General features: G+C 44.0%; 1 protein-coding gene across 1 annotated transcript; it reads right to left on the bottom strand.

Annotated features, from left to right (window-relative positions):
* Positions 1 to 68,881: 68,881 nt before the first annotated feature.
* PDXK (pyridoxal kinase) lies at positions 68,882 to 143,568 on the bottom strand. Its single transcript, XM_065423236.1, has 11 exons — positions 143,461 to 143,568; positions 106,679 to 106,733; positions 95,676 to 95,780; positions 89,706 to 89,789; positions 85,603 to 85,649; positions 79,901 to 79,986; positions 78,966 to 79,011; positions 74,621 to 74,732; positions 73,449 to 73,585; positions 69,829 to 69,895; positions 68,882 to 68,994 (listed from the first exon to the last, which is right to left on the bottom strand). Exons 1-11 carry the CDS (start codon positions 143,566 to 143,568, stop codon positions 68,882 to 68,884), a joined length of 960 nt encoding a protein of 319 aa, XP_065279308.1.
* Positions 143,569 to 144,179: the final 611 nt, after the last annotated feature.

The raw sequence follows: 144,179 nt of genomic DNA, 5'->3' as shown, positions 1-144,179 counted from the left end.
CACCGCTTTCCCCATATCCACAGAGCCAGTTATCTCATCATAGAAGGCAATCAGGTTGGTCAGACTTGCCCTTGGTGAATCCATGTTGACTGTTCCTGATCACCTTCCTCTCCTCCAAGAGCTTCAGAATGGATTCCTTGAGGACCTGCTCCGTGATTTTGCTGCGGACTGAAGTGAGGCTGTCTGGTCTGTAGTTCCCCGGGTTCTCTTTCTTCTCTTTTTAAAATATGGGTACTATATTTGCCTTTTTCCAATTGTCCGGGACCTCCCCCGATCGCCACGAATTTTCAAAGATAATGGCCAATGGCTCTGCAATCACATCAGCCAACTCCCTCAGCACCCTTGGATGCATTAGATCTGCATTAGATGTAATAGGGTTCTATAGAAGTTACCTGAAAATCTTACAGAATTTAAAAGATAATGATATTCTTTGTGTAAGTTTCTTTTCACCATCCTAGTATAATAGGGATGTAATTCTTTATTAAATTTTATAGGATGCTTAAAAACCTATAGAAAGATTACCACTGTCTACTAAATTATTTCTTCCTTATGGAAAAGTCCTATTTAACGCTATGGGACCTAGAGAGGATAGAAACATGAGGAGACATTGTGGTCACATTGAGTTCAATGGCAAAATTCCTATCAACTTTAATGGGGCGAGTATTTCATCCATAGACTGTCCAACCTGAAACAAGCTAAATACACCTCTACCCTGCTATAATGCTACCCGATATAACATGAATTTGGATATAACGCAGTAAAGCAGCGGCTCCGGGGGGGCGGGGCTGTGCACTCTGGCGGATCAAAACAAGTTCGATATAACGCGATTTCACCTATAACGCAGTAAGATTTTTTGACTCCTGAGGACAGCGTTATATCGAGGTAGAGGTGTACAAGTGTATTTTGGTAGGAGATTCAGTACTTGAAAACTCATATTTATTTGTATTACTGTAGCACCTAGGAGCCTAGTCATGGGCCAGGACCCCATTATGCCTATGTAATGAAAAAGACCTCAGAGCAATAGTGCCCTACTAGTTAGCTATTTGCTGTGTAACATGGCAGTGAACAGTCAGTATGATTTGTGGTCTGCATCAGAGGCCTGATTTTGCTGTACCACTAAAATCAATGGGAGGTTTACCAGTGACTTCAGTGAGTACAGGATCAAGCTCCATAGAAAGGAATCTTGTTACTAAACAAGAAAATGATGGCTGCACCTAACATATGGTGTACAGTTATGAGCCCTTTGATATCAGGAAGATATTGTCAAATGGGAGGGAATGTAAAGAAAGCAACAAAAAAGGGTCAGCAGCTGGAAGGAGTGAATGGTGAGGAAAGATTAAAAGAACAAAGTACATGTAGCTTGGCTAACTGAAGACTCAGGAAAATATGAAACCCCACAAACACTTAAAATGTGTAAACACCACTGAAAGAGGGGAAATTATTTGTTTTGCTCCAAATGTGTATAATTAGGCATAGTGCAGATTAAATTGACCAATGGAAAACTTACACTAACAGTGAAGTCCCAAAGCACTCTCCCTAGGGAAGTTCTTAGCAGCTCCATTATATAGGAGGTATGCAAAACAGAAGTGGACGAAAATGAATGGTGAATATGCCTAGGTAACAATCTGTAGTGGTAGGGAGACATACTGGATGAGCTACCAAGGCTTTTCCGTGTCTGGTTATTATCCTATTGCTTTCTACTGTTTACCTCATGCTCTGTAGAACAGGATTTTTTACAGCCAACATGCTGAGTGGTCTTTTTAAAGCAAGATGTCTGGAACTGGTTTTGAGCCTGGTGCTCACAAGATTTCCTTACTAAAAATTGTCCTTGATCAAGGAATGGCAGTTCTAAAGATACGCAGCGTGTCCTATCATAGGGCCTCTGAAGGTTTGTAGCTCTGTCTCTGTAACTGTGATCAGATCCAGCTGAAAGGCAGAGTCTCTAAAGCTTATTGTTAGTAACTTGGCAGTAATTTGTGGTTTCTGATAGGTAAACAAAACTCTTGCAGTTGGCAGCCCTCTATCAGGGCTGTGAAAGTAAGTGCTTTAAAAAAACCAAAACACTGTTTTCAGCTCAGCCAAGAAAACAGTACTGCACTTGTAGACCAATTCCCACTAGCTCTGAGGTATGGAAAAGCTGCTTAAGAGTACCCTTGGAATGTCAGGATACAGAAAAATAAGACTCTGGCTATAATTCTAAGGAAAGCTAATAGGAGTGGGTTGACTTCTCCAGAGGTGTCAGCCCACCACCATGAACAGTTTTTGTGGAGCTAGAACAAGATGAATGAGGGTATTATTGGATTTTAAAAATCTACAAAAGCCCTAAAAACTAGCTGGATTTGGTTGGAGCAACTTACAAAGGTGCTTGGCACTTTATATGCAGAGCAGCAACAAAATATTTCCATTTGATCACTTCATTTCAAGCTGACTGATAGAGAAGTTACTCTTGCTAGTAAAGTTTGCTAAAACAGATTTTATGGAAATTGCCTTGGACATCTAGGTCCAGTAAATTCCTTATAATCTGAGGAGATTTCCAGTGACCCTATAATTCCTCTGGTTTCCCTCTCCCTCTAAGTCCCAGCCTTCCTCTGGTTGCTAAGCTGTAAAGTCAGCTGAACATACACCCCCACCCCCAGTTTTTTTTTGTTCTAGTGGGAAAGGTTAAACAAATTTCATTGACATTTGAAACTGTGGAAAATGTTGATCAGCTGGACTGAGGGTGGACTGCTCAAAGACTGGTTATGATAATGGCACCTGTTAGCACTCATCTTCAACAGGCTAGAGACGCTACTACTGAGAGATGTAGGACAATTATTTCCTCCTAAGAGCAGTGGGGCTGGAACAATTTTTATAATGGGGATGCTAAAGGCAGATACCATGTATTTGGGTTGTTAGCACTACTTCAAGCCGGGGGTGCAGTAGCACCCCCAGCAACCCTACCTCCAGCACCTATGCCTGGTGAACAGGCATTGCTGCTATATTATCCCTGGATCCTATTGTGCAACAGAGGGAAGGGGTTGGATTGGACTCAGATGGCTGTGTACACCGTTCCCATTAGAGCTTCAGGCAGGTCTAATTCACTAACCTTTTAAGCAGAGGCGGCACTGGAAAGAATACATTTTCATACTCTAAAGAAAAAGGCTAGGTGCTCCCTTCAGTACATGTCCTCGAATGAAACTGATACACACGCATCAAGGGAAGAACAGATCCGGTGACCTGTGTTTCCTTCCATGCTGATCACTATTTACTGATTAAAAGCTGTTCCTTTCCCTCCATAATGGTGCACTGAGCTAAGTGATCATTAGAATGTCATTGCAGTATGTCAGTAAAGTAGAATGTATTTCGTTTAAATACATCATAGATGCGTATTCGCATCATGGGAGGGATATATTATTTATTATGACACAAAACTGTCATCTTACCCTTACAAACTTTCACTTACTACTACGAGCACATTTAAATGGGAGGGAGAGATAAAGTTGGTGTTACAGATGCTGTTTATTACATGGACTGTGTTACATGCTCTTAAGTTTAGGTGAGATACTTTCATAATACAATATCTATACAGATGTTCTTCTTTCTTTACCTGAAAGATCATGGACTACATTCTCAACTAGAGAGCAGTTTGAGTTTTTTTCCTTTACACTACCCTTCCTTTGTCTGCAGGGCCGGCTCTGGCTTTCTAGCCGCCCCAAGCAAAAAAAAAAAAAAAACCTGCGGCGCAGCCGGAGCCAGGGTGCAGGGGGACTCCCTGCCCTGCAGATGTGCCCCGGCTAGTGGGGCACGGGGAGGGAGCGGGGGGAGAGAGAGAAGGGGGGCGGCCAGGGCTTCAGCGGGGCGCTGCCACGCGGCCCCTCCCGCCGTGCCTCCTGCCGGGAGGGCTCCGCACCACTCCAGTCGGCTGGGAGGGAAGGACGCGGGCTGCCCTGCCGGGCTTGCTGCAGGGCACTCCCGTCCTCCACGCCACTGCCCCCTACAGGGCGGCTGGAGCGGAACAACAACAAACAAACAAACAAAAAGTGGCTGTGCCACCCTAGGATTGGGCGGAATGCCGCCTCCTACAAGCTGCCGCCCCAAGCACCAGCTTGCTTGGCTGGTGCCTGGAGCCGGCCCTGTTTGTCTGGTATCACTTGACGTTATATCTAAATGTAGACCAAGGTTCGGTTTGTTTACCTGCCACGTCCGCAGGTTCGGCCGATCGCGGCTCCCACTGGCTGCAGTTCGCCGCTCCAGGCCAATGGGGGCTGTGGGAAGAGGTGCGGGCCGAGGGATGTGCTGGCTGCCGCTTCTCGCAGCCCCCATTGGCCTGGAGCGGCAAACCACGGCCAGTGGGAGCTGCGATCGGCTGAACCTGCGGACGCGGCAGGTAAACAAACTGCCCGGCCCACCAAGGGGCTTACCCTGGCGAGCCGCGTGCCGAAGGTTGCTGATCCCTGATGTAGACTGTAAGCTCCTCAAGGTGTGGACCATGTCTTATCTATGTTCTGTGAAGTGCACAGTACACTTCACATGCCTCTATGGAAGCACCAGTCACAGTTCTATAGTCAAGACTGCATTGATTTTGTTTCCATTTAAAGTGGAAATTCAATAATTTTATTATTTAAAAATATAGCATCGCTTTCCAAAATTATAGTGCTTACTCTGAGCGCAGAATGAATTTTCTGAAAAATCTACAAATACATGTCAGTTTGAGTTAAAATTAATTTTTAAAAATCTTTAAGACATAGGTCTTCAAATGATGGGGTATGCCTCTCGGGTGGGGGGAGGGTACAACAAGGTTATCAGGGGTGCATGTGCTATAGGCCAGGATGGGTGAGTAGAGGCTGGTCCCAGGGTCCCTGCCTGCTCTGGAGCCTCCATTGCCCATCACTGTGTTGACACCCTTTTGCCTGTGGGCACCAGCTTTCCCCCCAATCCCCAGCTGTGCGTTGCTTGCACCGGGCACTCACCAGATAGTTTTCAAGCAGGTAGACACTGACTCAGCATCTTCCTGTGGGTCAGGCTGCAGGAAGTGACCTCATCTTCCAGGAGGGCATCCTGGGCACCCCCAGCTTTGAGGCCAGTCACAGCAAAGAGTGGGAGAATGGGGATCTGGGTATGGAGAAAATAGGCCAGCCAGGGGAAGCTGGGGGAACAGGGCCTGGGTAGGAAGAACAGGGGGTGGGCACATGGTAGCAGCGCCGGGGAGAAGTGGGGGCTGACAGGGAGGCAGGCTGGGGGCTCCTGCCACAGAGAGGGGGCCTAGGCAGGGGGTTGCATCTGGTTGCCTGCTGAAGGGTCAGGCACTGGATTCCCCTTCCCCAGTGGCTCTGGCCTCCCATGCACCCTAGGGAGTTGAGAAGTGGCTCCTGTGCTAAGAACGACCCCTCACCTAGAGTGAACCCATGGGGCCCAGGCACCCCACACACACACAGGCTCCTCTCCCTCTGCCCTAGTGACTGAGCCCTCTCCATAGGGGAGAGACCCTGGATCTCTCTAGTGATGTGGGGATTTCCCTCTCCACCCCCTCATGGGTTTTGAACTTGGCACCATCTGGTTCCCCCCTTTCCCCTTGCCAAGAGGGGGGGGTGCATGGGACATGACACTCCAAAGAGGAGCACAGCAAAAAAGTTTGGAAACCTCTATTTCAAGATATTTGGGTATTTTATTGTCCTGAATGATCTCACTAACAGACTACCACACTCCCCACTGAAACTCTGAATCCACTGCATTGGCTACATTTGGAGAATATTGTTAGGATTAATGGTCATGTTATGCTGTGTTATCCTTTACAGCTGAAAGTTTCTTCTTCAGTAGAAGCTGATGAATAATGTTCTTCTACAGCAGGGATCGGCAACGTTTGGCACGCGGCTCGCCAGGGTAAGCACTCTGGCGGGCCGGGCCAGTTTATTTACCTGCTGACGTGGCAGGTTCGGCCGATCGCGGCCCCCACTGGCCGTGGTTCGCCGACCCGGGCCAATGGGGGCGGCAGGAAGCGGCGCGGGCGAGGGATGTGCTGGCCGCAGCTTCCCGCCGCCCCCATTGGCCCGGGACAGCGAACCGCGGCCAGTGGGGGCCGCGATCGGCCGAACCTGCCGCGTCAGCAGGTAAATAAACTGGGCCGGCCCGCCAGGGTGCTTACCTTGGCGAGCCGCGTGCCAAATGTTGCCGACCCCTGTTCTACAGAGACATTTACAAAGAACTGTCCTTTTTTAAAAATGGCTGCCATCTTTTATTGCTTTTAATGGGACAGAAGCCTCAGGCTTCCCTGTGGGAAGATAGTGGTCCTTTTTTCAAAGTAGTCACTGCCTCCCCTTGGGAACAATGGGAGAGAAGCCAAGCAGCTTCCCTCAGGGAAGACAGTGGCCCCCTATGCTCTTAAGGTGTGTTTGTGTGTGCATGCAGAGAAATGTGGCGTTCAGGAGCTGCAGAGACTGGCCAGTATGGTCTGGCTGCTTTGCGCTACTTCAGAGTGAGGTAAAGCAGCCAGCGTGTAGTGGCAAATCTGACTCTAAAAGTAAAAACTTTTTAAAAAATTGTTTAACATTTCATATCTTCAATTCAGTAGAAATATCATATGGTAATATTCTCAGAGTGTCTTATTTAGTGTTCATGTATAGAACTCTTAATAATTTTAAAAAATTAAGATGGAGTTCAAGTTGAGAGTACATATTAGTAATTTAGGGTAAAAAATTACAGGGATGTTGCAGTTATCCCCCTTCTTCCTGGGTTCAATTCCCTGCCTTGACACAGACCTCTTGTGTCATCTTGGGCAAGTCACTTAGTCTCTCTGTGCTTCAGTTTCCCGTCTGTAAAGTGGGGATAACAGCATTCCTGTACCTCAAAGAGGTGTTGTGAGGATAAATACACTAAAGATCATGGGGGTATTCAGATACTGTGATAATGGGGGCCCTATAAGTATCTAAGAAACAGGCACACCAGAGTTAAGACTACTTTACAAAAAACCCTAAACACATTAAAGGACACAAACAATCCCTAACGCTGCCCTGAGGTGATGACGCCATGAATGGAAAAAATGAAAACATCGGAGGTCTCCTTTCAAAATTGTTTTTATCTAATTTGGGACTACAAACACACATATGCACCAGTCATAACAATGTGGTTATTTTATGCTGTTGCTACAAGGCGGTGTTAAGGTTGTTAACTGTACATTATCATACTGAAAATTTTGGATTTTTTTAATGGTTACATTCATCTCTGAATTTCCTGGGTTTATAATGTTTGGTTTAGGAATAATTACAACAGCCCTATAATGTATTTTACTTAAAGTACAATATGTACTCTCAACCTTAACTCCCTAGAACTTTAAAGTAATGATCAACATCTCTACAATTTTCAATGATGTTACTATATTGCCTTCGGAGATTACTCTGGAATATTGTAGGTTTATTACATATTTTTAAATTAGGGAAAGTTTGGGTTGGGCATGTTGACTGACTTTTTTTATCTCTACTATCAAGTGGGATAATAAATATTCCCCAGAAAGGAGAAGGTAAGACCCTCTTAACATTACAGCCAAAGGAAAGCAGCTGTGGATCTAAAAAATAATCTGTTCTCACTTTTAAAGGACACTGGTGAATTTGTAGGTTCATAATTTGACCTAGTTCAGGTGTGTCCTCCAGAGTCTTTTTTTAATCTACCATTTAATCATATTAAGAATGCCTGTTCTTTAAAACCAGTTTTGTAGAACCTACAAAGACAGACTGTGTTGGTTCTACTGTAGCAGTTAATTGATAGACCTGTGCAGACCTCCTTAATAGTAGAAAACATGCAATGATTGAGAAATGGCCTCTTCTAGAGCGTGAATGTAGCCCGAAGAGCATGCGGGGGGAAAACACAATCTCAGAAATGGACATGTCAAGATCTAGCAGAAAAGCATGGATGTGGGAGTTCAGTGTAGCAAAAAAAGCCACCAGATATACAGTAATAGAAGGCCTCACCAAATAGTGTTGCCACACACCTGGCCAACAATCACTAAAGCTGACAGAGAAAATTTGAGGTGTCCATCAAAAAAGAAAGGCATCAATACAAGCAATTGCAGCACAATCAAGACAAAAAACTTCCAACCATTCTCTAGGGAAGAAATAAGAAAGGCACTGAAAATAGGGAAAGCCTGGGTGGTTTGACAATGTATTACCAAAACTACAGCACCACCTTGGGAAGAAAAGCCAACAGTGGTTATCCATCTTCATGTCCTGCATCATACTGGAGAACATGATATCCAAGACATGGTGGAAAACTAAGGTGATACCTTTACCAAAACCAGGTAAAAAACACTCTTTAGCAGGCCGCTATTGCCCAATATCACTCCAGATCGCTATCTACAAACTTCTGGAGTAGATGATTCTACAGAGAACTGCACTCCTGACAGAACAACTTTTGAGTGATGATCGTGCAGGTTTCTGACCAAATCGAAGTACCTGTGATCATGTGTTAGCATTTACTATATGCATTGAAAATGGATTTCAACAGAAGAAAAGTGGAGATGCCTTTTTACCTTACAGCAGCCTATTACACCATCTGGCACACTGGTCTGCTTTATAAGTTGTCAAGAGTTCGTCTTAGGTGGGTTGTCATGGCAACTGAGCTGATGCTCCAAGGTAGACATTTTCAGGTGACTCTGGGCCACAAAACCCACACATGGAGGTCCCAGAAGAATGGACTCCTGCAAGGCTCAGTGCTGGCACCAACTCTACCTAATGTATTCACCACTGACCTACTGAATGCCATCTCCAGGTGGTTCATGTACGCTGATGATATCTGTTGGGCCTCGAGGGACTGTGACTCCCAGAAGACTGACGAGAACTTAAACAGTGATATGGCTGCGTTCAGTGACTATTGCAAGAAATGGAGACTGAAACCAAGTAGTCAAACTGTGTCAACATGCTTCCACTGACACCACGCTCAGAGCCAGCTTGAGTTTCACATCTTTTTGGATGGTCAGCGATTAGCACCTAGCAGGGTCACGCTGGATCATTCACTCACTATCTCGCTAAAGTAGCTCAAAAGATCAAGATCAGAAACTGTCTCCTAAACAATTAGGGTCCCCCTGGGGAGCCAATGCACCAATACTGCAAGGGGCTCACTCTCTCCTATTCAATTGGTGAATACTGTGCCCCAATTTGGTTAAACTCTGCCCACATTAGACTATTAGACCTACAGTTTTATCATACCATGAGATGTATCACAGGAACACTAAAGCTAACAAAACTTGTATGGTTACCAGTCCTGCTCAATATTTCTCCAACTAACACCTGGCATCAGAATGCAGCCAACAAACTCATAGCAAATTACACACTTGCCACTGTTCAGGGATATGTGGGATGCCCTTACCACTCACTGTGTGGCAGAAATCTTATCGGGATAGTATTGCACACTCTCCACCCAACCGAGAATATCCACTCACTGTGGCAGCCAGAATGGGAGAGAGCCTCTGCCACTACCAGAGATTCCTACATCATCATCAGGCCAGATGAATGGCTACATGGCTTTGGTCTTCCACACTGCCTCTGGAGCCAGCTTCACAAGTCCAGGTGTGCTGTGACTTGCTGTACCAAGGCAGACTATGCCTGGGGCAACAAGGATAGCCCACTGTGCATCTGAGGTTCTGTGGAGGATGCTGCACACCTGCTTGAGGGTTGCTCTTTTCATATTGGGCTTTGTGGATGTCTTAAGGGGAGCACTGCTGCCTTAGAGGCCATTGATTGGCTCAAAACCATTTAGCTGTTTTTGTTTGTTTTGTATTTATTTTAAACCTTACCTATATTTGTCTTGTCCACGTGTAATTTCTCTCTCAGGGCACGATATACTAACAATGACTTCACAAAGCTGCTCACCAGTGATGTTGGGGCTCTTGCAAATTTTCATAGGAAAAGGTGATATTGCTTAATAAGGAGTAGTCACATTTGTGTCATTTGAATCATAGGGCAAAAAGCGTTAGCAAATGGAAAAGGAAAAAAATCAATAATGAGAACATTTTCAGGCTTCTAAGATGGTAATACAAATAATAGAAAATAAACAAAAAATTACAAGTGAACTGACCATATCCTTTAAAATGCATTACTACAGTCCAGTGCTTTGCCCTGATACATCTCTCTCTCTCTCTCTCTCTCTCTCACACACACATACACACACACAGAGAGAGAGAGAGCGCCTTGAGTCTAATATTATGCTCCAATAGGCTGTAACATGGCCTTTTTGGCAAGCAGTTTCATTTTACTTATAATAACTTGAATATATATAATGTAACTAATCTCTCACCCCTAACCTCCCAAACCCACCCTCTTTTCCATATTTCTCTCTAACCTTAAATGGCAGCAAATAGAACCAGCAGATCAAATCTATCTATATCTGTGATAAATTAAGTGGGGGTAGCTCCCTTTTATGGACACCCAGCCAGACAGTTAGCTATAAAATTCCTCTTAATAGCTGTTCTCTACTTGCTTTACCTGTAAAGGGTTAACAAGCCCACCGGTAAAAGAAAAGGAAGTGGGCACCTGATCAAAAGAGCCAATGGGAAGGTAGAACTGTTTAAAATTGGGAAAGAAACTTTCTCTTTGTCAGTTGTTCTTTCTGGGCTGCTGGGACACGAGCAGCAATGCTATAAGCAGGACTGCTGTGTAAGGTTTGAACCAGGTATGAAAAATTATCTTCCATACCTAGAAGGAATCATTGGAAGGCAGGAAATGTTTAGATAAACACGATCAGGTTTATTTTGGCTTGTGGACTCCTCTGTGCTAACCCCAGGTGCTTTTGTTTGCTTGTAACCTTTAAGCTGAACCCCCAAGAAAGCTATTTTGGGTGCTTAATTTTTGGAATTGCTCCTTTAAAATCTAGCAAAAGCCTAAGTTCCAGATGTATTTTCTTCCTTTTTGTTTTTAATAACATTTACCTTTGTTAAGAACAGGATTGGATTTTTGGTGTCCTAAGAGGTTTGTCCATGTTGTTTGATTAGCTGGTAGCAACAGCTAATTTCCTTTGTTTTCTTTCTCAGCTCTTCCCCGGAGGGGGGCTGAAAGGGCTTGAGGGTACCCCAAAAGGAGGAATTCCCAAGTGTTCCTTCCTGGGTCCAAGGGTATTTTTTTTGCATTTGGGTGGTGGCAGTGTTTACCAAGCCAAGGTCAGAGAAAAGCTGTAACCTTGGGAGTTTAATACAAGCCTGGAGAGGCAAGTATTAATTTTTAAAATCCTTGTGGGCTCCCATTTCTGCACTCGGAGTGCCAGAGTGGGGATTCAGCCTTGACAATATCTCTACCCAGAAAAGGAGTTGGGCCCCCTTGCCATGATAGGAAAGTAGTTGAACTGTGTTCTGTTCTTTAGTTTAGCCTAAGCCCTTTCTATCAAAATAGAAACATGTTGTACTTCCTGTCCAGGTTACTGTTTTAAAGTCTCCTTGCCTGTACTGCTAGCAGGCTGCTTTTTTAAACACTCCCCCTCCTCCCGTTTTATGAAATGCTTAGTACTTATTTAAAGGAATTAGATTGTTAGCCCCAGAGCCAGAACAGGCTCAGCTGCAATGCAAGTTTCCCCCCACACTGCCCCACCAACGTGCCTCATCCCTGACCTGGAGAGACCACCTCTGAGGTGAGAGAGCAGTTCAGTGTCCAAGCCCATTTAATTCTTGGTCACGCCACTAGGACTCCCCACAAGGATATCAATTAGTGCCAACTGTCTTGGGGTGGGCGTGTGGATTGTGATGTAGATACTTGCCAATTAGAACTGGACTAAGACCAATTAACTTTGTTTTCTTTTATTAGAAGAAAGCTTATGCTAAAGCTTGGTATGGAATACACCTCTACCCCGATATAACGCTGTCCTCAGGAGCCAAAAAATCTTACTGCGTTATAGGTGAAACCCACGTTATATCGAACTTGCTTTGATCCGCCGGAGTGCGCAGCCCCGCCCCCTCGGAGCGCTGCTTTATATCCAAATTCGTGTTATATCGGGTTGCGTTATATCGGTGTATCTACAATTTAGCATTTCAGTGAAGAAGTGAATGTAAAAAAAATCAGCCACGTAGGGGTTGGGGTGGAAACTTCAACTACAGCTAAGGAAGTAGTTTGTTTTGTGTCTACATTATTGCCAGTGATATTGACCATTGTGTTGATAAAACATTGAAGTAAAGTTGGTGGAGGAATGTATCCATAGTTTGCCTCTCCAATGGCTTCAGGGGGCTTTTGCCTGAGTGAGGTGGGCAGAGGGAAACTATAAACACATAAGAAGTATACCTTCATATAGATTTCTAAACATTCTCACAGAGCAGAAAGCATCAACCCTTATCAGTTCAATCTTGAAATGTTTTCTGTCTTCACAGCTCAGGGGAGAGGGCTGAGCAGGCTGTGAGAAACCTTGGTGAACGTGGGATTCTGGGGCCAGACAGCGACTAGTCTGTTTCCTGCCATAAGTTATGCCAGCCCGAAACCTGCTGTAACTCAACCCCAGTGACCACTCAGATAGTCAAGAACATCCAAAGTGCAAAGGTACCCCAGTCTTGTGGTTGTCTGGACAGCGTTGGTGTAGAACTGCTGCATTGCCTAGGTGAGTCCTTCTGTAGCCAACTGAGCTAGCTTTCCAGCTGCTCTGAGACATGGAAGCAGGAGTCAGAGCCTGGCCGACTGTCTCCTGACTCCCAGGCTCCTTCCATAACCACTAGACCATCTCTAGCTTCCCTTGTGGCAACAACATACATCTGTCGTTCATTCCATCACTAAATATTTACAGCTGGATGCATAATTCCACCCTAGAATGTATCTGAAGGCAGAATTTGGCCCTATGTACAATATACAAGAATCATTTTACATACCACCTGAGGGAGCCACAGCTGGAAAGCTACAACTGGTTACGAGTGGACAGTAACACTACATGCAAGTTTATAGCAGTAGGTTAATAAATAGCAAACCGTTTAAGCTGAGGGAGTTTACAATAGGTAGGCAAAAAGCATTTCTCTAGATTGGCCCTTGGGCAGGACACTGGGGATAAAACCCCTATTCTTGCAAACATTGCCTGGGATACTTTATTGACAGAGGGTGAGGACTTTGGTTCTATGTCTTATTCCTCCTTCCCTACATTGTAGCACTGGTTTAGCATCAGATATGCCTATATGAGGGGACTCCATCCTACCTGTGCAAAGGGTTAAGTTAAAGTATAGGCAATATGGATGTGTGCCTATGGCCCCATCTTATGAAGTCATGTGACTACATCAGCACCTCATATTTCATTTTTTTTTAAAGTATGCATGCCTAGTTTGTTAAATGTGTAATCAGAAACTTCACTCAATTTAATAAAATCACTGGAAATGACATGCCCTGGGTGTTATAGTGATGCTTACTCTGTAACATGGTGATGCCCTGTTAAACAGATTATCTATACTCCTAGTGCATAACATCTCTTTAAATAAAAGCTCGTTGTTGTAATCATTGTTTTGTTTCTGATATTTCCGTGGCAAGGATTTGAAAATGTGTTAATACTTTCTAATACAAGATACATTTCTAGCCCTCAGGGTTGCATAGACAACCTTGAAAACACAACCCAACATAACTAATGCAGGGAGTCTGCAGATGGTCTGGAACAATAGACCTAAGAGTTGTAAATCTCATCTCAGTGGGGTGAGAACTCCTACACCCATGTCTCTTGGAGACCCTACCAATGCCACCCTTGCAGGTGTGTGTGTGTGTTTATCAGGAGGGCCAAAGGGCAGCAAGCTCATCCCACCCATCCAAACACATACAGTGGGGTTCCTGGGGTAGGTAGTGCGGGTGGGGGGAGGGAGGAGTACTCTGCTGCCACTCTTGCCTCTCTCTCTCGGAGAGTGTGACAGGGTCCACTCACTGCTACGGGCACCTCCTCCTGGTGGATCTGGGGATTAGCTCCACTCAGGTGCTGTGTCCTCCTCTGGTGGATGCGCCATCTGTCTCTGCAACTCCAGATGCTCCTTCTTCGCTACTTGGCCCTTTGGCCAGGTCACTATGCATGTTGCCACCTTCTGGGGTATCAAAGTCTTTCAGGGCAAACCATCCCAGCCAGTCTGCTCTCCACTGTCTGTTCTGTGCCATTCCCCAGTGGCTGGTAGGGGAACCTAGGCCTGCCCTCCACCCTGGGTTCCAGCTCAGGAGCCTCTTGTCAGCAGCTAAGATCTGCCCTATCCTATCCCTAGCGGTTTTGCCCCTAAGACTTTCCTACCTTTCTGGCTTTCCCCCTCCTCTGGGTTTGCGACCCCAAACTTCCTCCTCCCAGGGAGTAATTATAGACCGCTTATCTCTATAGCCCCAAACACACCTCCCTTCTCCCAGGGAGTGATCACAGACTACTTCCCCGGAGCCTCCTCTCTGCTCACAGCTTCTGGGCTTTCTACAGGCCCAACCTGTTCCTGTATAGCTGAGCTTCAGCTAACTAATCCCTGCACCCTGGCTCCTCCTCCAGGTGCAGCCTGTGCAGTTAATTGGCCCATCTGGCCACTGTAGCCACTTCAGGTCTTATGGGTAAACAACACCCTATCACAGGGAGAAAGGGGACCCCTGCAGCTGCAGGCAGAGGGCTTCCTGTTGCCACTTCTTGGGGGGAGAAGGAATGCCCTATGCCATTGTCCTTGCTTCTCTGGGAGGAGTCCACAGCTAACACAACTCTAAATGGGGAGGGCCATGCTGCTGAGGCCCTTCTGTGGGGGAGGTTGGGGGCCATGTGTCATGGTGTGCCCAAGGCACCAGGTTGAAATGCTCTGGCATGGCCCTGGCAGAGGGGTAAATCTAGTGTGTGTGGGGAGAAGGGTGTTCCATCTCTTATAACACCCCAGTGTCTGCGTCTCTCCTATAGATTAACATATAAAGAATGCAAGACGACGTTAAGTGAGTGATGACCTTGAGCCACACAAACAGATTGTGTCCTGCAGCTCTTTGAAACTGCTGGGGTTTGGTTTGGTTTTTAGTTGTCAAACAAAATTCTGCAACCACTCCTAGGATTCTGAATCAGCCTTGGGGAAAATGCTCTCTGCACACATATTGGAATACGAGACTTGAATTAAAGCAGAGAGAATTTTTTTATCCAGTGAACACACCGGGGCACAGTGAAATACTAGATTCATAGATTCCAAGGTGAGAACGGAGCACTGTGATCATCTAGTCTGACCTCCTGTATAACCCAAGCCATAGACCTTCCCCAAAATAATTCCTAGAGCAGATCTTTTAGAAAAACATCTAGTCTGTATGTAAAAGCACTGCTTGTGCTCATTTGATATGCAATGCTGACTTCTTTAAGCAAGACACCTTTCACATTATGGTAAATCAAAAAGAAATGAACAGAATTTTACCAAACTTTCCAAAATCATTTACCTTTTGGACCAAAAAGTTTGAAAGTGACAATCACTCAGGGTGTGTCTATAGCTAGGTCCCTACCAAATTCACAGTCCATTTTGGTCAATTTCACAGTCATAGGATTTAAAAAATCACAAATTTCATGATTTTGGTTATTTAAATCTGAAATTTCACGGTGTTGGAATTGTAGGGGTCCTGACCCAAAAAGGAGTTGGGGGGGGGGGTTGCAAGGTTATTGTAGGAGGGGTTACAGTACTGCTACTTTTACTTCTGTGCTGCTGCTGGCAGCAGTGCTTCCTTCAGAGCTGGGCTGCTGGAGAGTGGCGGCTGCTGGCCAGGAGCCCAACTCTGAAGGCAGAGTATGGTATGGTATTGCCACCCTTACTTCTGCGCTGCTGCCTGCAGAGCTCGGCCCTCAGTCAGTAGCTGTCGCTCTGCGGTCACCCAGCCCTGAAGGCAGCACAGAAGTAATGGTTGGCAATACCGTGACACCCCACTACAATAACCTTATGACCCCCTTGCAACTTCCTTTTGGGTCAGGACCCCCAATTTGAGAAACGCTGGTCTCCCCCCCTGAAATCTGTATAGTATAGGGTAAAAGCACACAAAAGACCAGATTTCACTGTCTGCAACGTGTTTTTCATGGCCATGAATTTGGTAGGGCCCTATCTATAGCACTTCAGTAGCAATACTGTGTTTTGTGCACACACATCTGTGCATTAGACTGATGATGTATGCCCACACAATTTCTCTCTACTTTATCTTCCTATCTACTGGCTTATAAAGATACTTCCTCAGGCTGATTCCAAATTCCTGAAGTGGAATAAGATTCTTCAACAGAAAGAAGGGGCGGGGGGGGGGGGGAGGGGAAGAGGTGGGAGAGAACGCAGCAATTTAACAAAGCTTTAGGACAAAATTAGTTTGTACTGCTTGAGGTCATGTGTTAACATCTTGAATTATGAGTCAATTCACCCTGAAAAGGACCACACCCCACTATTCTTCCTTGGCCTTTTACATGCCCACACAATACATAACAAGGCTAATTAAAGCTGCACTCCTGGAGATGCAAAGAGGATCAAAAGGGCCTTTAAGAGACAAGTTTTGTCTCTCTGCCCAATATTCTCATATCTACAAATCAAACTGTGTTCGGACAAGAAGGCAGGACTGTACAGTACCCTCAAGCTCAGCTTCCCTCCACAGAGCTTTGAGATAAGATACATTCATTCCTGTACTGTACTATAAATATCGTGGCTGTATAGCATTACTACTGAAGGTGTGCATTCTCAGAGTACCATGATAGGTCCCAGTCCAATAATGGGACATCTCACGTACTTGAGATAATGCAGATGCTGAATGTGTTGCTGGATTGGGGCCTTACAGCATAAACAGTTAAGTGTATATTTTAAGCATCAAGACCATCATTCTACATATAACGTTGTCAAAACAAAGCTTACACCAGTGCATCTCTTCCAAAGGAAAGGAAGCTTTTTACCTTATTCTAATTTGTCCTGTATTTCCGCCCTTCCCCATCCCTCCCCCCAAATAACACTGACATTTTGCTATTTTTAGACGTGTTTGTCAGAATCTTGGACAATCTCTATAGTCAGGTGTTTTGTTTTTCTGAGATTTCTATCCCTGGCTTTTAGGACTGACAGCAGATCTCCCTGGGGGCCACGAAAAGTCTGTTATCCTTAAAGGAAAATGGTAATTTGTTTTCTCCTGTGAGAATATTTTTGAGATTTTAGACAAATTTCCAGCATAACTAGAAAACACGGATTCATTTAAAATGCTTTTATTACTGAAATTTTCCCTGCAAAATAGGCAAATACTGCATCTTCTATGGAGGGTTTTGTTTTGTGAAGAGCAGCCCAGTAGAACTTCACAGTGAGGTAATGAAATGAACAGTTATGGAATAACCAAATGGATGAAATTGTGTCTAGCTCAGTCCACAACAGTTTCAAGACTAAATAAAGCATCCTCCAATAACAACCCTCCACATACAACCTCTAAGGTGTTTACTTCACATTGCACTAACGGCTTGGCTACACTTGCAGCCGTAGAGCACTTTAAGTTAAACCAGCCTTCGGAGAGCGCACTAGGGAAAGCGCTCCAGTCTGTCCACACTGAGAGCTGAAAGCGCACCGGCGTGGCCACATTTGCAGCACTTGCAGCTGCATTGGGAGCGGTGCATTACGGGCAGCTATCCCAGCATTCAAGTGGCTGCAACGTGCTTTTCAAATGGGGGAGGGGGGTTGGAGTGTGACAGGGAGTGTGTGGGGAGAAAGGGTGGGTTTTTGGGGTGCTGAGAGTGTGTCAGCACGCTGTCTTATAAGTTCAGACCCCCCTCCCTCCCCCGCCTCTCTCTCACTCACTCAAAGCAAACATTAGCTGTTTGGTTTTTTTCTTGGAGCAGCCGGCACTCCGAAATGGAGCCCTCCCGCCTCTCTCTCACTCACTTAATGCAAACATTAGCTGTTTGGTTTTTTCTCAAACCAGATAAGCAGCAAGCACTCCAAAACGGAGCTTTGAAAGGGCACTTCCGCATCCCGAGTTCACAACAAAGACAAGAGAGGCCATTTCAGTTAAGGGGATTATGGGATGTTTCCGGAGGTCAGTTAGAGCGTTGTAACGTTACTTCTCGTTTACACTGGCACTGAAGCGTCTCACCCAATACGCAACAGCTGTTAATCCTCTCGGGGAGGTGGAGTACCAGGAGCACTCCAGCCAGGGAGTCAGAGCACTCTACGTGTCTTGCCAGTGTGGGCGGGGAGTAAGGTAGAGTGCTTTGAGAGGCTTTAATGCGGTATAACGTGCAAGTGTAGCCAAGGCCTAAGGAGTCTGAGCTCCTTCTATCTATACTTCTATCTATGCTACTTATGTGGCCCCTATATTGTAGTATCTGAGCATCTCTCAATCTTTAATTTATCATACCAACATCCCCGTGTGCTATTAACTTCACGTTGCAGATGGGGAACTGAGGCACAGAGATGCTAAGTGGCTTGCCTAAAGTCTCTCAGGGAATCTGGAACAGAGCAGGGACCTGAACCAAGTCCCAGACTAGCACCCTAACCACTGGACCCTCCTTTCTCTCAATGCAAAGACACCCACAGACTTCACTTGGAGTTGGATCATTGAAGGAACATAAATCCACACCGTGTAGAGGTGAAGCATAGGAGTTTATTACGCACAGCGCTGGCGGAGTGTCACCTTGCTTATTAGGCTCAGAGACACTGTCAATCAATTGATTAAAATAGAATATATAGATTTTCCATGGGCAGGGGCAAGTGATGGGGTAGGCAGTTCCACACCCCCGGATAGGTTTTGCAGCAAGACAAGATAGCACAATAGCCAATGGTTAACAGGTTACATAATGTCTCCACCCATGGTCTCAAATTAGCAAGTTAACATTTAATTAATACTTTGATAAAATGTATTAGTATAAAATATATATATGTTGAATTCAATTTGAGGTCCATAGGAATGAAGCAACTCCTTTGATTGTGCAACAGGTACAGTCCTAGGGGTTAAAGCAAAGAAACAGTGAAAGTATATGGCAATAAAGATTGTCTCCTTTGTGCTTTAAGACAGGCATTGGTCCCTGGGAAAGGGAGGTGGGAGGAGGACATATCTTATACTGACATGTGCCAACCTTTCATAAACTCAAGGTTGGATATGTGGGAACAACATCTCCCTACAGAAGAAACTAATACAATAGGAACAGGGATTCTTTGTTCAATTTGCAAACCCTGAATAAGACACAATTATTTAGTTCTCAGCTCCAACACCTGGCAATTTGCTGACTAGGCTTATTTTGGCAAAGCAAGGTTATCTGTTTACCCCAGCTTTCTCGTAGCTAATCGCTATTTGCTAGGCCTCTGGTCTCTTGACCAAACTCTGGACTTCGGGTCTGGAAAAGAACTGGCACAATCCATATACCAGGTTGTTATATAAGATGTACATGGATTTTAACCCTTTAATCATGCCTGGTGAGTGCCCAGTTGATGTCAAGGGGAATTTGCCTTTGTAGGAAATGAAGGAAAACTTTGTAATAACTTAAGAACTTGGCCCAAGAGGGGAACACTACACAGAATGAAGTTTCATTGGCAGCTTATTTTTTTCCTTACAGGAAACATGTGACTTTCTAACTCTGTCTTAAGGGCATATCTTCACTGGCAACGTTAAAGCGCTGCCGCGGCAGCGTGGCTTGTGTAGTCGCGGCAGAGCGCTGGGGGAGAGCTCTCCCAGCGCTCTAAAAAACCCACCTCCATGAGGGGAATGGCTCTCAGCGCTGATGCACTGTCTACACTGGCGCTTTACAGCGCTGAAACTTGCAGTGCTCAGGGGGGTGTTTTTTCACCCCCCTGAGCGAGAAAGTTGCAGCGCTGTAAAGTGCCAGTGTAGACAAGCCCAATCTATGTCATACCAATCACCCTGGCATTTGAGCATCAGACAAAGCAATATAAATTCAGCATGCAAATTAGCTTTAGGTTCTATCCTGACATCACCAGCAGAGTTGGAAAATTTCTCTCCACTTTTTCCTTCTCTCGTCTATTCCTTTTCCTCCTTCAGAGTTTCACTAATATGCTCTACTTTTACCACTTTCTTTTTACAGCTGTTGGATATTGGGGAAAGAATTAAAAACAATGGGAAATGATTAAAGGAACTTATGTTTTCCCAGTAATATTGTAAGACAGTGTTTTGACAATCAGTGGAGGCTAGTGACATCTGAAAAAGGATAGGTAAAGTAGACATGGAACGGTGTACAGTATTCAGAGCCATCTTAGCAGACAAAGAAAGATCATACTGTATAACAACAGCCTAAGAAAAGCCTATCTTGAGGAGCTGCCACTGTTGATAGCTGTATGTGCTCACAGCTTGACAAAGTCTAATTGATAAATTATTATAGAATCTATCTGTAATGACATTAACCATGACTAATTCCTAGTATCACTATGGATGTAATATAAAGTGATCAATTAAGTCCTAATCAACAGTGGCAGATTAAACTGCCACACTAAGACCAAGGCTTTTCATTCATAGCTTGATCGTTGGTAAGTGGGATTCTGCTGTAGAAGTTTATATTATGAGATCACTTTAAAATAGATTAGGCCAGTGTTTCCCAACCTGGGATGCACCAGATGACTTCATCGGGCAGAGGAGAGGAAGAGTGAAGGTGGGAAAACCACAGGATCCCAAATACATCCCAATGCCCTCCACCCCATGCTGCCACATCTCTTTACCTATTTATAAGGTCTCCATCACGAGCAAAGCTGAGAGCCTCACAAGCATTAATGAATATATCTTCACAACACTTCTATAAGGTAGAGAGTATTATCATGCCCATTTTACAGGGGGAGAAGTTTGGCATGGACAGTTTTAAGTAATTTGCTTATGGTCCCACAGGAATTGTCTTCATGAGCAGACCCAACAACTGAATCCTGAGCTCCTGAGTCCCAATCCAGTGCTTTGACCACAAGACTATTCTTCTTATCAGGTAAAGTGGCAGGGGGCTCCTGGACAGCCACTCCTGCTCCTTGCCCCCTGTCTGTCCCTTTCTGTAGCTGGCTGTGGGAACAGCTCATAACGTGTAGGCCTGCAGACAGCGGCAGCAGCCTGCCAGCCCAATCTACTTTTCTGTGTTCTGGTGCCACAGAGCTCAGCCTTGTGTTGACACCGATGCACGTCCTCTCCACCCAGCAGCATGTAGCCTTCTAGTGAATGGTGGCTGGGAGGCAGGCTCTGATCTGATAGGGGTGGAGCAAGGAAAGGAGAAGAGTCAGTAAAAATAAAGGAGGAAAAAAGAAGTGATGAAGAAGACAAGAAAGAAAACAGAAAAGAGGGAAAGGGACAGAAATTAGATGGTGAAAAAGAAAAAGACGGTGCCAGTTGTGTCAGGCTGTGGTACTAGCAAAAGAAGGCTGGGAACCACTGACAGAATTGGGCACTATTTATAAAATCCCAGTTCAATGACAGTCACTTAAAAAAAATTCCTCTCATGGGAAGGGACCAAGATCTCTGCCCCTCTGACAGGAGCTTGAAAACAGTCCCTCATCAGTGTGTCCAGCTACGGCTCAGATCCTACCCATAACTATAAAGTCTGTATAATGGAAACCACTTCAAACCAGGGGGTGTGGTAGCACCCCCAGCACCCCTAGTTCCAGCACCTATGAAACCCACTGACTTCAATGAGATTGCTCATGTGTTTAAAAATTGCAGGACTGGATTTTAAGGAGAGGGAGGGAGAGAAGGAAATGGCTATTACTTTATGTACATCTAACAAAGAGGAATGTGTCCTAGACACGTTGAAAAACAAAACAGTAGCACTGCTGCCAAGTGTCCAAAGTGAAAATATCTTGTTCATAGTAGTGAGAGCAATATGGATGAGAATTCCCAGTTAATATATAATTACAATGCTACAACTACATCCAGGGGAAATCACCTGGCTTAAAAGTACTGACGCTTGATGGGAAAGGGAGAGTTTATAAAACAATATTTGTTGGAAAATCAGCTTTCAATACCAAGCAGCACTTCTTGACAAAAATTTGCTTAAACCTAAAATTGATCCATAATGAGGGGTTTAGGTATGTGCCTTAAAACACACATTTCACCTGCTTTTTACAAATAAATATTTTATAACTGAGGATTCTCATAAAAATCTCACTCTCGGTGGTTCTGGCGCCAAGTTAGCAGATTACAGCTTTTACATAAAAGGTGAACTGAAAGGGTTTTTACTTGCCAAAACCTGCGCTTAAGGTTCTGTGTTTCCTTGGCTACAGCTGATAGCATCACTAATATCCAAAGAGTAGGGAGTATTTTCATTTTAGGTGCTTAAAATGTCATCAGTTATTGCTGGGGTAGCTCAGAACCCTAAGCTTGGACCTTGGAATCTAAATGAAGGAGAAAAGGATTTTCTGATGGTCTGTTTGTCATATAACAACTGGGTCTGAAATCTTTAGGCTCCCTGGAAGGACAAGGTTCAGATCCCAGCAGCAGGATCATCTCAGCCCTTCTCCTTCTGAGGTCTGGTAGATGAAAAGAGTTCAGTGCAGGTTACTGTGTGCAGGACCCTCAAAACCAAGGTCCCGTCAACCCTGGGGAGACATTAAAGACTGCTTGAGCCACTTCACATAAAGATGGGGCCTTGCCTTGGTGTCTGGCCCAAAATTCCCCTCCCTCAGTATTCTGCAGTGGGCTGCTGCCCGCCACTCCAAAGGTGGCTGCATTTCCAGGGTGCTGCACATACACAATGTGCGATCGTTTGGGGTGAAGAGTGCCAAGATGATTATCTGTCATATGTCTGCCCACACATGTATTCTGTTACTGACTTGCACGCTTAAGCCATTGACTACATATATTTATTTTGAAGCAAGCTTTTCAGTTCATCTTTAAATGTAACTATTTTCTGCCCTTCTCCAGATGTCGTGTAGAGCTGAGGAAAGTGAGACCATGGACGAGCTTGTTGTGTCGGATTCCTGTTTAATGATTGTGGGGTCCAGGGATGTATCTCTGGCCCTATTTAGTGGCATTCATCACATCCTGGTGTCTTTGTGTTGTCACTATGAGCAATAGCTACTCGCCAGAGCTCATGCTGCTTCTTTCCTGACTTGGTAAGCCTCTATGGTGCTGGGTTTTGTGTGCACATTGTATGAACCACAGTCAGCTATATCCCTGATGGTTTTGGACTCAGGGAGATCATCCACTGAAGTACTAGACATTTCATCATCCAAGGGCCCAGTGACAACAATTTTGGGGATAACCCTTTTCTTCATCAGTTTATCCAATGTCTCTATAGGAAAGGGATAGAGAAAGAAAACCAAGCCTTGTATAAAGGACTGAATTCTCTCCTGCATGCTGCATATTTACATTGGAGTATAAACACAGGGGGAAACCCATATGCCCACTTGTGAGGATACATGATGGTACTTTATAGGGGCCCACATCCAGCAATCAGGTAAATTATTTATCCAGACAAACACCCAGGCTTCAGCAGATGTTCATCCAATATAGACAGAAAGGCATATGGGTCTGAGAGATGGCATCTCCTCTAATGGGCTTTTACTGAACTAAGAGTTCAGAAAACCTTGTACTAATGACGAGAGGACACAGGGAGAGTCAGGTACAGGTACACAGGAAACACTTCCAAAGGTGATGGTACAGGTGAGTTCAGGCAAAGTGAGCACAGGTGCCATTCTAACCTGGAGTCCCCTTTCCCCTCTCTCTCCACCCAAGCATCACAAGTCTGACCTGTGGCACCCATGAATAGTCTGAGCCTCTGATGAGCGCAGGTCACTAGTACAAACTGCATGGCCCTTTTAAGAGGACCGAGGGTGGGACCTACCAAACAGGTTTCCTTGCGACTCAGTCCAGGATTTGAACCTCTCTCTAGGAATAATGGATTATGCTGTATAATCCAGGGCAGTGGACTAGGAGATAGGACAGCTGGGTTCCACTCCTACCTTTGCCACTGACCTGAAGTCTGACTTTGGGCAAGGCCCTGCCCCTCACTGTGTCTAAGTTTCCCCATCTGTAAAAGGGAAGGAGTAATACACTCCCTTGTAAAGTGCAGTGAGATCTATGAGCAAAAAACATTGTGAGCGCTCTGTATTCTAGTTCTATAATCCACGGATCCAGTATCAACCTATTTTCATAAGACTAGAAACTATATGTATCATTTGGGGAGAGCTGGTACTGAAAAAGCATGTAATTCAAAGATAATTACTATCCAGTAATGAGAAGTCCTTTCTATGGGGAGGAGAGTTGCAGTGAGTCTAGGGATGACAGCCCTGGCTGGGATGATTTAGTTGGGAATTGGTCCTGCTTTGAGCAGGGGGTTGGACTAGATGACCTCCTGAGGTCCCTTCCAACCCTGATATTCTATGATTCTATTTCCTTGGCCACATGTATTGTGTCCTTTTTCTGGTGGCTAGTCCAGAAAAGGAGGACAAGAGCTCACTACTGCTATCACCTGAGGGATTTGCTGGGTTGAAATCAGCTGGTAGAAGCAGGCAATAGCGCCAGAATCTGGGACTTCAAGCCCCTAGAGTGACCTCTTACCTTTATAGACCTGCCCTTTCATCATACACAGCTATTTTAAAGTTTAGCGTGATAGTAAAGAGACCCCTTTTCAACCCTTCACCACACAAGACAAAGCCCGCAGTATTTGTCATTAACTATTTATTTCTATTCTCCTGGCTCCCAAACTGCTTCTCCTCCCTACTGCCACCAGCCAACTTCGAGTTCTCCCTCTTCTCTCCCCGGCTCTGCTCACTTGATTGCAGCAGCTCAGCGGATGGTCCAGCTTTGCTCTTTCACTTCCATTCTTCTTCACTTCTTTGAGTGGCTGCATTTGCCATTGAGCAGCCTGATGGAAATACCTGAGTCCTCTGTCTAGGCACGCAGGCCCAGCAGCTAAAGCCAAGCCCCACTGAGAGCAGTGGGAGATTAGCCTGGAGTGTCAGGAGTGGAGGCTTGGCCCATGGGGACCCCAGGCAGTGCAGCTGCTGCCACCTACATGGTGAATCCTCCAACCCATCGCCAAAGGGCTCTTCCACATTCTGCAAACTGGCCTCACTGGCTGACTGTTTAGGAGAACAGAAACCCTTTGTTAGAGCAGGAGAGTCTCTTCAATGCAGCACTCTTTCCACGGCTCTCAGAGGGTTACAGTGAAACACCTGCGAGTCTCTAGGAGGCTCTCAAGGAGTTCCCTGCTCAGTCACTTGGCACCCACTAGCAATGGTCTCTGACAGTGGCATTGCAAAGCTCAGCAGATGGTCCCTTCTATGGCTTCCTGAGTGGGAAGGAGGTTGGTCTTGTCATTTAAGGCCTAGCTGTCGGAGTCAGGGCTCCTGGGTTCTCTGACTTTGAAAGTGGGTGGAGTCTAGTGGTTGGAGCTGGACTGGTATCAGTACCATGCTTCAGTCCTGCCTCTGTCAGTGACGTTGTGTGTGACCTTGCAGCCAGTTGCTTTCTATCCCTATGCCCCAGCTAACAGGGATAATACTGACCTGCCTCAGAGGGGCTGGCAGGGGTCACCACTGTCATGAATCAAGTTGGAATGAGTTGTGCTCTTGGTAGTGAAGGGCCCAGATTGAGTTCCCATGGATGCCCAGGGGGTCTGTATTGTGGCCATGGTTTGACTCACCTAGCATTACAGGCTGTTTAGCCCGGTCCTGGCCAGGCGTGGTGCATCTGCTCCTGGCTCTCTCTGGCACACAGCTCCATCACACACAAGAACATGGCCCACCAAGGACAATCTATCAGCTCCCATCTGGTGTTCAGCTCCAGGATGGATGGTGAGCCCTAGCCAGACCATAGAAAGACAGGGGGGTGTTCTTTGGTGGAAACTGCTGGAGCTTCAGTCTCTGCTCCCACCTCCACCCTCACGCTAAGGGCTTCAAAAGTGGTCCCTGACCCCAGGTAAACAAAGTAGCTGAGCTGAGGCCAGGGTGGGTGGAATTACTGCTGGGACTGATCCTAAGAGAAGAGCAGATTTCTCCTCTGCTCTAGGGAGAGTAAGGGCACAGTGAGGTCAACGGCTTCAGCCGATGTTAAACCTAAGCAGCAAATCCTGTCAGGCATGAAGCATTTTCTGACACTCATGGGGCTGCACTGCTGGCACCACCCAGCCCCCTGGGGCAGCCTGCAGCAAAGGATCCATGTGAGATGGGAGAGAGAGACCCGTCCTGTAACCCCCAGCTCCCTTCCCTCCCCCGCCTCCCCGCAGCACAGACCCCTCCATGCCCCCAGCTCCCTGCCCCCACCCAGCACAGACCCCTCCATGCCCCCAGCTCCCTGCCCCCACCCAGCACAGACCCCTCCATGCCCCCAGTTCCCTGCCCCCACCCAGCACAGACCCCTCCGTGCCCCCAGCTCCCTGCCCCCACCCAGCACAGACCCCTCCCTGCCCCCAGCTCCCTGCCCCCACCCAGCACAGACCCCTCCGTGCCCCCAGCTCCCTGCCCCCACCCAGCACAGGCCCCTCCCTGCCCCCAGCTCCCTGCCCCCACCCAGCACAGACCCCTCCGTGCCCCCAGCTCCCTGCCCCCACCCAGCACAGACCCCTCCGTGCCCCCAGCTCCCTGCCCCCACCCAGCACAGACCCCTCCGTGCCCCCAGCTCCCTGCCCCCGCCCAGCACAGGCCCCTCCCTGCCCCCAGCTCCCTGCCCCAACCCAGCACAGACCCCTCCCTGCCCCCAGCTCCCTGCCCCCATTCCCTGCCTGCCCAGGGCAGGGCAGTGCTGTTGCAGCTCAGCTCCCTCCTGCGCTCAGCGCCAGGGCCTTGGGCTTGGACTGAGGCTGCTCTGCCCCCAGCCCCGTGCGGGAGCAGCCAGGTCCAGCCCCGGACACAGAGCAGGGGGCAACGTGTGGGGCTGGGAGCCTGGGGATGGGGGGTGAGTCCTTTCTCCGTCCCATTACCCAGAGACAGGCCCGGTCCATAGCAGGCTCGGGGGATGGAACAGCTGATCCTGGGAACACCCGGTAGAAAACGGACCCCGGCAGCTCCAGTCAGCAATTTTGACCGGGCTGGTAAAAGTCCAGTTGGCGGCGCAGCAGGGCTAAGGCAGACTCCAAGCCTTCTGTGGCTCTGCGCACCTCTCAGAAGCAGTGCCATGTCCCCCCCTCCAGCTCCTAGGCTCACGGGCAGCCAGGCGGCTCTGTGCGCTGTGCTTTCCGTTCCACAGTCACCTACTCCGAAGTTCCCATTGGCCGTGAACCGTGACCAATGGGAACTGCGGTGGAGGCGCCTGTGGATGGGGCAGCGCACAGAGCCGTCTGGATGCACCTCCGAATAGGTGCTGGAGGGGGGCATGCCACTGCTTCCAGGAGGCACCTGAGGTAAGCGCCACCCAGAGCCTGCACCCCTCACTCCCTCCCATGACCAACCCTCAGCCCCAGCCCTGATCCTCCTCCTGTCCTCCAAACCCCTGGCTCCACCCCAGAGCACCCTCCTGCACAGCAAGCCCCTCATCTCCAGCCCCCCTGAGCCCGAACACCCCCCAGACATCTCACCCTCTTCCCCAGCCTGGAGACCCCTCCAGCACCCTGAACCCCTCATTTCTGGCACCACTCTGGAACCCACATCCTTAGCCCAGAGCCCACACCCCCTCCTGAACACCAACCCCCTGAGCCAGCCCAGTGAAAAGAGTGAGTGAGGGTGGGGGAGTGCGAGCCACAGAGGGAGGGGGCATGTAGTGAGAAGGGGGAGGGGCGTTGGCAAAGGGTCCACAGGGGTGAGGCCTCAGAGCAGGGGCAGAGGGGGCAAGTGTGTTTGGTTTTACAGCATACCTAGCGCCTTTACAAGCAAGGGGAGAGCAATCTCTCTCTCCCTCTCACTGCCTGCTTCCCCCCTTTTCACCTCCTTCCTGGGCCTATTTGTGAGCCCTGGCCAAGGGTTTAGACTTTCTGCCCTGCCCTGCCCCACCCACAAACTAGGCACAGGGCTGCCTCCTCAGCTCCAGTCTGCTCTGCCTGATTGGAGGGGCTGTGAACAGAGTGCGACTCAGGGTTTCTTACCTAGCCCTCTGTCGCACCTACCTATGTAGGCACTATAACGATGTATTTCTCAGTTACATGACAAAAGAGTGTGAAATATAAATATTAGCAAAAAAGCCTCATTTTTATCTTTATTTCTCAAGTATATTATCCAGTGTATCCTACAAACCAAAGCCCATAAATGTTCATTGAGCAATGACTTGCAGTTAAAAAATTTTATTTAACATCTATTTGTAGTCATATATTGCAATCACACCCACCCACCCTCCCAATATCAAAGGCAGGATGACCCATACTGTATTCAGATCTCTTGTATATGCATATGCCTTATAATGAATCTATGACTTATAAAATATCTGATCATTGCTTAAGTGCAGCAGGTGATGTCATCATCACGTCTCCATCTGCTCTGATTTGCAGAGGGGACACTTTTCCATTCTGCCAAAGGAAGAAAGGTTGTCGTTTTGCACACCATGAAACAAGCCCTACAACTCTTTGAACAGTATCATGACAGTCCCCACGGTGGACATCAAGGAATAGTCAAAACAACAATGGCCATGAACACAAGATACTATTGGCCTGGGATGACAAAAGACATCGCCGATTGGGTCTGAACTGGAATAAAACTAAATCCTGGAATATTTACTTTATATTTTAAATACGAGTTTTACATTTAGATTGTAAAGAACAGTAATTATACATTTGCTGCAAAATGTACAATCCCTTCCCTTGCAATAATACTTTCATACAAGAAATTTAATGTCATCCTATTATTCTGTCTACACTACGTAGGTTTCGCGATGTCTGCGTTGCCAGAAAGTGGGAAAAGAAATAAATCTGGATACCACCTTGAAAAGCAAAAAGGTGAGTTTTGGACACTGACACATCTACAAACTTTCTTCAGAATTTCCTTTTACTTTCCTTCCAGTGTCAAAGCATTAGGAATGTTCTTAGTGTGGACTGCTTATACATGATATCAAGTCTCATTCTCTGTCCTGGAAAACCGTTAAGAAATCTTATAGAGAGTTCAAGATAATTGCTTAGCATTATGCATTTTTACCATTGCTACACAATGAGGCCTTTAATTCCCAATGAATGCAATGCATGTGAGTGGCACAACAGAGTGCAACAATGAGCTGTATTGCTCCTTGCACTGCCTTATTTCCGCAGATTTATTATTATATCATTTTTCTCACATGGTTTCCTGTACTTTTTTTCCTTTTACTTCGTTTGCTTTATTTCTTTTTGTTCTGAATTGTTATGATAGTGTTATTGTTATGATAGTGTGGTTGTGGAACCCACATCACAGTGTTCAGTATGCTGACTACTTATGGGCTTATTGAGAATATGAAATACTAGAAATCCAAAGTATGACTCCAACCGGTTCCCTTGCATACAGTCAGCCCTTTGAATTGGTGGGAATGGATTTAATGGGCCCATTACCGGCAACAAAGGAGGGATATCAGAATATATTGATAGCCACAGACTATTTTACAAGATGGGTTCATGCATTTCCACTTAAAAATAAGTCGGCATCTGAGGTGGCAAAGAAAATGTACGAATTCATACAGCAATATGGATGTCCACAGCGTATACTGACAGATCGTAGGTCAGAATTCAATAATGAGGTAACTACTTATTTCTGAGGTTGTTTTTGACTATGTCTTCAACCACACTTTCAGATTACTGATAGTGAACATGGGCTTCATTGTCCTTGTGAGTTCTTCTTTATGGCCACTTTTTCTGACAAGTCTCTATGAACTCCCACTCAACTTTTGGCAAGGATTACTGTTGGTCACCCCATCAGAGTTGCTATAATCTTTTATTCTTTCTTTTCTTTTTACACACCAAACCTGTCCAAAGGAAAGTTTATGGCATAAGTTTTTTTCCTTTCAGCATAACCTAGAGATGTGCAAAAAATTGGGAATACAACGTAGCTTCACCAGCCCATACCATCCACAAACCAATGGACTAGCTGAAAACACAAACAAATCCATCAAAAGGTAATTTTAGGGCAGGGAAAATTACAGTATTAATAGAAAAGAGAATGCACTTTGACAGAAGCTACAAAATGCCTCAAATTTTTAGTACATTAAACTGACACTAAACTGGGAGGAGTGGTAGATACGCTGGAGGGTAGGGATAGGAAACAGAGGGACCTAGACAAATTAGAGGATTGGGCAAAAAGAAACCTGATGAGGTTCAACAAGGACAAGTGCAGAGTCCTGCACTTAGGACGGAAGAATCCCATGCACTGTTACAGATTAGGGATCGAATGGCTAGGAAGCAGTTCTGCAGAAAAGGACCTAGGGGTTACAGTGGATGAGAAGCTGGATATGAGTCAACAGTGTGCCCTTGTTGCCAAGAAGGCTAACGGCATTTTGGGCTGTATAAGTAGGGGCATTGCCAGCAGATCGAGGGACGTGATCATTCCCCTCTATTCGACATTGGTGAGGCCTCATCTGGAGTACTGTGTCCAGTTTTGGGCCCCACACTACAAGAAGGATGTGGAAAAATTGGAAAGAGTCCAGCAGAGGGCAACAAAAATTATTAGGGGTCTGGAGCACATGACTTATGAGGAGAGGCTGAGGGAACTGGGATTATTTAGTCTGCAGAAGAGAAGAATGAGGGGAGATTTGATAGCTGCTTTCAACTACCTGAAAGGGGGTTCCAAAGAGGATGGATCTAGACTGTTCTCAGTGGTACCAGATGACAGAACAAGGAGTAATGGTCTCAAGTTGCAGTTGGGGAGGTTTAGGTTGGATATTAGGAAAAACTTTTTCACTAGGAGGGTGGTGAAGCACTGGAATGGGTTACCTAGGGAGGTGGTGGAATCTCCTTCCTTAGAGGTTTTTAAGGTCAGGCTTGACAAAGCCCTGGCTGGGATGATTTAGTTGGGGATTGGTCCTGCTTTGAGCAGGGGGTTGGACAAGATGACCTCTTGAGGTCCCTTCCAACCCTGATATTCTATGATTCTATGATACATTGAAACTCAACTCGTCTTTTATTTGAAGTAAGAGGAATTATACCACTGCACTAGGATGGCCTCTTTACGCCTTTTCAATTGCATACAATTTCTCTCAGTAAAGCCAGTCCTTTCCCCTCCCCCCACAAATAATCCATCACAATTTTTTACAGATCATTTCAGAAGTTGGTTGATGACAGCGACTAATTGGGATGAATTTCGTGGTGACATTGTATTTTCTTTGCGAACAAAACCAAACTCTCATCCTATCGACTACTGTGTGGCTCTGAGGCAAGATTCCCAGACCAAGTCTCCGACAACTACACGGTAAGTGTCCTTCAGCTTTCAGGTGCATATGTTATTCTGTGATGGTTCATTTTACAAACACAGCTCCTTCTCCATTTGTTTCCCAGCTGCTGGAGTCCCGTGATTCTGGGAGACTCACAGCCTTCATTGAAAAAATATCAACTTTTTAGGGGAAATCTAGAAACTTCCAGGGTGGTGCTGCTGCAGGGAGAGCCACACTTACCACACCCAGCCCTGAGGTGATTGTGCTGGGGAGAGGGTATCCCAGCAGGGCAGCTATCCATGTCAGGAGGATGGGAGGGTTCTTTCCCATTTGTATTGGGTGTGGGGATCACTTTTGTGCATGGCTGGTTGAATTATGATCCTGACACGAATGCACACATGGGTGGGGGTTCCTGGGAGAAGTTTGAAAATCAGAAAACAGAGCCCCTCGCCCTGCAACCCCTCCACTGACTACCACTTACATTAAAAAAAAAAAAACCTATGATCCTTCTGTAAACATGATTGTTTATGGTGGGAAGGGCCATACTCAACACCTGTATTGGGTACTGCCCTGGGGTAGGAAGGGCTTTCATGAGCTGGGGCTGGGTGTGTCTAAGAGGGGTGAATGTGTGTGTGGGGAGGAAACTGAATTCCCAGCTGCCACTCCCCATCTAGGGACCCCACTCGCCCACCCTCTGTAGCCCGAACAGCTCCCAGGCCCTCAGGGCAGGGGAACCCCGACACAGGGGACAGGGTTTGGGAGGAGTGAAGGGGACAGGGGATACAATGTTGGATCAGGAGAGTGGGAGCTCTCCAGCCTTGGGTACAGAGCCCTCTGCAGTGGGTGGAGGAGAGGGGAACTGCCTACCTAATGATCCCGTCTTGAGGGAGCTGGGGTTACAGAATGGGGGGTGTCAGAGGCCTGTCTGTGCTGAGTGGGGCGGGGAGTTGCGGTCACGGGTCAGTTTTTGCTCTTCCATCTAACAGTAAAATCCATGTTGGTGCCTGTGCTGCAGGCTGCCCAGAAGGCCGGAGGTTCCCAAGAGGCCCCATGAGTGAGCGACGGGGGTCGGGGTTACTTGCATGAACATTAGCATTGATTAAAGCAAAGGTGCTGTTGTGACGGGTACAAAGCTGTGAGGATGACATATAACATGGGGAACCATTTTGTATGTTTCCACAAACTTGATCAGCTGAGAGCTGGTGTTTCTGCGATGGAACGTGGGAATGAAAAAGGAAAAGAAGTGGAGCTATTCCAGCCACAGATGAAGAGTTCTCCGTGTTACTTGACAAGTTAAGTGTACCAAGCCACACGACTACTGCACAGCTCTGACAGCAACACTCGACTGCTTCTACTAATTGTAGAGTACAGGAATAGGGTAGCATCCCTTTAAGTGGTTTGTGAGCCCTCTAGTGATGCTCACTGTGATCTGTGTTTTGGAAGCCATCACAAACCAGTCAGAGCATAGTGCGTATTAGCCTAGGGCCTTGTATGTTTGTATATAGATGATAAACATGGTTGTTTGGGGACCAGCTGGGCCAGTGTAGTTTCCTCATATAATTTTTGTTGTGTAATGAGCAAAAGACACAACACTAATTATAAAGTTTTTTGTATTTATAAGACAATCAGGGGGGAGGGATAGCTCAGTGGTTTGAGCATTAGCCTGCTAAACCCAGGGTTGTGAGGTCAATCTTTGAGGGGGCCATTTAGGGATCTGGGACAAAAAACTGTCTGGGGATTGGTCCTGCTTTGAGCAGGGGGTTGGACTAGATGACCTCCTGAGGTCCCTTCCAACCCTGATATTCTAAACAAGTTTTGATACCTGTGACTGTGTTCCTGTTCCTAATTTGTTTGAAAACCAAGTAGGGTTCCTATAAACAGCATAATTTATAACTGTCCATATAATTTATGTGAAACTATCACACAAAAATGGCCATATTGGGTCACACCAAAGGCATAGGACTTATGTCAGTGTAGTTAGAGTGATGCAGTGTCCATGTGGACACTGCGTGTTACTTTCATTGGCTGTTGGCTGATGGACTGGCCAATTTCCTTGGCTCCTGGCTCCCCGTTCCCTGCTAGGAGCCTGGCTGCACCAAGGCTCCCCAAGCATTGGGAACCGCCCATGAGCAGCGGGTATAATAGGCCTAGTGCAGCCAGTGCGGCAGGACCCTGGTTGTGGGCTTGGCAGGGAACATTTTTGCTTTTTATTATGGGGCGGGCCAGAGCAAAAGCATAGATTCTTCTGCCAGGAGAGACAAAAAGAGAAGAGATTTTGATTTTTCGCAGGGCGGCTTGGGGCCTGCAGAGGGGAGGCGTGACTGTGGAGGGTCTGGCCAGCCTGGGGCTCCTCCAAGCAGATTGGATGGTGGGGGGCTTAGGGCTCTGGCTGGCGGGGGGGTGGGCAATGGGGCTTGGGGCTCAGGTGGTGGTGGGGGGTGTCTCAGGGCTCCGGCAGTGGACTGGGACCAAAGCATCTTAGGGCTCTGGCCACAGAGGGGAGGCGGGGGGGGGGGAGGTCTTGGGGCTCCGGCTGTGGGAGTGGGACTCAGGCCACGGCAGGGAAGGGGGACTCGAGGTTCTGGCCACGGAGGTTGGAGGGGGGCTCGTGCTGCGAGGGGCATGGGGGGGGAAGTGGGAGGAGCTTGGACCATAGGGGAGGGGCGGGCAGAAGGGGCAGAGCTGGGGTCTAGCCTCCCCAAAGTGGGGTTCCACCTGTTGCCGCTGGACCCGCCCAGCGGGGAGCCAAGAGCCCAGGGAGCAGCCTCCAGACTACTGAATGGGACCTGGGAGCCTCGGGGCAGCACCTGGGCTGCTGGTGGGGAGCAGGGAGCCTTGGTGCAGCTGTGCTCCAGGCAGAGAATGGGGAGTCGGGAGCCCGGGGGTCAGCCCGGCTGGGGGCGGGGAGCCAGGAACCCAGGCAACAGCCTGGCTAGGAGTGGGGAGCCTGGGCAGCTCTCAGCCCCCCCCCCCCCCCCACACACACACGTAGTGCCCCTGTTAAGGTAGTGGAAGTGCTCCTGGTGAGGCCGCACACCACCGACAGAAAAAGGGCCGTGTGGACATGAACCGCCGCAGGAATTACTGCGGTAGTTTTACATTGACCTAACATCGTTCGACTTAAGTTTTTAGTGTTGACATGCCCTCTCTAATCAAGACACCTCAGCTGATGAGTCCCAGGTCTCCTCAGTGTCTGGGGAATCTGCACCGAGACAAAGGGTCTTATGGTTAACACACACGTGCACTGGGCGAACGTCAAAGCAAAGCAATTTCCCCAACACGATTGTTAGTCACTGTTGGAAAGTGGGTACCACAATGCGTAAGAGGGAAGGCTACGTGAGGCTTGATTGTTACTTTGTCTTATGGTGGCACAACCGAGATAGTGGCCCCATTGTGCCAGGCGCTGCACAAAAAACAGAGATTGTCTCTTTAGAATACGAGCTCTTCAAGGTAGGGACAAAGGGGGGGAAAGGAACTTTAGGCAAAGAAGAAACTTGCTATTGTAACAAGTTATTGGAATTGTCAGCTGAACTGTAAAAACTTGGAGAAAGTTTCTAAAGTGTTACAATAACCTCATACAATAAGTGCTGGTGGGAAAAGATATAAATGCAAACTAAAAGACTGAATGAGGTGTCAACCGCCCACTTCAATTTAAGGGGTCCCCTGCAACGTGTGTGAATCCCTTATGCTTAATCTGTATCACCTAAATTGTAACACTGGACATTCTGGTTCCCTTCTCCAAGGTCCAGACATGAAAGAAGAGCTCTGTGAAGCTTGAAAGCTTGTCCCACCCACCAACAGAAGCTGGTCCAATAACAGATACTACCTCACCCACCCCGTCGCTCTCATATCCTAGGATCAGCAGGGCTACCACAACACTGCAAACAAATGGGTGTGTCAGAAATTAGGCCTAATTGGTGAAAACAATTACCAGGAGATGGGCTATTTTACACTGTATTTCTTCTTGGGGTTTTTTAAAAAGAAAAAACTTTTGGGGACAAAGTAGAGGAGGGGGAGTGAACGCAACAACTCCTGATCGAAAGAAGCAGCAGGTGACTTCCAACAACTGCTCCAGTGTACTTTACCACCATGGTTGCAACCTCCACCCTCACTCGAGACCCCAAATCTTCTTCATCTTAACCACTAAGAGATGTCCTAATCAGATCAGGCCGCTGGACAAAGTCTGGCTTAGCTGGACAAAACTGTCATAGTTTGCAACATTGCTGTAAGCCTGTGGTCAAAGAGGCAGCAAAAGCACCGCCCAGAACAGCCCACACTGGTACACGTTTGCCAGGTAGGCCTCCAACTGGTTTATCAGACTGCGTGCCAGGCCTGTATTTCTCCAGTTGCTGAGACTGCAAGTAAGAGTCAGTCAGAGACAGAAACTGCATGTTCTATCTTTGCTGTTCTTTTCTCTTCCCTCTTGTGTGGGTTTGTCTTGTTTCATCTCCTAGGAAACAAGATCGGACTTTAATAACAACATCAACAACATTTCAACTAACTGCTTCTCTTTTCCCCAAAAGGACAGTTATTAGCATCTTTAATACCATCTAAAAGATGGTTAAACAGGGGGTTTCTTTGTAAAGACTATCTCCAGCTAAAGGGAAAGGGAACAAGGGACATTGTTCAAATAGGAGCCTTATTTAATATTTCACATTTCAAACGCTTTAACTGTTTTTCCTTCTTTTTCTGTATCTTTAATAAAAGGTTAGAAAGAATTTTTCATGGTGTTTGCCATGGTACTAAGCAGGCTGAAATCGCCGCATACCAAACGCCAAACCTTATTTAACAGTGCTTAATGTCGGCCAGTGAAGGCTCATGTTAATACCATTGATTCCTTGGACCCAGACACTCTACCTGAATTAAGACAACATTGCCTAAGTTCATACAGCAGTTCAGCTGTTATGAATAAGTGAAACCAGGGGTTACCGGTAAGGATGGATGAATCACTGGGTGAGATTCTCTGGCCTGGGATATGTGGGAGATCAGACTGGTTGGTCAGAATGGCCTTAAAATTTTGCCCATTGTGGTGCTCCTAGTACTGTCTCATTTCATCGGTGTCAGCACGGTAACCAGCCAGGACAGCTTCAGTGAGAGAGTGTATAGAACAGGGCAATTCTGGAGAGATCCACCCAGTCCCCTTCTGGCAGTCAGAGGTATATTGTCACCCTGAGCATGGGGTTACATCCCTGACCATCTTGGCTAATAGCCATTGATGGACCTATCCTCCATGAACTGATCTAGTTCGTTTTTTAATGCAGTTTACTTTTGGCCATCAGAATATCCTACGGCAATGAGTTCCAAAGGTTATCTGTGTGTTGTGTGAAAAAATACTTCCTTTTGTTTTTATTAAACCTGCTGCCTATTAATTTCTTTGGGAGCCTCTGGTTTTTGTATTGTGGGAAAGGGCAAATAACACTTTTATATTCACTTTTTCCACACCATTCATGATTTTATAGATCTCTATCATGTCTCCCCTTAATCATCTCTTTTCTAAATTGAACAGCCCTTTTTAGTCTCTCCTCATATGGAAGCTGTTCCATACCTTTGATCATCTTTAGTGCCCTTCTCTGAAACTTTTCCAGATCCACTATCTCCTTTTTGAGATGAGGCGACCAGAATGAGATACAGTAGTCCAGGCATGGAAGCACCATGGATTTATATAGTGGCATTATGATATTTTTTTGTCTTAATTTCTATCCCTTTCCTATAGTACCTAACATTCCGGTATGATTTTGGACTGCTGTTGTGCATTAAGCTGAAGTTTTCAGAGAACTATCCACGACAACTCCAAGATCTCTCACTTGCGTGGAACAGCTCATTGAGAACCCATCATTATGTATATGTAGTTGAGATTAGTTTTTCTAATGTGCATTACTTAGCACTCACCTCCCATTTTGTTGCTCAGCCACTCAATTTTGTGAGCTCCCTCTGTAACTCTTCACAGCCCGCTTTGGGCTCAGCTGCAGCACCCCCGCATTTCGCTGTGTAAAGTTTGCTGGTGTTATCAGAACCAACCTGGCATTATTTTGCAATTCTTGAGAATCCCGGAGCTGTGCTGCATCCCTGTGGTGAGAACAGGAATTGCGCATTTCCACCTTGCGTTTGAACACACATGGCTTACAGTTTCGTTAGCTGGCTTTCTGCCCCCCCCCCCCCCCCCGCACTATAAAAAGTGCTCCAGCGCCACTGGGCTTGTTTCAGCAATAGGTTACATACCACAGATATTAGTTCTGCAATTTCATATTTGAGTTCCTTCAGAACTCTTGGGTAAATACCAGCTGGTCCTGGTGACTTAATGGGGGCAGGGGTCCCGGGAGGTGGCGCTCAGGGGACAAGGAGCGGGGGGGTGGGATTAGATGGGTGAGGGATTCTGAGGGGGGTTGGAAATTGGAGGGGGCGGATGGGGGCAGGGGCCAGGCTGTTTGGGGAGGCACAGCCTTCCCTACCCTGCCCTCCATACAGTTTTGCAACGTCAATGTGGCCCTCGGGCCAAAAAGTTTGCCCACCCCTGCTCTAAAACCTCTTCTACTGACACGTCAGTGTGGGACAGTACTTCAGATCTGTCACCCACATCAGAGCTGTTATTTTGGGGTATCTCCCCCATATCCTAGGCAGCGAATACTGATGCAAAGAATTCATTTAGCTTCTCTGCAGTGGCTTTGTCTTCCTGGAGTGCTCCTCTACCACCTTTGTTATCTAGTGGCCACTGGCTCTTCTGCAGGCTTCCTGCTTCCGACGAATGTAAAAAAAAATTTTATTGCTAGTTTAGCAAATTACTTCTCAAATTATTTCTTGGCCTGCCTAATTATACTCTTACACTTCACCTGCCAGCATTTGTCCTCCTTCCTGTTATCCTCACTAGGTTTTGACTACGGCCTTGGCTACACTTGCAGCTGTACAGCGCTGTGAGTTAAGCCTGACTTTGTGCAGCTGAGTAGGGAAAGCGCTGCAGTCTGTCCACACTGACAGCTGCCCAGCGCACTGTCGTGGCCACATTTGCGGCAATTGCAGCGCTGTTGGGAGCGGTGCATTATGGGCAGCTATCCCACAGAGCACCTTTTCCCATTCTGGCGCCGTGGGTTGTGGGAAGGGGGCGTGGGTGTGGGGGATTCTGGGTCCTGTCCCAATGCCCCGTGATGCATCGCTTCGCATCCCAGAAATCCCTTTGTTTCCGTCCACCTTTGGCGCCATCTTTCAACGGTTTCTGTGCAGCGCAATCTGTCTGCAGGAAATGGAGTCTGAACTGCTGAGGCGTATGCTGACGAGTCTCGCCAGCACGTCACATTTGGCTGTCGAACTATTCCTTAAGATCCAAAGTGACAGTGAGAGTGAGAGTGAGGGTGAGGGTGAGGAGTCCGACAATGCTATCGAGCCGCGTAATGCGTACGACACGAAATTGCTTGTGGCATTCACGGACATGCTCAGCACCGTGGAACGCCACTTTTGGGCTCGGGAAACAAGCACCGAGTGGTGGGATCACATCGTCATGGAAGTCTGGGATGACGAGCAGTGGCTGCAGAACTTTCGGATGAGAAAAGCCACTTTCATGGGACTGTGTGAGGAGCTTGCCCCCACCCTGCGGCGCAAGGACACAAGATTGAGAGCTGCCCTGCCAGTGGAGAAGCGGGTGGCTATTGCAATCTAGAAGCTGGTAACTCCGGACAGCTACCGGTCGGTCGCAAACCAGTTTGGAGTGGGAAAGTCGACCGTTGGAATCGTGTTGATGCAAGTTTGCAAGGCCATTAATTGCATCCTACGCAGAAGAACCGTGACTCTGGGTAACGTGCAGGAAATAGTGGATGGCTTTGCACAAATGGGGTTCCCTAACTGTGGAGGGGCGATAGATGGGACGCACATTCCTATTCTGGCACCACCCCACCTAGGATCCGAGTATGTTAATCGGAAGGGGTATTTTTCTATGGTTCTCCAGGCGCTTGTGGATCACTGTGGGCGTTTCATTGACATTAACACAGGCTGGCCCGGAAAGGTGCATGACGCATGCATCTTTCGGAACACTTGGCTGTTCAGGAAGATGCAGGCCGGGACTTTTTTCCCAGAGCAGAAGATCACGGTAGGGGAAGTTGAAATGCCCATTGTGATCCTTGGAGATCCCACTTACCCGTTAATGCCATGGCTCATGAAACCCTACACAGGGAGCCTTGACAGCAGCAAGGAACGGTTCAACTACAGGCTGAGCCGGTGCCGAATGATTGTGGAGTGTGCCTTTGGCCGTTTAAAGGGCCGCTGGCGATCTCTGTATGGGAAGCTGGACTTGGCCGAAAACAACATCCCCGCGGTTATATCCGCGTGCTGTGCCCTCCATAATATTTGTGAAGGGAAGGGTGAAAGCTTCACTCAGGCATGGACCTTCGAGGTTCAACACCTGGAGGCTGAATTTGCACAGCCAGAGAGCAGGGCTATTACAAGGGCCCAGCGCGGGGCTGCAAGGATTAGGGATGCCTTGAGGGAGCAATTTGAGGCTGAAAACCAGCAGTGATATCTGGTGCCCTGCACGGGAGTGAAGTGCAGTAGTTCCAATCTTTAGGAATCAGTGTCTGCTTAGCAGACAAGCAGACTTGCAGTGCCTGTTTATTTCCTGGGCTAAGGAGTCTTTTACTTTATGCAATAATAAAGAATGTTTTCAAAGCCAAAAAATCCATTTATTGAAAAGAAAAAAAAATTATTGAAAAGAAACAAGGGGGTGGAGTGGGGAACGGTACAATCACAGATTCGCGTATGTCCTGTCTGGTGTGCTGTGCAGTGAGTGCTGCACTTCAGGATAGCTATACTGCATGGTGATGGGGGTTGAGTGCAGAGGGTAAGGGTCGTGGTTTTCAGGGCTGGGTGGTGACGATACTGGTGTTGGAGGCAGCGGGTGGCGTGAAGAACACGGAAGTTGGGGAAAGTGGGTTGGAGGTGACAGTGGGGCACAACGGAAAGAGTTTTGGGACAAGGGCTGTAGGGGGGTGGCATTTGCGTTTGCGGTACTGCTCCTCTTTCTGCATGGCTACCAGCTCCTGGATAGCGTCTGCTTGGCGCTCCAGGATGCTTATGAGCCTATCAGTGCTTTGCTGCCGGTGCGCGGTGCTTTGCCGCCGGTGCGCTGCGTTTTCCTGGCGGATCCTGCTTTCTCTCTCCCTCCAGTTCTGTGCTTTCTCATTCTCTTTAATAGATTGCCGCATCACTTCTTGCAGCATGTCTTCTTTGCTTTTTCGCGGTCTCTTCCTGAGTCTTTGCAGTCTCTGAGCAGGCGATAAGAGGGACGGCTGAGGTCTCAAGGTTGATGCAGCTGTATAGGCAAAATGCAACATTTAACAGAGGCAGAATTGTTTATACCAGACAGAGTAATGATTCCCCCCACACTTAAGGAGTAGAAAACACACAGGGTCTACACAATAGCATAATTTTCCCGTCCGAAACAGAGCACACATATCCCATGGGAGCCTCAAAATGGTGAGTAAGGGGGACTGATTGTTTCAGGGCTGCACTGTCCTCTGGGTTTCTGTGCCTTGGGGAGAGCCAACAGCTTCAGGGGGCACCTACACTGAACACTGTCCCAACATTTTCCACAGGAGTTCGTCCTGGACGATATCTCGCTGCTGAGGTGACCTGGGAAGCAAGGGAGGGTCTTCTACTGCAATGCGGCTTCTGCCCTGGCCCATATGCAGCTTGCCTGTGTGCAGCAATGGTCCCCCCGCCCCTCGTGGCACAGTGGCGCGGACACGTTAGCTTGGCTGGGACAAGGACCACGGTGGCTCTCCCGATAAACCTGCGCAAGCGCATTGCACACGTTCTGGATGAGACATTCAAGGAGATTACCGAGGCTGATTACCGCGATGTGATAATCCACATGCATGCACTATTCCGCATCTAGGCATGCATGCCTAACCCTCCTCTCCCAAAGAGCCCGCACCGAAAAAATTCCTTCCCGAAAAAAACCCCGCTTACTGGGAACCTGCTCTTCTGTTTGTCCTCCACCAAGTACCGGCCGCTGCGACTGGCTACCTTCCTCCTCGCTCGAGAAGAGCTCCTGGCTGCATGGCTCCAGGGATTCCGGGGTGTCTCCATCCGGCCCACCACCATCACTCCCGTTTTCCTCCTCCTCCTCCTCCTCCTTCCCCCTCCCCCACTGGCTCTGAAGTGTCCATGGTGGTGCTCGGAGTGGAGGTGAGGTTAACTCCAAGTATCACATCCAGCTCTTTGTAGAATCGGCAGGTCACGGGGGGAGCACCCGAGTGGCCATTTGCGTCGCGGGCTTTGCGGTAGGCACTCCGCAGCTCCTTCACTTTAATCCTGCACTGCAGGGCGTCCCGGTCATGGGCCCTTTCCATCATGTCCTTTGATACCTTCCCGAAGGTATCGTAATTCCTACGGCTGGAGCACAGCTGGGACTGGACAGCTTCCTCCCCCCAAACACCGATGAGGTCCAGCAACTCGCCATTGCTCCATGCTGGGGCTCGCTTGACGCGTGGAGGCATGGTCACCTGGAAAGATTCGCTGATAGCACGCCACGCCACGCCGGGCTGAGCAAACAGGAAGGGGATTTTTAAAATTCCCGGGGAATGTAAAGGGTGGGTCACATGGTTGGTTACCTGAGGCCAGGGCAGTAGAGTTTGAACTGATGACCAGAGTGGCTAGAACAGGCATTGTGGGATACTGCCGAATAATTCTGGAGGCCATTCACAGCACATTGGGCGGCCACACTGGCGCCGCAGCGCTGCAGCGCAATACTCGCTATTCCTCTCGGAGAGGTGGAGTACATGCAGCGCTGCAACCACGGAGATACAGCGCTGCAAATGCCTTGCCAGTGTGGACGGGGAGTGAGTTACAGCGCTGGGGGCGGCTTTACAGCGCTGTAACTCGCAAGTGTAGCCAAGGCTTTCCAAATTTTAAAGGTTTTACTTTGTTTTGTTTTGTTTTTGTTTTTTGGGAGGGGTTGTTTGTTTGTTTTGCCTCTAACCACCTCCATTACTCTGCTGTGTAGCCATGGTGGCATTCTTTTTGTCTTCTTATTGTCTTTTCTGATTTGGGTATACATTTAATCTGAGCCTTTGTTATGGTGTTTTTAAATAGTCCCCAGACTGTTTGCAGGCATTTAACCCTTGTGACAGCTCCTTTTAATTGCCATCTAACAAGAGTCCTCATTTTTTTGTAGTTCCCCTTTTTAAAGCTACATGTTACCATAGTGGGGAGTTTTGGTATTTCTCCCCCTACAAGGACGTTACATTTAATCACATTATAGTCACTATTGTCAAATGGTTCATCTAGTTACTGCTTTGACCATCCAGTCAGGATTTGAAAATATCAAAAGATGGAGAATCTACTACTTCCCTTGGTAGTTTGTCCTAACAGTTAATCAGCCTGTTTGTTTAAAAAAAAAAGTGCTTTATTTCTAATTTGAATCTGTCTGGCTTTAACTTCCAGCCATTAGTTCTTCTTATGTCTTTCTCCACTACATTAAAAAGAGCCCTTTAGTACCTGGTATTTTCTCCCCATGAACGTTCTTAGACTAAGGCTTGGTCTACACTACAGTCATAGGTCGATATAAGGCAGGTTTTCAGTGTATACACTACAGCCTTTCTCCCACCGATCTAAGTGTCCTACTACACCGACATAATAATTCCACCTCCACAAGAGTCGTACAGCTTATGTCAGTGTAGTTAGGGTGATGGAGTGTCTGTGTGGACACTGAGTGTTACTTACATTGGCTGTTGGCTGTCATACTGGACAATTTCATGGGCTCCTGGCTTCCTGTTCCCTGCAGGGAGCCTGGCTGCACTGAGTCTCTCCACGCATTGGGAGCTGTCCAGCGGGGAGCAGACACAAGTTTAAGTGCTGGGTTTGTTAAAATAATTTGTGTGGTCCTGGAGATGGGAGCATTTAACCCTAGAGATACCGAAACATTCCATTGTGGGCATTATGGGCTGCAGCTGGGACAGAGATAACTGGAGTCAGGACTGCACTTTGGAGGCCCTGGTTTCTCCCAAGCCATTTGCTCACTGTGGCTCCCATCCTCTCAGGCTCCACAAATAGAATTAGTTGTTTTATTTTTTCTGGGTTTTTTTGTCTGTTTGGAAAAAGGAAAAATGGGCAAAGATTCTGGCAAAGAGACTGAGGAGAAAGAAAGAAAGGAGCTTTCTTCTCCTGAGTTAATGAAAGGCTGTGACATCCCCTGTGAGCCCCCTCATAGTACTGAATCAAAACGAAGGGCATTTTGATTTGGCTTTGAGATAAAGTTATGAAGCAAGCTGTCCTGATAGTTGGCTGTATGCATAATAATAGTTGAGCCTGTCAGACAGTACATCAGACACAACATTTCTTAGAAAACAGCGGCATCAGGTGGTGTGTGACTATACTTTGGTTTGATGCTGCCTTTCTTGGTGGATAGACAAGTCAGATTTCCATCCCCTAGTCTCTCCGAATCAGCTCTCATGTGCTCCTCAGAATAATCGTATTAACTGAAAGATCCATCTTCATTGCAACAGGATACATTGTGGTGACAGGTGGTTTAACTTACATCTTTATCCATTGGGGCTTCTTCGGCTCCCCATCCTGTTCCTGTGGGTCTCAAGAACAAACAGCATGCCGTTTGGTTATGGACTGTCATCATGGACTTTATCATCTTGACGGTAGATGCAAACGCTTGACGTCTACGGATGCTGCTGCCATGATAGACTGACTACATCACTTACCCAACATCTAATTCATTGTGCCATCAGAAGCCATATGCCAGAAAAACGGCAAGGTCAGGGGTGAGGGATTGATACATTAGAGATGTCAGTTGCTTTCTGTTATAATGGCTTTTTATATATATATATATATATAATTCAAGCTTGTGTCCCTGGAAGAATAAGTGGCGCTTTAATGCCACGTAGGGCTTGTTTACACTAGAACTTATCACTTACCAGAACACTAATCCACATCCCTGAGCGATGTAAAATATACTAACCTAAGTGCTGGTGTAGACCGAGCTATGTTGGCAGGAAAGCTTCTCCCACCAACATAGCTACCCAGGGCCGCCTGGGGGGGGGGGCAAGTGGGGCAATTTGCCCCAGGCCTCGGGCCCCACAGGGGCCCCCATGAGAGTTTTTCGGGGCCTCTGGAGCGGGGTCCTTCACTCGCTCCAGGGGTCCTGGAAAACTCTCGCGGGGCCCGGGCCCCCGGAGCTTCTTCTGCTCCAGGTCTTCGGCTGCAATTCGGTGGCGGGGGTCCTTCCGCTCTGGGACTCGCCGCTGAAGTGCCGGGTCTTCGGTGGCGGGGACCCCAGGCCCCCTGAATCCTCTGGGCGGCCCTGTAGCTACGGCCTCATATAGAGGTGGAGGTGTTATGCTGACAGAAGAGCTCTCTCCCATCAGCTTAGAGTGTCTTGAATGCTAGTGGGAGCTGTAGCACTTCTAGTGTAGATTAACTGTAACACTGGATCTCAGCCTTGACACCAAGAGGCAAGGAGTGTGGGAAAATCTCTCTTGGCAACTTTGCTCCGCTTTGCAGGCTGGGACTCATGTTTGCTGCTAGTTGTAGGTGTTTTCTAAAAAGAACTTGTGGAATTGCAGTCCCAACCCAGAGTGTGACATGGGTATGAAACAGCCAGGGGTCTTGGGGCAGGGACAGAGATGGGATCCTGTGTGAGAACAGATAGCCCAGAGAGCACTGTTTCAGGAGAGAGAGAGAGACAGAGAGAGAGAGAAAGACTCCTAAATAGAGAGGGTTAGAAACCAGTCCGAGCAATATCAACAAATCAAACTGATCAGCAGCACAGGGCCAGTGTCTCCCCATTCCTCAAGCTGGGGAAAATCCATGTCCACGCCTCTCTGATGGAGGGCGATGATGAGCTGTGACTTTATCTCACTGTTGTCTCATCGTTCCTGGAGAGAATGAAACAATACAATAGAATTATGAGTCTGAAATGGCTGCACTGCCATGTGTGTAAAAAGACCTGCAATCTTCCCTGCAGTGCTGACTTTGCCATGTTCCAGTCACTCTTGGGAGATGATGTGGAGAAGCAGCCATCTTGCCTTTCTTTTCGGTTATGCCAGCTGCAGTTCAGCTGAGTTGTAATCTGCTTTAAACCATTATTCCCGCTCAAGAAATGGAGGTGTTAGAACTTTGAACTAGTTAAAATCTCCCAGAATACTCTGTGCTCATGCTAAGCTTTATTGTGCAAATTTACTAGTAGTTAAATTGTTCTAACCTTTGTTCATTGTATATGTGACATCTGTCAGACGCAAGATGTATGCTCTGTTAAGGTTTGCCAGATATGAACTGTGTGCTAGGTACAGTTAGTACAAATATTTCTTTGGTTTTATGCTACTTGTGTGCTATCCCCAGCTAAATTGTTGTGTGCATAATTAGATAAGAAAAGGTGTGTAAAGTCTGTGGAATCTGGAATTTTCTGTCTTCTAAATGAGGACAAATATGAGCAAAACTGAGCTCATAGTTTGGAACAGAGTGAAGACATAACTGCTGCAAGACAGTTCTCCAGATTGGGTATATACTGACCTTTCTGTATTACTGTGACAGTCTGTACCTCTATGTTCACCCCTTATCGGGAATATGATAAATTTTGTACAAAGTATGCCTTTTGAGGTATCATTTGAAAACTCATAGTCTGCTGAACATCATTGTCCCGTTAAAATATGTGTGTGGCAACATTGTATGTAAAGTGATATGATTCTACTGTATGATGTTACTTAGACATGTTGCAGTTCTGGAGAAAACCCACAGACCAGTTCCTCAGAGACAAAAAGGCAGACTGACCCCTCAACCAGATGTCAGCAAAATCAAATAGACTATCACCTGGTTAAGTGGCTGTTCTTTGGTAGGAAAAAGGGTGTGAGTGAGAAATCTGCATTTTAACAAAGGAAAAGCTTAAGGTTATATGAGCTTTATATGAGCTTGTATTGTCCAGGAGAAGGCTGGACAGTATGTGATGTACATTTCTGATGTACATTTCTGGGACGAGGAATTTGCTGGTATTGCTCTGCAGTATAATTCAGAAGTCACTGGCTATAGGACTCATACAGTATTGCTGGGAGTAATTTACATGCTGGAGGCTGTGTGAGAGCAGACCAGGAGTGGTTGCTTTCACAGCGAAGCACTGTAAAAGGCACCCCCAACATTCCACATTGAACCACGGGTAAAGTCACAATTTATTGATTGGAAGTAGAGTCTGGTTATCTGACATCTCAACTCACTTACTATGAAACCCCAAAGCAGATAGGAGTTATTGTGCGTCTCTCTCCCCTTAATGACGCTGAGCTGTACTAAGACTGAACTGCCTCAGGGGTATATGTTAGTTTGCCAGCCCCAATTGGTTAAAACTCATGAGATTTTTCTAAAATAATAAAAGTTGGAGGTTTTTACTTGCTTTAGGTTTCTGAGTTGTTAGGGTGCCGTGCCCTGGTTTCAAGTTTTCAAGGATTTCTCTGCTACCCTGAGGGTTAGAAACTTACCTTTTGTAATGAAAGCTGAAAGTCTCATGCAATTCTGCGGAGACAACCTGAACCCCTGCTCCACCCATACCCCCTGGGTGCCATCCCCATCCCTCCCCTCAACCAGCCTTGGCAATTTCCGAAGCAGACAGACTCTCCTGGTGTGTTATCTGGGCTTATGTGACAGTTGCTGAGTGATCAGCATGGGCTCCAACTCCTATAAGCTTTAGCATCAAAAGCCCTTCAAGAAATTACAGAGAGGGGGGACATTTTCTTTTGAAAACCTTTTATAATGAAATTTGAACATTTTTGAAAAACTGAATTTTTGGAAAAATATTTTGATTTGAGATTTTCTTTAGGGTTTTTTTGTTTTGATTTCATTTACTACTTTCATTTTTTTAAGGGACTTAGGCAGTAGCCCTGTTAGCTGCTTCACCACCTAAGATGTTTGTACTGGCCGATTGCCGTGGTTCAGTAGCTACATTGAGATGGTTAGGATTGCATAAAGTCTGAGAGTGAGTCTGTGCTTTCAGCTCTCACACAAAAGCTTTTTTGGTACCGCATTATTCAATATCATAGAATCATAGAATATCAGGGTTGGAAGGAACCACAGGAGGTCATCTAGTCCAACCCCCTGCTCAAAGCAGGACCAATCCCCAACTAAATCATCCCAGCCAGGGCTTTGTCAAGCCTGACCTTAAAAACCTCTAAGAAAGGGGATTCCACCACCTCCCTAGGTAACACATTCCAGTGCTTCACCACCCTCCTAGTGAAAAAGTTTTTCCTGATATCCAACCTAAACATCCCCCACTGTAACTTGAGACCATTACTCCTTGTTCTGTCATCTGGTACCACTGAGAACAGTCTAGATCCATCCTCTTTGGAACCCCCTTTCAAGTAGTTGAAAGCAGCTATCAAATCCCCCCTCATTTTTCTCTTCTGCAGACTAAACAATCCCAGTTCCCTCAGCCTCTCGTCATAAGTCATGTGCTCCAGTCCCCTAATCATTTTTGTTGCCCTCTGCTGGACTCTTTCCAATTATTCCACATCCTTCTTGTAGTGTGGGGCCCAAAACTGGACACAGTACTCCAGATGAGGCCTCACCAATGCAGAATAGAGGGGAATGATCACGTCCCTCGATCTGCTGGCAATGACCCTACTTATACAGCCCAAAATGCCATTAGCCTTCTTGGCAACAAGGGCACACTGTTGACTCATATCCAGCTTCTCGTCCACTGTAACCCCTAGGTCCTTTTCTGCAGAACTGCTGCCTAGCCATTTGGTCCCTAGTCTGTAGCAGTGCATGGGATTCTTCCGGCCTAGGTACAGGACTCTTCACTTGTCCTTGTTGATTATATATATATATATTCATCTTGAAGGCAGTCTGAGGCATAATGGACATGGACACACACACACACACACACAAGTATTACCCTACCTAAGTGTCGGCAGGGGAATGTGTGTGTAAGTAGCATCCACACAGTGCTTGAATAGTATCTCTATGCAATGAAGTGTCTATTTTTGTTGAAAGGAACGCCCTCTAGTGTCTGTAAATAGAACAGTCCATAAAGGGTCATTTTAGTTAGCAATAAACAATCTAAGTTGTCCATATCCCACTAACCTTATGGCATTAAAAATAGTAAAAGGCTACTCAGATTTCAGAACTGGGAGCTGCACTCTCTTCTTTTCATCATCAGCTAAACATAACTAAAATATAGCAACTACTAACCATTGCTCCCCACGGACTCCCTCTCAACACTTCCTCTGACTCTGTTGGGTGGTGCAGTATTCATCTGCTCCTTTGAATGACAATGGATAGTCACCAGTCCAGGGTAAGAGCGCCTCATAATTAGCTATTCCATATTTTGTGCTTTATTCCACTTAAAGGGAAGTTCATTTAATCCAGGCATGCAATCAAATGCTAAACAGGGCATGCAGAAGTACTTAAACCCAACACGCGTGCTCTGAGCTGCACTCATTCAGCCCTGGTAGGAGAGCAATCCAAATGGACTAGAACTGAGAATCTCATCTCTCTATGAATAAATGGCGGAGCTTGCATTTGAAAATAAGACGGCCCAGACATAGCTGGCACTTTCCAGCTGACTGCTAGCTCAAAAGTTAAAAGGGGCCTCAGTCAAAACAGTGGGTAAAATTTTCAAAAGGTCCTGGGTCCCAGTAACCTGCAATGAGTGTCCAAATGACTGTTGAAACTGGGACTTAGGCCCTTTTGGAACTTTCACCCACTATCTGTAACTGTCTGATGTGCTGGCAGAGGGTGTCCATTAGCCTGTAGGTTAGCTATAGAGAAGCTTTGTGTGACGTTTCACTCCATATTCTTTATGAAGATATGCTTATAATATGGATCTGACATAACAGATATACTTACGCAAGATGGCTCATATGAGATATCATTGGAAAGGTTATGATTTACTGAATGTGATTATCCAATTTGTATGCCTGTATCATGTCTGTATCTGAAGTAAGGAATATTAATTATGTATCTATTTCAAATGTGTTACTTTGGGTGTCACCCCCAACCAGCCCTTCAGGTACAACAATGAGAAAGCCAGACAGGCTAATGGGCCATTAGCAGAGACAATGGACTGTAAAAGAGCTTAATCTTCCTGTTGACGCTGGAGACAGCCTACGAGCAATGGCTGCCACAGCCATGCAGAGACATGGGTCCGAGTAACCTGGTACGGATACCCCTCCTCCCCTTTTGGAATGCCATTGTTTTTTCCACTGGAAGACAAAGGGTTCTTGCCTTACACAAGAACTATACAAGGCAGAGTGGTGACATCATCGTGGTTCTCCTCTGCTTCCCCACCCTAAGAGACACTGAAAAACACCTGGAACCAAGAACTGAACTTGGAGGAGAAGAGTTGAATCATAGAGTATCAAGGTTGGAAGGGACCTCGAGGTCATCTAGTCCAACCCCCTGCTCAAAGCAGGACCAATGCCCAGACAGATTTTTGCCCCAGATCCCTAAATGGCCCCTTCAAAGATTGACCTCACAACCCTGGGTTTAGCAGGCCAATGCTCAAACCACTGAGCTATCCCTCCCCCTAGCTGGAAGGGGGTCCAGCTTGTGAGTAATAATACCTGGGGTCTCAAGCTGGAGACCAGTGCAGCTGCCTTTCAAGCCTTTCTGTAATCTGCCTGCAACAATATCTAGGGTGAGAAATTACTATTTGTAACCAATGTCTTTAGCGAAACAAGCTTAGTTTGCGTGTTTGGTTTTATTTGCTTAGTAATCTGCTTTGTTCTGTTTACTATCTCTTTAACTACTTAAAATCCACCTTTTGTAGTTGATAAACTTATTTCCTATTTATAATATAACCCAGTTTGTGCAATTCATAATTGGGGGTGCAAGAAGTTGTGCATATCTCTCTTCACATTAAGGAAGAGGGCGAATTTTATGAGCGTGCGCTGTACAGATATTTCTATACAGTGCAAGACAATATTATTTTGGGTTTGTTTCCCAAAAGGGGTGGGCATGTGAGTGCTGGAGGAGTCCTCTCACACAGAGCTGACTTCAGTCTGTGTCTGCAGCAGGGTGTGACTCTACCTGTGTGTGTGTTGCAAGAGGCTGGAGAGCCTAATTCAGCAAAACGGGGAGAGGGAACCCAGGCTGGTTGAGCAGGAGAGTCTCAGTGAAATCCCAGTACATCAGGCGGTATCCGTCACACTTTGTTTAAATATTAATGAGAGAGCTTAATTTTTAAAAACATGAGTGTGCTCTTTGCATCAAATGAACATTGAAATAGGAAGAGAAATGGAGTCACCATCTCTGCCTTGCTGTCCATACCTTAGGGATCTCCCCAAAGCCAGCTGCCGTCTGTGTCAGCTGAACTATTTGGAAATGAGTGCAGGAACATAGGGTTTGGCATATCACTTCACACCAGTGCTACATCACATCTAGACTCTGGCCTCCAGCAGTGGCCCATGCCTGAATCAGAAGGAGAGCATCCTCGCCAAAACAGAGCTACTGAATCATGCAGTGCTGGACACTGGAGGCTGGAGACCAGGCATGTCAGATTCCTTCCTGGCATCGCTGTGAAGTTAATAAATAGACTCCTGGAACAAGAGATCTGATTATCGTTGTTTTAGCTTGCATAACTAAAGAATAAATTTGTTAGTCTCTAAGATGCCACAAGTACTCCTGTTCTTTTTGCGGATACAGACTAACACGGCTGCTACTCTGAAACCTAAAGAATGTTATTAATGCTCACATAAGTGTCCTGCTCTCTTAAATCCCCTTGCTGTATCTGACCCATAACCGCCTGCAGTAATGAACTCAAAAGGTTGCCAATGCTCTGTATTTCCCCTCTGTTCATTTGAAAACATTCCCGTCCATTAATTTGAGTAAGCTTTTGTATTAACAAGAAAAAAGGAACAATCAGCTTTTATCATCTCTGTTATCACCTTAAATACCTCCATGCAAACCCTCTGCAACTCTCTTCCTTTGCACAGTCACACAGAGGTATTTGGGGGCTGGGACAAAATTTGAAGGCCCCCACCTCTTTCCAAAAACTTTACCATGGAGATGAAAGAGTTTAAGAAGAATACTGTTGAAAACTTTAAAGGGGATTTATTATCACAAAAGACAAATCACATTAGGTGTATCTTTCTTGCTTTTTTGACGCTATCATAATTTAAGCTCATTGCAAGATCACACATTGTTGACAGCATCACTAAGCCTGATATGCAGTCCTGGCCCATGGTAGATGTGAGGCAGTTTTTCTTTTTTTTTAAATCAGAGCTAACTTGCTAAAGGAGCGTTTCCCCTCAGAAGCCAAAATCGGCATTGAGTTGAAAATCCTTAGAGTGACACATATCTGTGGGAAAACATTCCACAGTCCTTTTTCATAAATCTTGTTTAATCACAGAATCATAGGACTGGAAGGGACCTCAAGAGGTCATCTAGACCAGTCCCCTGCACTCATGGTTCAGAACTAAGTATTATCTAGACCATCCCTGACAGGTGTTTGTCTAACCTGCTCTTAAAAATCTCCAATGACGGAGTTTCCACAACCTTCCTAGGCAATTTATTCCAGTGCTTAACCACCCTGACAGTTAGGAAGTTTTTTCTAATGTCCAGCCTAAACCTCCCTGGCTGCAATTTAAGCCCATTGCTTCTTGTCCTATCCTTAGAGGTTAAGAAAAACAATTTTTCTCCTTCCTCCTTATAACAACCTTTTACATACTTAACTGTTATGTCCCTTCTCAGTCTTCTCTTTTCCAGACTAAACAAACCCAATTTTTTTCAATCTTCCTTCATAGGTCATGTTTTCTAGACCTTTAATCATTTTTGTCGCTCGTCTGGACTCTCTCCAATTTGTCCACATCTTTCCTGAAACGTGCACCCAGAACTGGACACAATACTCCAGTTGAGGCCTAATCATCGCAGAGTAGCGTGGAAGAATAACTTCTTGTGTCTTGCTTACAACACTCCTGCTAAAGTCCCAGAATGATGTTTGCTTTTTTTGCAACAGCATTACACTGTTGACTCATATTTAGCTTGTGGTCCACTATGACCCCCAGATCCCTTTCCGCAGTGCTCCTTCCTAGGCAGTCATTTCCCATTTTATATGTGTGCAACTGATTGTTCCTTCCTAAATGGAGTACTTTGCATTTGTCCTTATTGAATTTAATCCTATTTACTTCAGACCATTTCTCCAGTTTGTCCAGATCATTTTGAATTTTAATCCTATCCTCCAAAGCACTTGCAACCCCTCCCAGTTTGGTATCGTCCGTAACTTTATAAGTGTAGTCTCTATGCCATTATTGAAGTCATTTTTCCAAATACACCTCTACCCCATATAACGCGGTCATGGGGAGCCAAAAATCCCTACCGTGTTATAGGTGAAACGCCATTATATCGGGGTAGGGACGGCAGGGCTGCAGCGGTGATTTAAAGAGCCCGGGGCTCCGGCCGCGGGGAGCCCCAGGCCCTTTAAATCGCCAGCGGAGCCCTGCTGCCGCAGCCCTGGGGTAGGGGAGGCAGGGTTCCAGCAGTGATTTAAAGGGCCCGGGGCTCCCCGCAGCAGCCGGAGCCCCGGACCCTTTAAAGCGCCGCCGGAGCCCCACTGCTACCGCATTATATGCGAACCCGTGTTATATCAGGTTGCTTTATAGCGGGGTAGAGGTGTAGTATCTCTCTCAGCTTGTTTAAAAAGTGAGTTTCTTAAAAAAAAAATCCTTTCCTATCAAATCTCTTGCATAGCATTTTGATAAATTTTGAGTTTTGTGTGATGCTGTAATTTGGCATCATTAGTAATCTGGCTCCAAATAAATGAAAACATGCTGTTGACTTTTGCTGTTGTTGTTTCAGATCTTCTTGTAATTTCATGATAAGCAAGTTTAGAGCAGTGTAAAAAATATCAACCTTGAACTTGGTTTTCATGGCTATAGAGAGTGGTCCTGTCTCATCATGGATTTCCCCCCTCTTTTTGCCTCTTTTCTTCTTGAAATCTTGTTCAAGGCTCAGGTGAGCTGCTACAAGTTTTGACTTGTGAAGAATAAGAGGCCAGGATTCTCAAAGGTACTCCCATTCGCTTAGAAGTGATTTCATCAGCCTTGATTCTTTACCAAGTGTAAGCCCAGAGTTTTGAAGAAAACGACTTACGTTGTCAATAGCTTGTAAAGTTTTAAACCAGAAAGTGGCCAGTAAAATGAATATGAAAGATTTTAACCAGTCAGTCAGGTTCTTCCTTTGGTTTCACCAAAGCTTGTAGAATTTCCCTCACGCTCTTCACTAGTGGTTTCACTGCTTCAATCCTCGCACTCCACCGATGTAATGTTTGCCACTTCCTGTCGAATTTCCATTGTGAAGGAAAAGAACTGAACAAGTCCACTGATGGCTGATCAGGGAGACAAATTTTTTGTACCTTTGCTTATTTCTACTGAAATATAACCCCTCTGCCCCCTTTCATCTGATTCCCTGTGTGTGACTGGTGTATTTAGAACTGTAGCCCATCCTTTTACTAAAACTGAATGCAAGCTGTATCTAGGCTGGACTCCTTCGGCACTTGCCCTTAAGGAGCTTAGTAATAAGTAAAGGTTCATGCTATTCAAGGACTGTGACAGTGTCACATGCAGGCTGCGCAGAAAGGGCTGCAGCAGGCCCTCCCGCATGTATGTGGAGTCCAGCACAGTATTCTCAGCATTTCCTGCATGTTATTGTCTTTCAAAGTCATGTATAACCAGGCACGGAGGACTGCCATTTGAAGTGTGTGTGTGGGTCCTTAGTGCCACCCCTCCCCCCCGGCTATACCAGCGCCCCCCCCCCTTCTCTTCTCCTCTCAGGTGTCAACCCCCTGCCACCAGCAGCCTGACCCCCTGGACCCTAAGCCCCTACACATACCCCTTCCCAGGATCCTCAGCCCTCGAGGGAGCTCTCCTACTATTTCCTTCCAGAAGCCCCTGCCTTCCCACCCCATTCCTTACCTTACCCCTCCCTGCTGGCGAGCCTCAACCTCTGGTGGCAGGTCCATTCTGCTGACACAGGCCAGCCATGGGTGTTTAATCGCAGTGTAGACCTACCCTAAAGTGCTAGTGCAAATTACCCTTTTAGGTCTCTCGCCTTGGAGAACTGCACGCAAGATTGTCTCCACCAGTGCCAACAGCAGCCATGGTAGACAGGCCACTGCATTTTTCTCCCTTTCACCCACTATCAAACTCCAGTCCTGTTCAGTGGGAGAGCCCAGCCACACTGGTAGAATATCCATATACAGCGTTGCCTCTACTCAGCTACTTCTTGGAGTAGATTGCGATTGTCTATAGCGAGATATTATTTCCATAAATCAACCACATAGATAAGGAGTCGAAGTGGGTTGATAAGCAAAATGGCTCTAGATAATAGATAATATTACTTAGACACAGATAATAGCTCCTGACACAGCTATTGCATAATAGATTTATTTTAGAAAAGGAATCATTTCAAGAGTTTCTTTAAGAAGATGGATAAAAAAGCTTCAAGAACACATTAGGGGGACTTTGGCTTATTAGCCTGTCACATATCAGAATGCAGCCTAATGCAGCTTGCAGACCAAGACTCATACATTCTCTTCCCAGCACTGTCAGTTACCTATCGAGTGACTTGGTCAAGTCACAATGTGGTGTTGTGATGACTGGGCCTACAAATTTACTCCAATTGTGAGTTTAACCGTAAAAAGTGAGCGTAAATTCATAAGGTGTCACAATAACCTAGAAGAACAAATGTTGTAACAAGTGCAAGTGTAAGAAGCTGGATTGGTCTAAACCAAAAAGGCCATGCTGATATATTCTAAAGGCTGTTAAAATTATGCTTGATAAAAACAGGAGATGTGAAGCCTGAAGTTAATGAGCCAAAATTGGTATATTAGATATTAGGCTTAATTGCTGGACAAAATAATGAGGTGATGGAATATTCCACCCATCTCTCCCTTCCTGAGTTCTTAAAAGAGATTTTGTGGGACAAGTATGAAAGAACAAAAAGGACAGATGGAGTTACTGGAGCAAACATAACCCTCATGGAGGCGACACACACACACACACAATCTCCTGGGACCCCAGGCCTTCTTCAGCCTAATTCTGAGGGATGTCCTGACCAGATGGAGCCAGAGAGAGCGATCCAGATGACATCACCACCCCTACCAGCTCCAGCACAATCCCAAACTCCTTCGGGGATGAAACTGGATCGGACTTTAACAGCAGCAGCTTCAAGCTGATCTTAACCAACTTCATTTCTTTTCCCCAAAAGGATAGTTATTGCCATCTCTAATACCATTTCAGAGACTGTCAAACAAGGGGGTTTGTCCTTCTAAAAACTCTCTTCAGCTAAAGGGAAAAGGAACAAGGGATGTTAAAATAAAAAAAAAAATTATTTAATACTTTTCATTTCAAATGCTTTAACTCTTTGCCCTTCTTTTCTGGATCTTTGAAAAGGTTAAACATTGTGTTTGACGTGGTGCTAAGCAGACTGAGGTCTAATATACTACATTCTTTAACACTGTTTAATGTGAGACAGTGATTAGGTTATGGTAACACCTTTTGCCCATATATTCAACCTAAACTGATGCAACATTATATTAATACAGTTAAGACAACCGTGTCTGTGCCTCATTATCTCCACTTACCAGACAGGAAAAGACTGACCTACCTGTGAAAAGTGCCAGCTTGACACCTCCAAAGACGAAGTCCTGTATTTATCCAAGGAAAATAGAAAGCAATTGCAGTGAAAATTTCCACTGCTAGTGCGCTCTTAACTCTGAAATGGCGGAACCCCTCCTAGAGATTGACTCTGTCTGAGCACCTCTGCCAAGTTTGCCAGTTGCTGTCTGTTACAGATGATGGTAGTTTTTTTTGCAATGTGAACAATCTGTGTACTAGGAACTAGACAAATCACCAAATGCATTTCACCGAAGTCAGTAAAGAACCATCACATGCGACATGCCAACCCGCATGTTTCTTTCCTCCCACCTGCTTCTAAAGAAGCATGCATTAGCCCCAGCTAGATTGGATGACTGATTGCTTTGATCTAATATGGCAGTTCCTATACAGGACTAGGTTTATTTAGTGCAACGAGACCTAAGGCTTTCCCATGAATTCTCCTATATTATTTACTCTCAGGTTGGCACTCTCCTGGGCAGGCAGAGGGGCATGTGCACAGCCAGGGCGACAAGACGAAGCGGGAAGCCACGCTGACACCAGCGGGATATGGTGTGAGTCAAGCTGACATGGTGAACAAAATATGGCAAAATAGCAGCATTAGCAGGGGCTTGCTAACAGTAGGGGGCACTTTCATTCTAAACACTTCAATTCAGTTGCTCATCACATTCAGCTGAAAATCATCTTTTCTGAGAAGTATGGCATTGTTCTCTAATCAATATTTCCTTTAGAATTAATGACCCCAAAGTGTTCCTGGGCTGTGATGCATACTTCGACACAATAAGCATTCAAGAAATAAATACAGCTCCAAAGTTACCAATTGTTCCTGTACCACACACACAGAAGTGGACCTGCATTGAAGTGAATAGCCATATTATTCTGTTAAATTATAGGGAATTCACATCTACAGAGAAAGTTCTCTCTGCTGTTTTTTCTTTCATTGTGATATAAAGAACACTCAGCAGGTTGATGCTTTGCTTGCTCAGTAACATAATTGCACATAAGGTGATGCTGGCTGGACATGGATTCATACTTGCACCTCGTCAAACTGCATAAGTACATCTGGATTTTTTTATGAAACCCCTCTATTGATTCAGAGAGCAAATACAGCATCTGCAGCTTCCCCACAACTATGTCCCTATGAGACTACCTGGAGCATGAGGAGATAGGTAATCATTTGTATACCTTTCTTCTGTGACTATCAACAAGATGTCCAGTTGTGGTGGGGGCTGGGACAGGCTGTGAACATTTGCCCACCAGACATTGGAACGAGACCTGTCACTTGTTCTACAAAACAATTCAGGGCTGTTTGGTGAAACTTTGATGACTACCAACTTGGAACAGATACTGACCAACGCCTCAATCCTCTGAGCTAGAGGCTTGCAACCTGACCTGAACTTGATGGAACCCAACTACAAGGGTCAGGTTCAGATTGGAAAACAACCAGACACCCTCGGCTCAAGTTGGGTTGTCTCTCACCTTCTCCTGCTTGTGGGGTTGGTGCAGCTGCAGCCTCTGCTCCTGCCGGCTGCTACCTCCTCGCTGTGCTGCGTTTGCTGTGCAGTGAGCCTGCTGAGTCGCAGCACCTCTCACTCCACAGTGTACATAGTCCAGCAGGAGCCGGTGGCCGGCAGGAATGGGTCTCGAAGCTGCCACTGCACTGAGCCCACGGGGCAGGCGGTGACTGGAGATGGATTGCAGGCACAAGGGGTGGGGAGTGGGAAGACCCCACCAGGACTAGTCCCAAGGAGAAGCCAGTGGTGCTGACACAGGTTTGAGGGGAAGTGTCAGGTTCTGGTCAGGTCTGAGAACGACTTGACTCTCTTGGGCTTGGAGTGGGCTCAGGTTAGGTTTCAAAATTAGCCCTGAGCAGACCTCTACTCTAGTGACACTTTCCCCCTATTCGTCTTTGTCACCATTAACAATATACCATGTGCATTGCTTAAATACCATCCTTCTGCTTTACAATGATGATTTGAACTCTAAGGAACCACAGGAATTTCACCGCAAGTTAGCATCAACCAGTCAATATCAAACAAGTTACCCCGGGATACAGGGGTCATTGTGAAGTTCTCTGGCAGGTGTGACACAGGAGATCAGACTAGATGATCTAATGGTACCTTCTAATCTTAAAAATCTCTGACACTAGCCCGGGGGAAGGGGTGGGCTTGAAAGCCCAAGCCACGTCTCCACAGCTCTTTTTAGCTTCCTAACATAAGCCTGTCTAGCCGGGCTCGGAGGCTCTCTCAACAGGTCTTTTGCTCAGTAATCTTTTACTACTTTGACAAACTACACGGCGGCTTGCTATGTTTTACCTTTCTTGTGATTGAGCAAGAGAAAAATCATAATTAACGATGCATGTGAGGTGAGCACTGGCCCCTCATTCTACTATACTCTTAGTGATATTTGCATATGAAGGACTCCAGAGATAAATAGGTCATTAAAAAACTCCAGGTAAACCGTTTAGGAAAAGAAACATTTTATTGAAAAAAAAAATTACATTTCACGTATACACCATGAAAATAATTATTTGTGTTTAATCTTCATAAGAAGAGGTTAAGACTTTCACAAAAACATACACTCTGTATTACAGCATTACTCTATTTGATAACAGATTCTGGTGGCCTCTGCCCTGTTCATTTACACTGGACAGCAGTACAGCAGGATTAAATGTGCTTCAAACTAAAGTCCTACACATTGGCCTCTTCCAGATGCTACCACCTTTCGTTAAGAAGAAAAAAAAATCACCAATTGGGTCAATATTTAAGGTTCATTTTATATATTTTAAGTAAGGCCAAACTTCAGTCCTCCTTTTAAGGTTCATTTTATATATTTTAAGTAAGGCCAAACTTCAGTCCTCCTTTTCTTAGTTAATTCAGAAATCAACAGCCTGGAGAAAACACCAATGGAAGATAATTCCAAACTCCTTTTTCTCCAGCAATTGAATAAGTGAAAAGCACAGTAAAATGGCATTTAGGAAATAATGTTTCTTCATTTTCCAAACTGAAAGTGACATAAAAAGGCTACATTTAAAATGGCGCCAACAGCAAATTGTAAGGTCATGATTCAATGGCATTAGAATATCCAGAACTTAAACCCTTCTATCACATCATCTCTCTCCTAAAATGACAAACCATACTATAGTTTTCCAATATATTAATAAGTCAGGAGAAAATATTGTTCAATCAGTATTGAACATTTCTTGTATAAATATCAATTCTGATGGAGCCACTTGGCACTTATGGACAAAGGCTTCAATCTAGCAAAGTGCTTAAGCACATGCTTAACTTTAAGCACATGAGTAGTATCACTGAAGTCAATGGAACTACTCACATGCTTAAAGTTAGGCTCATGCTTAAGGGCTCTGCTAGACTATCATGTATATACATTCACAAGTGCTCTTCTACAATTGTCAGAGGGGTAGCCGTGTTAGTCTGAATCTGTAAAAAGCAACAGAGGGTCCTGTGGCACCTTTAAGACTAACAGAAGTATTGGGAGCATAAGCTTTCGTGGGTAAGAACCTCACTTCTTCAGATGCAAGATGTCTTGCATCTGAAGAAGTGAGGTTCTTACCCACGAAAGCTTATGCTCCCAATACTTCTGTTAGTCTTAAAGGTGCCACAGGACCCTCTGTTGCATTCTACAATTGATCATTTATGAATAGGTTCTTCAGACAAAGTAGTACTAGGCTGACAGCTGACAATGACAACTAGTATTATACTGCCTGAAACTATATCTTCTGGAACTCCCTTCCTCATAGGGATACTAGTATTATTTTGGTTCAGGAAGTTTTTTTAAAAAATCTGTAAATAAAGAAAAAAATACATATTAATGCCACTTAAGACTGGGAGACTTAAAAAAAGTAACCCATTAGATGCTGAAGAGTGCAGCACAATTCAAATCCAGTGTTTTCTATAGTGAACAGCAGGGTTTATTGGGTGCCTTAATTTTTTCTTGTGCAAAAACTATGAGTTCAGTGTGGCAGGTTTGCTGCAAGTATTACAATAATTTGTTCTACAGAAACAGTCTAATTTTTAAACAATTCTTGTCAGATCTGGATTACACTGACAATGCGCAACTACTGTGAAAGCAGGCACTGTGAAAGCTACTTCACACTACTTTGCCTACATAACTGTAGTTGTAAAAGGCAACCCCTATCCAGTTCTAGTGGATCTTCCGATGACAACGACAATCACTGAACTACAAATTGTGCAAACTGTGTAGTGGTTTTGCAGTGGGAGAGAGGTACTCGGTTGAAACAATCAAACTGAATTCACTTGAGAGAACTGAGATTTCAATATTGGTTAGTGATTAAACACCAATGTTCTTCATGAAATAAGTGGGGCCCACCACACCAGCTGGCAATTCAGTATCAAGCATATCTATTCTTTCAAAATGACATAGCGTTTGGGTGTGGAAGAACAGATGATGTTAATTGTATCTTAGAGTGTTCTATTAGCCTCATACATACTATTGTAAAAGTTAAGGAATATAATTTAATACATTACATCTTGCAAATGCATTCTTAACCTTTAATGCATGTGGATAGCCCCATTGACATCAATAGGACCTACTTGTGCACATTAAAGTATAAGCATGCACATGACTATTTGCAGGACCGAGGCCTAAAAGTTTTTGTTGCTCTTAGAACTGGGCAAAATCCTGCCCCTAATTGTGTTATTGATTTCACTTTAGAAATATACAAAAAGAGGTGCAAATGATTGCCGTATGCAAGCACCTTCCATTTATTTCCCCTATGTGAATCTAAGGGCTCATGAAAACTATGTCACTGTTAGAAGTCTCATATGGTTAGAAAGGCAGCAAGTGACCCATGAGAGCCCCAATACAGCAAAGCACATAAGCATGTGCTTTAATATCAAATGCATGATTTGCTGAATCAGGCCCTGGGGGCTGTATTTGAAAATAAAACCAAACAAACTTGGCTCTCCCTGCCTTAGGGTTCCAAGCTTCCAAGAACTGGTGCATTTCCTCCTGAAGGGCAGTGCAGATAGAGAAGTAAGTGCATTTTGATACTGCCATCCCTCAGGGGCTCTATTCTCTCCTCAAGACTCATCACACATAAATTGTGCCCACAGATCCCAATGGGAGTCGGGCATGTGCACAGTAAAGCACAGAATAAAGCATACCCTCCTCTGTCCCATGTCACATGATTAGATGCTCCATCAGGTTTTTCAGTTCTTTGCTATCTCTACAAAGCAGAAGTAGCACTTTCTCAGGCCTGGATACGAAAAAACTCCCAAGAGAAAACAGCTGATAAGTTCTTCCCCAGCTACTGGAAAAAGTGAGGTATTTATAAGTGTTTTTAGGAGACTGGACTGTTTCTTTAGAAAAATAAGAGAAGGGAAAGAAGACATTATTGTTTACTGTTGTCAAATAATTTCTCCAACCTGTATGTATATATGGCTGGGATATGGATACAGCATCCAACATTGGACTTCAACCCTGTTTATCTATGCAGGCAGCCCCTCGCCCCTGCATGGAGGCCCTGTAAAATAAATGTAAAAAAACCGAAACCAGTTTCTTGATACTCAGAAGTGATTTGCTTTTGTCCTATTCTCCCAGCCCTAAAAATTAAACATAGAAAAAGTACATCAAGGTAAGAAATAATTGGTCTGACCGTCAAAGGTGCTGGAAACCCACAACTCCAACTGAATGGGATTTATTGGTAACTCAGCTCTTCTGAAAGTCAGGCCATGTATTAAAAAAAAAAATGTTCGTAACACTTCAAATTACTACAACTTGCTGGCCAAAAAAACCCTTCACTTTTCTCCATCCATACTGTTTGTCTATTTTTGCACTCTACTCTGCATGGGCAGCTAAACAAAGCCAGCCAGCTTCACAGTCAGTTTTAGTTCAGTCATGTTAACTTTGATTCTCTTGACTCATCTCAACACCTCCGAGACATGTTTAAATCAAAATCCATACGTTTCTAACTTACCCCAGCTTTATTTATTAGTACTGTTAATGCAACTCAAAACTGAAATTTGGGACTACTGATGTTTAAAAAAAAATCAATGCACAAATTACAGTGGGCTGGGCAGCAATATTTGGCCCTTTATCTACTGTACTACTGCACCCCTCCACAATTAAGCATATAAGCCTTTCTGTAGAAAGAACAAAATGCACGAGAGCCAACCAGAATAGACACAAACACTATCAAAGCCGACATTTTCACCAGAAATTAAAACCATTACCATTACATAGCACTCTGTTTGTCTGGCATAAAATTCATTTACTTATTTTATATGCCTCAAGGACGATCTTTAAGAGATGTAAACATATAACAGGGTCATCTATTCAATACGAAACACCACACAAATGTCAAGTACATAGAAAGTTAACTTGTAAATATTTCTCTGTTTAACAATTTAGAACTAAAAAAATATTACTTCAAAGGCATATTTTATTTATTTGTAATCTGTCCAGGGCTGTTGGGGTTGTACTATCCCTACCATGTCATAGCCACCTTCTGCTCTCCTCCCTCACAATGTTACGTTCCTGGAAGAGGCAGATATGATGTGGCTAGGACTTGAAGCCACAGTGCTGTCTATAAAAATATAATTCGTAAGACTTTCTGCTCCCATTCTGAAGGCCTGCACAGCCAGCCCCCAAATTTTGCATTTTCCCCCCACTGCAACTAAAACTTTAACACATATACACAGTACATATGCTACATTCTTCTAGACACAGATTTTTCTAAATAGCAATGCAACAACAAAGGCAATACGTACGTTATACAGGTAATTTCAGTGATAACATATGGCACAGCCTTCAAATATTGTTGGTATTTTCTTCAATGTGCTACCTTATTCTCTACAAATTCAGGGTTTTTTTTCCCCTCAAGACCTGTGGTTGCTCCCAGAGGCACCAATTGAGCAATATGTATCCTTATTCAGGAAAGTACTTCAGACACATGCTTAACTGTACATATATGTTTACATCCCATTTACTTAAAGACTCACTAAAGTTAAGCATGTAAGTGTTTTCCTGAATCAAGGCCAGAGTGAGCTTGTAGCTGGAGCAACAAGTGCCAATTCATAGGATCTTTTTTTTGGTATCACTATCGAGGCCTGGGATTGGTTTCCTGGTTAACTGTATGGAAGTTGTGGGGCTGCTATACAGCTTATATGTTCTTCTCTTCTAGCTAGTTTCCTTTTGACTTAATTTAAATGATGAGCAACTAGCTTGGGATCTCATTCTGAAGAAAACATATGTTAAAAACAACAGATTCCCTATAAGATCTGTCTTCAAGGCTCTTCTTTGGTAAAATAAGTACTCATTTTCATGTTTCTGATAAGCATCGGGGCATCCTGTTTACCTTAAATCTTCTAATATAAATGTGCATAAACTCACCGATTGACCCAAATATTTAAAAGTAAGAGATTTCTAGTTTCAAAGCTTAACAACTATTGCAGACTTGAAATTTTAAGTTGCTGTGCACAGCAAATAATTTATTTCAGAATGCTATGGAACAGAAAACTGTCCTCGAATAAAGGGACTCATTTGTCAATAGTTAACACCAAGAGGAGAGCAGAAAAATGTATTTTCAAAAGCCATTTATCTTTTGAAAATATTCTACTCTAAATATTTAATTAATAAATCTGTTCCATTGACTCAAATAGGCGTTGAAAGGTACTCCAACCATGAAAAGCTGCAATCTGATTTAAGAGAAATGATTTGTTTAGTGTTGAAGCTTCAGTCAAGAAACATTTTGGTTTTTAAGTAGCTGGACTATGTGTTAGTTTTATACCAGCGTCTAACAACTTTTTAAAGGGGTATAGGGGAGCCATTGTTTCATTTAATTGGGGGGCACTAATTTCATTTGGCTAAGTGACCAAATCAGCCTCTCTGACTGGCACCGGCATTTTTCAGAAGTGACTTCTTTAATAGAGGAACTCCCATGTTTCTCACTAAACTGGATGTCTGCCTTCTTCCACTCACAGAACGGCCCGAATGTGTAAATTATGGATACAGGACAGGGGACCTGACCTGGCACTGCACTCCCTTCGATTTCACTGCTCAAGAAGCAGACCAAGGAATGAACTGTGGTTCTTGTTTTGGAGCCCCTAATCCCCGATGAGGGCAAAATACTCTCTCACCCTAAGCTTTCAGTAGCACGTATATGGGAATAGAGAAGCAGAATGCCAGAGTCACTTTTCAATTGGAACATGAAGGTTTCCCACAGGCAGTTATGGAGCTAAACTTCCTCTATAAATCAGTCTAGCAACCTCGAATCACTAACGCCATCTCCTCTCCATTAGTGAGCTTTAACCCGTAACCTTCCAGCAAGTTCCTGCTGCTATGAAAGTTATTCAAAGAAATGCGCAGAAGACAGGCCTCGTATTCCTGCCCCCTCCCCCAATCCTGTGGTTTTATACTGGGACGATTTAGGTGCCCAAACGTGGGCTTTCCCCTTATCCACCCAAGCTTTAGATCAGATACTAATCAAATCTTAATCCAATCCACTTACTCAGGAACACTGCCGAACTGTTCTTGTTTTGTTTAATTCTGAAATGGTCAACATATTCAAAAATAGTAGCAAACAATTTTTATGCACAATATATTAACGTAGACATTTTTATTACAATCTTTCTTGCCACATATTGTCAAATAAAATAGACTAACACAATCACTGTAACAGTATCAGACAACGAATTAACATCAACCAATCCAGATACGTATAGGATACTCTTAACAAGGCAGTATTTTTAGCTAGAAACCTTGGTCCTCCGATTCTTTTGTATAGTATGTTGATTATAGATTTCTTGCGTTTTAAATAGAAATCAGCAAATGAACATCTACATTACCAATTTTAATGCAGATTTTTAAAACGTGTATGTATGCCAAGCATGAATAAACTTCCACAACAGTTTTTAAAAAAAAAACTTTAAAGTGTCGTTATGCATGTATCTTCCAAGGAAGTCAGCAGAAGTTTTATGCATAAAAAGGTTGGGTTCCAGTCCAGAATAGACTAGATAATTAATTTTTAAGAGAGTTTTGGTCCATTCTGCATAAGGCTCCACAAATAAGTGAAACTATAATAATCAAAATGGCTGCACACAAAGAAGTTCATTACAGAAAATGGGTTCAAACACAATTTAATTAGCTCAAGTAACACCAGCCTTCCATTTTGTTGACAGATGAAAATTACTGAACAGAATGATTGAATCTACTGCTCTCTGCCAAGTTGCTTGTACCTCTGCAGTCATTAGAGACATTCATTTTAGTCTGACAGCTTTTCTTTGGATAAGGATCTGCAAGTGGATAAGACTTGACCCCTGTGATAGACTCATTTCCTTTAAATGCATAATGGGCAACTGTGCTAAAGGCCAGAGTGAATATTGAGCCGTTTCCTAGCTGCTCTGGAAGTACGTATAATTTCTGTATCAGTGGAACCTTCATGGATGTTACATCCAAGAGAAAAGAAGGGGGAATAAAAGAATGATTGGATATGATTGTGTTGAGTTTGTGCAGTGTGGCACATACAGTTTGTTCTAAAAACACTAGGAAAAAGTGCTGCATAACATTTCACTGGTAAAAATGCCTGCAAGTTATATGAATTGCTTTAACATTTAAAAATACCTTTGTCCATATGTTGTGACTACAATGTACAATGTTACAAGGTAACTACAATGTGCACTTACAGTCAGTTTCTCAATGCTTCTTCCATTATTAGACATTGAGCCTGCTTCTGCAGCTGATGCATGGCCTGATCTAATTAAAGTCCCGGAAAGAATATCATTGACTTCAATGGGAGTTCATTCAGATATCATACGAGCATCTCCCATTGACTTCAACAGAAGATGGTAGAATGCAGTGGCTGCAAATTGTGGCCAGTTCATAACTGAACTTCTCCAAGTTCAATTCTGCATTTTCATGTCTTTATTTTCCCTCTGCTTTCCTGTGGGTATTGTGTCAGTTCATCACAGATATTAAACTAGAAGGGCATTACTGGAGGGGACGGGGGACAAGGAGGGTCCGCCTTCCTCTGAAGCATCAGGCACAGGCCACTCCTGAGGTTTGAATATCTGATTTAGACCACAGGTCCAAGCTGATATGGCAAGTCATAGGCGCCTCTTATTAGCTTGCCTCTGTTCTGCTTCATAGGAAACTTCATTTTGGCTAAGTTTTACAGATAAAAATTCTGTATTGAATTATTGTCATTTAACTTATTAACCCCTTTCATGGAATCTATTATTCCATTTTCCATATTAACCCCTCCCTTTTTCTAGAAGCACAAACCAATGTATTTGCTCCTAAACACCAAAAGAGACTCCTTTTGTACCATCTTATCGCAAGCTTGCCATAACTATACTCTCTTGATGGCAAGAAGCTTGGATCTGTATTGTTACTGCTGCTTTTCAAAAAAGAAGAGGATTATGAACCTCTCTCTTTGACCCCCTGACATGACGAACAGGAATTTCTCACTAAGCTATGGAAAAGTTGAAAATGCTGTAGGGTCTAGTCCTATAAGTTTAACACTGTGAGGCTATTTAAAGAATCATTGTGTGAAGAGATGGAGCAACAGTCTGTTGATCATAGCTTCCCAAGTCTATGGGAATGACTGCAAATGTCAACATGAAATGTTATGAGTTTAAAAAAGTGAAATAAAAAAGGTTTATGCTTATAGTTATCCCTGGGGTGGGCTACATGGCCACTAAGTGATTAGCACGTGGTAGTGGTAAAAATGTATTTGTGTTGAAAAATAAGTAGAAAGCCCTTGGAGTTGTATTACTGAAATATAATTTTTATTTAAAAGCTACGATCTCTAATTTGAAAGTTGATTACATTTCCCATGCAGCTTCCACAGCAAACATTGTATGATAAAGAGGGCAGTTTTTATGTAATAAAGATGAGTTTTTAAACATATGGGAATTAGCCATTATCTAGAAGGAAAACAGCTTTAAACTATTTAAAAATACAGTGCTGAGGACTTTGAATGCTGGACAACAGCCATAAGCTCATGCGCTGAAGGAGACTGCTATGCTTTATTCATATTACCAGAATTATTATTGCTAGGAAGTTATTTCATGGTGGAGGTTATTGTAAATTGTGGCAATACAGTCAAGTTTACTAAGTAATTTCCAGGTTCTTTTGTGTGTTTCTTATGTCAGAAGAGCAAATTTTTAACTTTTAATTGCTGAGTGCATTGGAGATGATAAAGTATTAGCCACTTAGAGCAAAAGCTGAGAGTTCTTCTCTTAAACTTACTGCAAAATGCATTAGCATCTTGCGTGTTATTTGCTTCAGAGATGCTGAAAGAGAGAGATTTAAGAAGTCTATTAAAATTGGAAAACTTCCACTCTATTAAAAAGAAAAACATTAAATCTGTTTGGCCTAAAATTAGTGATACCTGTGTAAATTCTCTTCCTGAGGCCTGCTAGTAGAAACAAAATCGGGGCTCCAATGGCAGAAAGTCCACTTGGATGTTGGATGAACAAAGACTGCAGTGGCACAATCTACCTACAACCCAAGCACTGCTGATGGACCTAGACCTAGCCAGTTGACACAGTTTAGTAACTGGGCAGGGCTGGCCAGGAAGAAGTTTCTGGGAAGGCACCCAGGAAACACACAGATCAAGTGCTTTTTCTGGGCAGCCTAAGGCAGAGGATGGGACTTAAACTGCCCTCCTTTTAGCATCTCCCTCGGTGCACAACTGCTCCCTGCTACTGCAAGAGGGTGCAATTTGTATCTGTGTCCCCTAGGATGAACAAATCAAGCTCACAGACTGTGTTTTCAGGTTTGGGCACATACAATACACTAGGACTCATTCTCAGAGGTGCAGAGAACTTGCAATGCCTGTTGAAGTCAAGAGGAGTTGCAGGTGGTCAACATCTCTCAGGAATATCCTCACTGCCTAATCAGCACCCAGAATATAGAAATTGTCAAGAAACCCATTCTGAGAGCACTTCAGGGAACAGGATTTTGGTACAAAAAAGTTAACCAATAAAAATTCCCCAGCTGCCTCCATGGAAGGAGGGAAAAACTAGATCAGGAGGAACTTTATACTGAAGTGCTTCGGTACTATGGATGATAATAAGCAGTCGTATAGATCCTTAGATACATTCCAACATCCTGCAACACACATTAAAAAAAATCGCTATTTGTTTTGGAGAGCAAGCATAAAATAATTCAGTAAAATTCAGATCATGAAACTGTCTGAAGAATGGCATTATGAACAAACTAATCTCTCTACTTATGTCTGCAGGCAAGTGTAGGCAACTGTTCACTATTTAGTGCTTTACTGATGACCCTGTTGTACAGTGCTCATTTTTGTTAAGTAGGTGCACCCTCTGAGGTTTCAAAATTGAACCATCCATAAAGGGTAAAATGCCCTCAACAAATAATGAATGCTGTCAGTATCCCAATGACTTGCTATCCGTTAGAATACTAACAGGGTTACTTTTACAAAAGGTAGCCACATCGTCTTCCTTTCTTAAAGAAGCTTTGTCTTGAAGTCTTAATAAAAAAGGAATTAAATCTGGTCCCAGAGGTAGAATTACAAATTTCTACTTGGTGCTACTGACTGGCTAATTAGATTAGTAACATTGGTCTTTTCTGGAGTGGAACATGGGGACAAAGTGATGTGGATACTTGTGGTCACTGGAAATAAAGGGATTAGCGCCTATAGAAATTGGAATCACATATTCATTCATAGGCCAGAAACAGGAAAAGTTATTAGCAACATGAAGTTATACTTCAAGACCTCTGCAGAGCACCTAATGCTAAATATCTCCAAACTGCTCCCCATACACAGCCTGAAGTTGTGTGCAATTTCAACCCTACTGAGTTTCATAGAAGTCAAGATAGTGAATACCACAATAAGCTGCCAAATGCCTTCAGCTAAGGGAGTAGGTAGCTAGTGAAATTGGCACTAGATGCTTTGCTACAACATATACGCCAGTCAGTCAGTCATTCCACTAGCAAATTCATACCCAAAGCCTTTGGCGAGGCAGGAACCTGTGTATTCTCTTGCCTATGGTACACAGACTGAGTGAATTTGACAACCATTTTGATACCTGCGAGTAAGTTTTACTACTCACTTTTTTCCCCCCTTAAACCAAGCAAGGCCAGCACATATGTTTGATCGTGGATATCTGCCTATGCAGGGCACTATTTCATGGAAGTCAGGTTTCTGTCACAGATCTAAGGCAAACATTACAATTTACAGGAAAGAAAAAGAGGACATCAATACATTGTGCGTTATTGGGAGACATACAGCCTTTATAACTCAGTAGCTTTTATTATTATCTCTGGGTTTTCTATGTCCTTTTTGCTTTGGACCATTCTCAATTCCAGCTGGGCTGGGCTAGGTTTGTTTCCTTTTCCAGCATGTGCTAAAAGAAGATATTGAAGTGTCAATAATAAACAAACAAACACACACACACACACACGAATGAATAACGTTTCTGTCCTGTCCCCATCATCACTTTTTTCTCTTCTCATCCACTGTGCTACCACTGCCCATTGCCTCCACCTGAGGGTATACAGCACATTGTTGTTTCCCCCTCCCCCCATCTCAGGTACTTCTGCAGCTCCACCATTATTTAGAGACTGATCCTAAGAAGTTCTGAGGGCCCTCAACTCCTCTTTGGATCTTACTGCGACTCGAGGGAGCTCAGCAACTTGTATTCTAGGTGACAGGGACCAGGCTGTGTGGCAGTATAGTAAAACAAGATTACTTATGTGCTTCCAGCTGGTGTTTTTAATTCCCCTTCCCAAGAGAAGACAGTTTGAAGAATAATTTATTCAACTAGCATAAGACAGAAATTCACCACTCATTAATATTTGAGGAATCCATCCCAGTCCTAACATACACAGAAAAGGGTAACTGAGGCAGCTGGTGCATCCAAAAATGGAAAGGTGAGACTCCCTTGTCCATTACACTCAGCATTTTCCTCAAATTCTCGCACGCTTGCTCTAATAGTAATGCAGTCCCACCACAGGTGCAGCACTACTATCTACTGGCCAGCGCATTTTTACCACTGTCATCTAGAATAGGGTTAGAGGACACAGCAGTAAAAACATCAGTGCTAGAATTCCCTAAATTCTGTTTTGTGGATGTTGTCTAATAATAGGCCACATTTAGTGCTGAAAACAACTTTCCAGAATGTTTATTCCAATGAGGATGTGAACAGAGTAAATTCAGGAACAGGGTGTAAAATGATTACCCTTTGCACACTTGATGGTCCTTTGCAGAACATGCTGCATAGCTGATACAGTCTTTTCACATGCCACCTGCAATTAAAAATACATATATGTTTAGGCTTACCAACATTCCAATCATAAGAACATAAGAATGGCCATACGGGGTCAGACCAAAGGTCCATCCAGCCCAGTATCCAGTCTACCGACCGTGACCAATGCCAGGTGCCCCAGAGGGAGTGAACCTAACAGGTAATGATCAAGTGATCTCTCTCCTGCCATCCATCTCCACCCTCTGACAAACAGAGGCTAGGGACACTATTCCTTACCCATCCTGGCTAATAGCCATTAATGGACTGAACCTCCATGAATTTATCTAGTTCTCTTTTAAACCCTGTTATAGTCCTAGCCTTCACAACCTCTTCAGGTAAGGAGTTCCACAAGTTGACTGTGCGCTGTGTGAAGAAGAACTTCCTTTTATTTGTTTTAAACCTGCTGCCCATTAATTTCATTTGGTGGCCCCTAGTTCTTATATTATGGGAACAAGTAAATAACTTTTCCTTATTCACTTTCTCCATGCCACTCATGATTTTATATATCTCTATCATATCCCCCCTTAGTCTCCTCTTTTCCAAGCTGAAAAGTACTAGTCTCTTTAATCTCTCCTCATATGGGACCCGTTCCAAACCCCTAATCATTTTAGTTGCCCTCCCCTGAACCTTTTCTAATGCTAGTATATCTTTTTTGAGATGAGAGACCATATCTGTATGCAGTATTCAAGATGTGGGCGTACCATGGATTTATATATGGGCAATAAGATATTCTCCATCTTATTTTCTATCCCTTTTTTAATGATTCCTAACATCCTGTTTGCTTTTTGACTGCCTCTGCACACTGCGTGGACGTCTTCAGAGAACTATCCACAATGACTCCAAGATCTCTTTCCTGATCAGTTGTAGCTAAATTAGCCCCCATCATATTGTATGTATAGTTGGGGTTATTTTTTCCAATGTCCATTACTTTACATTTATCCACATTAAATTTCATTTGCCATTTTGTTGCCCAATCACTTAGTTTTGTGAGATCTTTTTGAAGTTCTTCAGAGTCTGCTTTGGTCTTAACTATCTTGAGCAGTTTAGTATCATCTGCAAATGTTGCCACCTCACTGTTTACCCCTTTCTCCAGATCATTTATGAATAAGTTGAATAGGATTGGTCCTAGGACTGACCCTTGGGGAACACCACTAGTTATCCCTCTCCATTCTGAAAATTTACCATTTATCCCTACCCATTGTTCCCTGTCTTTTAACCAGTTCTCAATCCATGAAAGGATCTTCCCTCTTATCCCATGACAACTTAATTTACGTAAGAGCCTTTGGTGAGGGACTTTGTCAAAGGCTTTCTGGAAATCTAAGTACACTATGTCCACTGGATCCCCCTTGTCCACATGTTTGTTGACCCCTTCAAAGAACTCTAATAGATTATTAAGACACGATTTCCCTTTACAGAAACCATGTTGACTTTTGCCCAACAATTTATGTTCTTCTATGCATCTGACAATTTTATTCTTTACTATTGTTTCAACTAATTTGCCCGGTACTGACGTTAGACTTACCGGTCTGTAATTGCCGGGATCACCTCTAGAGCCCTTTTTAAATATTGGCATTACCTTAGCTATCTTCCAGTCATTGGGTACAGAAGCTGATTTAAAGGACAGGTTACAAACCATAGTTAATAGTTCCGCAATTTCACATTTGAGTTCTTTCAGAACTCTTGGGTGAATGCCATCTGGTCCCGGTGACTTGTTACTGTTAAGTTTATCAATTAATTCCAAAACCTCCTCTAGTGACACTTCAGTCTGTGACAATTCCTCAGATTTGTCACCTACAAAGGATGGCTCAGGTTTGGGAATCTCCCTAACATCCTCAGCCGTGAAGACTGAAGCAAAGAATCCATTTAGTTTCTCCGCAATGACTTTATCGTCTTTAAGCGCTCCTTTTGTATCTCGATCTTCCAGGGGCCCCACTGGTTGTTTAGCAGGCTTCCTGCTTCTGATATACTTAAAAAACATTTTGTTATTACCTTTGGAGTTTTTGGCTAGCCATTCTTCAAACTCCTATTTGGCTTTTCTTATTACATTTTAATTTGGCAGTGTTTATGCTCCTTTTTATTTACCTCACTAGGATTTGACTTCCACTTTTTAAAAGATGCCTTTTTATCTCTCACTGCTTCTTTTACATGGTTGGTAAGCCCATGGTGGCTCTTTTTTAGTTCTTTTACTGTGTTTGTTAATTTGGGGTATACATTTAAGTTAGGCCTCTATTATGGTGTCTTTGAAAAGTGTCCATGCAGCTTGCAGGGATTTCACTCTAGTCACTGTACCTTTTAATTTCTGTTTAACTAACCTCCTCATTTTTGCATAGTTCCCCTTTCTGAAATTAAATGCCACAGTGTTGGGCTGTTAAGGTGTTCTTCCCACCACAGGAATGTTAAATGTTTCTATATTATGGTCACTATTTCCAAGCGGTCCTGTTATAGTTACCTCTTGGACCAGATCCTGCGCTCCACTCAGGACTAGATCGAGAATTGCCTCTCCCCTTGTGGGTTCCTGTACCAGCTACTCCAAGAAGCAGTCATTTAAAGTATCGAGAAATTTTGTCTCTGCATTTCATCCTGAGGTGACATGAACCCAGTCAATATGGGAATAATTGAAATCTCCCACTATTATTGAGTTCTTTATTTTGATAGCCTCTCTAATCTCCCTTAGCATTTCATAGTCACTATCACTGTCCTGGTCAGATGGTCGATAATAGATCCCTACTGTTATATTCTTATTAGAGCATGGAATTACTATCCATAGAGATTCTATGGAACATGTGGATTCAGTTAAGATTTTTTACTTCATTTGATTCTACATTTTCTTTCACATATAGTTTCTTCCCCCCCCCCCCCCCCCGCAATCACCCAAGTTAGTCACAGTGCTTTGGACCATAATGTTCAGAGGCCAACTTGATTGATCCGAAGGTTAACAAGAGACAATGAGTTGTTTTTTCTCAACTCTATGAGGCACATACAAGTTGGCAGCTGTATTTAATGCACAGTGTAAAAAGCTGTAGAATTTCTCAATAACTAGAAGCAAAAGGATCCAAATTATGGACACAGTCTCCAAAATTAATAAGTAAGAAAGAATCAGCGTGCAGGACCCTTATTCTGATAACAAGTGCCAGTACTGTAAAAATCAGTTATGAACCAAGGATAAAAAACAAATATTTTTAATTTATAGAGTATCTTTGATTTGGTAGAATCCCCAAATACTTTTACAGACTGTGTAGAGAAAGACACCTCATCAGCCATCACTGAAATGCAATCACCCAAGCAACACTACTCAAAAATTAGTGGGTTTTTGGGGGGAGGGAGGAGGGAACTATATCTATAGGGGACATTTTTAAGTATGTATAATGCTAAGTGTCCCAGAGATGAAATTTGGTCAGTGGAATAGCTCACACTCTTGCAAGAAGTGTTATTCTATATTCCGAATATTGTCTATCCTGCATTCTGTATCTATATTCTGGGGACTAACAATAATAAAATGAAAGAAGTCATTTATTAAAGCAGTTTCCTGCCAGAAAAAACACCCTCTCTCACACCTTAAGATTATTTGGATGTTTGTGTGTCCAGGCCAAGAGCATCGCAGCAAACAAGTCTCCAGTTCCAACGAAATCAGCATCCACTTTAGGAGACTCCATTCGAATTCTCTGGGTCACCTTGGTGCCATCCGCTCTAGCTGAAAGGCAGACGTACAGTTAAGAAATAGAACCTCTCCCTGCAATTAGTACAATACTTACTAAAATTTAAAAGGCAATTATTCCTGTAGTGCTTGACACTTTAAGTCAGCAGTTCCTTTGGAGGATCTTTAAAAATTTGAAACTATATACCAGCTCTTTCAAACTATTTTTCTCCAAACTTTTCCCATTTGGGAGCCACACCTGCAGCGTGAGTGCTACACATAATTTGGAAGAGACAGCTAACACCATCATCTTCCATACAGGAGTGCAAGCCACAGCATGCACAGGTCCCCAGCATGTATTTCTCCATCTTGACCTACTGGCAGCTGGTTCGGTAAGGATGGTGAATCTGGAAGCTGCTTAAACCAAGATGGAACACTTAGTATCTCTAGGATGCACCTCGGTTTTAAATGTAAGGGCAGCCACAGGCCACAATGGAGAACAGAGCAGTCTGTACCTGACCCATGATTACAACAACATGAACGAAAAAGCAGCTTATGGTCCATTTAGTAGACTAGAATTTTTAGGTGGTGCCAAGAAACACCAATTGGTTCTAGAACAGGTTTGTATTTCTTAAGTAATAATCCAACTTGTTTCTTTTGGCAGCCCAGCATGCAATCTCTACATTTACATCTCATAGGTAAAGAAGAAAGTGGGATTATTCACCATCCTGCTCAACAGCACTCCTTTAATATGAGAGCATTCAACTACAATTTACCGAGCACAGACAGTGCTTGGTGCTATCAGAAGGCGGGAGAGACGTGGGGAGAAAAAAGGCTTAGGAAAGAAAGAAACAAATTGTTCCTGTCCAGGTTGTTTACAATCTATTTTGTCAAGAGGACAGTGTGATTTTTCTTCTTCACTGACAAGCATCTTAAGTTTCCATCTTCCCACCCCACCACCACTGCAGGTGTCTGAATCCATATGATTGAGCTGTTCCCATGTACTCCAGGCTGTTTTCATGGAGTGATTTATTTTTAAATCAACAGAAACAAATGGAGCAAGCTGTTCGATAAAACAAGACCATGACTTACTTTTCCTTTGGCTCCCTAGTGCAATTAGGAAGTCACTTCCTAGAGAACCCTGTAGGTCTGAGCTTGTGATCACCACTGTCTCTGGTCCCATAGCATGAAGTATATCCATTACCTTCCCATGCACAAAACAACAAGAACTAGTTATTACGTGTTACTGATAATGGAGTTGTGTTCAGTGACTGCTGCCATTTAATAATGCTGAAGAACAGTTTTGTTGAATACTTAAAAACTTCATTGCAATCCTCATAAAGATTAAATAGTTTCCCCTCAAACAACTAATTTAAAATATTAGGATTAGATTTAGAGATCTATAACATTAATGCACTTATTACAATATATTAAGTTTCTCTGTATTATTTTCAAATCCTCTTCCTATACCGTGAGTTCAACTGTACAGGCCTCCAAAGAGGAGAGCGAAACCATAAGTAATAAGAAACTTCTAATAATGTGGCTCCCCCCCCCCACACACACACAAAAAAAGTTCCATGATTTAAGATCTTATTAGACGGGGGAGAGTGAATCCACATATACATGTGTGAGAGTGCTAGTGTCTTGTAATAGTTAATAAGATTCTGATACCTCAGTTGCTAGAGAAGTTGGCACACTGAACTATAATGACAGAATGGCTTATATAGCCAGCATCATAAGAGAGTGAAAAATAATAAATTTAATAAGGCTCAAATAGAGGGAATTTATCTGAGCTTCTCATGTAAAAGTTTCTCAATCTCCTTCTCATTTTGGAACCTAGGTACCGTATGTTTCAAAGGCATGTGTGTATCTGCAGATTATGTGTGTGTGTCTAACATTTTAGGTATATTCCCCCCTCTAAGCATTTCTCACCAGAAATCAAAATCCCTATTTGTGACTCTTCAATTGGCTGGTGTGGAAGTGATTTTGATTACACAAAGAATGGATGACTTCAGTACTGGATTTAGCATAAAAAGCAGGTACAAAAAATAAATTCCCCTAGAAGAAATCCTCTCAGCCTAGCTATGACTCATGAGCAGCTGAATAATAAGGGCTTACTTCTCCTGTTTTTATTCTGTATTGCCTTCCTTTCTTGTCTGAGCTTCAAAGTTATTTCTCAACTGTCAACTTCCTAACACACACAGAGTTGGGAAAAATCAGTAACCCCACCAACTGGTGCCAGTGCATTGAATCTATGAGGTGATGGCAAGTCCATTTTCATTCCATATTAAATGTTTTACCAGGGTTTCTAATATTCTTGTACTAACTCAATCAAAACTTAAAAAATTATGAAAAGTGGGAAAAAAACCCGAAAAGCCTCTCCAACAGAGACTTGGCTGTACCCTATAAATAGATGCCCCTGCTCAGGAACCAGTCAATGGCATTACTGATGTTACCAGACCAGTACATACATACTGTGATCTCTCACTGTGCGCAAGAATTCAGAGACCATGGAATAGTAATTCTGAGACCTGGTTTATAAATGGTCTTTTAAAAGGGGAAAGCAAGTGGATTGCATCTGTGGCAGACCTGTTTCTAATAGCAACCCTCTTCATAATTTTCCATGAGGCATCAGTTGTGCAACGCTTTTATTCAAGGTTATAACATGGTTGACTCCATGATTGCCTAACAATGGTTAGTACACGGTTGCTAGGTGCATGGGTGTCCCCTGTTTCCACTCTACTTGGACGACTCTTTATCTGACTGTTGTAGCAAAGTAATAGAATGAAGATTTTTCTGTCTTTGAAGAGTGAACAACTACCTGGCTTAGGGCCAGATCTTCACTACAAAGGAAGTCTCAGCAATGCAGACCTAGCACAGTTAAACATTCAGGCTGGTGTTCTAGTGCAGAAGAGAGAATTCTGACTGTAGCATGGTCATTCCAAGGCAGGTTTATCTAAGACTCTAGCATGATTTATTCACCTCTACAATAACACCAGACCATGTATAATTATGTCAGGGGATTATATAGTGCTGCAATTGCTCTTGCTATTAGAGCTGGCTAGATAACATTAATTCTATTTTGGAAAAAGTTTCAAGGTTTCAAAAACTGTTTTCATTCTGCCTTCAAGCCTTGGGGGGGGGGGGGCCGGGGGAAGAATCATGAGACTCCCCACCCCAAGCTTTCCAGAATAGCCAATTGCCATGTGGTTAAGGCACTCAGCCTACGGGAGACCCAAGTTCAAGTCCCTACTCTGCCTGATTCAAAGCAGGGTGCCCTAACCACAAGTTATTTGGGGGTCACTCTCTCTTCCCTCCCCACCAACCTGAGAAAGCTTCCCAACTCAATTGTCATGAAAATAGAAACATTTCTGTGAAAAGTGTGTTTTGATTAATCAGCATTTCCTACTCAGCTCTACTTGCTCTGCACTTGAGGTAAAACCCTGGCCCTGCTGTTAACTTAATTCCCATTGACTTGAGTGGGGCCAGGATTCCAGCCTTGGTCTTTGCTGTACAGATACGATCATGTGGAACAGACCCTGTGTGCTGCAGGCAGCTGAGGAAAAACATGGCCAGAAGGAAAAAAAAATCCTACAAGAAATTAGTTTTCAAACGGGCAAGGTACATTTATTACTACATTGTCGCCTCCCTGGCTGAGACTTCATTGTTTTTGAGAGATTTTTATCAGTAAATAAGGGTCAGCATCCAGTAATCACATTGCTTGGTAGAGAATTCATTTGAAAAACAGTTACTCAGTAGCATATTATCATCATTCTTGTGTAGGACTGGAACGTACAAACTGAAAGCTAATGGCTTGTAAGCGTGACTAGCAGCATAACCACTCCACGCTACTCAGGCTATGTCTAGTCTAGACGCGATAAATCGACCGCCAAGCGCTCTCCCGTCGACTCCGGTACTCCACCGCCGCAAGAGGCGCAGGCAGAGTCAACGGGGGAGCGGCAGCAGTCGACTCACCGCAGTGAAGACACCGCGGTGAGTAGATCGAAGTACGTCGACGTCAGCTACGTTATTCACGTAGCTGAAGTTGCGTAACTTAGATCGATTTCCCCCCAGTGTAGACTAGGCCTTAGGCTCTTTCACGAGAATAGCAAAGACGCTGTTATAATTAGTGGTGAGTAGCATGAGGGGTATTCCCTGGATAGGGCACACTGCGGGATGCAAAACAGGAATAAAAGTAAAAATGTCTGCGATTTTTTGAGCTGCTTTCCGCTCGGGGGAAAAAAAAACCAATCAGCAACTGACATTCAGATGGCTTTGCTGGAGGAAAAACTGCAAATATCAGGGCTGCTGTAGGTTCACTACTATCCTGGGCGTCAGCATGACCATTGGAATACAATTTTCAGATCAACATTAAAAAAAGGTGAAAAATCAAATCAGGAGAAATATTTCCAGAGTCCTTTATTGAAGGATTCAATTGTATTCACAGAAAGGAAGCGTGTGTTAGAATAGAACTGAGCCCCTCAAGTCAACATTACATCAAATCCCTAGTTTTACACTTCAGGGTTCCAACCCTGCAGACTTCAGCATTTGTTCAGCTTGCGTAAGAACAAGAGGATTTAACCCTACAAGGACAAATCCTTACTGTAGAACGGGATGTTTGTGAAACCTGCAGCTTCTAATATTGTCCGATCATGATGCTAGCTTTCACAGGACAAGGTTCAGGTTCCTCTGTGCCTGCTATTTGGAAGTGCCTGAAGACCATAACTGCAGCCTGGCTGCTAGTCCTCTACACTACCGGGGTGAGCACCGCAAGCCCCATCCTGCTGCCCAGCTCTCTGGGTAGTAAGACACCCAGCCCCTCTAAAAGTTAACGTTAAGAACCTTCCAGCCGCAGCTACCTACAGCAGAATAGTACCCAGAGCCCAACCCTTCCTGCACACAGTTTCCTCAGTGCTGTTCCCTGCTGCACTGCAGAGCTTGCTGGTAACTTTTTCCTCTCTAGCAAGCCCTGTGGTAGAGTGAAAGCTGGCTGTGCTAGCCCTGCAGTGTTTCTATCACAGTAGTCTCATGCTGGCAGCAGGGGGAGCAGCTAGCACACCACATCAGTTATTTGAATGAAGACTATGGTTTTCATCTTAATTAGTGCATTTCTCCATGATTGGCAGTGTGATCATTTATAATATATGGTGGCTCCTTCACCCCCCACCCCATCCTTACATCTCAGTGGCATTAAGTCCACAGTGCTCCATTTAATATCATTGTTTTGGTTTTATTTACATCTTTTTAAAAGATTTTCCTTCAACATTCCAACACTAACTATAAAAAGTTTTTTGTGCATGAAGTGTGACCTGAATCACTCCAGCTTTGCAGAGAAATTACAGAGAAGGAGAGATGGGAGGCTATATGCAAGCTTTAAGGACACAAATTATAAACTGCAAAATTGCAGGCAGACCTCCGGACACACACACCTACGTACCTCTAAAGCTTCTTTTTCTGTGTGAATCTTTCTCCCAGTGAGCAACCTAGAAATCAAGAAAGAAGATTAAAAAGCATATAAACTATGTACAATCACTGTTTGCTTTGCTCACCAGGATTAAGTCTCTGAATATATGGTAGCTTGTTTACAAGAGGGCCTGAGCAAACCATTGGCTATATTAAATAGCATGTAGTACCAGACTGTCTTTCAATGTCTTTGCATACAACAGATAGAAATTTCTTATAAATTTCTGACTAAAATTTAAAACGCTCTGTACATGAAACCAATGGGTGGTCTAAGTTACATTGCAGGGAACTGTCTGCATCACAAACACCACCACTTCACAACTCGTTTTTCCATCTCCCATGATGAACCAAAGACATGGGACTCCCTCAGTAAAAGAGGCAAGACCATGATGCATCATGGGAGATTTAAACAGATCAGGGAGCCTAGCCTAGAGAGGAGAAGGGGATCATGAGGTGTTGCTATGGTATTTCCAAAGCCAACTATTTCAGTCTTCAGACAGACTATTCGGGGGGAAAAACAAAACAAAAATCAAAAACTGGAAAAAAAAATTGATTTTTTTGCACCAGGAAGGTGGTGGGGGACAAAAATATTTTCCAACAAGCTCCAGAAATGATCTTTGGACACAGTCAATTAAAAGGAACTATAAAATTCAGATGTTTAAGAAAATAGGATATTTTGGGGAGTTATTATTTAAAAGGATGAAATTCAAATAATTTTTTTTAAAACAAGCAATCTCCAATATTTACTAAGGAGCTCCATTTAAAAACAATTAAAAAAAAACAGTAACAAAACCCATAAACACAAACAAAAGCCAATTTATTGAGTATAATGGGAGGAAGGGAGGTCATTTGTTCCTGCTTTTAGCCCCAGATTTACCAAGCATTAAGAGAAATGAGTACTGTACTTACTCAGCCTCAAACTGATTAGGAGTTATTATATCTGCAACGGGTACAACTCTGTCCCTGTAGACTGGGAGAAGATCCTTTGGCACATACTGAAAAAGAAAAGGAAAATGATAATGAACTCTGCCAGAAATTACTTTGGAAGTTACAGGGGTAATTTTCCTTCATTTAAATTTGATTTCCATACATTAACATACATTCTGTAACCTAGTGGACTACTCAGTTTCCAACCTGCAGGAGTATTTAGAAGTTAGAACAATAAATGGAGTCATAACTCCTGGCTTCTCTTCCTAGCTTTGCAACTGACTTGTTACGCGACTTTGGAAGAGTCCTTTAACCTCTCTGTGTCTCAGTTTCTCGCCTCTGTTAAATGAGGAATTGTTCTCCACCTGGCATGGTGGTTGTAAGAATAACTTCATTAATGTGGGCTGGGAGGGGCCACCAAAGATTCCTGGCTCAAAAACACTTTCCAAAAAAAAAAAAAAGTTAGTTACAACCATTCCTATTTATCTTTGAGACGTGTTGTGCACATATACCTTCCACTGTACCTGTGGGTGCACACAGTACACTTGACATAGAGACTTTTAGTCAGCAGTGCTATTGGGGGTAGTGCACACGCCAGCCCATGTGTCCTTATGCCTCCAACCAAGGGCATAAAGGGAGGCAACTCCAACCTCCCCTCAGTTCCTTCTCACTGGTATCTTGGCAACATTAGTCTCCGAAGGAGCAGGGAAGAAGGGTGAGTCATGGGATATGTATGTGCACATCTCCAATAGTTACTGTACAGAGAAGTAACCTTTTTTCCTCTGAGTCGTTGTGCACTTCAGGTGATTTATAAGCACTGCTCTTTCAGGTGGTGGGACTTTGGCGTCTACTTGAATGATGACTGTAGAACGGAAGCTATTCTGACGGCATAGTGCTTAGCAAACGTGTAGGCAGATGACCACATTGCTGTTCCACAAATGTCCACAATTGGGATGTTGGGAGGAAAGTCCACCAGCACCTCAGATTAAGTGGTCAACAGCATCAGTGCCATGGTCAGCAATGGAATTACTGATGGTATGAGATCGGCACCAGTCAATGGAGCGGGTGTTGAGTGTGTCAGTTCAGACAGTACTGCGGAGCAGCACTCGACGGCACTCACTCTCCAGTTGGTGCCAGACAGCTAGTGCGAGCCTGTATCACAGGGATGGGAAAACTACGGCTGGTGGGCCGGATCTGGCCCGTCAGAGCTTTGGATCTGGCCCACGGGATTGCCAGCCCCATGGTGCCACGGGGCTACGGTAGGCTCCCTGCCTGCCCTGGCCCTGAACCGTTCCCAGAAGCGGCCGGCAGCACGTCCCTGCGGCCCATGGGGGAAGGGGAGGAGGGCAGGGGGCCGCAGGGACATGGTGCCGGCCGCTTCTGGGAGTAGCAGAGGGCCAGGGCAGGCAGGGAGCCTGCCACAGCCCCGCTGCGCGCCGCTGCCACCCCGGCGCCACTCCAGGTAAGCGGCGCTGGGCCGGAGCCCGGACCCTGAACCCCTTCTGCACCCCACATCCCAACCCCCCACCCTGAGCCCCCTAACTCCCTGCCTTGAGCCCCCTGCTGCACCCTCCTGCACTGCAACCCCCTGCCCTGAGCCCCCTGCCGCACCCTTAACCCCTCCTGCACCCCAACCCCTTGCCCTGAGTCCCTTCCTGCACACCACACCCCCTCCCATACCCCGCACTCCCTCCCACACCCCAACTTCCTGCCCCAGCCCTACATTCATGGCCCTGCATGCAATTTCCCCACAGAGAGGTGGCCCTCAGGCCAAACATTTTGCCCACCCCTGCCCTATCACATGAAATGTTGCAGCTGGAGTTCCTGTGTGAGCGCAAGGAGCCCTTCTTCCATCTTGATGCAGTCTTTACTTTCAGAGGGCTGGGAGTTATAGCAGTTTTGGAGTATAGCCCCGGGGAAGGAGAATGACTTTTCTCTCTGGGGGTCTACTGTCTTCAACCAGTTCTCCTAGACAAGGAGTTGTCCCTGATATGCTCTTCATCATGTCGAATGAAGCAGCAAGTATGCCCATTGTTCACATTCATAACAGCTTCCCATGAAGGGCAGTATTTAAAACCTGGGGACATGTAAAGCTAGTACCAGAGTACAACCCCAGGAGCAAGACAAACAGAAGTTATCCCTTCAGGGAGAAAATCAAAGGAAACACTAAAACTACTTATTTATACTAAGCCTAAACAAGTGGTCACCTCCCGGTCGATCGCGATTGACTGGTCAATACTGGAGACTCTCCCAGTCGATCGCGATCTCCGGCTGCGCAGCAGGGCTGCTGCTAAGGCAGACTCCCTGCCTGCCCTGGCCCCACTCCACTCCCGGAAGCAGCCAGCATGACCCCGTGACCCCGGGGAGGGGGAGCAGGGGTCTCCGCACACTGCTCCTGCCTGCAAGCACCACCCCCGCAACTCCCATTGGCTGGGAATGGGGAACTGTGGCCAATGGGAGCCGTGGGGGCACTGCTCGCAGAGAGGGGCAGCGTGCAGAGCCATGTGCCCCCCCCCGGGGCTGCAGGGGTGCATTGGCCCCTTCTGGGAGCAGTGTGGGGCCAGGGCTGGCAGGAAGCCTGCCTTAGCCCTGCTGTGCTGCCGACCGGGAGCCACCCGAGGTAAGTGCTGCCCGGCAGGAGGCCGCACCCCAAATCCCAGCCATGAGCCCCCTCCCACCAGTGAGAAGATTCCGAGTGCGAAACGGCAACTAAAGCACACTAAAAGTTCCCTAGCGCACTTTGATCTACTCCACTTTAAACGGGAACTTTTAGTGCATGGTAGCAGGGTCCACAGGGACAGTTAGCATTTGGCACGCTAATGTGCGGTAGGCCTACACCTCAGCTTGCCACATACTAATTGTTCCTCTAGACAAGTCCTAAAAGTCTCCAGCTCCAGTGCACTGGGCAGATGCTCAGCTGAAGTGGAACATATGTGTGCACAATCGCCCCAAGGAAAACTGTTATGATTTGATATAGGACCAAGTATGTGAGCAGGGATTAACACAGCACAGTGCTTCCCCTCCTTTCGCTGAGTTGGGGCAGTGCTGCCGAGATCCTCATCTTCACTGGCTGGTGGAGTGTCGGGGAGCTGGTGCCTGGTTGGGGAATTTCTGGGTTTCCCACTCTTTTGCTCAGAAGGTGATCCAATATCAGTACCAAGGAAACTTTTGTTGTTTTAATGGCAGTACTATTTTATTTATGGCAAAGGGGCCCGGCTGGGTACAGGGTCCACTCACAGATATCCAGTTGCAGGACCAGGCCCCAAGAATGATATATGGGTAAATAAGCTGTGGAATGAGGTGGGTTTTTTGTTTGTTTTAAGAAAGAAATGTATGTAATATTGGGTGTGGGGGAATTAAATGTTTTAGATTTGTAATTTTTTGAATAATACACAATATCTTTAAATAAAAGGCCATTCCTGCTTCTGCAACATAATTGGAATATATACATTAAAAACAAAATAATTCTTTATATCCCCACACAGTTATCTAAAGTGCCACAAGTAATTCTTTCTTTGGCAACTGAATAAGAGACTAAGGTCTTCACCTAAAAAATACTGATACTTCCCTCTTTCCCACCTGTACCCTCACCCTGTGTTCCCATTTCTGAACATCCTGACAGCAGCACCAGCAGCGACTACTTGAAGTACAATTACTTCACTATCTGGCGTGCCTGCTACTTTTCACAACAAGGAGTTTCATGCTGAGGTGGAAGTCTAGGAGTTCACCACCCCTAACTCAACTTGTATCAACCCAGGAAGCCACATGCTCTTCATTTTCGACCCTCAGTCTGTTGTACAGTAATTTACAGGTGAAAACAGTCTAATATTTTGTAACGTTTCTGCAGGGTTTTGATAAACAGATAGTTTCTTTAATACTCAGCACTTCTGTCATGAGTGACATTAAAAAAGGACGTATACAGATTCCGAACCAAATTAAGCCTTGGCATAAATAGAAGCAGTGTTGTATAAAATCAATGGGAATGCAGCAGGGCTGGATTTGGCCCATTAGCTCTATTAAACTGACTGTCCGAGCAGACAACAGGTGCTGAACAAATACTAGGAGCCTACCGGGTTGCTGCTGTTAATAGCCTCAAACAAAGACTAAAGTGTAACTTAGCATTTTACATTCTAGCACGTCAATCTTACTCGCTAGCCAAAGTTCACTAAGGACCTATCTAGACTAGAATTTTGCTCCGGTTGTAACTTAAGTTTATTGATTGCCAGTTAACTCAAGTTCATCAACCCCTTTAGGAATGTTTGTGGTTTACTATAGGCTGCGACTTTCTGTGCCTCAATTCCCTATTTGTTAAATGGGGACTATAATACCTCCTTTCTTCCATCTTTTGTCTGTGTTGTCTAGTAGGCTTGTCAGCTCTTCGGGACAGGGACAGTCTCATACAGCACGTGTGCGGTGCCTACCACAATGGGATCCCACTTTCAGTTGTGGCCTCTAGGTGCTAGCATAATACAAACAGTCATACTGAACTCAACCATGAAGCCCTCGTTCAGGCCAAACTTCCATTGGTGCCAATGGCCAGAGTAAGGAATGCAAGACTGGGTCCATTCTAACTCAACAAGACTTGGGTGGTCATTTTGTCACATCTTCCAGCAGGAATGAGATGGTGGGTTAGGTGGTCATGTTTTCTTCATTGCTTCCATATAGCTCTGTCTTACCAAACCTTCTGTAACTGAGAGGAAATTATAACCATGGGCCCAGTAGCTCACCTAATTCTGTTCCTGGCACGCAGGCACTGCCCTTGCCAGTTTCCTGCCTTCCAGAAACTGAGACTGTGGAGTTGAGGCTTTCGTTTATGACCTGCATTCATCAAGACTGTAAAAACAGGGTGGTGATGCTCCAGGAAGCTGTGACAAACAGCTTTTTTTAAAAAAAAGAACACTTTCAAAACAAACCTGTAATGTTAATTTACAGGATCGTATTCTTTTCTGACTATGCAAGTGGAAAGCACAGGGACAGCACACACTGCACGAGTCATGAACTGAAGTAGTGAGAACACACATGCAAAGGCAAACTGTATTACCATTAAGTGAGAACAGAAGAGCTATTTTATGTGGCAAAAATCTAATACCTTAGCAGATAAACTATAATGGCACAAAGGACCCATAGTAGGAGATTATGCCTGGAAAGCTAAGGCTGAAGGAAGTATCAAATTTCTCACAATTGATGTTTTCCTACTAACTTTTTTAAAAAAATGAAATTCTGTTTGCTTACTGCTTGATAAAATAGACTTAGAGATTGGTATCAGGCTATAGAATCTTTGATCCCTATGTCAAAGTCCTGGCTAATGGCTGTTGGGAAATCTATGTGAAATGAGTCACCCCAGACTAGTTGCTAGTAGGTAGGTGTTCAATTCACAACTGGCAGTTTTGTTGGCATTGTCAAGGGAGAGGCCTTCGCAATGATAGATGGCTAACGCACTTTGAGCGGCGTGGAGGAAATTTTTCACTGACAGTCCGTATGCTAGTTGTTCTGGGGGTTGATAGGAGACCACAGTTCCCAAGACTATCCGTCTAGCACACTTCCGAAGCACTAAGTTCATTCAAATAAAGGAAGAGCTCTATAAATGTGACACTGGAATTCAGACTCAAGTTTGAACAAGGTAGCTTTGTTCTGGTATAAGCAGCTTGTCAATCTAAATATGGTTCAAGCAGACGATTACCAACCATAGAGCCTTCTCCATTCCATTTGTCACCCATCACTGGATCACACACTGCAACAGAAAATAAAACCAACCTTAGAAACAAAGGACCCCTGCGTAGTCCCTGTGGGGAGATATACTTTTACCCAACAGTAGCAGACATGGTACAACATTGTCATTTTATAAACTTGTGTCATTTGAACCACTCTTGCAGTACATCGGAGCAGGAGTTTGTGATCCATGAAGGGTAAAGGGGGAGGAGGATGTCAAAAACAGGCATCAGAGGGTTGCGACCACTCTGCCCTCTCCATATTGTTAAATTTGGGGGGCGAGATGTCCTGCTTAGATGTGGAGGAGGGAGTGTTGTGAGATGGAAAATGCTGAGAACGACTGCCTCGGTTCAGAGCAATAAAAATTAGTGAAATATGGGAAGAAAGGGGGAGGAGCTTATATTTACACAATGCATCACACAAAAGCCTTATTTTATTTTAATTAAGAAGGAAAATTCTTTTTCTTCCGGAACAGATTTTGTAGACACGTACCAATCATGATAAAGTTAGGATTAAGACAGACATTTATGGTGCAGTCTTGGGATCATCAATCACATTAATAGCCTATTCAGAGTGACCTTAATTTCAAAATAAGAGTGGAAATTGTCCAGCAGCTGGTGATGTGTTCTGGAACAGCAATGTTGTCCACAGTATTAAGAGAGTCACTGTCAAGATACAAATCATGGGACAAATCCCAAGGTACTTATTCAATGTTCAGTCAGTCCTTGCTCAGGCAAACTTCTATTGGTGTCAAAGGGAACCTGTCAGAGAAACAACCTCGGCATTCGGCACCACATAAAAACAAATTCTTTACCTCTCTTACCAGCACCAGTGTCACTCGCTAAACTGAAAGAATTCTAAAAATTAAGTTTTATTTCCTGCTATTTTGTTGCCCACTTTTTATATTTCTTTCAGATGGTCAATGAACTACCATTAAATGGATACATAATTGGTTAAATGATGAGTAACTAATAACTATTGATGGAATAATGTCAAATTGGAAGGAAGTCTCAAGTGGGGTTCCACAGGGATCTGTTCTGGGTCCACTGTTATTTAACATCGTTATTAATGACCTGGATGTAGGTACCGAAAGCATATTGATCAAATTTGCAGATCACACAAAGCTAGGGAGGGGTTGCAAACATTGTGGTGGATAGAGCTAAAATTCAAAGGAGTCTTGATAAATTGGAGAACGGGGCTACAGACAACAAAATGAAATTCAACAAAGACAAATGTAAGGTGCTACACTTAGGGAAGAAAAACCAAAAGCACAAATACAGAATGGGGGATAACTGGCTTGGCAGCAGCACTGCTGAGAAGGATCTGGGATGTGGTGGATCTCAACCTCAACATGAGTCGGAAATGCAAATGCAGTTTTTGGTTGCATTAACAGAGGCATAGCATGCAAGTCCCAGGAGGTAATAGTACTGCTCTTCTTGGCTCTAGTTAGGCCTCAGTTGGAGTCCTGTGTCCAATTTTGGTCACCAATGCATAGAAAGGATGTGGAGAAACTGGAAAGGATCCAGAGGTGAATGACAAAGATGATCAAAGGGATGGAATGCAAGCCATGTGAGCAAAGGCTGAAGGAACTGGGTATGTTTAGTTTGGAAAAGAGGAGAATAAGGGGGGACGTGATAGTGGTCTTCAAATACTTGAAAGGCTGCCATAAAAAGATGGAGAAAAAAGTTATTCTCTCTTACCACAGAGGGCAGGACAAGAGACAATGGGTTCAAACTACTAATTTATATTGAATCTCATGAAAAACTTCCTAACTGTAAGAACAGCAGGACAATGTAACAGACTGCTTAGGGAGGTCTTTGGAGGTTTTCAAAAGGAGGCTGGATCGCCATCTGTCTTCAATGGTTTAGACACAACAAATGCTGCATCTTGGCAATTAGGCTGGATGACCCTTGCGGTCCCTTTTAACTCTATGATTCTATCAGACTGAACTGGGTGGTTCTCGTTTCTGTTTATAGTCTATTTTCAGATTTCATGCTCTAGAACAAAGCTCTTGGGAGCTTCATAACATATCAGAGAAATATTTTCGCTGAAGGTTTAAACAAAAAAAACACCACCACTTATGAAAAAATATTTTCTTCATATGTGTTTCATGTGTTTTATTTTGTTTTTTAAACACACACAAAAAAAACCAGTTTGCTTTAAAAAAAATTTTTTTAAGCACATATTCTGGGCCTAAATTTAAGTTGTGGTGTCTAACAAAAGCCTGATCCAAACCACATTAGCCAGAGCCATGTTTAAACATGGTTCTTGGTTTATAGTGCTGGCTTTAGGCCAGCCTACCCAATAATTTTTACCATGTCAAGACAGTGTTAGAATGATAGACTTCCCAACCATGTTATACACATTCCCTTTAAATGGTAGAAGCTGCTATGTAGACTGCTCCAAATCCTGGCATACATTGTACTAACCAGGTTACAAATGGTTTTATAAAGCCATGGTACAGCCTGGCCCTCTTCTAGGCTATATAAAACAATTCACAAAAACCACTGTAACAATCAGACATTTATGCTGAGATCTGATACCATGTAGGCATGTTGTTTCCATCATGAACTGTTTAAACATGGTTTAGTTGGAACTCCAGGATAGACAGTCTTTTAATTTCAGCAGAATTATTGTGTATTTCATGGTGTTCATAGAAGGTTCTTAATGTTGTTGATTATAAAACTGTACCACTGATGCTTTTATTTATTTCAGCAGGAAGTGTCTGCTACTTATAATACATTTGTTAAAACATTTGTAATACCTATATATCATGACTGAACGAGGCACTCATTTATGGGCTACTCTACACAACACATCAGAATGAATCTGAGTATTTTTCACCTAAAAGATGTTGAAATCACTGCTCCGCTTTAGAATGGGGCGAACAGGAACCCCCTTCCTCCCCGCAGTTTGACACCTCACGGACACCTTAGATTGGCCAACATAGGGTGGTTACAATTCTTCAGCTCTGCAGGCCAAAGTCAGTGACTGAAATCTAAGTGCCGCTGGCTCAGATGAGACATACGCCACAAACCAACGCCTATCAGAATAAGAATTCTGTTAGCTACAGGAACCGTTTATTAAATCCAGTATCTGAGTCATCTATTTCAACTGATAATTGCTTGTGAATCATTTGGGGAGTGTTCTGACCAGGCAGCTCTATAGAATCTGAAGAGCACTGGGTCAGGCCATCATTTGCAGTCCCTATTCACGGAAAGCTCCCACTGACTTGACTGTGCAACTTTAATGGGAGTTCTGCCTGATAAGGGTCTGCAGGGTTTGACCGTGGCCGTTCAAAGTACCTACAATGATCAAGGAACTGGATAACTCAGGGGACTGGTAATGGGAAATGCAGGCTTTCGTCCCTTGATCGCTGTTTTGAGCTTGGCCAGCTATGGGTAGCTGAACATTATTGTCATCTGCCAGCCCTCATATGTAATCTCAGAGACAGGTCCAGAACTAAATGGTCCTGGAGTCTGAACTGGCCTTTCAGAAATAAAAAGGCCAGGGTGCTACCTCCAGGATGTAACTGACACCTTCACAGGACAATGTGGAGAAGTCTGTATCTGAGGATCAAGAGAAGAGGTTTTTAAGGTCAGGCTTGACAAAGCCCCGGCTGGGATGATTTAGTTGGGAATTGGTCCTGCTTTGAGCAGGGGGTTGGACTAGATGACCTCCTGAGGTCCTTTCCAACCCTGATATTCTATGATTCTATGATTCTAAGACATCAGTTTCCAGTATTATCAGTACGTCTCTGGCCCTCATTGCTAAGCAACAAACAGCAGCAACTAGATAGGATTTCATGGGACTTTGCTAGATAGAGAGGATCATGCCTTAAGGCATATCTTTCTTTGGCTAGCATGCTGCAAGAAAAGCACCAGAAGGCACAAAAGTAGAAAGAGAAAAAAATAAATCACTTTCAAACTGACATTCCAATGGAGTCTCAGCAAGATTAAAACAGGGCATTGTTGTGAAATTCAGAATAATGTCAGAGCACTGACTTCACCTGAAGTGATTTCAACATGTGTACAGAAAATAGTTAGACCGAAAAGGTTAAAAGCCATCAAATCCTTACCGTACACCAGGTCAGAGTTCTGTTGCTTCAACCCCTGAACGATATCAACCACCGTTGCAAGGAATGATGCGTCCCTCGTGTAACCTTTAGGCAGAAAAATAATTTTTAAGTTAATTTCAGAGAGCAATGTTTTGTTTACATCAGACTCATCTCTATGCAGAAAGGAATGTCAGTCATTTCTTCCCATTCCTAGAAAAAAAGTATTTAGAACTGAAAACATCTTAATATTTTATTCAGGGATAAGCAGATATGGAACAAAATCAAGATCAACACTTGCTAACTCACCCAATTAAGCCTCTAAAAGAAAACAAGTCTCAGTAAATGAGTCTTGCCTGGGAATTGCCCAATACCTGGTCTAAATGCTCAGAAATCAAAAAATTTGTTTAAAAAGAAAACACACCCCCTTTTGTTCAAAACACCAGTTTGAAAGTTCATAGTATAAACAGCATTGTTCAGCATGCAGCAAATGAGAAAGGGAAATATAAAGTTTTAAATTTCATTAGCATTTCTGAGACTTTTGCTGGAGGCAGCCTTCTTGTTGAAAATCAATGTTATCTGTGAGACTGCCAATGTCCTAACCTAACAGAAGAAAACGTAAACCCGGGTATGTCTACTCTGCAATTACAGGGTATGATTGCAGGTTGTGTACACATACCCAAGCTTTAGTCCAACTAGCTTGGGGATGGGAGCAGTGAAGCCTTGGTAGCGCTGGCTGTAAAAGGCCCACCTGGAACCCCTGAGTAATTACTTGCATGGATGGCTCACAATGACATGCTAGTCATTATTCAGCTAGGACATGCTGCCATAGCTTCACTGCTCCAGTATGTGAACTATCTTGTGTATGTTTACACAGGATGCAATCATACACCGTGACTGCACTATAGACATCACATACCTCCTGTCTCTAGCCTGCTTGGATAAAGGTTTAACCATAGAACTCATTTTTAATATATTGTATCTTAAGTTTTCTTCAGATGTTTAATACTAAAGCAAGTTGGAAACGGACTTCATTTCATCTCACTGGGCTCTCATACTACTAGCATCACAAGTGACAGTGCTCTTTAGCAAAATGGTCTCCCCCAGCTTTTGGCTCAGAAATGCCAACTGTAACTAAAAACTTAAGTACATGTCAGAGTTTACATTTATTCACAGAAGTGCTTCTTTCTTAGAAGCAGAGAAAAATGGGTGCAGTTTCCACGTCCATGAAATCGGGTTTACTTCAGCAAGGAGGCACTGGTGTCAGAGGGCAGAACTGGATTTGTAATGAGCAGCCATCATAGGCTGATCTCTATAGATTATGCTAACAACCATTCACCTTCTCAGAGAGAGTGCATTAGTAAATCATTGACACAAATCTCTCAAGCATTCCACAGAACTTGGGCTAATTTTTCCCCTAAGGTGCCTCTTGTCAAAGTAAGGTAACTGTGACAAGATCTGGGAGCAACCTTTCACAGAGGCAAACATAACACAATTTAGGTTCACACAGCAAACATAACACTAGCTCTTCTCCAGGTAACCCAGCAAAACGAGGGATCCAAGTGACAGTCAGATCTGTCTGCCCCCAAATGGACTTCATTTCACTGTTTGGTTTAATAGCGGGCGTGATCCAGGAAGCTCTTTGTGCCAACTGGCAGATGGCAGAGCAAGGCACATAGTTTTAACAGGGATTCCCTGGCTCAAGAATATGCAGATTAAGTTTACTAAAGAGAGGCATGCGAGGTCCTTTCTACCAAGAGCCAACTGCCCACTGGTCATCACGATCATTGCAAAATGTCTGTATGGATAATGTTTAAGAAATTATGTATCTGTACTGAAAATTATGTTATTAAGGTCTGTGAGTTAAAGTAGGTCACCAGAAGACAATAAATAAGGTTAAGATTCTGTCACGGGTATTTTTAGTAAAAGTCAGGGATAGGTTGCGGGCAATAAACAAAAATTCACAGAAGCCCATGACCTGTCCCTGACTTTTACTAAAAATATATAGGAGGAGGTGGGGGAGAGGCAAATAGAGTGCTGCTGGGGTTGCAGCTGCTCCAGGCCCGCTGCTGCTCCTGTGGCAGAGGCTGACCGCTGCTGCTCCAGGCCCAGGGGGGCTGACCCAACCCCAGCCATTGCTCCGGTAGCCCCAGGACTGGCCGCTGGTCAGCTACTCCAGTGGCTGCTGCTCCGGCAGCCCCCGGGCTCACAACTGCTCCAACCCTGCCCCAGAAGTAGTCATGAAGTTCCCAGAAGTCACAGAATCCTTGACCTCCATGACAGAACTGTATCCTTCGTGATAAACATGCACCTGTCAGTTATGAGGGAAGAGATGCTTATTTTTGTCTGGTCATGTGTGTATAGCGTATTGTCTGCTTCACAATGGAGGACTATTTGCATTACTGAGCCTGGTGCTAATCGAGAGATTGTGAAATCATGAGAAATAAAAGCTGCAGGAAAAAAGGGGGGGAAAAAAAACATAGCAGGGAGGATCATGTTTACAAGTAAAGACACAGATTGTAGGAGTATAACTGAGATATGGCCTGGATCTTTCACTGAGGAGAAGAACTATCATTGTGTCCTGCCTTATGAAAGGAGGGTCACAGCCAACCTGGTTGGAAAACACTGCAAAGACTTTCAGTGAGCTAAACTTCATTAGACAAGAAAGTACCTTGTTAGTTAAGTCTAGGCTTTAGAATGCAAGTTATGATCTTATTTTACTTGTAACCATGTGTTTCCAGTACTTGGACTTGCTACTTCTTGAATCTCTATAGTTTATTAAATAAACTTTTACTTGATTTCACTATAATCACATCTAAGTGCTGTGTGTGAAGCAGAGCAGTGATCTGAAGTGGAACTGGTAAGCGGCGGTGTACTGCTTCTTTGGGAGCAGCAAATCTGCAAATACTGTGAGTGTTCAGTGAGACAGGGCTTGACCACTCTGGAGGTGCACTCAGAGGGCTCAGGGGTTGGAGCATGCCTATAGCTAACCTGGAGAGAGAGTGTGAGGCCTGCAAAGGCCTGGAAGATAGTGCTTGTGTTGCCCATGGCCAATGGAGATGGGGAGCTGACCCCCAGCAGACACAGACAAGGCTTCTTCGTGTTAAAGGCTGGTGGTAGTGAGGTGCCTCACAACCCTGGGAACGCCAGGAAGTGTCACAGCAGGTTACTGCTAAAGATAGCAAAGCACCGCTACACTGGATAACCTAGTAACATCCAACTCCCTTCTTTGGGGGTAACAGCCTCACTTATGGCCCTGGAAGATAAAAGGCTGAATTCCAAGCTCAGCCAGGAGTAGAGTGAGAACCCAATGTTGAAACAGGGGTTCTTTATTTAGGAAGACATTAAACTAGTCTGTCTCTTCTGCACATTTCTTTTCTTTTTCTAAATGGGAATTGAGAATCCCACGCAAAGCTGGCAAAAGAAAAAAAACAACCCACAGACCAAAGCCACAGTCACAAAACATTTGAAGTATTTTCCAAAATCTAGTTTAGAAAATTTTTCCAATTTTTGACTCGAATGTTTTAGCTTTGAAAATATGTTTTTTCTTCCTCCCCTCACCCCCACCTTATGCCACTGAAAAGGGGGGAGGGAGGAAAACTAAAAACTTCTCATGTTTTGTTGGGGGGGGGGGGAAACTGAGCATTTTTGAAAATTTCAAAAAAAAAAACCAATTTTTTATTAAAATATTTTTCATTCAAGAATTTTTGACAAGCTCTAATCACAGGGCACTGTTTGCAAAGAGCAAGGCAGAGGTTCTCAAACTTGTCGATAGCGTGGTCCACACCTTATTAGACAGAGGACAGTCACAGGGACCACTTCATTTCTAATTCACAATTGCAAAAATAGACTTGCTTACAGCGGAAAATAATATAAATGAGCAATACATTTTTATAGCTGCCTTTTAAGGTGATTTAGCACTTGGGAAAGTTAGCATTGTCCAATCAACAAGCTCTCGCCTGACCATGAGCAAATACACTGCAGACCACCAGTGGTCCATGTACCAAATTTTGGGAAGCTGTGGAGGAAGATATAAGCCTCCAGCAACCAGGCCAACATTCCACTCTTAGAAAAAACAGGCTCTAATGTCCAAGGCTGGGAATGAATATAAAAGATAAATATACAACTGCTGCCATTTTTGCATATATACAGTCAGCACTGACAGGGCCAAACAGACTTGATATAAGCAGGTGCAATCCCATTCACTTCAACAGAGTTGCACCCCACTTTCTCTGAATTTGGCCTCAAGTATCCTAGCTCATCACCCTGTAAAGTGCTATCCAGAATCAGGCCTTCTCAGAGCTCCAGAGGGGCCCGGGCCACTTCCAGCTTTTGAGGCCCCTAGCCATAATAAAAATAAAAAAATGACACATGAAAACAAAATAAAGCACCAAAACAAGAGTGAGACATAATCTGAATATTTTTTTTATTTAACAAATGCTTTTCTAGCCTTTTTCTGTGCAAAAAAATTGTCTTTTACCAAATCACATCTCTTATTTGCCAAAAAATTAACAAGTGTCTAAATTTGAGGCCCCCTTTGAGTTTGAGGTCCAGGCCAAATGGCCCTCCCGGCCCCCCCTCTGATTGGCCCTGTCTGGAATACAAGAGGCACTGTTATCAATTAAAAAATATAAAAAAATAAAAAGTGTTTTACATGCTGCAGACACTCCTGTAAAAAGGAAATGCCTCCAGGTTGTTTCATGGACAGTAAAATGTCTGAAGAATAATCTTCTGGAAAATCTTGCAGTACATTCTGTTTTTCCTGGGAAATTATTCTACATGGCTGCAGACTAACCCTTCACTCAGGAAAAATAATACATGCATGTGCCTCCCAACCAAATGGAACCCATTTATGCTGATATTCATTACCACATTAGTGTCACCTCATTCCGTGTGCTATTTAATATCTCCTTTACCTTGGAGAGCTCCATAGAAACAGGAAGGGAAATAATTCAGCAGACATGCAGTACCCTTCATGCCCGAGTGGTAGTTATGGGTCATAATCCCAGATCCATACAATTAAAGTCTCCTGTTATTCCTGCCTTTAAAAACACCCCCCTATATGCGGAAGTCATGTAATCAATCAATCTGGCAATCAATTTCTGCTTGAGTTTTAGAAGCAACAGCTCACTGCTATAAGAAATACAGGCAACGAAATTTAAAATAGATGCACTGCACTCAGTGAAGTGGAATGCTATTTATAATCTACCCTGATAGAGCAGGAGACTGGATACTTTGATGGGTGTGCAGCTTTTATTATAGACTGCCTATCTTCCCTTTTAAACCACCTCATACAGGGGTTCCTTGTCTATATATGTATACACACACACACGTTAGATTAGATAGATAGATCGATAGATAGATAGATAGCACCACTGTGGTAAGTGAAAGAAGATACTGCACGTCACTATATGGTATGAGGCTGCACACTCATGAAAGGTTAAAGGAACATCATATCAACAAGAGCAAAGCTTGAGAAATACAACAGGGTTGAGAATAGAACCCAGGTCTTCTGACTCTCCACCCTGTGCTCAAAACACTACCATTCACAAAGATCAAGAAAAAATCCCCCCAGAGCACACCATGTATAAAAAAAGGATAAAATCCAGTGATTTAAACCATAAAGTTGCATCACTGCAGATTTTAGGAGTTTAAATCCTTACATCTTCATACCATAATATATATAAAAATAATACTCTGCATTTCTATTGCTCCTTTCATTAGACTATCACACGGCACATTAACACTTACCCAAACCCATATTCAGGGATCGCATTCCCCATTCCATTACAATGCAGCCACCTTTGGGCTGGAACAGAGCACCTGTTTCAGAATGTACAGCATAAGCAGCTAAAGAATACAGTATCCAGCTGTAGGAGGAATTTGAGGAAGGAGAATGTAATTAACTGGTTTTGAAAAAGGCAAGGACTTGGGTTATCACTTTTTACCCTTGTGTAAATATCATGGGCTCTCCAAAGAAACACGAGCACCTACCTGTGAGTACGTAGTCATAGTGGTTGACATTGTTCAGTTTAAGTCCTTCATACAACTCATGGAGTTCAGCTGAATTTAACATCTGACCCTTCCAGTGAGCATAACCTGAAAAAGGAAAGCCAAATGGTTTATCAAAGCCTCATTTTATATTTAGGATCACATATTATACATGTAGGAATTGGCTCCCCCTTCACCCCCAAAAATAGTGTTGCTGTCAAAAATTAGACAGATGAGTTGTTAACAGAACAGTTACATTCTCAGCATTCTCTTAACTCTCTTATCCTTCTGAAAAGGAATTGTTTGTTAAAGGGGCCATCCTGACCACTCTAGAGACTCAAGTTCTGCATGTATCAGCAAAGCAGGTAATATACAAGCAGAGAATGCAAGCTTTCCCCTCTACAGCCTTCACCAACCAGCCCTGACCTGGAGGTCAGAGGTTAGTTTTAGTTTTCTTAGATTATTAATATAACTTCTTTTATTTCATATTATACCAGTGCAACCTGACAGCAGCCAGACAGCTTGATAACAGACGTATTTGTGGAGAATAAACTCTGCACATTGCAGCCACTCAGAATCTAGCATGCACGCGCACACACACACACACACACACACTCTCTCTCTCTTTCTCTCTTTTTGCTAGGCCTCTAGCCTCACTGCATTATAGTGGAAAAGAGGTTCTCCATTTAATTTAGCAAACAGACTTATGTGCTTCAGTCTATCAGAACACAGCTATACAAAAGTCATACAGTGAGCAACTGCCACACTCCATTGCACCCCACATCAGATAAAATACCCTTCATTTGGTATGTGTTAGCTGAAATCCTACGGTGAAGGAACATCCTATGACAGCGTTCCATTACAGTGACTTTATTTCAAGTAGCAGGATTTGGGGGATTTTGGAACGGCCCTGTGGGTATCAGTAGGGCTTCAGGAATGACTATTATGAGCAAAGAAATAACTTTCCATGCACTCTTATCCCCAGAAAGGTCTAAGAGTTATAAGTATGTATTTGAGACTTGGCTCAGCACCCATTGCAGTCAATGGAAAGAGTTCAGTTGACTTCAATGGACACTGAATCAGGCCTCTGGGATCTTTAAGGCAGCCTGTACCCAGTATACATAGGTCTACATGGCCAAGATTCCTCTCCACCACACGGATCTCAGACTGCAGTTTTGGCCCTTGTGGGCCACTGGCAGCCACTATAAGTCAGAAGATCACTCGGGCCGCTTTAGCTGCCAGCTCTGCACGGCGTCCCATGAGTTAGGCATGATGCCACCTGAGCACACCTCCCGCCAAAACTTGATCCTATGCTTCAGGCGAGGATTTGACCTATGGTCTGAAACACTGTATACTGAAGGGGTCTCATTAGTATAGTTATAAAAGGGAACAAAATATAATTCTGTATTTGCAGCCAAAAAGATACAGGATGCTGTTTTGATGTCTAGTTTTGGCAACAGCTGCTATGCTACCGCTGAGCTTGTGCACAAGCAAGTAGACTCTGGTCTGCAGAAGGGTCAGGAGACAAAGTGCTGCTCATCTGGGATGTGACTGAAGGGAGGCTACTGGCCTCAGCCATTTTTAGCAGAGCATGAAATTAAAAAAAAAAAAAAAAAAAAAAAAATGCAGCTCACTCCTTAGGAGCAACCCTGGAAAGAAACTTAAGCTTTTCCTTTGAAGAAAGAGCATATAGGAAAAAAGCCAACTCCCTCAATGAAATAAAATAATAAGCTGTTAAACAGCCATGTTCACTGAGAATTTGGTCTGAAGAGGCAGCATCTGCAGGGACAAAAGTGAAGACTAGCACCACATGCAAGACAAACCACAGAGTGGCTACCACCACTATTCGCCAGGCCAGGTTTGGACCAGGAAGATAGCTAACACTTTTTAAAAACACAGACTTAACGTATCTTAACTAATATTTTTAAACACTAGTGTTGATGGGTGTAAGGTTATGGCTGACTCCTGCCTCTTTCTCTCCCTCAGCAAGGCCCCTTTGAGAACTCATCCAGTCCAAAAGAAATTCAAGACAGACCCAACAAGCAGTCCCATTTATTTACTCTTCTGGGTACATACTGGTCCTCCAGTCTCTCACCCGACAGCCCAAAATAACAGCATCTTTGAGAAACTAAACACAAACTTACATAGTGTCAACTGGGCACAGCCCCCCCCTTTTCTGAGCGTCTGTCAGTCTCTCTCCTGCTTCTTGGGCAGGGTCTCTCCCAGGCCTCCCTGCCTTGGGAGTTTTATCCTGCTTTTGTCAGGCTTCCTAGCACCCCCAGTCACTTTCTCCATCAGCCACATGCTGCAGTTTCCTGTTGCCTTTTATATTAAAGCAGCGGATTCAACCCAGGAGTGGCTCATCCTGTAATCAGGGCCAGCATAGTCCCTGGCTCTCCAGCTCATTGGGCAAAGTGCCCTGTTACAACAGGGTTTCAACATCTTTAAGAATGGATTAGCTGCTCATGGGAGGCAGGGGGCAGGGAAACCTAGGTTTGCCCACAACCAGCTAACACATTTTAAAGTTACCAAACCCTGTACACACTAGTCACATTTTTAAACAGGACTATATTCCCCAATCTAGTCTAGAGGTGCCTTTAGTGCAATTCTTCAATCAACCCTGTATTCAGTGCACTGCATATTGTATCCGTTTGGAAAACTCAGAGTCCCAGCTGAGGAAGTTGTGCTGATACCACGCTGACCACAAACTTGGTGAAGGTGACATTATGACCCAAAGCTCAGGGTGCAAAATAGTGACCTTTTAATATGCCAATTCAAAAGGAAACTGTCAAATGGGCATATGAATTTGTGTATGGTACATTCAAGATTAACGGCCTATCTGAAAAGTAGCTACAAGAAAACAGTGTGTCTCGTCAGTCTCATTCAGGATTGGTTGCTAACTCCTATAGTCCACGGAGCAGATACTGTCATATCTGCCTGGTCCTCGTGGCACAGATAATTTGCATTGTATACATGCTTTGGACAGACCTGGTGCTTTAAGCAGGTAAAGTGATGAAAAGTTGCAGAGCTAAGCAAAATTACTCTGTGGCTTTCTGATCTGCTTTCTCGGGGAAAAGTAACTTTTTTTTGTCCAAGTATTTCATCATGGCAATCAGGGTCTCCCTTGACCAGCCAGAAGGCCATCTCACGTCAGGGTAATGGAAGGCACAGATTTAGAATTAGATTTCATGCCTCATAAGGTCCAAGGGATAATCAACTCATGGCAATCATTACCCCTATTATTGTTTCATTAAATATATTGAAAATGTGGTGAACTGCAAAAGAAAGCAAAACCATTTATTTGTGTACATGCTGTAGTTCATCCACCTACATGCCATAGCCCTACCATGAAATAATATTTATATTTTGGCACATAGCAATAAGAAAGTTCAAGGTTGCACATTACTTGACTATTTATGCACTTCATATAAAAAGGGGAGCCAAGAAAGCTTAGATAATAAACAATTTGTACTTAGAAAAATGATTGCACAACACTAGGGCAGACTGCACTACACTGATAACATCAGGGGGTGTTGGGTCGGCAGTGACTAGGTCAGTGTACTAACCTTTTATCTTTGGAAGTCAAATTCAATTCCTGGCTAACATTCTCCAGAAAGGAAAACATGAGCCCTCTCATCTTAATTTCCTGTTGTTAATGTTACAAAACCACCACACAATTTTGCTTAATCAGAAGTTTCTGCTCAAGTCAAACCCAGGACTGGAACAGCAGAACATTGCAAATCAAGATAGAAGACTACATTTGCAGAGCTGTTTGGGAAAGGTTGCAGTAAACTTCTCCAGATGGTATCCAGCTCAAGTCAATGGTATAAGTCTCTCTCATTCATGAACACTACATTCACTTACAAGTTTTAGGGGTTTTCTTTAATGTAAAAGCAAAGTGCTTTTATAGCCTTTCCTTTCATCTGGGTGTGATTTCTTTTTGAAACTCCTTATATTCCAGATTTATTTTTAAGCCACAGAAGTATCTTGGTGTGCAATGTCTCTTGCCCTTCAACCCCCTATCATGATGTGTGAAGTCATGCCTCTCCAAGGAAGGGACCAGGTTAACCCATCTGGATTAAAAAGGGACTGTGCCAATGAAGCTTTTGCACATATTTTTCCCTCCACCACTTTTTCTTCTTTAAAAACTTACTTATAAACTTGGGATTTGCATTATAAACTCAAAACCAAACCAAGCCATACCCCACACCCTTCTGGGGGAACAGAATTTTTTCAGGGACAAGACAGTTATAAATATAACACCCTTCTTTCCACCCCCACCCCCTATCCCACTACACACACATTATTCTGAAGCCTGAGTTTCTCCTCTAATGTTCCCCAAAATTGTACTGAGTGGCTTGAGGGAAAGCAAGAATCTTTAGAAAGCCTTTAAGGCGGAAAGAAGATCTTGTGTTTATGACACATGGCAGGCAGGAGATCTGAGTTTATCCCCAGCTCTGACACAATTCATCAGGGAATTCTGTTAAATCACTTAGGGCTCATCTACACAGCAAGTTATTGCGCAGCAAGCCAGGGTGTGAATGTACAGCACACCTGCTAGACACACAATAACCTCTCGTGTGAACATTGCTACAGTGCAGCAAAAGTCCCGGAGTGTGGTTTAGTGACTACACTTTCAAACAGCAGTACGCAAAGCCGCACCCTGGGGTTTTCAGTATGCTGTTGTAGTGTCCGCATGGGACACTACTGCGCGGCAAGCAGACGCACAGCAGATTCACACCCTGGCTTGCCACACTGTAATTCACAGTGTACACTCGGCCCAAAACTCTAGCACAGAGTTTCTCAGTCTGTAGCTGCAGGCATGAAGGGATGCTGTGACACAGGGAAGAGAAAGATGGGTAAGGCACTATTAGAATGTATCACAGACCAGAGCTACCAAGAAAACCACAGAACCTAACTCCCTTACTGTGGAAGTCAAAAGTTCCTTGCCTTTAAAATACAGGCTATTTCTCTGGAACAGTTTCAGGCATGGGATTCAGAGTGACCAAAAAAAAGCACATTAAATACATTCTGCCAACTAATCTGCCAATCACTTCTAGAAAGGAAAGCACCATACAAGGATTTTTTTTAAAATGCTAAATAAAGCCCTCCAAACTAGATTTGCATTCTTACATAGGAAGGGGGTTGTTGGACCAAACAAAAAAAAAAAAAAAAAGAGAGAGAGAGAGAGAGAATCTTTGTAAACCGTGTGACAGTTTCTTTTATGCGCGCATGAAGCACAATGTCGTTTGAAGGTGAGTCACTTACTGTAATCATACAGGAAATACTCCTCACCAGGCAACATGGCAAACTGCTTCCTGGGGTTTTTGATTAAAAACACTACCTTGTATTTCAGGATCGCCAGAGACTACAGAAAGCTGCATTTTCTGAGCAGTAGTCGGCAATGATAATCTTTTGTTTTATTGATTGAAAACGAAAACAAAAATGGCAAGCACGATTCAGAAGATCAGACCCGTCAGTTGATAACAAATGACAAAATACAAAGAGAGATAACAAGACCAAGCTTAAAAGAAAAGGAAGGGAGAGAAAAGAGTGAGAGGGACTGAAAGAATACAGGATGTAAAATGTCACAGTGGACTTTCCCCCCTATACGTATATAAATCTCACACACACACACACACACACACACACACACACACACACACACACACACACAGTTAACTGTCCTCTCTGGGATGTAGCACTCCCTTGTAACTTCACAAAAAAAGCAGCTGTCAGCTCTTCAACAGAAGTTCAGCCATTTGCCTTTCTCACAACAGTGCAGCTGAATGGACTCTCAAGATCTTTGCCTGTAAGAAAAGGCAACTCTGATCTTCCTCACTTCATTCAGTGCAACATTTGACTCTGGAAAATTGCTACAATATACAAATAGTAAACTAACTTGGCAATCAGCGCTGCTTTCCCTACAACAAAGGCGCTGTGCACTTGGTTATCTGCGTTTGACTGTGTGCACACATATGCATGCATGGCTCAAACACCAGAAGGCAAATTATTTAAAAAAAAAAAAAGTTGCGTTTTTTTAATCTCATGATTCTAAAGGCAGTCTCATCATTTTGAGCTCTTGGGATGGTCAGTACTTCGCCCTTTTAGAAAAAAGAACCGCTAATTTGTTGCTCCTCCCACAATCACCAATAGCTGCCAAAACTCCCACGTGGCCAATCCCCCCCGCTGGCAAACCTTTCCAAATCCTTTGGAGACACTACTAAAAAATCTAATATCCCTGTGTCCATTTCAATAACCTGATCATGCTATTGATAATTTAATGTGCTGGCCTTCAGAACAGCTTCCCTTTAACTTTATGGGCTAATTAAAATCTCAATCTCTTAACACTCCATACAATTAATTTATTCTTGAAACAAAAGCAGTAAAAAAAAAAAAAAAAAAAAACCCTAGATGAAATCCCCAACAACTATAAACATTTAGCTAGCTATTGCAAGCAAATCTGTGACCATCTACATTTCTGGAGTTTACAACCATTTTATCAAGTTATCAAAATACTGAAAAACATTATTGCACCAAAAGTGTGAAAGGAATTTAAATCAGCTCTATGGCTTTTGGACTCTAGCAATGTGAGAGTATTTTGTACTGGTCAAAGGCAACCAGCCAACTAAGCAGCTTTTGGTCAGGGCCAAGTGTATGTGAAAGAAATGTTCTCTATGTTTAATTATTACTCCCCCAACGGCTTCCCCAGATGACCGGCATACTTTGGCTTCCTAAATGCTCTTGGGACAATCTTTCACCATCCTGACCTTGCACCAAAGAGTGAACTGTTGGTTCCACTGAAGTCTATGGCAAAACTCCTAAGGACTTAATGAGGCCAGGATTTCACTCAATGCTTCCTACCACCTTGACTTATCCTTCCTGAAATCAATGGATTACACAAGGTGAGGGAGCAGAATTTGGCCCAGGGTCTAGATTTCATGAGAGAGACATGTTTCAGTGAGTGCTTGCTCTTGGAATTTCGTTGGCAGTTAGTTGAGAGCACTAATTCTTGTTGCTCTAGGAGCCTTCTGCACACTGCTTCCAGCAGTGTTAAAAATATCCCAACTCATGCAATCCTTTGAAAGATGTTAAAACTAAGGCTGTCGATTAATCGCAGTTAACTCATGCAATTAACTAAAAAAAATTAATTGCGATTAATCGCACTGTTAAACATAGAATCCCAATTGAAATTTATTAAGTATTTTTGGATGTTTTTCTACATTTTCCAAATATATTGATTTATATTACAACAGAGAATACAAAGTATACAGAACTCACTTTATATTATTTTTATTACAAATATTTGCACTGTTAAAATGATAAAAGAAATAGTATTTTTCAATTCACCTCATACAAGTACTGTAGTGCAATCTCTTAATCGTGAAAGTGCAATTTACAAATGTAGATTTTTTGTTACATAACTGCACTCAAAAACAAAACAATGTAAAACTTTAGAGCCTACAAGTCCACTCAGTCCTACAGTAACTCCTCGCTTAACGTTGTAGTTATGTTCCTGAAAAATGCTACTTTAAGTGAAACGATGTTAAGCAAATCCAATTTCCCCATAAGAATTAATGTAAATGGGGGGGAGGGGTTAGGTTCCAGGGAAATGTTTTTCACCAGACAAAAGACTATGTGTGTGTGTATGTATATATATATATATATATATATATATATACACACACACACACACACACACACACACACACACACACACACACACACACAATATAAGTTTTAAACAAACAATTTAATACTGTGTACAGCAATGATGACTGTGAAGCTTGGTTGAGGTGGTGAAGTCAGAGGGTGGGATATTTCTCAGGGAATGCCTTACTGCTAAATGATGAACTAGTACTCGGCTGAGCCCTCAAGGGTTAACACATTGTTGTTAATGTAGCCTCACACTCTACAATGCAGCACAAATGGAGGGAGGGGAGACAGCATGGCAGACAGAGACAGACACCCTGTGTGTGAGAGAAAGAGAGATGCGCATTGTCCCTTTAAGTACACTGACCCCACTCTAAGTACACTGCCTTTTAAAGTAGATCAACAAGTTGAGACAGCAGCTGCTGCCAGCAAGCTCCCTCCATCCTGAGCCCTGTCGTGTCCCCCCGTGCTCTATGGAGATGGGGTAAGCAGGGGGCAGGAGCAGCGGAGAGGGGGACACCCTGACATTAGCACCCCTCTTCCCCCCCTGCCCCTGCACAGCAAGCAGGAGGCTCCCGGGAGCAGCTCCAAGGCAGAGGGCAGGAGCAGCACATGGTAGTGGGGGGGAGGGACAGCTGAACTGCTGGCAATAGATAGCCTGCTGGGCGGCTGCCGCACAGGAAACTTAGGGGAACGGGGAGCTGATAGGGGAGCTGCCGGCCCACCCTGGTTCCAAGCCCCACCAGCTAGCTCCAACAGGCTGCTCTTTCTGCAAGCAGTGGACAAAGCAGGCAGCTGCCAAACAACGTTATAAGGGAGCATTGTGCAACTTTAAACGAGCATGTTCTCTAATTGATCAGCAACGTAACAATGAAACAACGTTACCCGGGACGACTTTAAGTGAGGAGTTACTGTACTTCTTGTTCAGTCAATTGCTAACACAAACAAGTTTGTTAACATTTACAGGAGATAATGCTGCCTGCTTCTTATTTACAATATCACCTGAAAGTGAGAACAGGCGTTCGTATGGCACTTTTGTAGCCGGCATTGCAAGGTATTTACGTGCCAGATATGCTAAACCTTCGTATGCCCCTTCATGCTTCGGCCACCACTCCAGAGGACATGCTTCCATGCTGATGATGCTTGTTAAAAAAAATAATGCGTTAATTAAATTTGTGACTGAACTCCTTGGGGGGAGAATTGTAGGTCTCCTGTTCTGTTTTACCCGCATTCTGCCATATATTTCATGGTACAGCAGTCTCGGATGATGACCCAGCACATGTTTGTTTTAAGAACACTTTCACTGCAGATTTGACAAAACGCAAAGAAATGTGAGATTTCTAAAAATAGCTACAGCACTCAACCCAAGGTTTAAGAATCTGACATGCTATCCAAAATCTGAGAGGGACGAGGTGTGGAGCACGCTTTCAGAAGTCTTCAAAGAGCAGCACTCCAATGCAGAAACTACAGAACCCGAACCACCAAAAAAGAAAATCAACCTTCTGCTGGTGGCATCTGATTCAGATAATGAAAATGAACATGCGTCGGTCCGCACTGCTTTGGATCGTTATTGAGCAGAACCCGTCATCAGCATGGACGCCTGTCCCCTGGAATGGTGGTTGAAGCATGAAGGGCCATATGAATCTTTAACGCATCTGGCACATAAATATCTTGCGACGCTGGCTACAACAGTGCGATGCGAATGCCTGTTCTCACTTTCAGGTGACATTGTAAACAAGAAGCGGGCAGCATTATCTCCTGCAAACTGTAACCAAACTTGTTTGTGTGAGTGATTGGCTGAAGTAGGACTGAGTAGACTGGAGGCTCTAAAGTTTTACATTGCTTTATTTTTGAATGCAGTTATTTTTTGTACATAATTCTACATTTATAAGTTCAACTTTCACGGTAAAGAGATTGCACTACAGTACTTGTATTAGGTGAATTGAAAAATACTATTTCTTTTGTTTTTTACAGTGCAAATATTTGTAATCAAAAATAAATATAAAGTGAGCACTGTACATTTTGTATTTTGTGTTATAATAGAAATCGATATATTTGAAAATGTAGAAAACATCCAAAATATTTAAATAAATAGTATTCTATTATTGTTTAACTGTGTGATTGTGATTAATTTTTTTAATCACGTGATTAATTGAGATTTTTTTTTAATTGCTGGACAGTCCTAGTTAAAACAAATAACTTTATAAAAAAAAGCTAAGAATTCTCTTTGTCCATAGTTTATATGCTCTTAAATGCTCTGATACCACCTGCAGTTGGTAGGGATTTTTCTACTAAATTATGCACAACAAAGCATAAGAAAGAGAAACCTAAAGAGCCACTGTTGCCAGCTCTCAAAATTGTTATAGCAAGTCTCACAATACTGGTGTTTCTCTTCAAGCCCCAGTGAGTGGAATCATTATATTATGCGAGAATCTAAACTTTCATTTTTAAAAAGTTTCTAGCCCTCACGGATGCAGAGAAAAGCTTGAAAATGTGACAGAAATGCACCCAAAAGGCTCACCAACCAGAAAGCAAATATGAACCCAAATTGTATTACTTTAAAAAATAATACACCATTTTAAGCCACTCATATTTTGGGGGGTCCTGCTCAGGATTTTTGAGTGTTTGAGGTTAGCAATAATGGAATAACAATAAAAGAGGCAAGTGACTCACTGTACAAGTGCCTTTCTGGAGATTCCTCCACTCTCAGATAACCTATGTTGGTGATGCAGTATTTGTGTTCTAGTTCACTGCCTAATGTCTTATATTGACATGACTTCTCCTTATGCAGTTTTATTTCTTCTAAATTGGCTAACAAAAAAAAAAAAAAATCTATCCACCATTAAGAAGCAGAATGGAACTCATTACATTTAAGCTATGTCTACATTTTAAAAACTGCAGTTGTAGCACTTCCGTGTAGCTATTTACTACAGCAACAAGATGGGTTCTCCCATCGCCGTTGTAAATCCACTTCCCTGAGAAGCAGTAGCTAGGTCAACGGATGAATTCTTCTGCCAACCTAGCGCTGTCTACACAGGGACTTAGGTCCGCTTAACTACGTTGCTCAGGGGTGCAAACTTTTCACACCTCAGAGCCGTAGCTATGCTGATGTAACTTTTGGCACTTTAGACCAGCCCTTAGATTTAGTCCTTTATTCAAAGCCTATTGAATTCAATGGGCTTTGGCTCAAGCCTTGAACATTGTTGTCCTGTCTTGAATCCAAAAGGAAGAGATCACACAATGATTGAGCTTCTTCCCAATAACATGCAATCAGGCTGAATGAGTGTTTGGTAGGCCTAAAGTCACCGGAGTGGATGCACAATAGTACTTCAAGAGTATGCGTGTGTATTTACCTGTGTGGTTTGAAAACTGGACAGAATTCACAGGATCAACTTCAAATCCCAGAACCTGCAACACAGAATAAAGGAACACTATTATTATTAAAACAGAACTTTCCTCAGAATGCCACTCATATCATAAAATGGAAGACAAAGGTTACCATGGTCTGTTACACATTTAGAAGCTTAGAATGTGATTTAAAGTAAGAGCTGAGTAACCAGTGTTAATATCTTTAGTAGAGGAAGGGGCATGGAGAGAGACACACGATGGACCCACCAGAAAAGTGGAGCTCCATATCTGAAAGAGAAGATTCACCAGAAGGCCAGCAGTCAGAAGCTAATAGAACAGCATTCTTAGGGTCTGAAGTAAGTCTTGTCCAGGCAATGCCACAACTACAATTCAAGGGACCAAATGAACATAAAATGAGAGGGGGTAATGGAGGGTGTGAGGAAAAGAGTTCTCATGGTTCTGGGGGGGGGAAAAACAAAAACTTTTTCATAGATTTTAAGGGCATTATAGCGGGGTAGTCACTCCGCTCCTGCCCTGACGGGGCTAAAGCAGCCCTGAAGAGGGCTGTGGTGGTGAAATGCTAGGCTGATTGGGGGAAGCAGCCACAGGTGGGGCCACGCCCCAATCAGGCCACAGTTGGCCCTATAAGAGGGCTGAGGGCCAGATACACTCTCTCTAGCTCCCTAGAGAGAGAAGGACCTGGCTGCCTGGGAAGCTGAGGAGGGTACCTAGGGTGGAGCAGGGCTGGGGAATGGCAGAGGGAGCTGGGAAGCTCTGGCCTAGCTAAGCCCCAGGCTGCAGGCCGAGTTAAGGGCCCACAAAAGGGTACTAAGATTGCAGAGGGGCAGCCCAGGAATAGGCAGAGGCAGCTGGTCCAACCCCCTTGCTGACGATGAGTGGTTAACAGACTGCCGTCTGCCCCAGGGAGCGGGGGCTAGATGATGACTGGCAGTAGCCACTGAGGCAAGGTGGGTTTAGAAGGTTGGGGGTTCCACAGGGAGGGGAGACCCAGATTGGGGGTTACTGCTGGGGCAGAACCCCAGGGCAAAGGGCCCCGGGTCTGGGAGGGACACGGGGCCAGCGGCAGGCGAGACACTGGTCTGCAGGGGGCGCTCCGGGCTGGAAAGAGCTAATTCCCGAGACAACCAGCAGGAGGCGCTGCACCGGTGAGTCTTTGCCCCGCCACAGGCAGACAAGACTGCTGTGATCATCTAGTCTGATCTACTGTATAGCACAGGTCATAGAACTTTCTCCAAATAGTTTCTGTTTGAACTAGAGCATATCTTTAAAAAATAAATAAATCCAATCTTGATTTTAAAATTGCCAGTGACGGAGAATCACCACAACCCTTGGTAAATTGTTCCAATGGTCAATTACCCTCTCTATTAAAAATCTATAACTTATTTCCAGTCTGAATATGTCTACCCTCAACTTCCAGCCATTGGATTGTGCTAGATTGAAGGGCTAGATTCTCCTTCTTCTAGCATTTGCAGTGCTTGCTGACCCACCCAACAGCAGTTTCATCAGCACAATGAAGGGCCCGAAGGCCACCATGAAATCTAGTCAGTTGACATTTGTCGATAGCAAGCGCCATTGACTGACGGAGACCACAGTGACAAAGTGGGTCGTTGTGCAGACCCCAAGGGCTAGACTGAAGAGCCCATTATCAAATATTTGTTCCTCATACAGGTACTTAGATTGTAATCAATAGACCTCTTAACCTTCTCTTTCTACGCAGACTGAGCTCCTTGAGTCTATCACTATAAGGCATGTTTTCTAAGCCTCTAATCATTCTCATGGCTCTTCTCTGAACCCTCTCCAATTAATCAATGCTCTTCTTGAATTGTGGGCACCAGAACTGGACCCAGTATTCTAGCAGCATTCGCACCAGTGCCAAATACAGAGATTGACTAACCTGTCTACTTTTACTCAAGAATTCCCCATTTATATCCAAGGATCACAAATTCCCCTATTTATATCCCCTATTTATATCCAAGGATCACATTAGCCCTTTTGGCCATAGCATTGCAGTGGGAGCTCACATTCAGCTGATTATTCACCATGATCCCCAAATCTTTTCCAGGGTCTTTTCTGGCAGGTGGGTGAACGAACACTGTTTGCCCCCAGATTTAAATTTCACAAGCTTTTATGAAACTCAAGACCATGAGAAATGATTATTTTTGAGATTTTATTTTGGTGGCAAAGGGTTAATCCAATGGAGGCATCTTAATAAAAAAACCCTCACAAATAAATTTCCTTTGCAATATTTGCAATCCAAATACTGCAGCAGCCAAATATGTTCTGATTGCCTAAAATGAGAGAAGTGGGGGGGGGGATGAAGCCCAAAGTAAAAATTTATTTCCTCCCCCACCTCCCAGTTAAAAATAATCTATTGTGTGTTATTATTTAAAAATACAAGGCTGGGGAGGGGAAAAAAATCAGTGAAGATTTTTAGCTTGGCACTGTCCATTTACTAGAAATAGAAAGCAATAACTATATTTTATCTGGTGTTCAAGCCATGCTACAGTTTTATCCACCACTAAAAAAAAAAAAAAAAAGAAAATCTAATACAAATCTGACAACAGTTTGACATTTAGTATTTGTTTTCACATCCTCTTTGCTAGGGATAAAATTTCTCCTCAGAAGAAGAGCTGCTATATATGGCTCTGTGAGTCATGGGAGACAACAGTAATGATGCAGAAATAATCGTGTATGATCCATTTTCAGGCAATTTGCTAGAGGGTTAATTGAAGCTTTTGCCAGTCACGCTCTTCACTGGGAGGCACATCTCTTCCTTGTCATCAACAGCGTAACACCCTCATGTAAATCAAGACCACGTGAGCAAGTCGTGCCAGCAATAAGACTATCTGAAACACATACACACATACGCACACAAAACTGGCAGCAGGCCTGGAGCAACAAGAGGCTGGCGGAATCTGCTGCAGATGATGTTCCCTCCTCCCCTCAGATACTGTGCAGCTATAGTTTTACAGACCATGTTAGACTTCACATGGGGTCAAAGAATCAATCTCTTACAAAAAGGCAGGTGTTAGTGCGCAACTAGAGGAAAAAAAGGATCCAATAATAATGCTAGACAGAAAGGTGGGTTAGTGTAAAACTGGTTTGATTAAAAGTATGGGGCAGGTACTACACCTGCCCCAGAGTCCGTTTGTGATTTTTTTAGCTATGTGTTTTTGTCTCCAATGCATCTTTCACACATCAACAGACAACACAAGAAACTGGGAAATGGACTATAAAACAAAGTGTCATCAAATGTACAGAGTAAACAAACTAAAAATAGACACAAAGTCCCCTAATTTCTTTCAGATATTATTTGGGCCACCCACGATAACAGTAGATAAATATTGTAAAGGAATGCAAAATTTAAGAGAGGACCTGTGTAACACAGATAGGCCAAGGCAGATATTAATACCTCTACGCCTGACCACCTTCTCCATATTTCCCCAACGGGGGTCAGGTGTACAGGTCTCTGCTGAAAGATAAGAACTAGCTGATTGTCATGGTTATTGCAAGATGTTTGTACAGAAAACAATTTTAGACTTTAGTGTAACATATGCACTAGTATGATCCAGATCCGTTGGGAGTGAAACCTACCACCTGAGAAGGGGGAGTCTGATTGCTGACCCAGTCAACATGAGAACAATGAACATCTGTGGAGAAAGCCTATGTTTACTGTCTAGACTAGATACAGGGCAGAAACTTACAAAAAAAAACGAACCCCAGGGTGTCCAGAAGATTGTTACACTCTCATATCCTGTGCCCTAAGTGGGGTGAAAACTGCTAGTCTGCAGGAGGAAAGAGTGGGGCTCATGGAGCCCGGAATGGAACACCTGTGTTACCAGCAGCCAGTGGGTGAGGAGCATTTCCCCGGTGGGCACAGAGTGGGCTCCCTCCCATTGTAAGCAGGTGGTACCAATTCACCTCAGACACTCCCAAACAGCGTCACAGCCTGTCTCTCTCTGGAGCTGGAAGTATCATTTCAATCTTACGAAGACACATCCATGCTAGCTCTGTGCTAGCATGCTAAAAATGAAAGTGTAGCTATACCAGTGGTGTAAGGTGCAGGAGGGGCTAGTTGTCCCAAGTACAATCCCATCGGAGATCCTAGGTACATACTTGTGTGTCGAGCCCCTCCTACTGCACACACTGCTGTGGCTACGCTACCGTTTTTAGCATGCTAGCTCTATCAAATGAAGCGCAGGTATATCTCTGCCAGCTGGAAATGACACTTTCAGGCTCCAGTGTAGGCATACTCTCACTCTTCTGGGTTCAGCACTTCTCACTGCTCCGTGTTAACAACTAAAGGCATTTACAACTAGTGTTTTGGAGAGAGAAAGAGAAGGCACTAGTTCTCCTGGGGAAACAGAGCAATAGCTTTTCAATGACTGAGCTGCAATTCACACAAAGCCAGGAGTTGGATAGTTTCAGTATTGTCATTACTGTCAGGCAGGATAAATAGTATCGTCCCCACCCCCCACAACATATAATGAAGTTCAGCCTAGTTTGTCATAACTTCTAACTTGTTTTCCAAGGCTTTGTCCAAACTATGATTTAAAGAATGATGTTAGCACAGTAGCTAATGCAGGCTAACATTACGCCTTTAAACCCTACTCTAGGCAAGGCCAAGATGAGTACTAGGACTTAACTAATATTATGTTCCTATAGCGTTATGTTCCTATGTACACATACAGAGAGCACAGAATTCTGTAGCAATGATTCATCCAAAACAATAAAACATTGCTTCTCTGTTTGGAATAAGTTCTTTTTACAGAGACTCCCACCAGTACTAAAGATGTTACTCCTAGATCAGGGCTGGGGGAAATGTGGCTCAAGAAGACTTCTCGCTACTACTCAGAACACAAATTTAGCCTAACGTTTGAACCTGAGACTCATGAAATTGGATCCATATGGCAGTTTCACACAGTTTAATCAAGGAAGAAAGAATTCAAGCTGGTAACTTTGTCACGGTTCACTGAAGCACACAGAAACTAAAGTCTCTGCCTGACAAATAAGGCACAGGCCACTCAAGTGCCACCCTGTCAATTGCCTAGTGGGGTTTCTGCAGTGTGATCAATGCCCTGAATATTTTACCTGTGACAAAATGGCTTTTTCCATTGCCTCCTGAATTCTGCTACAAGCAGCACCAAAAAAAAGTAGATATTAATAAACCATACACTATTTATATAACACAAATTATACACTGCCAGACATCAGTTCACTCACTGCTGAATGCAGCAATAACACACAGCAATCTCTTCAGAAACCAGTTAAGAAGACTCCTGTATCCAATTGGAAACGTGGAGGTGGGGGAACATTCACATGGGACCCAAGTTTAGATCTTAAGACCATGTATTTGTATTTGTTCTATAATGCACCTTTTGATCTATGTACATACAAATAATTTAAATAGAATATAGTGAGCCAGTTTGGAATGTTGCCCACATTAGATCTAATGAGTCCTGAAAGACTTTCCAATCTGGGGCTAGATTCAGTACTAAAGGCACAGTGAATTTTAGGTTACTACTTTCCTATGCCAGCCTCTGCCTGGGGAAGAGGAGTTACATGCACACGCACCCTGCCCCATTTCCTCTGGTGAGATTGCTGCCCTTAGTTTGCTGCCCTGTAGATTATAGCTGGGGCTCCACAGGAGAAGGTCCTGCAAAGATTGTTTGGAGGAATGCACAGAATCATTTTATCTCCCAGTTGCCCTGGCCACATCCCCGTCCAGATTAGCATCATCCTTCCTTTGGACTGCAATGGCCCTCTACACCCGCTTTGGCAGAGGGAAGTTCATAGCTTCTGCCTCCTCTCCCCACTCCTAGCTACCTTTCTGCCTTGGACACACTCCACCAATAGAATCATAGATCCTGGATGAATCTAAGCCAAACCCAGTTTGTGTTTGGGGGTTGGGGGGGATAATTCAGTTAATCCCAAAATAGAGACTGCAAGGTGTCCTCAGACTAGGCTCAATTCAAGCAGAGTTCTTCTGAAGAGCCAAACGAAGGCTGCTCACATTCATCTCATACAATATAACTCACCTCTACAGAAATCTTGGTGAGAGGAACTGGAGGTGTTTATTAAAAAAAAATCTCTGAAGTGTCGGATGCTACCATAGACAGATGAGTCTGATAAGCAGAAGACATGGCTGGCGGATCCCTACTATCCCCTTCTGCTAACGCTTGAAAAACTAAATAAAAACCTTCACGCTCATTGGACCAGGATACAATAAAAATATTACCAGCTATGAAACATGGAATACAACATTACAAATGAGTTCAATTTAGCTTTAAACCTTCCCCCCCAAAGACAGTAGGGAAAGAGACTGACACTGTCCTGCTTTGCCTGCAATGCAGAGGTCACTATCCTGGACCGGGGGTGGGAATGTGGGTCACCCATGGAGATGCACACACCTATTCTATAACACTAATTCTGCTATAAGACCTTTGAAAAGGGTTCAAGAGAAGGGCCAGCACAGCTAAGAAAAATGGATATTTAAAAGATATTTAAAGGACCTTTACTGATAGCCAATCTTTCCTGACCACACACAGGAAAGCAGAAGCTCAACCGAACTTCAGATGCAACCATCCTCCAAAACTTCAGGTTAGACTATGACCCTAGATCAGGATCCTAGTATCTATAGTGAAACAATCTAAAACTCTACATCCAAAAATACCTCTGAGGTTTGATATCCAGATCTGTATTGCACAGCCCTGGCTCATGTCTAAATGAAACTTTATTGTTTTTGTCTATGGTGTTTAAGTATTCTTGGGATAATTATAATTTTGTGTAAAATTTGCTTTTTTCCCCTCTCCCCAGAAGGTATTCAGGTTATATATTTCTGTTACTGATGCAGGATCTCTCTTCACCCCAGCTTCACCATTCCCAATGGAGAACAACCAGCTTAAAATTACCTCTTGTTTGAGAAAGTTTGCCTAGCTGTTGTTATGACTAGCACCTAAGCTTAGTAGAAATGGAAGATTTAGAAAAAATATTGTATCATGTTCAGTTTAATTTGTGTGTTGTTGTGACCCTAGGCACCCCTGTATTCACACCCTACACACAACTGCAATGGAATTTGTACAAAATATGCCTTGTGAGGCATCTTTTGAAAACTACCACCACACTGGTGACTATCATTGTGAAATGCATGGGGCAACACTGTGTATGGAATTAGGGATACTCACTGATATTATACATTAAAGTCTGTGACTAAAAGGTGTTTAAACCAGGCGTGTCAGCAGGAACTGATAAGCAAGTTCTCTAAAGACAAAGAAAAGAGACCAATACCTCCAACCCGGTGTGGCAAAGTTCAATGGTTATTCATTTGTATTGAGGTTTCAGGAAGAACATTTACCTTGTAAAATGGCAGCAGAAAGCACCACATTGGAATACACCAGGAGACACCTTAATCAAAATAGAGTTAGCCTCCCAAAAGAGACAGGAGACCAAACTCAAGGGATCAAACTGACCCTTGAAACAAAGGCAGATCTTGAGATATAAGGACACACAGAAAGAGTCTGAATTATCCTTCACCTGAGGAGACAAGGAAAACGAGCAGCTTGGACTATGTGGGGATAGTCAGCCAGCTATTGCTGGGAAAGGAAGACTGGTGAGGAAACTACCTTGAACAAAGACTGAACCTTGCTAAGTTAGTTCTTAGTAGGGTGACCAGACAGCAAGTGTGAAAAATCGGGACAGGGTAGGGGGTAATAGGAGCCTATATAAGAAAAAGACCCAAAAATCAGGACTGTCCCTATAAAATCAGGACATCTGGTCACCCTAGTTCTTAGCCATTAGAAAGTATATTTTTACTTTTGTTTGTTTGTAACCATTTCCCTCTTTATTTCTTCCACATGGTATCATTTAACCCATGTCCTTTTGTTAACAAACTTGTTTTATTCTTACTATCAATCAACTAAGTGCTGTGTTTGAGGGAAGGAGGTGTTTACCCCAGTTAAATTAATAAGCTGTCCTGTACTGAATCTTTAAAAGAGCAGGAAACTTAATACCTTCTATGAATGCACAGTGATATGGGCTGTGCATTGCAGAGACAGAGCTCTGAAGAGCTCAGGGGCTGGATTTCAATGATTGTTACCTACTACGCACGGTTCGGGCTGGGAGAGCCTTGAGGAGTTTGCCAGTGAGGAAGACAGACTGGGGTGGCAAGGAGCTGACGCACAGTCTAACCTCCAGCAAAGTTCACTCTTGCTGACAGTGGCTCACAGCTCTTAGTGTCCCCAGAAGAGTGTTACATTAGGCAATTTCACTTTGCCTATTTGGGTGGTGTATACACAACAACAGGGGAGAAACACACATTTTCAAATATAGGAAAAATGTAACTAACACTACTGAAATTAGCAGGGTTCTTAGAGGCAGATGTAGTATGTGAAATTTACTCATTTTTTTTGAAGTTGCATATACTTTGAGTTGATATCACCATATGCAACATTATACCATGCTCCTGAGACAGATAAGGGATGCAAAATTTTAAACCCCTAATACACCTCTACCCCGATATAATGCGACCCGATATAACACGAATTCGGATATAACGCGGTAAAGCAATGCTCCGGGGGGGGCGGGGCTGCGCACTCCGGTGGATCAAAGCAAGTTCAATATAATGCGGTTTCACATATAACATGGTAAGAATTTTTGGCTCCCGAGGACAGCGTTATATCGAGGTAGAGGTGCATTTCCTAGTTGAAAGTTAACAGTTTGAGACAAAAAAACAAACAAGCCCTTTAGCGCTAAAGATTAGTTCTGCATGAAAAGTAAGTTCCCATTAACAGTTCTGTAATGTACTGTTTAGGATAAAGTGAATGTTTATTCTAAGGAATGCTGAAAGCTATTCTTGTACCTGCTTTTGTGTAAAATAATTATTCCCTTTTTTTTTTTTTAAACTGTTGTTCCTCAAAAAATAAAAGTGTAAAGTTAGCTTGCTACAGGGCATGGAAGCAACATTTTAATTTCACTCTATAGATGTGTTCATTTAGCAACAAATCTGTTAAACTCAAACTCCATCCACTTTAGAAAAAAGTGGCACTGGCAATTGCATTAGCTTCTAACCTGCACTGAACTGAGAGCTGCCAATTTTGGTTGGATGTATTTCCTGGAGGTTTCATCACGTGAGAATCTTTAATTTAAGATTAATCTTTAATTCCTGGAGAGAGGCAACCCTAACTGAACTCGTTTTGCTTGCTACTTCTTATATGTATTACCATAGCTCCGAATTGCCCCAGTCCTGGACCAGGATGCCACTGTGCTAGGTGCTGTACAAGCACAGAACAAAAGGATGGTGTGTTTAAAAGACAGCGTGCTGTGCTTAATGACTAGAAACAAGTAAAGTGAACTATTTGTAATGTCTAATAGATATAGATTGCCACACAAGAAAACCATGGCTTTTAGTGGCTGTAAAACTGCAAGTATAAAGTTACCTAATATATCGGTGTTTGCTTCCAATTCAAAAGATTTCTGAACACCATGATAAAAATTGGGGGTGTGGCCAACCTGCTTTTAATACCTACTAACTTCATTAATTTTTCTCGTAGAGATAACATGTTTGCACAAATTTAACCATAAAACCTGCCATGACAGTTAAACAGGTATACTGATAGAATCTTACGGAAAAGGAATCTAGTTTGTTAGAGTGAAATTCAATTAAAAACAGTTTTCTTTTCAGATGCCCTTTTTGTCCTCTGTAGCTCAGACAATGCAGCACCTTGCCCTCTCTGTGGGTCTTGTGTTCCTGCCGCCAGCTGGTATTTTAATGTGTGATTCAGATAAATATAAATGCTGTGCACATATGCAGTAATGCAACCCAAGCCATTGTAAGGCTAAGGAAAAAGGATATGAAGCAATGAGATGAAAGGAGAAGGAGGGAGAGCAGAAGAGCAGGAAGGTAGAGCTGAGGAAGAAAAGAAAAATGAGCCTGGAAAAAAGATAAATTGGATACAGGATTTTTCCTTCTCTCTGAATGAAGACTGAATATTTATTGTTACTCCTGTATTTCAGCCTGGGACATGAAACTTTACTGATTTTTGCAAGGGAGAGGTGGGATGTACTTCTATATAGGTGTTTTCAGCTTACCTACAACACAGTTTGGAACTTCCTGTAATCATGAGACCAATGTGAACTTTTTATTTGCATGTTAATGATATATTTAATGAAAAAGTGTTAAATGAACTCAACAAGTGGGAGTAACTTGAGAATTACGGACCAAATCCTGCACTCTTTACTTTGTTCCAGTTTGTGGATGTCAGTGGGTGTTTTACCTGAGTAATGAATGCAGGATTCAGCCTTGGGTGACTACTTACATTCCTAGGAACAAAAAATAAGAGAATAAAGCTTATTTTGAAAGGATATCACGCCACTATTTTCTTTCTGGTACGAAGTTATACATCTGAGTCATAACGTATAATCCTCTGCATGATGACTGCTTGAAAAAAAAAATACTTTAAGGGATCCAGAAGTTTTTAAAAGCTCCCTGTTGAATATGGGCTACAGGACATTAGGCACAAAATAAAAGGACATCCCTTGGAATACGGAATGGGTGATTATCTTAATTTGGCTTTATAGAAGATTCTTGAGTGTTGCAATTCTATGCCTTAAGAAAATTCACCCATAGGAAGTTCCCGGAAGGACTAGAAAAGAGGTGTGGGTTAGCCTAAAGACTGCAGAGAGTGCTTTGAAGTTGAAAGGCACCTAACCACTGCAACCACACTTGTAACTTCACACTTGGATTTGACCCTACATTGGGGCACACACTTTGAAAATCTGGCTCTGTAACTTATGTGTTCTCTTTCAAAAGATTTGTTCTGAAGGCAGCCACAGTATGAGGAGAAAGGGATGTTGTCCCACTGTGCTAAGGAGAAAGAAAGTTACTGCTACCTCTAGAAGATGATAAACTTTTAGATTCTAGTTTTGAAATGAGTCTCTCTAATATTTTGGCTACCTTGCTTTCTTTTTCCACAGAAATAAGTGCAACATGTTATTTTATGTGACTTTCATTTTTAACTTTTTCTACTGTATAGCAAAATTCTCATTCTAGAACACTTTACAAAGCTGCAATGACATTGTTATATTTAATATTTAAGGGGGAACAAATCAAGTCAGTTACTACCTGTCCTTCATACTGGAAGAGGGTTACAGATAGTAAACGTCATGTTGTCAGCTACTTTTCCCTAAGAGCAAAGGGACAGTGGGTTAACATGGACCTTTTCATTAGGCCAAAGATATCCATGAACAGCCTAGAACAGGGGTTCTCAACCTTTTTCTTTCTAACCCCCCCCCCCCCCCAACATACAATAAAAACTCTACAGCCTACCTGTGTCACAACAACTGTTTTTCTTCATATAAAAGCCAGGGCCAACATTAAGGGGTAGGAAGCAGGGCAGTTGCTCGGGCCCCACATCACAGGGGGCACCGCAAAGTTAAGTTGCTCAAGCTTCAGCTTCAGCCTTGGGTGGTGGGGCTCAGGGTCCCGGGCTGCAGTCCCTTGCAGTGCAGCTTTTGCTTTCTGCCCTGGGCCCTAGAGAGTCTAATGCCCTCCATGCTTGGTAGCCCCCCAGGGGGCCCCAGACCCCTGTTTGAGAATCGCTGGCCTAGAAGGCACTGTGGTTTAGTAGACTGAGCACTGAAGAGTAAGCCAAGGATTTAATCTCCTCTCTACCACAGGTTTGCTTTATGATCTTAAGCAAGTCACTTCAGACAAAGTTTAAATACATGTTTTTAAAGTGTCCACTAATTTGTGTTGCCTTAGTTTCAGATGCCTAATTTAGGACACCTTGGACTGATTTGCAAAGAGACTGCACGTACACAGCTCCCATCACCTTCACTTTGAGCCGATGGTCAGGCTTATCTTCACTGCAGAAGTAACACAGATGTTGCACCTAACCTAGTTCCTGTCCGCCCACAATCCCTCTCACCTGAATGTGGCAGTGCTTTAAATCCAGGCTACCAAGTGTGGGCTAGAGCTCTGGTGCCGCTGTCACTTGGCTAGTAACCTGCCCACTTTGCAGTGAGGATGCAGGCTCAGACAGTCCTCCAGTGCCTTCCCACAATCCCCCGTGCCCATGTGCCCAGAAGGATAGACAGGTTATCCCATAATTCACTGGAAAACAGAGTGGCTCAGTTTATTGCAGCAGAAAAAATCATGGGATATGCTTCCCAAAAGTGCTAGTGCCTCACAAGGGTGAGTAAAACACAAGTGAGACCACAGTAATTTGAATATGGCTGCTCACATACAGGCAAGGTTAACCAGGGTGCTGATCACTGGAGTCACCTTAGCAGTGAAGAAAAACCCTTAATGGGGGAGAGGGATGTGGGGTGCAGAACACCCCAGGTGCCACTTGGTTTTTTTTGTTTGTTTTTTGTTTTTTAAGTGAGGGAGCAGCATGGCTGGGCCACTACAGTTAACATGATTTGGGGGAGGGAGAGGGAGTAGATCAGCCCAGGTGTGGGAGGAAGAGCCTGAGTGCCTGAAGACTTCTTGTATACCTAGAAGAGGAGCAAGGACAGCCACAATTGAGCCCAGCAGATTGGGAGTTAACTAATTCTGCTTGTTCCAAAGTCAGCTGATAGAGCAGAAATTATTGGGAGATAGGTAAAGTTATACCACTGGTACGGGACACGACTGATTTAAACATGCATGGACTAGGGGAAAGCAAATTATATTTTCACCCAGGGCTGGTAAACTTAGCACTTGAGAGACAGGGTCAAAAAGATGTCCAAGCCCTACAACTAGCGCCTGTACATGGAAGTGAAATATACTGCTAAGCAAAGAAATGGAAAAAGAGGCAAAGCATGGCAGCCCAATCCAGCATCCAGACACTTACTACTGACAATAAGGCATCTAAATACCCTCTCTGTTCATTTAAATACCTGTCTGAGTGTCCAAATACCAACTCAGCCAGGGGCTCCCTAACTGTAGCACAGAATTATTCAGACTGAGGATTGGGGGCTGCAAGGGGCTCTTTGCAGAACATGATAATAAAGCCATGTGTGATTTAATTATTAAGCAATCTAAGTTATTAACCAATCAGGATGCTTTTACTATGTTATTAGCCAATTGTAGAATACTTGGTCAGTCATTTTGCTGTGAGACTAATTCTAGATATATAGAGATATAGCTTAGAGAGGGAGAAAATGAAACAATGAATTCACACCACTGTGGCTCTTTTGGGTAATGTTTATCACTAATTTGGCTCCTGAACCACTGAGGTCTGTAGTACCTACATTTGAAAACAGACCCTTGTCTCTTCTGCTTCTCTCCCCTAGTTCAGAATCAGGCATCAGCACCCTCTGTTTTCAATTTTAAGTGAAAATTAAGAGTGTGCAGTTAAGCCAGCTTCCAAGTCAGTTTCTTATGCTCAGGGTTGTCTCCCAAACTCCTTGTTGCATGCACTTGCCATACTGGCTTGGCTGGTGAGACCAAGCCAACCTTACAACAACTAACCCGTCCTGCTGTCTCGCATGTCTTAACTCAAGTGGCTGAACTCTTGATGGATATTCAAGTTTTAAACTGCTTTGGGATCCTGCTGGAAGAAAGCCAGTCTAACTGCCAAAGCATTGCAAGTTTCCCAATACAGTGCTGTCCAATAGATGTGTTATCAATTTGACAAGGAGCAGCTGAGGGAAAACGTTCACTGAAGCTGTATGTTATTCTGCACACAGCCTTACTGTGGATTTCAAGGCAGAAGCTGCAAAAAAGCAAATCAGAGGCAACTTTGTTTTCTGTATCTTAGAGCATTACAAAAATACAGTAACTCCTCACTTAAAGTCGTCCCAGTTAACGTTGTTTCATTGCTGATGTAGTAGAGAACATGCTTGTTTAAGCTTGCACAATGCTCCCTTATAATGTTGTTTGGCAGCCACCTGCTTTGTCCACTGCTTGCAGAAAGAGCAGCCTGTTGGAGCTAACTGGTGGGGACTTGGAACCAGGGTGGACCGGCAGCCCCCATCAGCTCCCCTAGGTTCCCTGTGCAGCAGCCGCCCAGTAGGCTATCAATTACTGGGCAGTTCAGCTGTCCCTCCCCCCACTGCCATGTGCTGCTCCTGCCCTCTGCCTTGGAGCTGCTCCCGGGAGCCTCCTGCTTGCTGTACAGGGGGTGGGGGAGCAGAGGGGTGCTAATGTCAGGGTGTCCCCCTCCCCTCACTCCTGTACATCTCCACAGAGCGGGAGGGGGACACAACTGGGCTCAGGACGGAGGAAGCTTGCTGGCAGCAGCTGCTCTCTCAACTTGCTGATCTACTTAAACAGGCAATGTACTGAAAGGGGCAATGCGCGTGTCTCTCTCTCACACATGGTGTGTGTCTCTCTCTCGCTGCAATTCTGTCTCCCTGCCCTCCATTTGTGCTGCCTTGTAGAGTGTGAGGCTACATTAACAACAATGTGTTAACCCTTGAGGGCTCAGCCGAGTGCTAGTTCATCATTTAGCAGTAAGGCATTCCCTGGGGAATATCCCATCCTCTGACTTCACCACCTCAACCAAACTTCACAATCAGTATTGCTGTGTACAGTATTAAATTGTTTAAAAAAAAAATATATTGTGTATAAGTGTGTGTGTGTATATATACATATATATATATAAAATCTTTTGCCTGGCAAAAAAAATTTCCCTGGAACCTAACCCCCTCCCCACCTCATTTACATTAATTCTTATGGGGAAATAGGATTCACTTAACATCGTTTCACTTAAAGTAGCATTTTTCAGGAACATAACTACAATGTTAAGCGAGGAGTTACTGTAGGTCTTTATGAGGCACAGTGATGTTGCTAAATTTTGTGCTTGTGGCAAGAGGATTTTATCAGAAAACTGTGATACACAGAAGATAGATGTCCTTCTGTAAAAATGGTGTGCTTATAGTGATGACAATATGTTATCATCCACATTTTAAATAAAACAAAAAAGTCTTACTAGACATGTCAGTAGCAGGAGCTCAGATTGGAATGATGAAGCATTTTCTGCCAGCAAAGCCTTTCCTGATGTGTCACTATCTATAAATGAAGTGTTCTTCTTGCAACTTGGCTTCTTTGACATCTGAACAAAGTATTGCAAATCAGGTGTTGCTACTGCTGTCTTTTTTCCCTTTAGAGAAAAGATCAGAACAGTCTAACTGCACTGATGGGACTGAGGGATATAAAACAGACTTTATTTAAAATACAGTCTGAACTTTATCCAAAGACTAACAAGACTAAAGCTTAACAGTTCTATATATAAACGGTAGTGGTATCTTATTTTGAACACCAGAAGACTCCCATATTTTTCCTTTAACCAAATACATCAAGTCCTTCCCTGGGGACTGCACCTTGACAGGGAAGGAAGGCTCATGTGTGTCAAAGACCCCAAGAGCTATGCCAGCAGGAGTTTTAACTCCTGACAAGGTCACCCACGCTGGACAGGTCAAAGGATAGGGACTAGACAAAACAGTCCACTGGCCCTTCTGAATGGGGTTGAGCAACCTATACTCATTTTAAAAAAATTATAGCAATGCAAACAGCCAGGGCCGGCTCCAGGCACCAGCAAAGGAAGCAGGTGCCTGGGGCGGCCAATAGAAAGGGGCGGCACTCCATCCGTTGTTGGGGTGGCATGTCCGGGTCTGCAGCAGCAATTTGGCGGCGGGTCCTTCACTCCCTCTCTTCCTCTTCGGCAGCAGCTCAATCGGGTTTTTATTTTTTTTATTTTTTTTTCTTCGCCGCTTGGGGCGGCAAAAAAGCTGGAGCCGGCCCTGTAAACAGCATGATAGCCAGGGATGGTGGAGCCTTGTTCATGCTCTAAGTGACATCTAATGGTGAGGGAAGGATTCAGATTTAGACTACTTCAAGTACAGGAATTTCATGCAAATAAGACTAGTAGTCCTTTTAGCCAGGCTTCCTGCTCTCCAGCTAGCTCAATACATGATGCTTCAGAGGAGAGTGGGGGGGGGAAAAAAAAAAAAAAAGATTACTACACCTAAACATTACTGTAGCTTCCTGACCTGGCCATCGTAAAAAGTACCACAGAAACAGAAGGATCAATAGAGAGATAGGCTATGTTAACTGTCTGGAAGGACAGAGGGCTGGTCTACACTGAAAAACATACATCTCCATAGCTATGTCTTTCAAGGACGTGAAAACCTGAGAGATGTAGCTGGACTGACCTAACCCTAGTGTAGACAGAGCTAGGACAATGACAGAAGAATTCTTCTGTCGACCTAGCTACTGCCTCTCAGGGAGGTCGATTAACTACAGTAACAAGAGAACCCCGCCTGTTGCTGTAGTGAGGGTCTACACTGAAGCACTACAGTGGCACAGCTGCAGTGGTACAGCCGTGGCACTGTAGTGTTTTAAACGTAACCATAGCCCCTGCATCACTGTTTATGGCTAGCTGCACATTTAACCCCTTGTCTGCGCCAAGCCAGAGTATAGAATTTAGCATGATCAGAAGTAACTTCAAAGGGAATGAAACCTGCATTGTTAAAGGACGTCTGAACTGACTGAACACTCTCCTGCCTCTGGGCAGTTAGCTCCTGCTAGAATTAACCCTCTTTAATTGTATAATAAAACCACAGTAACAATCAAATGGATAAATCTATACTAAAGTATTACAGGCAGCTCCTGTGTCCTTCACACTCTGTTTCTATGCTACTCTGGCCATAAAACTAGCTGAAGTGTGGAAAAGAGCATTTAATAATGGATAGGCAGATATTGATTTGAAAGTGCAAGAAGTTTAAGATGGGGTGGCAGGGAGGTACAGGCAGAGGGAGATGCAGGGGGCTGGGAGTGGTTCTTTTTGTACCATCCAGCCATGACCCTAGGAAATATCTTGGAAAAATGTCTGGCCCATTAAACTAGTTCCTTTACATGGTCTTGATCTGTGTGGAGAACTATTCTTCCCAAGGTGCACTTGTGATAAATAAAGCGGGGGGATAGCCCCTTTGATGGATAGCCAGCCAGTTAGCTGTAAAATCCCTCTTGGCAGCTGTTCTTTACTTGCTTTACCTGTAAAGGGTTAAAAAGTTCCCCAGGTAAAGAAAAAAAAAAGTGGACACCTGACCGAAAGAGCCAATGGGAAGGCTAGAACTTTTTAAAATTGGGAAAGAAACTCTCTCTTTGTCTGTTCTCTCTGGGATGGAGGGACAGAGCAGCCATGCCATAAGCAGCTTTAAGCCAAGTATGATTATAAATCATCAGATCATGCCTAGAACTACTTATCTGAACTCCACATGTGTAAGTAGATCAGAATGTTTAGCTAGACACGATCAGGTTTATTTTTTAAGGCTGTGGATCTCCTCTGTGCTAACCCCTGATCCTTCTGTTTGCTTGTAACCTTTAAGCTGAACCCCCCAAGAAAGCTGTTTTGGGTGCTTGGATTTTGTAATTGTTTCTTTTAAGATTTAGCAAAAAGCCTAAGTTCCAGATTTATTTTTTCCCTTTTTGTTTTTAATAAAATTTACCTTTAAGAACAGGATTGGATTTTTGGTGTCCTAAGAGGTTTGTGCATGTTGTTTGATTAGCTGATAGAAAACAAAGGAAACTAGCTGTGGCTTTCTTAGCTCTTCCCTGGAGGGGGCGGGGTGAAAGGGCTTGAGGTTACCCCACAGGGAGGAATTCCCAAGTGCTCCTTCCTGGGTTCAAAGGGTTTTTTTTGCATTTGGGTGGTGGCAGCGTTTACCAAGCCAAGGTCAGAGAGAAGCTGTAACCTTGGGAGTTTAATACAAGCCTGGAGAGGCAAGTATTAATTTTTTTAATCCTTGCGGGCCCCCACTTCTGCACTCGGAGTGACAGAGTGGGGATTCAGCCTTGACAGCACTATTTTGTTCTTCTTATATTAAACCTCCTCCCTTTTAACAAGCGTCTCATACTATCTAGATCGGGGTGGGCAAACTACAGCCCATGGGCCACATCTTGCCCGCCAGCCAATTTAATCCGGCCATTGAGATCCTGCTGGGGATCGGGGACTGCTCCTCGTGTGTGTGCCACAGCTCTGCGTGGCTCCTGGAAGAAGTGGCATGTCCCCCCTCCGGGTCCTACATTTAGGGGTAGCCAGGGGGCTCCGTGCGTTGCCCACACCCCAAGCGCTGGCTCTGCAGCTCCCATTGGCGGGGAACTGCGGCTAATGGGAGCTGCAGTGGCGGTGCCTGCGGATGGGGCAGTGCGCAGAGTCACCCCCTCCGCATAGGAGCCGGAGGGGGTGGGGAACATGCCGCTGCTTCCGGGAGCTGCTTGAGGTAAGTGCTGCCCGGAGCCTACACCCCTGAGCCACTCCCAAGCCCCAACCGCCAAACCCCTTGATCCCAGCCCGGAGCACCCTCCTACATCCAAAACCCCTCACCCTCAGCCAGAGCCCTCACCCACCCCCACATCCCAACCCCATGCCCCAGCCTGGAGCCCCCTCCCGCACCCTGAACTCATTTCTGGCCCCACCCCAGCACCCCCCCCCCCCAGCCAGAGCCCTCACCCTCTCCTACACCCCAACCCCAATTTCGTGAGCATTCATGGCCTGCCATACAATTTTCATACCCAGATGTGTCCCTCGGGCCAAAAAGTTTGCCCACCCCGATCTAGATACTGCCTTTTATATCTATTGTATAACTAGGCTTGGCAGAATTCAAAATTTTAATGGATAATATCATTTAAGCTTTTTTGACTTGTATCAATTAAATTTTCACAGTTGTGGGAAATTAGGGATGGGGTCAGACAATTATTAAATAAACAGTAGATGCTGAAATTCAAAAACATTATTTATAACCATTACAACAAAACTGTCAACATAACATATCAATATACACAATGTACATATCCTTAAATTAAACTTTAATGGTCTCAAGCAGCACTTTTCTTCTTATTTTGCTAATCTGTAAATTTCAATCATCATCAATGGAAATATTTTTTCATCACTTTGTGTGTGTACAGCGAAGTCAACATTTACTGATACAAATTGAATCCTTCCAAGCCTAGGTATAACCATCTCTATTTACTATACTTCCACGTTGTGTATCTGTCACTGGTGAAATAATTTTCTCCTCAAGGTCATAAATACAGTATGTTGAATAGTGCTATTCCCTCTACTGAACCCTGATGTGGTCCACTTGACATCCTTCCAGTTTGATGCATTACTGATAACTCTTAGCTTTCTATTTCCAAGCCAAGTGTTTCATTAAGATATTGGAGATACGGTGAATAGTCTTCTGTGCAGTGCATTGTCGAATGCTTTACTAAACTATATTATGTCTACTGCATTATCATTATCCACTTGGGGTGCTGCATTAAAAATCCAGAACAAGACAGAGATTGCGCTAGTGGGGAACAGCTTCAACTCACTTTATTGACCCATGCTGGCAATTATGCAATGCTTTGCTAGTTGCCCTGTCTGATCTTATAAAGTAATTTGCTGGGCTAACCTGTATAAATAGTGAGATGACGGGTGGTTCTTTTACCTTACTGAACCAAATTACCCTTCCACCAATCCACAGCCACTCTACGGCATTCAGTTTTGTCAAACACTGTATTATTGTTAGAGGTTCCACTATGCTCTACATTCAAGATCCTAGGATGCACCCTGTCTGCTCCAGGAGACTGCGTTTTTAGGGTTTGTGCATTCATGCCTTACTGTGAATCTGGTGCTTATGCTGGATTTGATATCCTTGGAGAATGAAGCCTTCTGTTTATGAGATTGTTGTTGCTCTTGCTGTATTCAGTGCAAACACCTTTGCCCTATCAGTGTGTCTCAACTTGACCTGGAAGGACCTCCTGTTATTGAAAGGATAACTCAGTCTCCTTGACCTCTCTACCAGGTGTCAGTTTGTGGTGTCCCCTATCTCCCTCGTCCCCTTCATGAGGGCCCCGGTACAGCAAGAAATGGATTGAAGGCCAAATGGACTGAGGTGCCTAACTACCATTGAAACCAACGACTGTTAGGCAACTAGCCTGCTTGGATAGTTCTGAAAATCCCACTAGGCTCCCATATGCATCTTTAGGCACCTAGATACTTTTAAAGTTTGTCCTGAGACCATAAACTCACTTCATACAGGCCCTAGAACCACTGTCAGGAGACACTTTTCTTACTTTAATGTAGCTAGACCTTTTAAAATGTCCCTCAATAGGGTGCTGCCTCTAACTTGGAAAGATCTAGTCCCAGAAAAGCAAAATGCAAGAACTATTAAGAGTTTGTCCTCAGAGCTGCAAAGCTAAGGAGTAGGGAGGGGCCTAATCTGGCAGTTCTCACTGAGGCAAAATTTCCACTGATATCAGTGGAAGTTCTTCCTGAGTAAGGATCTCAGGATCTGACCCAAAGTGACAGTTGTTTTAATCTTGGAGTGGGCTGGGATCTAATTTCCCCATGATGTTCATAAAAATTTCCGTTCAAGTTAAAGAAAGGAGAGGGATGTGTGTAAAATGTAGGTCTCACATTCATTGTTGAAAGGGGCATGCCTAACTTTTAAGAATCTCTCTTTTTCAAGAAGTAACTTTAAAAAAATGCATGTTTAGTATGCAACATTTAGCTCTTGGATGTTACTGCTGTACGTCAACCGCCCATAGTTAGAGTTGTTCCTACATCAAGTGATAAAGGTCAATAGTAAAATTAACACTACGTTTACAGTAAGTTTTATGTTGATTGAAGTAATGAGCTCTTGCCTTTCCAAACTGAATTTCAGCATCTTGGGGTTAACACACAATTGCTATTTATACAGAAGACCCAGAGGGCTAAGTGCTGTCCTCAGTTAAACCTGTGAAGCCTCTCGCTCAAACTAGGGTGTAATTGAGGACAGAATTTTGGCTCCGTGGTCAGAGGAAAACATGACAGCCACCCCTGTGAGATCTGACTTACTAAAATATACTTAGGGATTTGACCTACCGCAAGAAATTTACACATTTAGATGCCATTTTTTAACTTTCCACTTTTTTAATTTGAAGATTGTTAAATAAGGACTTCTTCCTTTACAGGTTATCTTCTATTCCCATGTGATCCTGCAGGAAAGCCATGGTGCCAAATTTGTGGCAACAGACTAGTGTTCTAAATCCATTATTATTATTGCTGCTGCAGGATCAAACAAAGCAAAAGATGGGTGTAAGATATAAACTTGTATGCAAACACCAAAAGGCGTGATAATATTTAAGGCAATACAGACATGACTAAGGAAATTGCTTATATAAAATCCCTTCCCTTCCTCCTCTGCCCAAGTTCAGTGGATATAGAAGTTCCCCTTTTTGAAGGATGTTTTGAATCCAACATAATTGCTTTCATGGTGTTTAGTGGGACAGCGGTGACAATTCCATAAGCCATTCTTGTATACCAGGGGTCGGCAACCTTTCAGAAGTGGTGTGCCGAGTCTTCATTTATTCACTCTGATTTAAGGTTTCGCGTGCCAGTAATACATTTTAACGTTTTTAGAAGGTCTCTTTCTATAAGTCTATAATATATAACTAAACTATTGTTGTATGTAAAGTAAATAAGGCTTTTAAAATGTTTAAGAAGCTTCATTTAAAATTAAATTAAAATGCAGAGCCCCCCAGACCGGTGGCCAGGACCCGGGCAGTGTGAGTGCCACTGAAAATCAGCTCGCGTGCCGCCTTCGGCACGCATGCCATAGGTTGCCTACCCCTGTTGTACACTCATTTGTGCTGGCTTTTGATGAGGCTGAGTTTGATCAGGTGATGGGAGGTGATGGGAAGGAGGCTTATTTCTGCATCATAAGATGATCTTGGATATACTGGAGCAAATTCAGTTCCATGGCATCTGTGCAATCCCAGTTATTTTACTATTTGTGTCTTTCCTTTGTCGTGAGCTTCTCAACTAGCCATTACATCCTCTAGTGTTTCACTGCTGAAAAATAACTGTTTACTTAGAGACTAATGTATGTGGATTGTCTGTTAACATCAATATAGTCTAGGATGGTTTTGCATTAGGATGGGAATGTTTTCTTGAAGAAAACAGTCTAAAGATTTCATGCATCTCTCCTTGCCATTGAAAATGTGTGTGTTGCTGTATTGGTCAGATAAAGTCACTGTAAAGTTTGCTACATCATAGTGAGGCAGCCAGCTGGGACTACTGTGACCACCTGTTGCCCTTTTTTAACCTGAGCAGCTAGTTAAAGTTCAGAGTCCTGAGGATGTTCCAGTTGGGGGCAGAAATTGACTATGGAGTCTGGTGTTTTCTTTGATGCACTCTTGTTTGTTTACAAGCAGAGACAACCCATGCCTGCCAATAATGGGGGGGCACAATGTAAAGGGGGGAGTCACATGACTGTCCCATGTGTCGCCTCTGGGAGGAATTTTCCAGCCCCACCTCTCTGGGCCAGGGCAGCTAATCCTGCTGGCACCTGGGGATCTGAGGTCATAGGAGCAGGGAGCACGTGCCTCTGGATCGGGCCGGGGCCAGCTCCAGCCTGGGGAGTCTCACAGCACCATTGTCTTCCCGGAGCTCCGTGCCCTCACGGACACCTCAGCAGAGGGAGGGGCGCGGGCAGTGCCCCTATGTCCGGCTAAGCAGACGGACCCTGCTTCCAGCACCTTCCCCAGCAACTCCCCACTCTGTGTCCGGTCTGGGACTGCTGCACTCTTCCTGCAAGGGGGTGGGGTGGGGGAGCTCTGTCCTTCTGCTGCTGCAACTCCCCCCAGCACATTTCCAGCTCGCTCGGCCTCTGCCCCTGGCAGCCAGGCCTAGGCAGAGAGTAGAGGGAGCAGGCCACCACCGCAGCCCCAGTCAGGCTCCCGCACAGACCACAACCCTGAGCAGAGTCAGCCAGTGTGAGAAGTGGCTCCGTACCACCCCCTCAGCTCCCCACCTGGGCCTGGCTGCTGGGGAGAGGGACTGAGCGATTTGGAAGTGCCTGGGGGTGGGTGGGAGGAGCGCAGCAGGAAGAGAACAGAGGACCCCTCCCCTGCTGGCAGACCAAGCCCTGCAATGGCAGCTCAGCACTCTCAGAAATCTAGGAGGGCACGTGACCCCACATGTCCCCCTCTCCGATGCATTCTCTGTGTTTACAAGGAACATACAAAGTCCTGCTTCTCCGAATGCAGGAGGAACCAAAACAAAAAGGACAGGGTTTTTTTTGCTTACTGCCCCTAGCTTCTTTACCCAACACCAAACCCAAACAAACACTCTCCCTAGCTTTTTCTAGGGTCATACACATAGGTGCTGGAAGTAGGGGTGCTGCTGCACCCCCAACTTGAAGTGATTTTCATTCTATACAGGGTTTACAGTTTGGTTCAGTGGCTCTCAGCACCCCCACTATACAAATTGTTCCAGGCTGCTGCTGTGACTAAGGCCTGGTTGACACTAGAAAATTAGGTTGGCATAACTATGTCACTCAGGGGTATCAAAAATCTGTAGAAAGCCATTAATCTGTGGGAGCAGCGCCTATTTTGCCAACTTTGCCAGCGATCTGAAATATAGTTGTTTGCTTGCTGTGGCGCTAGTGTCATGATCTATTGGCCTTGAAGAGAAGCATAATAGTGAACGTATGTAGTGCAATGGAGAATTAGAACAGTAGCGCTTAAATTCCTTGGGCAGTTCACTTGTTCTGGTGATAGAGAAAGCTAGGCTTGGGAAGCCAGTCAATAAATATATATGGAGATATACCTATCTCATAGAACTGAAAGGGACCCCGAAAGGTCATCGAGTCCAGCCCCCTGCCTTCACTAGCAGGACCAAGTACTGATTTTTGCCCCAGATCCCTAAGTGGCCCCTCGAGGATTGAACTCACAACCCTGGGTCAATTGACTGGCCAAGTAATGTCAGTTGGCGGGTAGTTTTATTCTTTGTTACTGTTACTATTCTAATAAATTAGTGCTTTAAAATGTCAACAATGGTCAACTGTTTTACAATATTTGACTGGAGGCCCAAATGCCCAACTCTAGTTAATGGCTAATTTTAGTTAATAGTTAGTGTGCAGAAAAGGATTATATTTTATACCAATACAATGTAGATGGTGTACATTTGCCAGCAACAATCCTATGACAAGTTTAACTGGTTTATATGAACTATGTGCATTATTCCATAACTCTGAACATTGTAAAGTATTGAGAAGCATTGTAAAAATAGTTAAACAAACAAAGACAGGGTCAGCGAGTGCATTCCTGCTACAACACTGCTTAAAGCCATGACTTGAACACACATTATGAAATCCTGAGAGAGCTGGCATGTGCTCACACCAAACACAGAAAGAAAAAAAAAAAACCCAAGAAGTGACTAAGTTGTAATGCCAAATGTGGCATCGCTACAATTAGAAATGTGTTACAGCGGACTATAGGCTGTGAGCGGACGAGTATAGCACACTTCACACAAGCCTCAACTACAATCTTTTAAAACTGATTTCCATTCCTTTAAGAGTTTGTAAATAAGTAGGAAACTGAGGAGCAAAGTATTTAAACAAGAACAGAGAGATTCATTACATAACAGTACTTTGTGATCCTTGAACTAAAGGTAATATAGAAGTGCAAAGTAGACTCATCAGAATTTTTTTACTGGAATGGTTTTTCAACGAAAAATTCCCATTTTGCAGAATTTGTCTAAAATTTTTAATTTTCTATCCGGAACCATTGAAACGATAGTTCTCCAGCAGCCATTACAGGGAGAGGCTAAGCACCCCAGCTCTCTTCTCTACAGCAGCAGGGTTTGCGGGGAGGCTGAACGTTGGGCACACAGCCTTCCTAGAAGCCTGGCTGGAAGGCTCTTGTCAATGACAAAGTGAAATTGACAAGTGCCTCCCAGGTAGGCAGCCAGAAAGACACCAATAAATAAATAAATTCCATTTTAGTTGTCTCGGGAATCCCTTTCCATGAAAGTTTCATAGTTTTGACTTTCTTGTCCCAATTTGGGACAAAATTGTTTGTTTGTTTTTTAAAGTGTTAAATTTTTCACAGGAAGGGACTTCCATTTTCTGGCAAGCTGTAGTGCAGAGTGTTTTATAAGTACAGTATTACGTAAACTTCACACTACTCGGTGCCATTTAGTTCATAACCCATGTTATATTTATTTTATAGATAGTTAAACTAGAGCAGGCAAACAGATTAAGCAGCTTGCCAGTGTCACAAGTAAGATCAGCCTGCCCAATTTTAATGCCATCGGAACTCTTACCTAAGTCTACATGAGAATGTTCTTAACAGGAGAATACTGCACCATTTTAACTTAAGACCCACTTAGTTAAACTGGCACAACTCCCTGTGCAAACACTCACTTAGGTTTAAGAGTAGCTTATTTCAGTTTAGCTTAGACCAATTTCTAATTGACTTACTAAAATAAGCCTGGTTTAAACTGAAATAAGAAAATCCACAGACTTTTGCACCCATTTAACAAAATCTATAGCATTAGTTAAAAACAAAAAACCACACTTATTTGCTCTCTGGAGCACTGCCAAAGCAAGTTTATTTTGATTAAGACAATCTATATGAGCTATCTGCACTGTTCAGGAGAAATTGCTAGCTGTCACAAAGTAGTATGGCATCTTAAAGGAGACTGAGAAGCAGTGATAATTGCTGTAGTTACAAGGGCTCTGGCATGGAGCATACTAAACTATCCATCCCCAAATGGTTCCACAGAAGGGGTGGCAAAAGCCACCTGCACATGGGGAAAGATGAATTAGCTGCAGGATACCAAACAAATCAGTGGCCAAGCCGAGAATTGATCCCAGTAGTAGATTCCAAGTCACTCTGCTCCAATCATGTGACTATAGTCACTGTATAAAAACAAAACTAAAATATTTGTGGATGTGTGCAGGCACACTCATTTTCAGGTTTCACAAACAACTCTCTATATTTTACACTTCACAAGACATACTGAAGGCTAATGTAAGAACAAAGCCTCTCTCTCCTGACAGAGAACTGCAATTTTTTCAGCTTGCTGTGGATTGGCTGACCTGACTGCAATAGAATGGCTGTCAAAGAAGGAAAGACTACAGCAGCTTCTCTTAAGCATAGTGAATTTGCTCTCACAGTTGGTTTCTAATTCTCTGCTTTCCTCTGAGAAAGCTCACAACATAAGTGAACATCTCTAATAAGCAGCCAAATTCAAAGGAAGGCTAATGCATTTTTAAAAATGTTCCTTCAAATCAACCTTCAAGTCACAGCATGAATATGATCAAATCATTCCATTTTATTTTTCTCTTCTGACAGACTAATATTATTCAATTCAAGACACCAAGAACACACAGTGCAAGCCTCTATCAGATTTCCCTGTAAGCCATTTCATTCAGCACACTAACAAATTCTCTCATCCTGTGCTACGTACATTTTTTCCCCAAAAAACCATCCTCCTGTGTCTGGATGACGCACACAGCAGTCAGCTTCTCTACCTGCGTCATACAGTTCAGTTCTGTATCAATCCAACGAACAATGACATAGAAGTTTTTATCATAGCTTCTTCACTAATCTCTGTTTGGGCATACATTTGGCATGGTATTAAATGACGGAATTGTATAGGCATTGATTAGGGGAATGGGAAGGCAAGGAAATCTCAGCATCTACTTCCCCCCTCACTCCCATTCAAAGCAAACAAAACAAAAGCCACCCTGTTCCTCATCTCTAAAGGTACATCTCTAAATGTAAGCTTCCCAGACAGGGAATGTATTTTTCCTTCCTCCGAAAGTGAAGGATTGGACTCTGCTCCCAGCAGAGCAAAGAGGAGTTTTGCTGTTAACTCTACAGGGAGCAGACTCAGCTTATGTATTTTGTGGTTTGCATTATAAGCTGCTAGATATTATGACATGCTATTTGCCTCAGGCCACAGATCTGAGGTCTTCTTGCTGCTTCCACCCACATCAAGGAATTCCACAAATTGATCCATGACTATAGCTAACTAGAGTCATGCGCAATACTATGCAACTAAATTTACAAGCACATATTAGCGGAGATGGGCCTTCACCAGAGCATCAGATCTGAATGTTCAGCTCTAGATCCAAACTTCATGGCGCTGGCCTATTTCTATGTATTAGATAGCATAGGAAGGGAAAAGTATTAAACAATTATCACTTTATGTATAAAACATCCATACAAATTATAAATCTCTGGGTTCTTTTTAAAAGCATATTGCTCTTATGGATGTTTGGGTATGTAACTGTCTGCGTGTCTTACCATTGGTATGGTCCTTAGCACTGTTCTTTTGCACAAGTCATAGTGCTCTGGGTGGGTCTGTTGTTTAAGAAATATCTAACTTAGTCAATCTTCTCCCAGGCAGAGGGGTGATAAATGGATCACACTCTAACCCACTATAGTTTCTGAGATTTCAGCTCTCTAAAAGAGAACAGCATAAAACACAATGCCAAACCTACATCAAGGAGGGAGACTCTTAAAACCAGAAAAAGGAGAACAGCCAAATACTTCATGAAGGCCGCTAGGCAGAGACCTCACTTTGCCAATGGGGGGTGCTCAGATACTAAGGTGATGGGTGCCAATACAAAACTTTAAGATAGACAGCTACTCAGCTGTGTTTGGTAACTACTGTGTGAATGACCAAAGGCCTGATTCTGTTTCCACTAACTACAATGGGAGCTGGAACAGGCTACAAGTGAGAGTTAGTTATTGTAGCGGGGTGGACACCCGCTCCTGCCTGGCAGGGCTTGAAAGCAGCCCTGCAGAGGGCTGCAGCTCTAAAAACTGGGCTGATTGGGGAAGCGGCCGCAGCTGGGCCACACCCCAATCAGGCCTCAGCTGGCCCTATATAAAAAGGCTGTGAGCCAGAGGCCAAGCAGACTCTCTCTGCACTCAGAGAGCGAAGGGCCTGGCTGCAGGGAGCAGAGACAGGGTACCTGGGTGGAGCAGGGCTGGGGAGCTCCAGCCTGGAAAGCCCCAGGCTGCGGCCTAGGAGAAGGCCAAGAGGTACTGGGGGTTGCAGAGGGCAACCCAGGTGTAGGCCAAGGCCAAGGTCCAAACCCTCCTTGCCAGTGATGAGTAGGCCGATCCTGCAGTCTGCCCCAGGCGTGGGGCTAGACGATGACTGGCAGTAGCCTTGCAGTGAGGCGAGGTGGGGTTAGTGGGTGAGGGTTCCCCTGGGAGGGGAGACCCAGCGTGTGTGGCATTAGTAGATAAGTCACACCTTTGTCTGAAGAGGTTTTAAGTTGAGTGTTCATTGTTATTTGGAAAATCAGAAGCTCAAATTTAAGGCATGAAGTAGCATGAAGGATAATGCTAGATCTTTAGATGCCTGGAATATGAAAGGACACAATACAGGAGTGCTGCAGACACAATGGGATTTACAAATAGAGGAACTGAATCCCTTGGATTTGATTTTTTTATAAAAGAGTTAAATGCAAAGTGTGCGTGGTGTTGGGTTGTGGAGTTTCTCTATCACTAGTGCAGCCTCACTAATGCAGAGGGGCCAACATAGTGTTTTCACCACTGTTGCAGATTAGACAACGTTGTGGTAAAAATGTATTTGCCTTGTCTACACTAGCACACCCTCCATTATTACTACCGCTCTGGTAGTGCAACACTGTAGACCAGGCCAAAGGCATCTAACACCATGCGCCAAACATAGTTACGTTAAAAGCAACAGCGCATACTCACTGACTTCTCTGGTTTCTTAATCTCTTCTGTTCACCTCCCCATGATTGCAGGGTTTTTTATCTGGAGAGAAATCACAGGGTGACTATATTTTAATTTTTGTTTGAAGAATGTGCATCACTGTGTACTCATCCAGATAAAAAAAATAGACTGTGTGTGTCCTAAGAGGAAACCATAGAGTTCAGAAAATGCTGCAAAAAACAGGCCCATATACTTATGGCTTGCTTGCTTTAGGTGGAGCCTACTGAAACTAATACTTGTTAAGACTTTGCTGTTCACTTAAGCAAGATCTGCAACAAAAACAATTTCTTTTAAATTAACATCTGTTCTTTTAACAGATCCTTTTCTCTGCCAAAGATCTACTGCATTAAAAGGTAAAACATTCAGGAAGGTTGGCTTGTTGAAACAGACTACTGTACTTCAGTTAATTGTACACTATTCACTTGCTATATATGGAAGCATAGTTTACAAATATTAAAGGATCAGACCGGTTTTAAAAACAAAAAACACTACAGCATTTTGTATTAGTGTCTGCAATAGACTTCTACTGTACTGAATGAATTACAGCTGGGAAAGAGATGCTAATAACCTTTAGACCCATCCAGAGATACATTACACTTGTTTATGTTCTTTGAACGTATGTACTTTGAGACATGGCAGATTTGCTAATAAACCATAGGTGAAAGGTCCCCATATCTTGATTTTTACACACACACACACACACACACACACACACACACAAAAATGTGGAGAGGAGTTACTCCCATGAGATCCTCATCTGCATTATGCCTTGTTAAACTTTTAAACAGTTTCTCCTAACACAGTTGTGCTGGTGGTGTGCGTGGGGGCGGGGATGGTAATTTTGTTGAACTGCCTTTTTAAAAAGTTGTTCTCAAGATAGCCTTGAATGCTTTCTAAAAGTGGTCTTAACAGAGCTAATTCACATCCACACAGTCTGCACAACTGTGCTAGTAAAAAAAATTCAATGCTGCCAGATTTGTAATATGGAAAGGACATTGACCTGCAGAGTCTCCATTATACATGTATGTTTTCATGCAGTAAAGGTCATTTACCCTTTATGGTGGGCTGTCATGGTTTTCATGGCTTATGCAATACTAGGTTCCGCTGATGGCTCGTGGAAACGTAGGTTATTTTCCCACCATAATTTAACTTTTTACCGTGTGTATGCTCTTCCCTTGAAGCATCCCCTCATTTCTAAAAATTAAAACAAAACTAGTGCCACTGAAATGTGTGGTACTGATAAGTCTGGAGACTGAAGTCCTTTTCTAACCACAGCAAAGCAGTTGCCCTGCTGCATCTGCTCTGAAGTATCCTAACCTTGACCTAGAGAGACTGTGTCTATGATTTGAGTTATATCCAGGGTTCATATACTGTGCCCATCACTCTGGTATCTGAGCACCTGAAAGAACAGTTCATTATTTATGTTCAGTCTTTGACCTCTGTGATTTTTCTTTTCAACAAGATGGCTTTTGAGTTGTGGACAAGTCTCTTCTAGGAATAGCTTGTACTTTTCTGGCCTATCTTCACATAGGCCATCAGAGTAATATTTGGTACCTGCCGGATTAGTCCGCATTCAGACCTGCAACCTAGAAGTGTGACCGACTTTATATTCCATTACCAAAGAGCCACCTAATCACCTGTAAGTTAGTGATGGACAATATTTCAAACACGGTTTTAAACTGAATTTTCCATTCTTGCTTCACTTTTGATAATGTTGAGTTCAGACGATTATTCCCTCCCATCCTCACTCCCCTTAAATATGGGGGAATCTCCTCTGTGTTTTCACATCTTGACTCTATTAGAGCAGCTATCTGTAGGAAGGAGCTAAACGCATTAACAAAACACCAACACTTTGATCTAGATTATGAGATTGTTCATGGCGGGTTATAATTTGTTCCCTATTGTGGAACAAAAGACCTTTAGAAATCTGTTCAATGTAGGCTTCTCCACTGAACGGAATGAGCTGTCTGCTCAAGCAATAATGAACAGGGCCGGCTCCAGGCACCAGCGAAAGAAGCAGGTGCCTGGGGCGGCTAACAGAAAGGGGCGGCACTCCGTCAGGTATTGGGGCAGCAAGTCTGGGTCTTCGGCGGCACTTCAGCGGCTGATCAAGGGCATCCGGGTTAGTCTTTGGCGCCATTTCGGCGGCGGGTCCTTCACTCAGTCTCTTCTTCTTCGGCAGGAGCTCAACCGTTTCTCCCCACCCCCCCTTCTTTTTTCTTTCACTGCTTGGGGCGGCAAAAAAGCTGGAGCCGGCCCTGATAATGAAGACAGGTGATGCTCATTCTTCTTAGCTCTTTCAGTGATTTTTTTCCCCATATACTTTAAAAAAAAGGAGGGGGGGAGGGGGAATATTTCCGGTCCCCCCGGAAGTCTGAAAGAGGTAAGAAAACAATACTGAACTCTCAAAAATGGACATTTCTGTGTTATTTAGAAATGGGCCCAAGCCACAGTCTTCAAGTATAGGTATGAACTTCCCTTGAGTTTGTGGGTGTTCAGATCTGAAGTTTTGGTCTGAACCAATCTCTAATGCTAATCTTTGTGCTTGGCAAAACAGCTGCAGGATTTGTTTTTGTTCTGACCTATTACAGTATAGTCAAAATATGCTAAGTGATGTACAGATTTACAGAAAGGCACAGAGCTGGTCTTGTTCTTACCACCTAAAATGACGGAGAAAGGGCTGGGAAAAGGGATGCAACATAGAGTTACTTTATCTAGGATGTTGCATCTCCAAGGAAAAACTTTGCTACCTTTAACACTCTAGGGCAAGTGTTTGCAGGGTAATATCTTGCTTTGCATTCTAAGAAGAATTTGTGATCACATTCATCTACTTTTCATTCACAGTCAGGTGATGACTGAGCCCAGAGCCTCAGCTGGTGTAAATTGGCATAGCTTCACTGACTTCAAGGTGAAGATCTACCCTATTTTTCTTTGAGCCGTTTCATTTAACCAGAGAGAATTGGGAGATTGGAATCAGTGGAGATTTTTTGCATCGCTTTATGAACACACTTCACTCATGTTCTTCGGAATTCTTCAACTGAAGAGGCATGACAGAAAGGCCTGCTCTAGTTTGTTCTGCCATATGAAGAACAGATTTGAGGCTGGTGGAGCAAGGTTAATGTTGTGGAAACAGGAGATCTGGTAAACAAAATGTGTCCACCTCCAGGAGAGAGAGGCATGATGCAATGTAGCAACCTACATAAATGGATCAAGAATGGATACCTATTGGTAAGTATGGTAAACCCTCAAACACTGTAAAAGCCCTGTCTTGGCATACTGTTCTTACCTCTGACCACTACCAGAGGAGCCTTTACATTTTGGCAACACTGGTATAGTTTGTCATGTCAATAAAATATTATTTAATTAAAGTGAAATTCTTATACTGATCTAGTTGATGTCTTGCAAGCTTTAATTCAGGGATAGGGAACCTGTGGCACGCGAGCTGATTTTCAGTGGCACTCACACTGCCTGGGTCCTGGCCACCGGTCCCGGGGGCTCGGCTGCCGGCCTGGGGTACCGGCTGCTGGGCCCCTGCCAGCTGGGGTTCCGTCCGCTGGCCCCGCTCAGCCCACTGCCAGTCTGGGGTCCCAGCCACCGGCCCAGGGCTCTGCAGCTGCCCCCAGCTGTGGCCCACTGGCGCAGCTCAGCACCCTCACCTTAAATTGTTCCAGAGCCACTGTACTGGGAAATTTTTAAGTCCTGATTTGCTGCTTACATCACTATCACATCACATGGAACAGCGCACTGCGCTTGACGTTGAGATTAGAATGTACATGCAAGAACTGGAATCAGAATTTTCTGACAGATTTCAAGATTTCCAGCTATTTGTCCCAGTGCTTTCTTTTCTAATTAAACCTGAAAAGTTCAACGACATCCCTGCCAGTGAAATGTAACTGTTTGAAGAAAATTGCATTTGCAATGCTTTCAGCATTTGGATCCACATACCTGTGTGAACAGGTATTTCCACACATGAAATCTATCATCTGGCTCCGAGATGGACAGAGAACAACTGATCACTCAGAAGCCTGTGTGCAGCTTAAAGTATCCAAATACGTGCCAGACATTGGAAAACTCAGCAAGGAAAAGCAAGGGCAAGGATCACACTAAACTGATAAGATCTCAATTTTAATTTAATTTTAAATGAAGTTTCTTAAACATTTTAAAAACCTTATTTACTTTACATACAACAATAATTTAGTTATATTGTAGACTTAAAGAAAGAGGCCTTCTAAAAACGTTAAAATGTATGACTGGCACGCGAAACCTTAAATTACAGTGAATAAATGAAGACTCGGCACACCACTTCTGAAAGGTTGCCAACCCCTGCTTTAATTCAACCTTGAATGTTGATGTGAATTCAACCGTGACTCCCTTGCCATTTGGAGCAATTGTGAATAGAGTAAAAAGAATATCTATACCTTCTACTCTATTTGCTACCTTTATAGATGATGCACTGAAATCCATCATCTTTGGAGGGCTGTTCTTAAAAATAAGAAAACTGAATGACTGACTCCAGATCCCATGAGGACGTGACCTCTCCATGTTGGGGAAAGCAAAAAAAACATTCTTACCAGAGGATAATTTGTGTGCCATGTCAGAACAGATGTCAGAAAATGACCATGTCTCCTCTGACGGGGTATAGAAGCTGTGGAGGTAACTTCTGGTCTGTCATGGTAGCTGTTTGACAGCAGAAGTAAGTGGTCTTCCTGAGCTGTGGAACCTCTCCAGGCTACATTAGTCTGAATCAGAATTGAATAGTGCTCCAACATACTGACTCTCATTGATGTGTCACTTCTAATAACAGGATATGAAAACTATTCAAAAATCAAAACTAATCCACAGTAAAGATGACAGAGCTGTCCATACTTGTAGCAGGGTGAGCAAAAAAAATAAATAAATAAATAAATAAAAATCAGTGCCTGCCTTTGGCAGGCATGATTTATAGTTCAGAGATCAGAGTCCTTGCAGTGTTTGAGAAATGAATTGCTTGGCAGTCTCACAAAGGCAGTATGCGAGCCACCCAGTGTTTTTTCCCTTCTCCTCCTCACCTTGGCTAGGACAAGTTTATTTTGCCGAGGGTTAAAGAGCTTATTTTCTACATGGGTGCAATTGTGTATTAGAATTGAGTATATTTCTTTGTGGTTTGTGACTTGATGTACCACTCACCAACACTATTAATTGTCTGAATCTTGCTGTGTTCGTTTTCTGATAGTCCATACGTTTTGGTCAGTTTTTGCTATTGTCCTTCATTCAGAAGAGGAAAGAAAAGTAGGGTAGCATTTAATAGAAAATCTATAGCTGGTTAGAACTTCAAAGTTGTACATCGTTATTACAAAATGGTAAATTCCTTTATGGTGGCATAATTAGTACAGCTAGGCCTAAATGCTGGTAAATTAATCAACTTTCTTCACGGATTTCTTTTTTCAAAAGTAGCATTATCCTCCCTCAAACTTTTGAAAGTGTGATGACTAATGGTCTTTCAGGAGCTTCCTTTAGTTTCCATTTACCAAACCTCTCAGTTTCTCTCTTTTAGCCAAAAGAGATTAGTAATAAAAGTTAGTATTAACAAAGCTATTAGGTGCTGTAGGAGGCTAAGCAGAAATAAGATCCATTTCTGACCACGCAATCTCAAGACTTCTTGACAGCCATCTCCAATTGTAATGATCCTTTTATATCTGAACGCCTGGAATAGTCTAACAGCAATTGTTTTGTAGCCTTTGTGCATACTTTTCTGAAGCTAGAAGAGTACACAAGCTGGAAACCTCATTACAAGTACCTTATGTAAGAAAGTCAGTGGAGTAAGAAAACAGTTTAACAAAGGAGATCCAAAAAACTTAGACTGTGGTGAGGATTGTTATATGCAGATCCAACCTGCTGTCAACACTTAGACCAAGTTTTCAATGGATCCATTGACAAGTTTTCAATAAAAATGTAAAAATAACGAGATGCAACATTTTCACTGAAGGCGACAAAGAGCTAGACACTATACGCCAAAAAAATGGAGGTAGTCTAAAAATAGCCATACTTGGCCAGCCTAGCAGATTAATAGTATTTCACCCTTCCAATACAAAAATCCATCCAAGTTTGAGTTCTGTCACTGGGCTGGTAGTACTTTCTGTCCTTTACTGAGTTTAAAGCAAAAACAAACAAAAAAACTCTTCCTCAATCTGTAGACATCTTGTCTGATCACACTCCCAGAACTCATCAACTCTGCTGTAAGGAGCCACATTTAACCCTCCTTGATTCAGCTGATACAAGACAAGAGGAGAAAAAATTGCGGGGGCAGGGGGAATGTAAAGGGGGCACATTTGAAGGGAGCACAAAGGGTACAGAACAAATCCCCAACTCTGACACTGTCCCCTTATTAAATAAAGGATTCTTATTATAATTCCATCTCACAGTTCTGATGACTAATAAGATACCCAAACATCACTACAGCAATTTGCTCCCCTCCCTTAGTGTTCCATCAGTCTGGGTTTGCACAACCTTCAAATATGATGATAGGCACATTTATTAGCGATTTGCCACAAACTATTCTTGTTCTTGTCCTGGGGGTAGCCCATAGATGTAAGTTCCTTCCAGCAATAGCTTATCATATGCCATGCACCGAGGAATTTTAAAAACTTATATTGTACTGTATGACTTCTGTAAATAGCATCCACTGCTACTTCAGTAGGTATTTTTTAAATTAAAAATACTTCAGTGCTTTCCATCCAAAAGCACTTTGCAAGCATTAAAGTTTGCCTCAAGTGGGTCGTGAGGTTGTTATGGGTTATATTCCCATTTTAGTGATGAGAAAATTGACATACACAGAGGTTAAGTGACTTGTCCAAGACATAACAGAAGTCCGATATTGTGGGGCTAGAACCCAGGTATTCAACTCCCAGGCCTGCACTTAAGCCACAAGGCAAAAGTTATCACCAGATAACCATAGCCCCACCTCCCCCCCCATATGTAAACCTCTACCCAGATATAACGCGACCCGATATAATACAAATTCGGATATAACGCGGTAAAGCAGTGCTCCGGGGGGGGAGGGGGCTGCGCACTCCAGCGGATGAAAGCAAGTTCGATATAACGCAGTTTCACCTATAACACGGTAAGTTTTTTTGGCTCCCGAGGACAGCGTTATATTGGGGTAGAGGTGTATAATTAAAGAAATATTATTCCTTATATTATTCAGCCCAAACAATGGACTATGTTCATTCTCCTGGTTACAATGTCCTTATGACTTCATTACACTTGTTTTATTGTGGATCATAGTTACACAAGTACATAGAATTTGCCATGTAGCACATCAGATTATTGGTCCATCAAATCTGGCTTCCCGCCTCCATCAGTGGCCAATACAGGATACTGACCAAGGTGAGAAAACCCATAATGCATATGACTATGCGTAGTGCTCTACATGGGGTGACCATAGCTCCCTGACCCAGCAGTAATGAGATGAGCATGAAACATCATATCTGACTAAGTACGCTTTCTAAAATAAGGTAGTCAGTGTTTGTAATATGCTTTGAGAATATAAAGCACTAAGCATTATTTAAAAAACGAATATAATCAAAAGCATTTCCAATCCCTTTTTAAACCCACCTACCACAGTATTTAACTCCGTGCATTTTTTTTAAAGCCAAGCCCCATTTACAAGATTAGAAAATTGGTATAGCACTCAGTATACTATTGCATCTGAAGAAGTGAGGTTTTTACCCACGAAAGCTTATGCCCAAACAAATCTGTTAGTCTTTAAAGTGCCACTGGACTCCTTGTTGTTTTTGTAGATACAGACTAACACGCCTACCCCCGATACTTGACATAGTATACTATTGAGGATTGTATAGTTAACAAATAAAGAAGCATCCTGTTTTAAACCCCTTTGCACAAGCACAAGGAATTGCTGGCTACTGAAATGTACCTGTTTTGTGAATCTTAGCCAGCCTGTATTAACAGAGAACAGCTTGGCTTGGTTTACCTTACCCGAAAAAATACACTGGCTTGGCAAATTGTGTCAATAGACAGCTGACACCGTCACCGCCGATCAAGGAGAGTCTTGTCTCTCACACACACACACGGCCAGCCCGGCGCACACACTCCGGACCCTTCCCTGCCCGGGCACCAGCGCCGCGCTCGCCTGGCAGCGGGAAAGCACCGAGCCCGGGCAGCCTCCTCCCGCAGCGCCCGGCTCCGGCCCGGGGAAGGGGCGATCCCCGCCGCCGCAGCAGCCCGGGCCGCTGGGCGCTGCAGGATCCCCGCCCGCCCGGCCCCGCTCACCTGCAGCGGGAAGCTCGCCGCCTTGTTGCCCACGTAGCCGCACACGACATGGCTCTGGATAGAGAGCACCCGGCACCGCGCCTCCGCCTCTGCCTCCGCCACCTCCATGCCGCCCGCGCGCCCTGCCCTGCCCCCGGAGCCGCAGCTGCACGCGGCCGGGCCGGGGCCGGACCCTCCCCTCCCCGGGCAGCGCGGAGCTGCCGAGCCGCCGCCGGGCGCACACGGGAGAGCGGAGCGGGCGAGCCCAGGCGGCAGAGTCAGGCGATCGGCGAAGACACCTAAACGCCTTATACATCCGCCTGCCCAGAGTCGGAGTGAGCCGGCAGCGCCCGCCAGCGCCATTTAAAGGGGACGCACCCGCCACCACACTCCCACTGCACATCCACTGCCGCCCACACTCCCACTGCCCCCCAACCCCACACACCTAGTGCCACCTCCTGCCCCAAACCTAGTGCCACCCACTGCACACCCACTGCAGCCCACTCCCCCACTGCCCCCAACCCCCACACACCTAGTGCCACCCCCCTGCCCCCACACCTAGTGCCACCCACTGCACCCACATTCCCACTGCACATCCAGTGCTGCCCACACTCCTACTGCCCCCATATCCCCTCACACCTAGTGCCAGCCCCTGCCCCCACACCTAGCGCCACCCACTGCACCCACACTCCCACTGCACATCCAGTGCTGCCCACACTCCCACTGCCCCCCCATTCCCC

This window comes from Emys orbicularis, chromosome 1 (assembly GCF_028017835.1).
Source record: "Emys orbicularis isolate rEmyOrb1 chromosome 1, rEmyOrb1.hap1, whole genome shotgun sequence".
Classification (NCBI taxonomy): Eukaryota; Metazoa; Chordata; order Testudines; family Emydidae; genus Emys; species Emys orbicularis.
The sequence above is the reverse complement of the archived record's forward strand: the minus strand, read 5'-3'. Positions and strand labels throughout refer to the sequence as shown.

Coding starts and splice junctions, on each gene's coding strand:
- PDXK (XM_065423236.1), bottom strand. CDS start 143,568: ATGGAGGTGGCGGAGGCAGAGGCGGAGGCGCGGTGCCGGGTGCTCTCT. Junction 85,650..89,705: donor GAACTCTGACCTGGTGTACG/GTAAGGATTTGA, acceptor TTTCTGTTGCAG/TGTGTGATCCAGTGATGGGT. Junction 74,733..78,965: donor CAGAAAAAGAAGCTTTAGAG/GTACGTAGGTGT, acceptor GTGCATGGGAAG/GTAATGGATATACTTCATGC.